At 36.2% G+C, this 132901-nt stretch overlaps 1 protein-coding gene across 2 annotated transcripts; it reads right to left on the minus strand.

Annotated features, from left to right (window-relative positions):
• Nucleotides 1-39156: 39156 nt before the first annotated feature.
• Nucleotides 39157-120929, minus strand: DNTT (DNA nucleotidylexotransferase). 2 transcript variants are annotated; one of them, XM_063405575.1, is made up of 11 exons: nt 120727-120929; nt 117675-117849; nt 111060-111185; nt 103690-103860; nt 102318-102389; nt 99483-99606; nt 98256-98388; nt 73110-73212; nt 67123-67386; nt 65591-65674; nt 39157-46804 (listed from the first exon to the last, which is right to left on the minus strand). In XM_063405575.1, exons 1-11 carry the CDS (start codon nt 120927-120929, stop codon nt 46718-46720), a joined length of 1542 nt encoding a protein of 513 aa, XP_063261645.1. In that variant the 3' UTR covers nt 39157-46717. The 2 variants fall into 2 exon arrangements, with proteins under 2 accessions (XP_063261645.1, XP_063261644.1); XM_063405574.1 differs by lacking the exon at nt 39157-46804 and having other exon boundaries at nt 64660-65674.
• Nucleotides 120930-132901: the final 11972 nt, after the last annotated feature.

The following is a 132901-nucleotide window of genomic DNA, read 5'->3' on the forward strand; positions in this document are numbered from 1 at the left end:
ATTAAACATATGCATCAAAAGTTAAAAATCATGTCAAATGAGCAAAAAAATCCCTAAACCCTTTAAAAAACCCCAAACATGTAAATAGCATATTTTGCAAAAAATATTTCAGAATTCAAACTCAAGATTAAATAGGAACAACTTGTTAAAATCCTCTTTTTTTGGCAATCAGTTGCACGAGGTTCAAAATACATTTTACTTCAACAGCCAGGTCTGTGACAGATGGTCCACGAATGCAGATTGCAAAGTCATCAGTGTAAGAGCAACTCTGGAATCTACAAGGAATCACAAGGGCCACTAATGTGTCTGAAGAGAAAAGAGTATCATAATACATGGAACCCTCTGGGGCACCTTGTTAATTATTACAGGGTCACATTTCTGTGTAATATTTTATTCTTTACTCTAGAGCTAATTTGCAGTCAGTTTGGTGTAGGGTTCTGAAAGCCCAAGGCCAAAAAAGATATTACACTAAAAACTTGTGAAGGACGATTTGAGAGTCGTCATTAGTGGAAATTAGTTTGGCATAATTGGTGGATAACTAGAGACCAAGAGCTAGTTCCAATCAAGAAGCAGCAGATCATGTGAACCTGAGGGCTAAGTTCCAGCCTACAAAAAAATGAAAAAAAAATCCCATTCATTTTAAAGTTGCTTGTCCTATTCATTCCTAGCCTGAATTTGGTCTGTGTTTTGAAATATAAAATGTAAACAAAATTACCTATAATTTTAGGTCATGTGTTCCATGTTTTCAATCTACAAATTTTTTTTATTTTATTTAAAACAAATGGCAGTTTGATCACCTGGAGAATAGCTGCAGTTTTCCACTTTGAGAACAGGCAGTATCTGTTCATATTATAATGCCAAGAGGATGACAAGGAATAACAAGATCCAAATATACTCCAAACACTCTTTGGGAACATCAGAGCTGACTGTGTTGCTGATTTCACATTGTGCTGTAACCACTGAGAACAGTGTTCCTCTCCAAGCAGTGTGCACTCTCATGCTTTCAAACCATGTCATACAAAAGTATATAGGACATCCTAGTTATGATGTTTACTACAACAGAATAAAGAAAAAACATATGCACTAGATGAAAGAAGGGAAATGTTTAGAATTTTCAGGAAGAGAACTAAAAGGAAGAAGAAACAAACATCAAAAACAAACACTGGATACTATCCTAGGAGTTAGCAATGAAAGAAGTGTTTGTTATCTCCTCCTGAAGTCATGGGGAGTTGTAGACACTGAGGGCACTTTGCCCCTGTGCACAAGAGAACTACATTTTTAGCACCCAGCTGGGACCTTGATTGAAGACTTTCCTTTCCAGTCTCCATGAGACAGGCAATTTTATTGTGAAAGTTCAGAGAAGCCATATCCAGACAGAATTTAGTCACAATTTGCAAATAAAATCTTTCTGAATATCAAATATGAGACCAAACCTTCCTTATTAAACTGAAGTGAGTGGAGCCTCATCACTTACTTCACTAGGAATAATATCAGTCATTTAAATCTGTTTATACTAACAGGTAACTTAATTTTTCATCCAATTAGATCACACAGTCCAATTTGTAAGACATCAAAACATGCATGTGGTCCTCTTTTAACCCCTTCCTACTCAGTTTCCTGACTTTCCTCAAGCCCTGAATGATTTTTCAAAACCAAGGTTGCTGCATACCAGAGACAATATCCAACAGAGGGTTATTCTTAAATCACAGTTGTCTTTCAACAAAACTTAGATCATTTAACCTATTTCCTTATTAACATATTGTCAAAATCAAACTGCACAAATGTGGATTTTTGTAAAACAGAAAACAGAGAACTTGAATTTAGTTGCTAAATGATGATTCACTCATGCTCTTTACTGATATTCACTGAGCTTTCTTTCTCAGTTATTTCTGGATTACTGTCAGCAAGAAAGCAGTGGACTAATAACCCACCAAGAATCTTTACTATAGATCTGAATGCAAAAGAGGGATCTTGAAATATTTTTCTTTTAATACATAAGCTGAGTTAGAAGTGATATTGTGTCAAGTTGCTTTGAACCAGTTGAATGAATCTGACCCCCTGTTGTCAAGATGACATTGGAAGTGATGGAACTGCACTTTAGAGTGGAGTGGAGAGCCAAACTGGAAGGCTGTCAGCTGAAAAGTATGAAGAATATCAGTTACTCATATTAAAGGCTAAATTAATTGTATGAGTTAATGAGTTGGACTGTTCCTCTTACCATGATCAAGAGAACATTTAAAAGTATGCCTCTCTAGTCTATTATTTTATTTCAGAAAATACTATAAAAATAGAAAGAAAGGGAACAATTTATTCTTTACTGCTCTTCTCTGACAAAAATAAAGAGCTGATGCCTTTTAGAAGCAACTTATTCTGTGCAACTTCTCCTGAATTTTGAGAACCATTAATACCAGCTATTTCCTTCATTTTTCTCAAAGGTTTTGGCAAAACCTGGAGTTCCTGCATAGTAATACCATTTACAGCTTATGGCTTGACAGGTTAAGAGCTTTGAAAAAGGCCAAAGTTATCTTTTATGTTATTTATAATATTATTAGGTGTATTTTTAGCCAGACATTAATGCTTAGGCTTTTTTTTTTTTTCCTGCAGGATTAGAAGCAGTGACTAAAATGTACCATGATGAGAACATTTAAAGGTCATTGCTAAACACAATCTACTGCGTCTAAAAGAAAATTGTAACTGTCACATTATGGATAATTTAAAAAGAGCATCTAGTAAACTATAATAAAGGGCATTCTCTCTTATTATATCTTCAAAAAGTGACTATCTGAACACTTTCAAGGGTTACCAAGTGTACTCTCTGATAAATGTTTTAATCAGGAAGACAAATACAGAAAATATTACGTGACACTTAAGTATGGCCTATGCTGTAGTTCTCCACACATATATAAAGTAGTTTGTTGTTTATACTGGAGAAAGGAAAATCCTTTGATCCCTTTTCTACTTTTTGAATAATATGCATTGTGCATGTGTTACGGAGGTGGAAAATAACAGGGTACTCCCCTTGACAGAAGTTTCCATTGAAAGACTGTATATGGTTTAGAAAGTGAGATGCTGTCAATATGAAAAAGGACTACACATGTAAAGACTTCCAGGTAATAATAGTAATCACTGTTAAAATACAGAAGATGGCAGCTAAGAATGAAGAAACACACAATTTTAATTGGTAGCTGGGGCAAAAAATAAGTGGTTTTAGAAGGGTTAATCCACTTCTGAAATAAGCTGTCCCTTATGAAATTGCTGAAAAAAGTTTGAAAATCTTGTAGGTATTTATAAATCTCAGAATAAAATCAAGATAGGGTTGACTTACATTGGAAAGCTTTCATGCCTACAAATTCTTGCTTATTAAAATAGTAGCAGACATGAAGGGTTAAGCAGAAGGAAAATGATCTTCTGAAATACAGCAGGGATCTAAGCTAGAAGGAAAATGTGTGTATTCCCTCTGGGCTCCTGCTATGCCCTTGGGATGCCAAGCTAATACCATCCCAAGACCAAAGATGCCATATCCCAGAGGTGGAGCTCTGTAAAGATGCATACTCATGCAGATCTCAAAAACCTCTCTTCTTCCCTCTCTTTGATCCATGAACATTGAAAAGCCTACACTGCACAGCCTGTAACCCCAAAATCTGTAAGGACTCTTTCCTGATACCCATTATTGTTACCTTAACATCATTCTGCTGTATTGGCTTATAAATTCATAACAGTCTGAGATTCAGTCTTTGCACAGCGCTTACTCTTACTAAGCAAATTTTCTGGCCTTGTGAATACTGAGAGACCCTCAGACATTAACACAGCCATTAACTCCTTGCTATAAATCAGGAACTTGAGCAGCAAAGGTACCTCACCAAGGAGGTGAGAGCACCAGGGCTCCTCCCCCAGCCTGGCTCCTGTGACCACACCAAGCCAGTGGCACCTGCCCTTCCCTTGCAGCCCAGGCATGGAGGCGAGTCAAAGCAGAGGACCCCTGCTCTCACTGTGACAGAAATCTGCCTGCCACCACCTCTCCACAGCCCAGGGAAGGCCTGCTGCAAATCCACCTTTGGCACTGGGGTTTTGCAGTAGCTCTGCTGCAAACCACTCCTCTCTGCACAGCTCCTCCATAGCCAGCAAAGCCTCTCTTTCCAGCCTCCCTCTGGAACTCACAGCTACATGAGAGAACACTCCCTTCATCCTGGTCCAGAGGCAGGGTCCCTAAACACAGCAGTAAAAATGGTATTTCAGCTGAGATCAGGACTGATAAAGGACAGATCTCAATAAATATCAGTAAGTGTGTTACTAAGTATAAAACACTTATTCTGCTTAAGTAATGGAAAGAAAACAAAGTGAAATTGGTTTATTGAGATACACTTAGCAAGCTCCATTTAAACAAGATTTTTGCTGTACTATTTAACAAAACAACCATCTGCCAAAGTAAAAATCTTATTAAGAATGTATGAAAAATTAATACTAATGAAGTACATCTACCAATTTTTTAAAGTCAACTGATATAAGTTACAAATGGGATATAAGTTATGGCAAGCATATGAGATAGGGCAGATTAATTTTGTAGCATCTAAAAATTTGGAGTTATGTTTGAAATGTTTTTAAGCATGACTGTTGACAGATGTGATCTAGGCAATTAAGTATAATTTTTAAAAAGTGTGCAGAGCTCCTTCAACCATACTGGAGAGTTTTGCTGAAGTGCTTCAAATATTTTTTCATAGTTTTAAAAAAAGAGAGTAGATGAATGACTGTATTGGTGACTTCATAAAGAAAATCTGCTATTTACAAAGGTGCAGGACATTACTTTTGTGTTTCTCTCCAAAGGATGTCCATGAAACAATTATAACAGAGGTAGGTTTTAATGTTAAAATAATGCAGATGAACTTTTGCAGGTATTGAAAAACTCAGTGTATTTCAATGAGGTCTGAAATTTTTCATCTCAGTTCATGATCCCTGTATTGTCTTAATATCTCTATAACCAGACATGCGTAGCCTTTGAAAGTTGTTTCTCTTGTAAAGATGAGTGAGAGCTTGCAGAACCACCTTGCAGCCTTCAAGGATGTGCCTTCAAGTCACCAAAACGAATTACAGCAGGAGTGATAACATCTTTTCTGTTCATGATCAACATTCCCTGTTTTCCTACCAGGGCAGATCACAGGGATTTTTCTGCTAGCACTAAAGGCACTCTACAGCCATTCCTACAGACACCACACCCACTGCACACACAGTGCGTGCACCCCAGTGATTCCCAGAATCACTTTTAGTGATTGCATTAAGACCACACCACTCTCCCCTGTGAGTCCCTCACTGATTCCTGTCTGTGTGTGAAAGGCCAGGGGTGGGGTAGGAACTGGCCAGACAAAGGCCATGTGAACTCCTGCAGCTGAAGATCTCTGTTCCTGCCTGACATTTATCCCCACCAAACCCTTACTGGCTCATACAGCAAAGGTCACTCATTTCTGATCTTTTTATTAATTTTACTGTTTTCTTCATAATCCTTACCCTTCTTTTTCCTTGCAGGAGAAATTTTAAATAGGTAAAGCATATTGAATTCTGGCCTCACTGAAGGTTTATCTAAACAGAACTAGATCTAGTAAAGACCCAAAGGAACTCTCCTGAAAGAAACTCTGGAACTTGCAAGAAAAGCTGATGGCTGTCCAAAGAATGCTAGAGACCATAACAAAGTACTAATCAATTAAAATGGGGCCGATGTGCTACTAGGCTTTTATACAAAAGAAAAAAAAATCAAAACATTAATCAATTATTCTGTGCCATTTGCATATTATAAATTGTGATAAAAGTAATTAAACTTACATTACATCCTAGTTTCAGGTAGATATCTAGTTAGTTAGTTCTTTCTATTCCATCTGCTTTAAAGGATTGTTGAGATTCACTAAAATTTTGTTAAAAGGCTACTAATTGCTAATGCAGAGAAGGTGAGAAAAACTTATAAACAGTCTGAAATGTAGTGAGCACTTTACATGTTGCAGAGAAAGGGTTTCGATCCAGTTTTGTTAAATTGACTAACAACCTGATTGTTTTGGTAGTTTACTGAATATTTTTCTTCAAGTTCACTGTACAAGCTCTGCATTTCCTTCTCTTCTGTGTTTAGTATAAATTTTTAATAGCTCTAGTAAAACATCCAGAATACAATTAAACACCCCTCTGCTTCGCCATCCAATCTGACAATTTTCAGAGCAGCTCTTAACCCAGGCGTTACATGAAGTTATACAGTGTGAATATGCACTAGCATTTGCTTTTGGTGATGTACATTGGAAGCAAGGGTTGTAAATAAGCACACAGAATGTGCTATTTTTTCATAGCAGACTTTCTGTTAAATAAAAAAAATGAAAATTATTCATGGAGCAAAAAAAGCAGCTTGTAAGTGAGCCAAACTACACTATAAACATTCAAAGTTACCACCCAACCAGTGTCCAAAACCTGTTCAACCCTACTGCTCCTATTTGCTGAACAGATATCCTACCAGACCACAGCCAATCACATAAATTACAATAAAAGAATACTTAGTAGAGATAAAGGAGTATTTTTACAAGATTTATTACATTCATAAATAAATTTTATCTGCCTCAGTTACTCTGCCTGGGCAATGAGTATCTGGAGACAGTTCATGTTAACTAGGAAATAAAGTTATTTTGCAACAGGATTGTGCATTGCCTAATTTTGCGTGAAGAATGAAATTAATTTTTTTGTGGTATAGGGAAATAATTACTTAGTACTTGTGTAATGTAAAATAAAAAAATTCCTAAATACCGTGCAATGGTATATATTCATTTACAGATGCAAAGTGTCTTTAAAATGAAGTAGCACACAGAATATAACAATTTATGAAGAGAAAAAAATACAAATAAATCTGCCATACCAAGCATACCTCTATTAAAACATACTTCTCATTGAGGATGCTGAAATTATGAATTATTAAAAGCTACTCAAAAAATATTCACCAAATGCACAGTATGGTTGAGGTGATTAGTCAAAGTCAAAGCACAAAAAAAATCTTAGAAATAAATACATTCAGACACTACACTTGAAGAAACCTATTCTACCTATGTAGATTGCTGGCATGAGTGAACCATGCAACAACATTTTAAAGAATTAAAGATAGCATTAAAATGCTTTTATCCAAGCATGTTGTTAAAAGTAATATTGAATGAAAGAGTAAAACATAGGAATATAAAGGCTAGAACCAGATTAGTTGGGACATTTGATGAATTACATCTTGCTTTTAGCCACATAAGGCTCCTGCACCACAATCAAAACTGATTTTCACCCAAGCAGTCTGTGTCCAGACCAAACACAAGAGAAGACAGGAGTATCTGCTAAAAAAGGAAAGCACTATTAAAAAAGAAACCACACACCACAAAAAACACTTTGACATTGTGGTGGAACAGAAAAGAAAACACCCAGTAAGCTCAGGAATATCTAATGTAACCGTGAATAGAACAACAAGAAAAAACAGCTGCCAACTGTTCTGTCAAGCTATGACTGTTTTTCTAGAGTAGTCAAAAAGGTATCTTTAAATAAATGAACAATTGAATAAATAAATAAATAGTGAAATCTCATGCAGTTCACACCTCTTTGGATGGCTATTGTTTCTGTCAGGAAAATTCAATAAAGCAGTATTAAGCAGCATTATCTGAACACTGTAAGTGAGAAAAAGTGTTTCTTCATTAAAAAAGAAAAAAAACCCAGAAATTTGTTGTGGTGCTGGAGGATTATTCTGATCTTCTGGGATCCCAAGCAGACCTCTAAAAGTTTAGAATCCTCTTTACTAGATGGAACAATTTGCACAGCACATCAGGTAAATGCAGTGCTTTAAAAAAATCTTTTTAAGTGTGCACTAGCTTCCTTTAGCCCCTCCCCTAGAATAATTTTCCCATTTATGGATTATTTCCTGGATAGATTGAAATTAGATATTTTTAAGATTTTTGTCTTACTCCTCTGAAAATGTAGGACTTTCCAATGCATAGAGTTACTGTCAGAGAAACAGACATACATCTTTATGAGCACAATATCTCAAAAAATATTGTGTTATCAATGCTCAAATTATTGAGAGCTAGGCACTTGGATGTAATTTGACTAAGTACACCTTTAAATGTGTTTTTTGCCCCTGAATGTCCCCTGAATTGCTGACTTAAGAAGCCTGTGAGGGACAAGAACCTCGCCAAGATTCAGCCCTGTCTGCGGCTGTTGGATCTGAAGTGGAAACCAATAACGTTGAGCTTTGCAGCAATGTAAAGTGGAAAATCACAAGAGAGAGGTATTATATTCACCACCTTACAAATATCAAGGTTGTTAGAGCTATATAGAGTTCAGGTTTTCAGAAATAATACAAGATTTTATGCTAGAGCAAAGAAGATAAACAGTTCATTATTTCAGAAGATACAAAACAGCTTCAGAATATATTTCATACATCCACCAGATGAGAAATACACCATTTGTATCCTAATAATACTGGTTTCATTTAGTATGTTTCTATTGTGATTTTTGTAACTTATATAAGTAATCTAAGTCATTTCAGACCAAGTGTTTCTAGCTTAGAATAACAGATCTAAAGATTCTGCAAAGATTTTTAGAGGTGTCTGCAAAGATTTTTTTAGGTTTTGTTTGTTTGCTGGTGTTCTTATTTCTTGCAGTTTACAAGAAAAGAAGTTATTAGCTGTTAAAAAAAACCTCCTACAGTTCCTTCTAAAAGTTACATGATACATTATCCCCTTTCATCTTAGGTTATTGACCATTTATCTGCTATTTAGTCCTCATATTTGTGCTTTGTTGAACTGAATTTAAGTGTAATTTAGTCCCTTTGATTTCTGATTGGCACTGGTGGAGAAAATCATAGGTTTCAAAACATAAGTAGAACAGTTACCCACACAGTTCTCTGCAAATTACTGCAGGAAAGGCTGGTGTTTCCCCTTGCCTACTTTTCAGAGAGGTTTCAGGGAAAAAAAATCTCCTAACACAAAGATTTTTTTGATGTTGTTATATTTACATGCGTTTAATTACATAATTTCTTGGGGTTTCTAAATGAATGCTAATTTAGTAGTGTAGGAAAATAAATGATATTAAACCAGAAGATGGTGAGAAAGCAATTTATAGAACTGCACAAATGTACCTAAATCTGTGCATCAGCTGGAGAGAACTTGCCAAGATTCCTGCTGAGTAGCAGAATAAATTTTACAAGATAAAGAATTGGTTGTGTCTGTAAAAATCATAGAATTATTGGCATTTTATGAAAGAAACCACCATAAGGTGATAGAGGAGCAGAAGTAGACTGTGAAACACTATTTAGCTGTGACATTCATCCACACCTTCTCCAAGTTCCTGCACATTAACGACTTACAACTATGGGATGGGAAATTAGAAACAATATGTTTCTTTACAATTAAAAATGAACATGACTGAGAAGTAGAATTAACACCAAAAATGGTGGGAGAATACCTGATAAGGTATTGATAAGGATTTTTAGGCAGCCTTAATTCTCCTGTCATTCTTACCAGTGAAAACCTCCCCCCCTCCAAAACCCAGCATCACATCATAAAAGCCCCCAACGCTGGAAAAACTAAATAATAACAACAAGTCAAACAAAACCACTCAAGAAAAACAAAAGTAAACAAACAAAGCCAAACAAAACACCCAAACCCCTGAACTCCTTGTGACTGAAATAACACATTTGTTCAAGAGCAATTATACATACACATTTTGTTTTATACTTGTTCAAATCCAGTCAAAAAAAAACCCTTACTAGCTGTTAGCTTTACTATTTGCAAAATCCTGCCAGAGCTTCTGAAGCACTAACTTGAGTAAAGTCATCTCAGGAATATATGGAAATTTAGGTACATGTGGTTAAATTTGTGTAAGTTTCAGAAATCTATTTATTTCACTTTGGGCAAAACCAATTCTGGAATAACAAGGTAAGGACATCCTGAGAAGATGATAAAGTATGACTGATGAAGTCAGCTCTGAGGTAAATGCCTCAAATCAACATCACCATGTGAGATGACAGGTAACAGTAACCAGTGCCAAAGAACACTTTGAGTGGCTTATGAATTTTGAGGACAGAATGTAAGTTATTCTAAGGATTTATTTTAGGGTTGTTCTTGGTTAGTGCAGTTTAACAAGACTGAGGATCAAAGCAATGTATGGGAAGTAGCAAATCAGCACAAAATAGGTCATAGCAGTCTAACACTGGTGTGCAGTAACAGGTGTAGTGACTGCCTAACTGGAACTCGAATTTCGAGTGTTATCAGCTTCCAGGGGTTTACTATGGCAACCTGGCTCCTCTCTTTGCAGAACACATTTCATCCTCCATTTCCAACCTTTCACCTTCACTGGAACTGTCCTTTTTCAAAAACTCACCTTTCCCATAAAACTCAAGTGTTTTAAAATAGATTTCTTCTTCTAGATCAAGAATAGATCTTCCATTTCACCATATCTTTTCCCTAATACTTGTTAAATGCTCAGCCACTTAGGGCTCTGTATCTGTCATCTAGGGCAAGAGACAGAAACGAAAATGAAAACACAGTAGAGGTGAACAGCCATACTAACCCCAGTTAACCATGGCATAGCATAGCAAGTAGTTGAATTTTAACACTTATTCCACTTCTAACCTCTGCTGCTAAACCTTCTTCAGCAATTATAAATGGGGCTGTGTGTTGTACTATTTTCTGTACAAGAAATCAAGATTTTTCTGTGTGGTCCTTGTTCCACCCTGGTAGAAAACACACCCTCTATTATAATTGCATTGGGCCGAAAATAAATGACGCAATGTAATTTAATCTATAAATGTAATTTCTATAAGGCCTGTACTTTTTTTACCCTATTTCCACCAAAATGCTTATGTTTATTTTGTATATGTTACACTGCCCTTTGTTTTCTTCAAAAGCAGAAACTTGCTGCTATGGCAACAGTACTATTGGTCATAACCTGAAAAGAACAAATTTCCAATCAGGAACTAAAGGAAAAGGAGCCCTCAAATGTAAAAGATTTCACCCAAATTCCAGTAGCAGTTTTTCCATTAACATTAGATTGTCAGCTGCATTTTCTCAGCTTTAAGGCTCTCCACAGGTCGGTGTGCAGTTCTCCTTACCCGTGGGCCAGGGACACGTTTGCAGAGAGCTGCACTGAGGGAAGGTGTCCAGTTGAAGGGATCCACTGACTCCCTTCACACTCAGAGCAACACAGGCACCTATAAATGCATTTCACCCGAAAAGCAGGTGGGATGAGTTACTCCTGGGATGCCTATCTTTACCTCTGGTACAGAAGCATTAAGTATGTGACTTATAAAAAGCTACAGTAAGGCAATCCAAGCATGCCTCAGAATCCATCCTCAATAATCACTGTCATTCACAAAGGATTTTTGGTGCTGTCAGAAGGAATATCTTTTTAAAGTTAAATATTTATTCTGCTCTCTCAGTATGAGCAGTAGGTTTCCCCCTCATATTTCTAGTTAATTCTCCCTAAGCTATTTTTTTCTATGTGTTCTTAATGCAGTTTTGTTTCTGCTTAGTGGAATGCCAACTAAAACCTTTTTGTTATGTAGATCACAGTTTGTCTTGCTCCAAAAGAATCAAAATCTACATTTAACTGATTATCTTCATGCATTCTTACAGTGAATGATTAACATACATTTTAGACATTATTAAGCTGGGATCCATTAAGATTGACATTACAGAAGTATAAATTTAAATATAATTTTTTCCCCTCAATATTCATAATCTATGACTTTTCATGGTCATGGTCTTTTGAATTTCAAGAAAACAGACTGCAAGAAATTATATAAATCAGAATTTAAAAAATAGTCCAACAGAAAACTTTCTGGTGAGCGAGCTACAATGTATACACAAGAATCTGAGGGTAAGTGAGAGAGACAGGGCAAGGTCATCTGAGTTAACATAAAGTAGAATCTGATTTTAAAGTACCCATCATTCTTACAAAATAGCAATGAATGTAGAGCACTTGCTGCATACACGAAAAAAATTCTATGTAAAGACTGAAAAGGGTTTTGAACAGGTAAGTTGGTACTTTAACTAAAAGAGACAACAGGAAGTATGTCTAATAATGAAAAATTAGTATCAAATTTACACTTTAAAGTAAAACAACTTTTAACACTTAATGAATTTTCTGAGTAACACTGCCATATGATGTCTATGATGATGCCTGTGTCAATTCATCTCCCCTCACTCAAGGACAGTCTTGGCAAAGACACTCTGTGCAAGAATAAAACATTGTGTGTCTATGTGTACACACATACACATGCATATAGGGAGGAATAGGGCAGCAAACCACCTTCTTCCTCAGAACTCATGCCTTATAAATTGTAGAAACATTCACTTTTAGGGTATTGTTCTCCTTTTACACACTACTATATACATTTAGTCATGACTGGAGAGTGAGAGAGTGAAAAAAATCATATTTAAACAAGTACAAACACAGAGGTTCAAAACTGAAATTAAATTGGCCAAGTACTTTAGTTAAGTGCAAGGGTAAAAGTGGAAGTTTACAGGTAAGAATAAACCTGTAAATAGTGAATGTTTTGAGGCAGAAACCATTGCATAGTGAAAATACTGTGCGACACTAAACACAACAAAGAAAAGAGCTCACATACATCACTTATCTGAAATTAAGATCTGATACAGGTGAGTTACCCCATTGGTCAAACAGTTAATACCAACCAAAATGTATGAAAATGTGGGAAAACATTCAGACAAACAGTGAGAAGGAATCCTCAAGGGAACATACTGTGTCTAGTACGATCGTACCTGGGTCCTACATAATTTTTAGACCCTATGAAGACCGTTGATGCACAGCTATCATAATATCATGTTTGGATTACAGACAGGAAATCATTCAGCATCTTCCTCAGGACAGAACTGGAGAACCCTGAAAAATAAGACTAAGTCAGCAATACTAAAAGAACTTGCTTACATTTTGAAAAACAACTATGAGCAAGCCCCACAGTTCTGTCTTTTTCTTTTCAACAAATTATGCCCCTTTCCTTCCTAAAGACAGAAACACAGAGTACTTTGGCTACCCCACAGCTAGCAGGGTGGAAGATGAGAGGTTTGTTACTTTGCAGTTTTGAGACTCTTCAGCCCAGATATCCAAAAGTAAAAATGACATCCTAGTTGCTCAATTTTAATGATAAATCCCTGCTGCAAAATTTAAAAAAAAAATCCACCAAATGGGTAACCTGGCATTAAAATTGACATTAAGACATAGACTTGTAGCTTATCTGTAAGGAAACTTCAGTCAGTAGCCAGAAGAGTAGAGTTTATCCCCAGGTAGGTCATGAGTCATTTTAGAGCTTTCTACCTCACATACACTCAGAATCAGAAAAAACCCAATACAGCAGAGTTGCATAACTCTCATACTAGATCAAGCAAATACAGACTGATTCTGTTTCATTTTTCTGACTCCTCTTGATATGAGTGAATGCACAGAAGGAATCAAAAAGGGCTAGTGCGGAGAGCTTTGAAGAACTGAGGTTTTACAGTCTGAAGAAGAAAATGCTAAAGGAGAATACAGTGATTGTCTTCCAATATGTTAAGGAGAGGTGCAGATAGGAGTGAAACAAGCTCCCCTCAGAGATGCACAGTGAAAGGACAGGAGGCAATCCATCTAGCTAGCTAGCAATCTTTAAGCAGTCTAAAGTTTCCAAGAAAGGTTGTAGAATTCCCAGTTCCTGGAGATATTCTAAACTCAAGCAGGTAAGTGGCTGTGCAATGTAACCTGATTTGTAATTTAGCCTTGCTGTGTTCTGGGGTGGGTCTAGGTGACCTTCAGTACATGTCACAACCCAAGCTTTTGCATAACTCTAAGCTACAGCAGATTTAGACTTCACTACTACTGTCATCAAGTGTGAAAATACTCTCTAGGGGCTGAAGGGGTGACAGCATGAAAAGTCTCCTGACTGAAACTGTATTTTAAATATTTAAAAAAACTTCTCACACTCCTACAGCAAATACCTTACTCTGAACTGTGTAATTTGTGGCATCTGTATCCAGACTGCATTTTAAAGACAAGATCATGACTAATACAGGGAGCACACTGTAGTTGTACTGTCTCCCAAGAGAGACAATTTGATTTCTGGAGACTTCCAAGTAGAGCAGTTTCTGAGAGAAGGTGTGGACTGCTTCCACTTGATATTTATATCAGTGCATGCTTTAGATCATCACCATTTATATTATCTGAAAAATTCCAGCCAGCACCGATCAGATGCTTTTTATGTTTTCTTCCCTACTATTTTCGATAGAGGTAGTGAAAGTACCAGTACAACACAGGAGAAAAGAGCTGTAAAGTGAAAAGAGATTATGAGCCTGCTCCTTTTACCACTTGCACACAGAGTGGGAAAATAAAGGAGCTGACTATAGCCCTGGGAATTATGGAAAATGTGATGGACAATTGGCCTGCATAAAATTCTGCAGTAAATGCAAGACAACACTTCCGACCCCAAGCTTGTAGGCCAAATTCAGGTGGTGAGTGGTCAGTAGAAACTCTTGGCAGTACTCTTGGACCATTAGATGGATTAGTCATCAGCTGAACAGGTAGCAGTGGCAGTTTACTTCTGGAAGTAATATACAGTAAATATTGACAGAAGACAGAAAAGGAAAAAAAAAAAAGAACAATGGTGGAGATGCATGACATGGATGGAGCCGCTGTATAAAACAAACTGGTACCAGCTCTTTTTTGAATTTTAGAAAGTTGAAAGAAATTCCAGATTTATGAAAAGGTTGAGACACAGCTAAACAGAGCACTCAGAGATAAATACAAAATATTACAAAAACCAGACCTCTTTAAAAATAATAAAAATAGGGTCTGTCAACTTTAAAGGGACATAAGGAGCTTCAAAGCAGCAGATTCACAAAAGCAGGAAGCAAATCTCTTCATCATGGCCCAACCAGCCAATGCATCACAGCGAGCAATGAAGGCAGTTCTCAAAGCCAAGTGAGCTACTGCTGCTGGGTTAACACAGTATTGTTTGGGAAATGAGCTATCAACCCTGCACTGCATCCCTGCAAATCTTTGTGAAAAAAATTAGCAAGGTGCAGAAAATTTTGGCAAATTAAAGTCTGACTTAATAATAGTTCATAACTACTCAGGCTGTTTTTCCTCATGTTCTTTAGTACTATGGATGAAAATTTGTATTTGTGTGGGCCTTTTAATTTATAAACTTGTATACAAAGAGGTAGAATTCCAATAATCAGGCTGAACTTTTCAGCAGCATGCAATCCAAACAGGTTTTTAATATCTCCTATTTTATTTTTGGTTACAGAGATTTCAACTTTAAAGAGATTAGTAATAGTTTTAAAGAAACATTTTTCCTCTATTTACAATTATAGCCAATAAGATTTAAATTTTTAATGTTGCAAATGTTGATTTATGTATTTCAAAATAACTTGGAAATAGTTCTCCCATCTCATCACAGCTCCTAATTATCTGCACAGAGGAGAAAGAAGTAACAAAATCCACAGCTTTCACTCCCCAGTCCATGCTACAGGAGCTGCAGAGTGAATAACAAAAGCAGAAGGCTGAGACCATGCAGAGGAAGGTGCAATGAGAGGCAGTCAGTGGAAGAACATGGATGGCTTTTCTCGTGGCAGCTGGAATGGAAGTGCCCTGGCAGTCCCCAGGTGATGCTCTCTGGCCCGCTGTCCCTGCCTGCATGGAGGCAGCCGTGCCTGGTGTTTGAGGAGCACAAACAGACAAAGAACAACAGGGTCCCAGCTGGTTCACAGCCCAGAGTTTTACACTAAAAGGTCTTTCAGCTCCTGCTCCTGGTCAGTCCCTTAGACCAAAAGTGCTACTACAGGCATCACAAGATAACAGCTCTGAAAATGGTACTTGATTTCCTTCAGAGAAGAGACTAGACCAGCCTGGAACCCCCATCACATTGAGCAAAAGGCCACCTGCAATGAAGCAGGGATTCCAAGAAAAGATTCAATTTCTGCTCTGGTTTTGGAACCATCCACCACATTTTGGCATTCAGAGCAATCCATAAAATTGAAATTACCATTGCATTTTAATGTGTTCATCTGAGCCATCCTTCCTATTTACAAATAAGTTTAAAGGTAGCAGTCACATTGTGGCCAGTAGGACTAGAAACTCTAGAATTACTCTACTGTATACTGACTCTAATGATGTCAGCAAGTGATCTTTAGGATATTTTGGCTACATCTTTGCCCCTTCTGTTTTTTCTCTAATGTGTTAATATTCTAGTGTTTAGATTTTTAAAAAATCACATTTTAAAGGTTAATAATATGGCTTTCTTCCCAATTTAAGTATCTGAAATACAATATATCATATTTTTCTTAGTTTTTCTTTCTGCAGGCTGAATGTACACTTGGTGCTTAAGACAGGGGGACAACACAGTTAAATAGGGATGCAAGTTCATTGTTTTCCCTACTATTATTTGAGGACATTCATTATAAAGGTATGTCACATTAATGAACAGTGTGGTTCATGCCACCTGCATAGAAACATTATCAGCAACAGCAGCCCTGCAGGTCTCAAAATTTCTTGTCACTTTGGAATGTAGAATCAAATTAGCAAAGCTGTGCTCAAAGGATGAGATTCTGTAAGCTTTTAAACATCTCAGACAGAAATTCGATTAAGATTAATTCAAGCCAAGCAAGCAATTTTAGAGGCGTTGGAAGCAATTTCCTTTCACATCATGGTTGTGTGCTGCTGACATGAATGCCTGGAGAAAAATGCGCTAAGTTACCAGAAACAAGATCTTACTATGGAGCAGTAACTATGTATGTCCTTGTAAGTTTGGCTTTAAAATATTGATAGTAAGGTAACAAAACTCCTGAAGAAACACACAGAATATTCTTCATAAATCATAAATAAATTTACTCTAGTGACAGGGCATTTCAAATACCACAATCACATTTTCAAGCTGGTTTGTGTCATCAGCTTCTAAAGGTGAGACTCTTCAAAAGAATTTGCTGGATGAATAAGATTTAATCTAATGCCATTTTAGAAAAATGATAGCAGTGCTCATCAAATTATTAGTGCACTGGTAAAGCATTTTGAATCTAAATCCTTCACCACTTCCATTTATTTTATGATGTTGAAAAGGTTATCCTTCAAAAACTGTCAACCAATTCATATAAAAGATTTAATGTTTTAAGGATAGATAAGACGAAAACATGTCATTATATCTTTGAAAGGGATTGAGTCTAACAATGGTAAAATTATCATTTTTCAGAAGATGGAAAAAGAATACATGGTTTTCACTTCAGTCTCGATTCAACATAGGCAGCCTAAAGCTGTGTAATTATTTCCAAGACATACCAAATTCAAGGAAAAAGAGACTAATTTTTTTTCCTATTAAAATAATCTTGTGAATTTAAACTTAGGAATGCTTTTTAGTCATTTTCATTTTGTACATACACACCCATCTTTTTGGGTTTTCAATAAAGAGGCAGAGTTCCACATATGTAACTTAAAGGTACTGACAAGTTGTTCCTTTTCTTAGTCACCATTCAAAGAGTTTTTAAAAGCAGTGGGTGGAACAAAATAAAGGACGAATAATAAAATCCAGCCTAACAGCCTGACAGTCATTCCCACATAGACATTCCCATTGTTATGCAAAAGGGAACTTGTTTCAAGCAAGGATAGTTGACCATGAAAAGAAGAAATATATTGTTAGGAAGTAAATTTACAAAACTGAAAGGATGGAATTAATAACAAATATGTACAAAATTCTAATAAAATGTTGAAAGGCAGAGAAGTAGTCTACAAGTTGGTTTCCATCTATCCTTGCATAAGGATTAGCAAACATGTGAAACAGAGAAATGCTCTTTTTCACCTTCATACTGAAAGCATTCTAACTTAGAAAGTGTTTTCTAAGTGGCTATACAAACAGGTAATACAAGCTAAGTACACACTTCAAGGACAAGGTGGGTTTTAAGATTATTTGCTCCAGTTTCAATGGTTAAAGAATTTAGAAACAGTTTCTTAGCAAATTGAAACAACTTAACATATTTGCCATGAACAAAGGGATGATTATTACTGAGGGATGATTTCTCCATTCTGGATTGAGAGATTACACTCAGCTTTCCATTTCTTTGATCAAAGTCTCTCAAACTGTGAGCAGTGGATTCTTTTCATCCTTAAATGATTCTGCTGGCAATATTTTTAACTAGACAAAATCACTGTGGTGTTAAAATACCATTCAAACTGTTGTTCTTATTTCTTTGGTCTTGTGCTAAGCTTTACCCCTCACCACTCTTAATATCAATCCACAGAGCCCTTTCTTACCAGAAAAAGAGGTCATGGTACAAGAATTCAAACTGGACAACATATCATGAATCCAGTTATTCCAGCACTGCCGAGTCCAACATCCAACAATAAACCATTGCTCTAAGTGCCACATCTGCATGTATTTTAAATATAATCCCCTCCAGAGATGGTGACTCAACCACTTCCCTGGGCATACTATTCAAATGTTTGACAATCCTTTTGTTGAAGAAATCTTTTCTAACATCCAACCTAAATTTCCCCTGGCACAACTTGAAGTCATTGCCTCTTATCCTATCTCTGATTAACCGGGGAAAGAGACTGTTCCCACCTTGCTACAGCCTCCTTTCAGATGGTTGTAGAGGGCAATAAGATCTTCCCTGAGCCTCCTTTTTGCCAGGTTAAACACCCCCAACTCGTTCACCTGCTCCAGACCCTTCATCTTCATTGTCTTTGATGAACTATGATTAGACAAAGGAGCTGTACTAAGAAATGTGAATGACTGCTCATGCTGTGATCCTAATTTCCTAAAGACTGGTAATGCTATCTAAAAATCAGCCCAGTGCTTTACAACTTAATTTTTGTGATACATTTTTCCCATTACTGTATATTGTCTACAATCCTCTGTCAGCATTCAGGAAATCAAATGCATTTTGAATGACCAGAGTTAACAGACAAGTGTTCAAATGGCAGCCTCATATCTTGATGACATCTGTAATTCAGATCCAACATTATTCCTGCAACTAATGCTGTTTTCAACCATGAATATAGAACAATTTAGTTTTCAAAACACAGAAATCGATTAGTTCAAATTATGAGGTTTAAAATAAGAGTAAGTGGATAAAATGAAATGGTTTGTGCTACATTGCACTAAATTACTGAATGAGTCCTCCTGGCTTCCATGGCATTATGACAAGATTGTAGATAAAATTACCCCAAACAGAAAACAAACATTGTTTAGACACAGAACATCACAGATTTACACACACACAAAATCAAACAGCTTCTCCTCTATCGGGAGAGAACAATTGAGAAGATGAGAATAACAAGGTTTGAATGTGAATGTAGTTGAAACAAGAGGATAAGAGTTCTTGGCCAAAACTGGCATTGTTATATGCTGATGACCAACAAATTTATGGGTACAAGGAAAGTAGAAGCAGAGGGCTTGAGTACCAGGAAAAATAGAGAGTTAAAAAATAACTTGAATGAGTCAATTTATTGTTTGTATTCCCCTGAATTCTCCTCCATCTTAAGTTGATAAATCCTATGTGGCTGAATCCAATTTTCTTTCTAATTCATGGGGATTTTTCACACTGATTTTATACGCTTCAGTTCCACAATGCTACATCTTCTTAAGCAGTGTTAGGAGTGGTTGCCACCTCTATCTGTTCCAGGCTCTCTCCTATGAGTTTCTTTCCTTTCCACAGAACAAAGTAAAGCAAAAAGAAAAAATATAAGCAGGAGAAACAGGGAATGGAAGTAAAACCATTAAGCCCACAGTCTTAATTAAATAAGAACAAGAAAAAATTGTATCCTTCCTCAAACACTTGAAAGTCACAAACACCTGACAATGAAATCCAATGGTGAGAGAAGTAGTATCCCAGAGGAAGTTCTGATAACTTTTTGTTTTCAGAGTAATACTGATCAATACTATAGGAAATACATTTGCTTTATACCAAGGAGAACAAGCAAAGTCTAAAGGAAAGCAAGTAGAGGATTTCCTGGTTCCAAATTTCCATGTGTACTCTTCTCTAAATTCTCTACATTTCCTTGTGTGGAAGCTATTCCATCATTTTTGTCTTCCTGCCTGTCTCTCTCAGAACCTTTTCTAGATTGCTTTTGAAATAGGAGCAGAACGGTCACATAATTACCAAGGTAAAAAAATAGTCTAGTACTTTTATGTTCTTTATTTGATTCCCCGTGTCTCCATTGGCCTGACAGGTTCATATATAATTCCCAGTTCTCCTGTGTACCAATGGCCTGTTCAGAGCCCATTATTCTGAATGTGACACTAGGACTTTTAACTTTCTTGCATGATTTTACATTTATCTGGGCTGGATTTCCTAATTTTGCTTTTTAGTCTTGTGTCTTGCTATAATCTTCTGAAATTTCTAAATAGAACACCTTTTTTTTTTTAATACCATGAATAACTTGTAAACCCAAAAAATCAACAAAATCTTTTTTGTGCACACTTTAGAAGAGCATTAACAAACTTTTGAAGAATTCTGCTGGTGTCCTGCCTCTACTGTTAAAACATTTCACATGAAATAACTTCAGTAATTTCTACCCTGCAGGTGAATTTTCAGATGGACACAGACTGAAGTACAAGCTAAAACTTAAATGGAAGAAAATAAACTTTGAAGTCGCCATATCTCTGTAACTCAAGTCAGCTTTTTGATCAAATGCTGATTCACACGTGTACTTTCATTTTTATTTTCAACAGAAAACACCGACAACCTCAGTACAACTTATCTGAATACACACCCTATGGAAAGCGGAAAAGGCAGATAGAATCCTGTACTCATTTGGCATCTTTAGACTAAGATGTAGAAAATGTTACAGAGACAAGTCCTTAACTAAAATTTACTTACAAAACAAGACCAGATGCCCCCAAACCTCATCTACCCATAGTATAATGTTTTCATCGAATGTATTGAGAATAATAGTAAAAAAAAAAGGGAAAGTTTTTGATATACTCCATTAAACTTACCACACCACATTAAACTTTGTGAATCATGAGATGTCATAACAGTGTTTTGTAAGAAAGTAAAGATATAAAAATAAATCAGACTGTCACAACAAATTTCCTTTCAGTAAAAGTGTCTGGGACCAGAGCAGCTCTATAACCTTAAATTAACTTGCACGAACTGGAAATTAAGGATTCAAAATTAGACAGGCACTCAAATAAATATACACGTTTAGTTCAACATGAAGGTCTTCTCTAAGGAGTCTATTTTTTGCATAAATGTCAGATTTTATGTAAACAAAAACCTTAAAATATTTAATATTATTTTCTGATTTCATTTTTCCAAGGTCTTCATATAGACTCAGTGGTGTGGAAAAGTGACTAATACAAGATTTTGATGTGTCTTTGCCTGTCAAAACAACAGAACAGCTCCATGTGTGGAATAACTGAAACTGTTGATTGAAACTGAGATGCAGAGTCATCTATGAAAAAAAAAGGTCTGTGATATGTGGCAGAAATCTGTTTCTATTTGGAAACATGATGAGAAATCAACATGAACATCACTTTTCTAATCATACAAAATTGCCAGGTTGATTTTCAAGTCGTTATCCCTGTAATCAGATAAAAAGTTTTCAACACTAAATTGTTTCCATTTGTGGTCCCTTGATCATAGCTTGTCTAGACTATTCTAACAATACATTCTGTTTAGAATAAATGCTTGTACCATCTGCACTGTAAATGAATGGGAAAAATGGTTTTAGAACACTACCCTCCACAAGCTGACTGATGGTATTCCTCCAAGAGCTCGGCTTTGCTGTGAACACAGGGAAGCATTCCTCAGAAGTCAGTTTACTTACTCATTTGTATTTGAGGCACAGACTTTTCTCACTACTGAGATAAGCAGTCTCTACTTTCATACAGGGAAAATGTGCTCTCCAGCATAAAATGATTCAGACAAAGTACACAAAGAGGATTGCTTCATATATCTTGAACTTGAAAATAAAATCTCCCAATTGCTCGTGTTCCTGAATACTTTTGTTAAAAAATGCCACCAGTAGATTGTAAGCCTAGCTTGGGTGAACCAAATATTTCTTCAGTGGCCTGTGTAAATGGTTTGCTTTTATGCAAAAAATAATAAAAGAGACACATAAAAGAAAAATTCTTGGAAAGATCAAGTTTGTTTATAAATCATATTTGACATAGTCAGTGAATATATTACTAATTACAGGAGGAAAAAAAATCACAGTAAAAACGTCACAACAAAACCCAATTCCCATTTTACTCTTGCTCCAGAGGCAGGAAGGAATGGCTATTTAAAACACACAATTATATTTAAGCCCTGTGTAAGCATAAACTTCTCTATCCATAGTGGCTTTCATTATAGTAACTGCTCTGAGTGAATAATACAGATGAAAGGGGCCATTGAGTACATGAACAAAAAATAAATGTGTCTTATACCTAAATATATAAAAATCAGATATAAAATTTATTAAATTATAGATATGTGTTTAAAGGTAGTCACACTATCAACTGCTTATCTCAGTTACAAGAACAAGCTAGAGATGGTGGTAGTGGTGGTAACTGGTGATCAAGTAGCAAAGACAGACTGGCCTGAGGAGCAAACTGTGTGGAAACTGTTTCAAATAAATTTTTTCCTGCCTTTGGTCAGCCATAAAAAAATGGGGTTTGGCTAACATGTCATTGTCATCTCAGTCTCTTATCCCTTGCCTTTAGAATTTTCCAGGTCTGTTTAGTACAATGAACTTCCACCTGTAGATGTGCTCTAGAAACCAGACTTGTCAGGTCTCTCTGGTTGGGGCCAATCAACTAATAACCCAGTCTCGCAGCAAATAAGCAATTCCCTGCCACATAAAAGCAGCAGAAGCCCTAATGCATATGCCAGAGCTGTTCCTGCTTGTTTTCTTCATAACAGACTGTAAACACAGACAAATTAAAAAAGAAAATGTGTAGGTGAAAGAAATGTATTCTGAATTGCAGAGATCATGAAACAGAGATGTAAGAATTCCATTCTGGAGATCAAAGCTCACTCCTATCATTTGTTTTTTACAAGTCAGAAATAAAAAACAGCTTTATTTTGAGCATAGCCCAAAATCAGATGACAGCTGACTTCTGCCATTAGAAATCAAACCTCATGAAAGCAAGAGGCCCCCCAGCGGTAAGGATGCTCAAATATCGTTCTGATTTCAAATATGTTTAAATCCATTAGATATTAGGTTGATGGGGGACTGTGAAGTATTATAGCACATTGCCAACCTTACTGATCTAACTTTTTTAGAAGAGCAATGGGATTGTACAGAAAAAAGTCAATAATCATATTTTACAGATAACTTAATATACTGTGGTTCAGAATGATATACTATATACAGAATATTCAATGATAGGCAGAGTATGAATATTCTGTGTATCTATGTTCTTATATGTAGAGACACAACCACCACTGTTTAGGATTAGCCTGCTTATGTTAAGCTTAGAATATGGAACACTAACAAAAATATGTTAGAGGCACATGTGAAACACTTACAGAAACTGTAATGTGTGAAAATCTCTTGCCACATACAAACCATAAACGTGTTACTGAAAATTGCAACATTTGTCTTTCCAGCTTTCATTATCAAAGCTGTGATTTTCTCAGCATGCTCACTGGCAAACTGCACTGCTTTGAAACTAATAAAGTCAGTAACACTCTGCTATCCCTGGTATTACAGAAAGAATACTGAAAGCACTAACAGAGTAAACTCAGACACGTCCATCCATGAACAAGAGATTCCTGAATTATATTTACCATTTCTTAGGAGAAGGCTTAATCTTTAGTAGCTATGAACAATATAGATTTTATAGCTCAAATTTTCAAAAAACAGATGTTTAGACATGTTCCCATCTACTTCAGCTGATGGTAGAAGTATTTACAGATTTTTAATACAAAATATTTACCAAGAATATAGAATTTGTCATGCATTGAGAAAAGAAGTCTTCACTGTACCAGAAACCAGTTTATGGCTATACATCTAATTGCAAAGATTACTTGTAACTACTTTTCACATATAATATTTCCAAGTATGAGAGAACCTGCTGATAGAATTTTTTGTGTGCTTTTACTTTTAGAATAAAACTTCTGTTTATGAATAAAGCATTATTTCAGTATTCAAAGTTACAGACAAATACATTATATTTATTATTGCCCAAGCATTTCAGAAACAAGCATGCATAAATCATGTCATACAACCTCCAAGATGCAACAAGTCTCCCTAGCTGCTCTTGAAAGAAATAGTAGTGTGTGTATGCCATATTAAATATTCTCTTTACAACAGCAATGGATTTCTCCTCCCCCACAAAATAGTGCTTTCATTAATAACAGGGCATGCAAGTTGTACAAGTGCACATATTATCTAATTCATCCAGCCTCTGAAAAATCTAGCTTAATTTCCAAACAGGAAAGAGAGTTGGACTAAAAAAATTACAAGAAAATATTTTAAATTTGCAGAAGTTAACAAAATCCATTACTTAAGTTTTTTGTGCAAACTTGCCTATCTCATTTCCTTTAATCTGACAAACAAACTTTATAATGCTTCCAAATACAGTGTTCTAATGCTCAAACTAATTCTAATAGAATTAGAATTTTAATTCTAATATCACACTTATAGTGGATTAGAGAAAAGTGACAAAAGAAATTGATCCATTAGTCCATAAATCTTTGTTGAAATCTTTGTTGAATTTCTGTATAAATTCCTACAGAAACATTTCCTGAACTATTGTTTTGATTGCTTGAAACTACAACATTTTAGGCAAATGCATAAGAGTGAGTGAGTGAGCTGTTGAGGGGTTTCTATAGAAAGCTAAATTCACTCAGAGTTTATAACTGGGAAGTTCATCTCCTTACCCACCTGAAGTGATCACAGCTCTGCCATGTGTGGAAGCTTTCAGAGGAGCCTTTTAGGCAAACAGCTGTAGTTTGTCACTGTTCCACACACATTCCCCTGACCTCCTAGGCCAGCCCTTGGCCAGAAGCCAGCAGAGGGTCAGCTCTTCTCGAAGGTCTCAGTGATGTGTTGAACCTTTACCTCGACACACAGACAATGTTCCTGTCCCTCCCCTCCTCCTGGCCTCAGCAGAACCGCTCCAGCCCGACACAGAACACCACAGCCCTCAGCCATGAACACCGCTGAGAGCTGTGACCTCCCGTGCTGTGCATGTTCTCAGCCATGAATACAGATGTCATTGCTACGCCAATATCAATCACCTTTAAAATTACTGTTTGTGAGCCTTCAGCCCACCAGATTTGCCCAAGATCCGTGCACTTTGTAAGGACACAACGCACTGCGCTGGCCCAGCTGCACTCGGGATTGTGACGGTACAATTGTAAACTGATTCGTTAAATCGAACACCTAAACGTCCTCCATTCTATTTGTCAAGCAAAATACAGATAAATGAATGAATTCTGTGGAGAATAAAGTGAAGGATATCCTACCAGAAACAGAAATTTCAAATTATGTTTGGTAGAGTGATTCATCAGCCTCTTAACCACAAAGACTTTCTAAATATTTCTAGAGTCTTTAACTGAGGAATGGATGAAAATACGGCCCTTGTTTCTTTTAAGTTGTGAAAGCCAACTTTAAATGTATCTTAATGCAGGTATATTTTTACAAAATATCTTCCTTTGTGTTAAAAAGTCTTAATAAGAAGAAAACACAGGTCCTAATAAACTGGCATATGTAAAAAAAAGCAGGATACACAAAAATATAACATTTTCAGCTTAAAATATTCCAATTCTAAACATGAACATAGTCTAAAATGCAAATTTTGTTGAAAGTAGATTTATCTAACGTCCCCTTTGTTCTTTTCCTGACAATTTTATGATGTTTTATTCAACCTGCATTTATAAATAAGGATTATGATTCTTTTAAATGGTATTATTTGACTAATACTTTTACATTGTCATGATAAGAAATAATTATTCTTTTTTGTTATAGAAGAATTACAACATATTGCTTATTAGCATTATAATTCTCCTTAAAAACGAACCTAACAATAGAAATTAACCTGTGAAAATACAGGAAAGTATAATCTTCAAGACTGCACATGTACACAGACTTCTCTAAGTCTATTTTTTTCTTTTTAAAAAGAAACAATGGCTTATTAATAATTGTAAAAAAAAGAACAAAATAGTATCTAAATAGGTGTGGAAAATCACCTTCTCCAATCATTCTAACAACTCAAGCCAGAACATTTTTTAAGTTTTTTAAAAAACAGACCTTTTAGGTTTGTGTTTCTGATCAAGTTGGAGTCTCATGAGCTAAATATGAAACAAAGTGCTGAAAACTTTAATGTCATCAATTTGTCAAGAAGAAAAATTTAAAAAGCAAAATGAAATAGGTGTTCTTACTCTTTGTTTAATCTTTTAGACTTGTAACAATTGAATATTGTAATTATTTATCTATTTTTATAATTCCAATTTCTGCTGAAGTTATCTTCACTGTGGGAGTTGCTGCACACCCAGGTTTGCAGATTTCTATATGTCTTCTTCTCTCAGAGTATTTATGTGAACCTTCTTCATATAATTCAATTACAGACACTGCCAAAATGTGTCTACTTACATGCCAAAAATCAAAATACTCATCACATAGTTTCTATTTTACTCTAAAGCTTAGCATTTTTCACACACCAAATTTCAAACAGTAGTATGTGAGCCAGACCTGTCTGCAGAAGGCAGGAAAACAACTGTATAACTGAAACCATTTGCCAAAAAAAGGCCAGGTACTGTCAGCTTGCCAAATTCATTGGTTTCATGTAACCTGAACGCTTCAAACAGAGGCTGTGGGAAAATCTATAGCCAGTCTCAACTGCTACAGAAATCAAAAAGAAATCACCATCTATTTTGTAATTTGTCTTCTGCATGCAACTTGAACTACAAAAGGCTTGTTCTGCAATCATAACTATTCACTGTAACAACAATTTAGTTTCCTTTCTGTTTACATGGGAGCAAAACCAATCCTCTAAAACACTGTCCTCTTTACAGTATGACTCCACAGATCCCAGCTGTAAGGACTCCAACCCCCTCTTCAGGGGATTGGTAAGAATCATTTCCATGAGAAGAGAATATTTCTTCGTTTATTTTGTTTGTTCCAAGCATTCAGTGGTGATATTCAGCTCTCCTGCAACGATTATGCTCTCCCATATCATCAGAAATATGCTTCAGAACCTCTAGAACGAAAACTTTCATTTATTGAGCTTCAAATAGGAGAAAAAGATGACAGTACACCTAAAGGTGTGAAAGTTCTTTCAGACTAGTTCTTGTATAGGTTACAGCTGGGAAATCAGACACCTGTACTACCCTAAAGGTTTTCTCCCTTTGATTCTCCAGAATTACTTCAAATCAGTTTTTCAAATGAAACTTTGCCCAGAAAATAATACCTTTGTCAGTTCAAACTGGTATGAAATGATTCCTTGTCAAATTTTCAGTGAAAATAATTGGGTTTACAGTTTCTCTCTACTGCCTCTACTTTAACAGTGATTCATTTTTCCTTTCCAGCTATGGAAGAACTGTTTAAAAGTTCTGTGTGGGTTTTTTGTTTTGTTTTGTTTTTTTTTAATGGAGCATGTTGCTTTAAACTGAATTTTTTATCTGCACAACAGTGATAAAAGCATCAAAATAAATCAAAATTTACTCACTTACTAGGAAGATTTCAAGGCAATGAAGTTCTGCTGGCCATGGATGTTGCTGATTCTACCATTCCTGGTAAGGGGAGGACCTTCTGGCCTATCCTACAAGGAAATATAACAACTCCCAATTTAGAGAACCAGCAACAGCTGGAAATAGTAATTAAGGAGAAACCAAGATGAGTTTTCCATTATAAACTCTTTCCTTCTCGTGGTTAACCAGCACTAATAAAGAAATAAACACATACAAGAGTGAAGTCTGGCCTGTCTTTAACAGAATGAGAAAACACCCACTGAATTCATGGAAGTTGACATTTCACCCAGGATATGATTAGACACTGATGACTAAGAAACCAAAGTAGTGTGAAGTTATACAAGATAAATGTACAATGCACCTTTAAAGCTGCCCAAAGCCCAGGTTTTAATCTGTGTAATCATTTCAGCTTTGTAAAATGAAACCATCAGCATAATTTTTACCACCAAAACATAGGCTTTTTTCTTCTGCCTTACTCTGACTATCAAGTTTCCCTCATGCTAATTTTCTAGCTTTTTATTTCCCTACCCCATACACGTTCCAAACTTTTTTTTTCTGCTCTTTATTATTTGACATAGTTTGACATGTTTCAGACATTATTTGTTTTCTAGAATTGTATGTATAAGTACAGAAAAGCAAGAAAATTCCACAGGTATCTACAATTCTGAATTACAGAAACATGTAACTTGCTTTTTCTTCACATGTGAACTATTACTCATAAGACTCAGCATAGCTGATTGACCTCTGCTCTGTTTACACAATTAACTCTAAAAAGTAACATGTAAAAGTAAATATAACTTCAAAAAGTAACATGCTGGACAAGGAAACATAGCACAAGACATGTAACTTGGATGAAGAATGAAGAAACAATTTCTTGATAAGGTCCTGATTATGTCTTTAATTTCAAAAGCTTTCTTACACAACTTCTGAAATAATTTTTAGTTTATTTTCAGAGTTCTTCACTCAACACCTCTGTAAATAAATATTTTCATAAAGAAAGTCAGAAACAGGAGACAATGTATTACAAATGCCTTAAAATAAATGAAAAATTTTCACAACGTCTGCTGTAAAAATCACATCTAAGTTCTGCATCATTGTTTGGCATCACATGCAGTTCCTTTTGCCATTTGCTGGGTGCAACTGGCAATTCACAACTCCTCTGGTAATTATATGCCACATAAATATTTCATCTCACAATAATTATGAAAACCCTATTTGATAGAGGCTGCCATGTATATAAGTACATTTTTCTGCTCTCTGTAGGGTTGTTTGAACAACCCAGCATGACTTGATCAGCATAGGAAATACATGCATTTTGTATGTATCCATGATACAATGCCTCTCAAAAATTACAGATTTAAATTATTGCATCTTTTCCTAGTCAGGCTTCTGAACAAAGCAGAAATTCCTCCCATTATTTTATATAAATGTACACTCTGAGCAGTCAAACACTGCTCTTGAAAGTATATATTTGAGTATTTTACAAGTTTTGCAGTTGGTACATCACATGTGAAGTAAATGAATTCCCATGGAAAGACTTCATTATTTTCTTAATTTCTACTGGGAGTCACAGAGGTGCCCTTTTCTTTGTCTTTCACAAACAATTAACCTTTTGCCTTGTATGCAGTTGGCTGAGAGCAATCCTAAGTGGCTCAGAAAATAATTTACAGCAGAAACTCTACAAAGTTAATTAGTATTAGTCTAAGGTTATTCATATATTATCAAGTCAAGAAAATGGTCATCATGACCCTCATGGAACTTTAAGCAACAGCTGAGTCTTCTCATCATCAGCTGCAGAGTATAAATGTTAATCAAGTTCCAGCACAGACACAGGTCTTTTAACCATGACCATTTTAAGTCTGAATGTTAAAACTTCTGAAAGTACAGGTATATAAAAGCATGTAAAGTGGATAACTCTATGCTATTACTGGCTTCTTATGTTAAACAAAACAGAAACAAACAAACAACTAAAACCAGAAGTACTCTCTTTTAATTTTACCTGAGAATGTTTTCCCACGTTCTCATTTTTGGAGATCGGTTCATTCAGTTTTTACAGATTGCTTCTGTCTAAAGATTAAGCCCCTTTGGAATTAATTATGTGTATGGTTACTTCTAAAGACAGAAGCAAGGCATAGAGAGCACAATCTCAATTTTAATTTTGGTGAAACAGAAAGGGAGGTCTCAGTATGCTTCTTATACTAGTCAAAGTGCACATTATTTGATTTCCAAATATCTGCACTGCTAGCCATGTATGTGAGAGACTGGAGTGTTTTGGGTTAGTGACTCAAAACATTCCCCAGTTGGGAAAGAACCAGAGGGATTTAGTGGAGATGGGTTTGGAGACAGAGGAATTGAGCTTTTGGGTATTTGCATTAACAGCTAGTCCACACTTCTTTTTGGCACCTTTGGCAAGTGATTCCACATAACAGACCAGCAGCCAGTCCATTGTATGGAATCACTTTTACCAATGTATGCCTTAAGTACTCAGCTAAATTTAACTGACAGTCTCATTTGCAAAGTAGACTTACATTCCCTCTTTGGGGACATAACTATGCAAGTTGCTGACTAATTAGAGGTCACTTGGAAATCCTAAAATACAGTTACAGTGGCCAACCAGGTTCCTGGGCTCCCCCAGACCACAGTGTCCCCATGGGTATTTGATGGGAGCTCTGTCTCGTTGGCTCCTGCACAGGGGCACAGTTTGGCTGCTGAGTACAGACAGCAAAAGGCCTCCAGAGAGCCATGGCCAGGCCCAGCCAGGGGTTCAGCCATGGCCATGTCAACACCTCCCACACTGCTGAAACCAGCTTTGCCCTGCAGGGCAGGAAGGTCATACTAAAACTTGCTACTCTCTGCCCTTGTTTCTAAGTCAAAGAGTAGGGGAATAAGAAAAATACCTTCTGCACAGACTGCTCCTGTGGTGTCATGCAGGCCTGAGTGGCAGCAGCCTGTGAGGCAGCCCCTGGAGCACAGAGAGCCATCTCCTCATGGTGCCAAACCCCAGGGACCAGTCTGGGCAACCACTGCTCTGCCAGCAGTGCCTGCCACTGCCATGGGGCCAGCACAGCCCACAGAGACACGGCCACATCACAGCTCTGAACAGAACCTGGGAGCAGAATCAGTTTGGGGACTGGTTTCAGCTGGTGTAAGCCTTCAGATAAGGAAGATGTTTGAGCAGGGTAGTTATGAAACACTGAGTCAGTGGTACCTTGGGTGCAAGTCATCACCAGAGTTTAACAGTGGATTACTGACTGAAAAGACTTTTGTCCTTGTGATTTATTCTGCAAAGGTCTCCAGCCCATTCTGGAGGTCAGTGGGAATGAACAAAATAGTCTCTTTCGGCTTTATAATCAATCAGTCTGCAAAGTTAAATTTTAGCATGTGAAGAAGTGAATTGGGTAGCTGGACAAAGGAGTTCCACTTTGCAGACAGCTTACAGTTATCTTGTGGAAAATTTCTCATTGCTGATCTGAGAGCCTCTTAGATTCTTTCTGCAGCTCACTTCATATCTCAAAACCATATTACAGCTCAAAAAACGTCTACTATAAACATTGTCAAGCTGAGTCAGTATCTCTGCAGTTGCTGGAAAGTAAAAAAGCCTGATCCCTGATTAAAGAAAAACTCAAAAGATCTGCCATATTAAATAATTCCTTTAGAGAAGAATTAATCTCTCTTTAAAAACAGTGAACCCTCTGATATTTCCTTCTTGAGTCTCCTGAGTTTCTAAAGATTAAGTATAATAAGGATTTTTTGTACTTTTCCCAGTTTAAAACTTCAGAGGAAAATGTGATTTTGAAAGTTGAACTTGGATTCTAGTGTAAAGAATTACAGTCCACTAAAGTTCAAAAACCAAATTAACAAAAAAGACAATATAAAGGAATGAAAATCGAATATAAAATAAATCCTTAAAAAAAATTGAGAGAAACACAGTAGCTCAGCAGAATACAGAGCATGTGAAAGGGGAATGGTGGTTTGGAAAGTTGGAAAAAAAAGATAAAATTAAATCTTGCTTATACTTGCACAGACTGGAGATATTTACATCTGGAATAATAAGGTTTTTTCTTTTTTTTTTCCCTAGAAAACTTCTCTTTTGTTATTGACTTCTAGGAGTATATGAACATTTTAACAACAGATGTAAATGGTTTAACAATTTGACTCAGTTTAATGAAACTCCAATAGAGCAACCTGCTCTGAACCTGGTAAAATTAGTTATTTTTCTAGTTTTGAACTGCAGTTTCTTTTGAGAAGGTGGGTAAGTGAAAATGTGAAAACATGCTGGTATACCAGTGGCAGAGGACTGGCCAGTTGCAGAAGTTACATTCATAAGCAACAGGATGAACTAAAGAATATCTATTCAGATTTCAGAATAAATAATTCAGGGGATTCAGTGGATAGTTAACAGTCCACTGTAAGTAAGCATAAGAAGTCCCACTGATGTGGTTTTGGCTCCAGTCCTACAGCTTCAATCCTACCATTTACAGTCTGTGCTTGGGCCTCCAATCTCCCTGCATGCCTTGTAACTCAGGTCTGTAAAGGAATGGGATTCTGCATACATCCACACATTCTAAGATGGAGTATCCATAGTTTATGGGGTTTATCAGTTTATACAGAAGCCAAGTTTGATACCTGCCTGTTTTGTCTGTTCTTCTGAGCAACACATCATCCCAGATTATAGGTAACTGTGCTATTATCCATCTAGAAATTTAGTGGGGTTTTAAGCTTCCCTAAGTTTTCATGTTTGCTTCTAACACTCCATCAAACATTTATTTTACCTCCAAGCAAACATATGTTAAGCATAAATGTCTACTTTAATAGGAGTACAAGGGAAAAGCATTATTTATTGATAGCAAAAAAACCCCCAAAATCTCTTGAGGAAATAACCACATATTATTTCCTGGCAAAATCATGGTAGTGCTCTGTTGGGATTACGCTGCTAATACTCAGGAAATCCTTATGAAGTCAATACAAATATTTTTAAATATTTATTAAAATACTCAAACACACTGCAGATTGCTTTGTTCCACCACATTCCATCTTTCAATACATTCACATCCAGTTGAATCAGATGAAAGGAAGATATATGGCAGGCTTTCTAAATTACCTGTCAGAATGAAGTAAAAAGATATTAGAGAAAGAGAGAAGACATGACAAGACATGGCTGGGGAGTGTACTATAGTCCTTGGAAGAAGATTGAGGCCGAACTGCAGAAGTAACAAACTGGATTAAATACCTCTTAATATCACAAAAACTCTCTCTCCTTATTTGCTTAAGTCAGGGGACAAAGACAGCAAGAGAGAAGAGCTTTTTGAGAGGAAGTCAGCTGAAACATAGTGGGAATCACAGAATCTACAGCATAAATGGAGATACTGCTAAATGGATAAAATGTTAGAAGCAATGTAAGAATGAAATCTTCTTCTACTTAATTTCAAGCATCTTCCAAAACAGATTTCATAATCAGTATTTTCTTTCATCAAAGCAAATGCATTCTTGTGCAATGTGGTTTATGTATGCACTTAGGAGACACCGTGTGTAGCAAAATGTACATAAAGTAGATTACTGTAGAAAAGTTAGTGCAGAAACACTGAAAATGAAATGGAAGTGCAGATGGTACTAAGCACATCTTCAGACAGTTGACTCTGAAGGGAATCTACAGTTTTGCTAGAGTTTTGTAGAAGGAACTTGAAATTTCTCCTTCAACTTGCTAAGGAAACTTTCATTAAAATAGACCTTCTGCTGGGTTGTCAGTTCCCAACCAGAATTTTCTATGGATTCATTAAAATCTGCTAGTTTTACAAGTTCAAAAGTGGTAACTAAATTAAGTATTGTAAAGAGCACATTATTGTTTAGGTTTTACTATTATTTAAAATCTATGAACTCAGAAATTTCCTATTTGTGCCAAAAATTTACAACTAATTGTTTCTTTTTTTGTAGCTCTCTCTTTCTTTGACATCTGCTTTAACATACAGGTATTTTTTTAGTCCCTAAGGCCCTAGGCACGTAACTTAAATTTAGCATGTAATAGAAATGAAATGCTTTGTAACATTATTTGAAAGTAATATAAGCACCTGGATGACTAAGCAAAACAAAGCTCCAAGGTTTCCATTCATAACAGTGCACATATCTAGGAACATCATGCAAAAAGTTATATACAGAATGTCAAGAGCCATTTAAGCAAGCAATTTCCTCCTGGCTCTTTATTTAATGTAAGAAAGTTGCCAAGGAGGTCCCCATTTTCTGAAGTAGTGTAAGAGAGCAAGCACATTGGTCCAACTCCTTCAAAGAACTGGAGCATGAATACTTGATGTTTGACAGTATTTGTGCCTCTCTGGCTTTCTCTTTCCATCCATCATTATCATCAGTTCATTGACTCCCCTCAAATGTGAGAGAGTACATTCTTGTCTGTCTGCCAAGAAAACGTCCCTCTACAATGTATTCGAAGTGATTTATGAGCTGAAAGCTAAACAGAGGCACTGAATAACCAAACACAGATACATGCAGCAGTATCATTTAATCAATTACATTACCCACTTTTATGATACACTGGTGAATTATGTTCTTTTTGCATGTATAATTAGAAGGCAGAACAGATGGTGAAAGCTTAGTTTAAAGGCCTTAGATAAAGTTTTAAAATAACCATTGCTGCCAAGTGATCACTCACTGTAACTGGATATATTTTTCTTTAAGCTATGATTTTGCCATGGTCTAATACACTAGATAGTAATGAGACTGTAAAAACATTACTCTCCAGGGTCTTACTCTACCAGAGTTTATTGTAATGGAATGTGAACATGGAGTGGAGGATTGGGGGTGGCTCTAAGGTACATCGTCATCACTCATTTAAGTGTACTCTAAGGAATGATGACTGACTGTTCAGTCTTCATTCCTTATTTAAGTGTAATAATTACACTTAATATGTAAGTATTAATGCTTTAGGGGTGTTCCAAGCTCATATATGAACATTTATCAGCAACGTAGTGGTTGTTCATTAACAGCCCAGAAGCTTCACAGGTTATAATGAAGCAGGATCTTTCCAACTGGGAACCTTTCCTGTCCCTCTTCTGCAACCCACTTAGTGATCAAAATCTAGCAGATATCTTTGTGCAAGTACCCTCAACATGCTTCTCACTGCATTTCTCATTTCATAGCAATGCAGAAATTACAGATGTACTGGGTGTTCTTGAAAAATAATACATTTTTTATAAAGGTTTTTAATAATAAAAATCATTAAGTAGAAGGAAAATGGGAGAGTTGACATGTAGAAATCATGATACCTTTTGAGTCCATGGGTACATTACACTACCATTGCAGTCCAGCTCTGGAATGAATTTTTGGAGCAGAATTCCCAATTTTTCCTACTCAACATATTTCAGCTTGCAGGGGATATACTCCAAAAACATGGCTAATAAATCCTACCTATAAATGCATATTGAGTCTGAGGGAGCCAAGCAGGCATAGGAACAATTTTCAAGTATATAAAGTATGGAAGAAAAGAAACAAAAAGCAATTGGAAGGTGCTTGTGGACTCCAACTGAAAACAATAGTTTACCATACTGAGACATGTCTTTGTGTTAGAAATACAATCCACTTCATTCTCAAAGCCGGAAGCCGTGGTATTTCCTGTGACAACTAGAATGCCAAATAGCTCATAATAATTTAAATTTTACCAGTGGTTATAATTAATGTACAGTTTGTATATGTATGTAATTCTTTCACCACAATAGCACAGTTTCTCCAAAATATCTTGGTAAACAGGAATTGATGCTCTGAGAACTGCTGTTCTGCTTCTTCACCAGCTAAATTATATACTGTATTATTTATGTTACATTCTTTAAAAGTTGTACAAACAAAAAGTAATCAACCTGTCATCTTCTACATTTAAAATATCCAACACTTACTAGCATCATGATCTTCTGAAAAAAAAAATACAAATTCTAAATAAAAATCAAGGGAGGTAGCAAGCACTCGTGACTTTAATGTTATAACAGTAACTGCTGCCATTTTTATAATAAAAAAACCCTTTACAGACCTTAGAGAATAAAGTTTTATGCATACAATAAATAATGCAGAATTTTCAAGAGCAGAATGTAACTAATATGAAATCCACAGAAAATCCTCCTCCATAACTAAAGGTAAATTGCATAAAGCTTATCAATTCCTTTGATCCCATTATAGCTGCTGCATTTGTCTCTGCAATGGAAGGTTCTTAGGAGTCTTAGATCTACTTTGACTTTGCAATGTGACATTTTTATCTTGAAACAGATTGAGAAAATAGAAGGTCTTTTGTGATCACATGGGAGAAGACATTGCAATCTGCACCACACCTAAATCTCATCCTACACTGGAAGAGAACTCCCACACTGTGCTGCCTGTTGAAGCATTGCAAAATAGACAGGTTGACTGCTTGGTGATTTGAGATCTGGAGAATCACAGTTGTTGCTTTTGGCTTTTATAAGCCTAACTTCACACTTTTATTTGTATTTAGCTTTATAGCAACTTGCCCTCTTCAGGCCTTATTTATTAAAGCATTATTTTAAAAACTTTTATTTCTCCAGCTCTTCCATGTCCATTTCCCACTGTTGTCAAACATTTAAAGACAGCCCTTTATCTTTGTCAATTGTCAGCACCTCCACTCTCTCCCCAGAAGGGGCAACTTTTTATGAATTCTTTATTGCCTCACTGCTCACATCCCTGATGCTCCTTGAATTTGACTCCTTTGCCTGTTTTCTCATACTTTCCTCCTTCATTTTAAGGACTGTCAAACAAAGTTTCTGACATAGTCTACAGATTCCCAAAGATCAAGTTGTATTTGGCATCTCCACAGCATCACCAACACCCACGATCCAACACACACTTCTACATTTCCTGCCAAGTGTAAAAACCTAAGAAGGTCCCAGGTTTACAGAATGCCACTTATATTAAGTGGTATTTAAAAAAACCCTGGTCATATAGCTACACTTTTATTTTGTTTCCTCAGGATGAAGTGTTGCCTTAATAATTTATAAACTTTACTGCTGATAATGTTTTTATACCTTTTAAATTTTTGTCAAATGTGCTGAGTGCCATTTTGCTTTTATTTGCTGTTAGGACAATCACTCAATAAAAAGTTTTCTATATATATTATAAGCTTTCAATTAGTTGTCTTTTGTACCCAAAGACTGTATTTCCTTTATATATACCTACAGTTGTTTCAGAATTATGTGACTGAGCAAACATAAACATTTCAAAATATTTCCAATTCTGTATGTATTTCTTTGTGTTCTTTCAGTTGTCATTGTAAAATAGGACTGTAATGAAGAGATTTAAAATACTGATTTTGTCGTACACTGCCTATATTAGTCTCATCTGGCTGTCATTTGGAGATCAGTGGTCAGTTCATAATCTTAGACTGTTCTGGGATTTTAAATTTCTTACAAAGCATAAAGCTTAGCTCTCAGAGCATTCCATTTCTGGCTCAGTACTGCCTCTAATCTTTATGCTGGCACTTAGAGGACAAAGTCTTTGGTAGTATTTGCATGTCCTGCATGGATGCTGATACTTCACTTATCTTTCTTTAACAGCATCTATCCCTTGGGCATTTTTATTGTCCTTAGATCATTTGTCCAATCTACCAGACGTGTTGTAATATTTTCCACCTAAATTCAAGCAAAAAAATGAAAGCAGGTTATTTTTACTGGCAAAGGTTGTTAAGCTGTTATTTTTCTCTTTAGTACATATGCAATCCTGTATCTAACATTCAGTCCAAATACAAGAAGAAGAGATCTTCCAGTCTGGTTATTAATATTTAAAGCGTAGGTCCATTCGGTTAACTGATTTTATTTCTGCTTTCATAGACTGCTCTTTTATTATCTTGATATTGACATCTTGGGCTGCTTTTACTTCTTGAAGAAAGATAGCTATGAACCTGTCCATATTTTGAAATCTACTTTTTTTGACAAATTGGAACTCATGAAAAAGTATAGCTGCTTGTGTCTTCTCTGGAACATTTTTAACTATTCATATTCAACAGTCGAGTTCATCTCTGGTTGTACAGAGGAGACCTGAAAAAACACCTGCACCCCAATTTTTAAAAAGAGGGTACAGAATAGATCACAAGTCCTAAGAGAGATTGACAGAAGCAAATTTTAAAGCTAGGTCTACTAAGACCTAAGAGCTAGACTAAAATTTATGGCTCACTTATGTCCCACATAATGGGTTAAAATAAGGTACTCTTGCATAGCTAGTACAGCTGGAGAAACCATATGTAGCCATTCAGTCCCTGCATTGATCCCTTTTAGTGCTTTGAATATCAATGCACAGGATGTTTTTCTTGCAATGTTGCACCAAGAGCTGCTACATCTACCCTTTTTTAGTGTTTATTTTTGCAGAGGTTTTTCACTTTGTTTTGGGTCATTCAGTTCTGTTGCAGATGACTAAACACATTAACATGAATAAAAATATTTGTGAGGCTTGTGTCAGTTACCACTCTTAAGGATAAAAAGCTCTCTGATAATGGAGTGAAGGGTACCACAAGTGTTAGCAGTACCACAAAGAACAGTAGACTGACGAGTTTGATCCAAAGAGTTAAAATGTGTTTTGTCTGCAGCGTTCTTCCATTGTTATCTGAGGACTGAAAATGATGAGAACATGCTGGGAAACTGAAGAAAAGAAACAATGGCATGCAAGGACAGCACAGAGGAAAAAGCTAAAGAGGTGTTCTAAAGCAATGCAGAGACCAACAATGAGTGTTCTCGCAGGGAAGAATTACAGAAACCCAAATCTTCTTGAGTAAGGGTTCCCTTTACTTTGGATTACTCCACAATGGAGAAGCATCCATTGGATGGAGTGCTATGGTAATCACAGGAGGGCTTATATTCCCTTGTAAATAAACACTGTATTTTAAGATGCTTAAACAAACAGAACCTGCAAGGTATCACTAGCACAAATGTTATTTTGACTTGTTTAACAATAGATTATGATAATCTACTTCTCTCAATGTGGAAGAAAAGGTTTAAACGGAAGTAGAAACCCCGGTATTTTGAACAAGTTTTCTAGTTTTTAGATATATGGCCAAACATGCATTTCTGCATACTTAACACTTTGGTAAATATGTGAAAATCTCTTTGAGCTTTCCATGAGCTGACAAGGAATGAAAAGAGAGTTGCCAAGGAAATTTCTGCAGTACAGTACATTACATATGGATGCATTTCCCAGTGTCATTCCCAGACATCTACCTCTGCCTCAGCTGTCACTCTCAGTTGTGAATAAAAAAAATTTGCTTTGTCTAATTGCTTAAAATTTATTGAGCAAATGAATGTGAAAATAGGATACGCTAAATCAGGCAAAAAATGTAGATTTTACAAGGGCTTGACTTTATAAGTTTAGATTTGGTCTTATAAGGGTTATCATAGCTCTTTTAGAACTTAAAAACTAGTGCCTGTTTTCCATTTTTGTATCAGTGCAGCACATTAAAAATTAAAAATACCATCAACACAAGATCATAACTATATTTTTAATGATGCAAAATTCTTCTTTATCATTCTTACATGTGAGTATACATTTTTCATGTGCATGATTTTCATCCTACAAGCCAGAAAATACAGCCAATTCCAACAAAGTCACAAATTGCAATGTCATCACCATCATGAAAATTCAAGCACAGAAACCTCTACTGTAGAGAAGTTTATTCATCTATGCTCATGCTGGTTTAAAGCATCTCATAACTGTTGATGATAATTGCAGCAGCCTGTCAGTGACTGGCTTCAGCAAAAGCCATCTGGATGGGACATGGCACAATAATTTCCTCCACCATCTCAAAACATACTTGCAGCTGAGCTTTTCCTCTTCTCAAGATAAGAAAGTAGTTGAATGCTTCTAACATAATAGATTGTCAAAGTCCAATTTATTTATTCCATACAGTATCTGAACATATTGCATACCACATAAGCTCCACAGTTTACATTTACCAGCAGATGTTTTTCTTTCTGGAGCAGATGGTATATTGAGTGTACTGTGATATAATTCACATTTGCATTATCAGTCATGAATGCTAATGCATTCCATAAAATGAGTTTTGTGTTTTGATAAGATATTTTTAATAACCATAGCATCCCTGTATAAATCAATCAGTTTGATAATACAATCAAAAAAACCAAATTTCTTTTCTCAGTTGCAAAAAAGACAAGATTTTTCTTCTTCAAAGGTAAGATTTAGGAAAAAAAATCAAGAATTAAAAGAAAGGGGCCAGAAAGGTAACAATTTTTTATTACCAATTTTTTATTATTGTCTGATGTGTGCATACATTTTCTTGTTTTGGTTGTTAAATGTTAAACTTCAAAGTTAAGTAATTCTTACTTTTGCAAGAATTCCAAATCTTCTAAGCTGTGAGCTAATATTCTTATGAACATAACTAGATAAACTTACTTTACTAAATCATTACAGGCATTAATAAAGTGAAATAACTGTAAGTTGAACAACATGTTGCCAGATAATACTAGTAACTTCACTATTCTTGGGCATGATGATGGTCCTGCTAAATTAAAAAAAAAAAATCCAAATCACATATACAAAAATCTAAGAACTTTAGGCTTAAAATTCTGTTCCCTTAGAGAACCCTGTGGCATACTATGATCGATATATCAGTATAATTTGAGGTTGTTGTCTCTGTCTGCTTTTAGATGAATTATCTGCAGTAAAATCCAACTAGCACTCAACATCATATGGCTGTTTCTGTGATCTTTTTGAAGAGCTAAAAAGGGAAAATGAACAGTTGTCCCGTTGCAATAAGAGTAACTGTCAATCCTCTTTGCTTCTTCTAAAAGGATTTGCTGAGATTACAGATTCTGCAAGGTGAATACTTTTGAAGATACCGTTCCCTTTTCCCAACAGCAAGAAATCATTACCCCCAATAATGGTTTTTCACAACTAGACCACTGAGAGAGATGTTTCTTATACTTCAAGTCATTTGTTTTTCATGAACTCTATTCATTTAATGTAATACTTCAGCTCCTAGGTGAACCTCCATTATTGTTTTACAAATACTATGACTTTATCTTAAAACTTGTAACTCATAAGAGTTCATCATTATTCATTTTTGTTATTCTTTCCCATTTGTCCGTGGTTAATTTGTTCTACCTTGTGCATAAAAGTTTATTTTTCAGGGATTGTTAGGTACTCCTCTTATCTGGCACAAGCAGTCTTTGCTTCTAGGGGGATTTTATACAATTCACTGAGGTCCTTCTTAGGGACTGGAATAATTGTAATATTAAGTTCATCACTGACGGCTCTGATAATCTTCATATCTGTTCTTCATATCTTCTCCCTTACATTAGCAGAATGTTTATTCTCTGCTCAGCTCCTCTTTTTAAAAGCTTGCAATTCCTGATTTGCTGGTTATTTTGTATGATCATTAAACTTCAGTTCAAATGTTTCTTGGAGGCTTTTTTTTTTTTTTTTTTTTTGGTTTTTGTTTTTTTTTTTTTTTTTTTGTCTTTTGAAAGCTTTAATGTATAGTCATTTGTCATCTGGTGTAGATTGTTTTAGCAACCATCTGTCACTAGATTTCAAAGTGGAGTGACCCACCCATCTACAGTTTCTTTCTTACTTGGGTGTTTCTGAAAATCTTTCCCTGTATACACTTGTATATCAGTGGGGCTTGCAGCACAGTTTAAAAATACACAGCTCATTAGGCCCCTTTATTTGCATCCGACAGAAATTTGCTTAAAGCTGTTCAGTGTCCAATATCTATCTGGGTTATATGTGATCAAAGGGAGCCCCTGGTCCTTCAGGCTAGCTAAAGAAGGGGTTGTGAGCCTCTTCAACAGGGAGGAGGAGAGCAGTTGTTCTGTGGTTGACAGTGGAGCCCTTCAGGTACGTGTCCTCATCCTCTCATGAAATCAGATCTAACTGGGGTTAAGGGGTGAGATTAATGGGAGAAAAACACCCACATTCCTTCCATGATTGCCATATCATGTCTGAAAGGACACTGATATTTATGGTATTTGGCTTCTTTTTTAGATTTGGCATTGTGAAGGATTTAAATTAAATCATCAATCATTTGTCAAGAGCCCTGCGACAGCTACAGCCCTGCAACCAGTCTGTCAGGGTTTCCAAAACAACCACTTCCCACTCGTGTAACACCAACACAAAATACACGTTCTAGCACTCTTTAACACATTCAAAAGCATACTGTAAAAGGACAAAAGGCAGAGCATTATGTCTCTGATATCTTAGTTTAGTTTAAAACACAGAAACCAAATTTGTACATCATAATATAATTTAAAGCAGAACCAAAGGCTTTCAGGTTCACCAGAAGCAGTAGATCCCAGCTATCCTCTCAACATAGTTTGATCTTTTGGTTGTCAGAGGAGTACAAAGGCAGAATTTCCCCAGCATTACATGTTGAAGTGTGGAATTTATAGAGGACACTTATGGAAGCCACAGGCCCAAGTGGTCTTTCAACCGCTCCTTAGGCTACTAAAAGTGGAACATTTTCAGACTTGTATCATCAGCAACAGTTTCCAACTGCAGAAACACTCCTACCTAGTCACACAATTACATAACCTCCTCAAGCTCTATTTTTGAAGGTAGAGCTACCCAGCTGTGAAGAAAATTCCAAATAATTTCTTTTTTAGTGGTTAGAAAAATACAAAGCTCATTATTTTATTTTCAAAGTTTTGGGATATGATTTTTTATTTTTTGTCTTTTTTCCCCTATGTGTTGCAGCCACAAGCTTCTGGAATATAATCTGCTCATCCTCAGCAGAGAAATCATCAGTGTTTAAAAAATGGAGACCTTTCTTGCTATCTTCTGTTATATCTTAATGCACAGCTTCCTCAAGGGGAAAATACACTGAAGCTGACAGAAGACTTAAAATAATATGGACATAATACGTGCATATATAGCAACAAACACATGAAATTATGCTACTTCTGCTAGAAAGGCTTTATTTATTTAATAAAAATGCATCTGAGTTGGTTTCATATAAATATTGTTTCCTTAAAACCTCATAATGGTGGGAGAGGGTCTGGGGAGCTTTGCCATTTCCAAAAATCCCTTTGAATGAGTATGATGATTTTGGCATGAATGAAACACAAAAGGAAGCATATGAGGAAGTACACCATTTAGTATTACTTTTTGTTGCAAAAAATTCATGAAGGAAATGGAATCAAATGTCTGCAACCATAAAAAAAAAGTAGTTTGGTTTTCAATAAGTGTGTTATGTACTAAAAGACAGAAAGCTGGGAGACTTTGTACTTCCTCAACACATGCTCTCTCTCCTTCTCTCCCTATGGTCAGTCACCACGTGCAGAGAGGACTGATTCTCATCAGCCAAGTGATTTCCCTGGTCCAGCATCACCCCCCACATGTGGGGTTTTTGTATCACCAGGAGTATTTGGGAATAGTATTTGTTTGGAGGCACCCACTGAAAAATAGTGTTAGATTTTGTGGGTTGCCTATAATACACATTTATTGAAGGAGACATTAAACAGCTTTCTAAGTATTCTGAAGTGGTTTGAACAATATTCATGGGGAAAAGCCTTTTCCAGTTATTGTTTGACATTGTCCAAGGTGATACCTCTTGCTGGCTTTAGCAGAGGGCCTTAACTCAGGGTGACACAACATACATTTTCACAGTACTCCACATAATAGCTGCTGCTACCAAGGACGTCCTGTAGTACACCTAAGGAGCCTCTTCAGCTAAAACAAACTACCTTTGATGCATCCTGATTAAAGTAAAAGACACTTTGTGCATCTGCACAGCAGGGCTAAAAGATTGCTTGGTCTTCCTCTTAAGGAAGGTTTCCAGAGCTCTCTATCTTCATTTGCTTATGTGACTTCAATTAACCTGTTAGACCCAGGACCTGGTTAATTTAACTGCAGTTGCCAAAGAAAATTGTGTAACAGAAAGCAATAGCTGTTCAAAAATCAAAAGAATATATTTCATACCAAGGAATGAGATGGTCTGACCTGAGAAAGCCAAACAATTCTGCCCATAAACTGTAGAAAAGACATTTCATTTGGGGATTACAGCATTTGCAAATCTTTGGGTTTGGGTCTTTTTAACATTCTGGAGTTATTTATGCAAAGTAGCAGCAGTTCTCAGATTTCCAGTTATTTGCAGAAAGTCCATGTGGCTTCAGTTGTATGAGTATTGAGGTTGCTCAGACCTGCAATTTTGTAGAGCTGTGTAGATAGAATTAGCTTTTCCTTCAGTACATTAGTCCTTTAGACATTAACTACATTATTACCCACCAAACTAAATACCTCACGTTGCCTTTGCCTAAAGAGATTAATTGACAAATCATATATTACTTCAAACCATGAAAAAAAATAACAGTGGCTTTCCTTTTACTTTTCCCTTTTTTCCCCCAAGATAGAATTACTTATTAATTCTTAGAGAGTTGGTATGTAGATGCTTATTAAACCAGTGATCCTTCTCTACTCACTACTTGCCAAATTGCCCTGGTGTAGAAGCAGGGGAGTAGGGACAGACATTTTTAAAAAACAGCCTCCAGGGACTTCACAACTGAATTAGTTTGACAAGATTTGTTTCTGATGAACAAGTTACCAATAACTTATCACTTTATTTTCCTCCAGGTGCATTGCAAATACAGTCTATTAATCATTCTAGCAATTTAGGAGCTATTAAGTGCACTGATCTGAGATTCTCTCTTCCCTTCCTCCTATTACAAAGGTTGGGCTGTTCTTGGTACAAGTGTTTGCCCTTTCCAGGCCCTGAGGCCTCGCCTGTCCTTCATGAGTTCAGAAGCTTTGCTGCCTTTGACTCCAGCATTTCCATCCCACTGGAGGCACTTTCCACCAGCACACGGATCCAGATATGCTCAGCTGATAAAGGCTTTATTTCCTTTAACCTGTTCCATCCCAGCTCTCCTAAATGACTTTTATCTTTTCTCATTTTAGTCTCATCTGGGTGGTTTGGCTGGTGCTATCAGGGACGATCCTGCACACGGTACCTGTGACAGTGACTGGGGTAGCAGCTTCTCCAGTGAGGGTGTGCACAGGAGAATCCAAGTTCTTCATGGTCAAACCATCCTGGTCATCTAAGCTGTTCCTCTCTTTATCACAACCCCTCATTTATCAGGTCCGTATTTTTTTATAATAGTTCATTCAGTGAGCAATCTGTAAGATGTATTCTAAATAAAGTTCAGAAAAATTGAGGGAAATAAAAGAATAAAGTGATATGGTGATTTCTTCTAGTTTTGGAGGAGCTGACAGAACTTGAGTTGGTATCTTTTTCCTCACAGGTGCCATAATTATAAGTGATGCATAGGCACCACAATGTGAGTTATTTATTTATGTGGCATTCAGAATGTTTGATATTTTGTGTGTGTCTTGAAGTTTGCAGAAACAGCACAACTGGAATGTGTAATTTCTGATTAATGTTGGTCAAGTGAAATGAATATTCAGACAAGGTACCATAGCTTTTGTTTTCTTCCATTAGGACTGAAAAATGTCACTGCTGCTTAAGTGTCAGCATCCTGATGCAAAACACAGAGAAGATACTTCATACATCAGCACAATAAAGCAGGAAGCAATGCCAGTGCTTTATAGTTAAAGCAGTTTAGGAAGCAGCCTTGTCTTTTCAGCTCAGTTAGCAAAACTGCACTTAAATAGGGTGGTTTTATTGACACAGGCAAGAAGCAAATTCCTGCCACTAACAAATTTTTCTACAACCCTGACTGAGGTTTTGGAATAGTTTCCAACACAATGCTCTAAAAGTCTATTCCCCAGTTGAAAGTAATGAGTAACAAATGAAACATACTTTTTTTTAGTAATAGAAATACTATTCGAATATGGGAAGCCTTACTGTCAGTAATAACTGTTTTGCACAGCCCTGTCAGTGCCATTCTTTCCTCATCATGTCATGAGTTGTAGTCAGCCTCAACAGAGGAAAAAATTCCAGATTTTTAAGAAAGAAAATTATTTGACCATTCCTGGTGTTCCTAATCATCTTTATTCTCAAATGTTGAATGATCACTAAATAGTTTCATTTCCTAAAGCACTGAATACCCCTGTTTATTAAAGGATAAATGTATTACAAATCCTTCATTGTCATTATGGTCACAAAAGCTACCTGGACGTTTTCTGAAACCAAAATATCTTGTAGGGCTTTTATCAAAGAAAGCCTCTCACATCCTATATGAATTTCTGACTAAAGACAGGGAATACCACTCTAGAGCAGCCAATAGCCCAATAGCTCAAGTAAAATCCCATTCCAACACATTTACACTTACTAATAAAAAAATTTCCATCTATCTAAATTGAGCACAGATAATAAAAATCTTTTGTCTTGGAGCAGTCACCAGCCTGGCAGTTAGAACAATTGTTTTCATGCAGGCTATGATTCAAATTCCCGATTGAGGACCATTATTCCATATAACCTGAACCCTCTTTAGTCCAAATCAGTACTCTAAATTTATAGTATTTTTCTACACAATTGAAGATTGCTACTGTGGAATCCTTTCCTGTGAAATGTTTTCTGAGTCTCACTGAATTATCGACTTGTTTATAGTTTTCGTAGAATGGTGCCCTACCTGGCAAAATATTACAACTGAAGCCTCAAATTGCTGAGACTGCAAAGTAGTTACTGCCTAGGTCATTAAGCCTTATATACAGAGCAATTTTATACACGGATTCAGCGAAACACATAAGAAATTCAGTTAAAGACCAGCATACATTTCAGCAATGCTTTGACTCAGCTCAAATGTTTTGAATTATTTATGTATCGTTGTAGCTGACTATTTTAGAAACAAGTATTGTTCATACTAATGTTAAACTCCTATCACAAGCAAAAATCTCACCAATTCCAAGTTTTTCCCCCAAAACAAGCTCTGTCTTATCACTCTCACATAGAAACTTCAAAACCAGAAAAGGCAGGAAGAGATTATGAAAAACTTAAACTCTTATCTACTAGGAACATTAGCATGTGCAAATGCTAATACTTATTTAAATTTTTTTGTTGTCATAGAAACACCTATTATATATGTATATATAACTAAACCAGACTGCAAGGTGGGCAGAGAGACCATTGCAGTCAGCTGATGAATGTACAGTGGCAAATAATTTTAAGCATTCCTTTCCCATGGTTCAACATAATCCAAGCCAAGATGTGCAAAGATTTCTTCCTCACTTCCAGCTTTGAGAAAGATCCTCTGTGAAAAAAAATTAAAAAGAAAGTCAATAAGGGTGTTAAAAAGAAATTTCAATTGATGTTTTTGCTGTTGAAAAGGAGTTAATTTTTGACAGTTCTACTGACTGTATCCTCTATAGAATACATTGTCTTTATCAGTGTGCCTACCCTGAAATGCAAAAGCAAGTTAAAAAAGAATTTTAATACTGCTTGATGTTTTCACTTTTAATGATTAGCTTACAACTTTGTTTTGATTTACTTTTTCAAGACCATCAAATCCAACTTACATTTCCCTTCCATGTGGGTCAATAGCAGGACTTCCTTCATAAAATCATAAATGTTTTTAAATTAATATAGCAATGTTCTCTTTAAGTGCATTCAAACTGATTTGATGCTGACACTAATAGTGCATAGCCAAGCATTAAAAGCATGAATTAAAATCCAAGCTTTTTTTTTTTTACTTTACACACACTCTTTCTGAATGTTATACAGTAAAATGCAGTTTTGTTTTTTCACACCTGCACTTCTGATAATACAAGAGACTATTTTTACACAGGAACGCTCACAAGCCTACCCCCATATGATGGTTGATATAATAAATTACATAGCTTTCTGCATTCCTTTCATCACTGAAGTACAATAAGAAAAAAAGCTGCTAAGGTGGGTGAATATTAAAACAGTGAAAACTTCATAATTTAGAGTTTGGAAGCAGGAAGAATAGTTAATATTTTAGCAATTCCTGAATAATTTGAAGTCTAAGTCAGTGTTCAACTCTGAATAATTAAACTCAAGTGTTGTGAAAACTTCAGGGTTGCGTTTCTAGATTTACCCCCTACTGTGAAAGAGGAGATGCTGTCTAGAGAACCCACTGATAAATTGCTTGGAGTAAGGAGAATCTCTGATACCACAATGTTCAGGAACACGAGTGCCAGCAGCTCTGCTCCCTCAGCTGCCAAGCAGGGCCTCCAGGAGGGCTGTGCTGTCCAGCACACCCATGGGAACGGTCAGGAAGGGGAGCCCATAATTACATCAGAGTAAAGCCATGGTATGGTTGAACAACTTCTGGCACCACAGATTCACAACTGAGAAATGAGTGCCTGAAGTTGTCTCTGCAATAGCAAAGATTGATTAGAAAGCATAGAAATATAATATACCCCTTTTCTTCCTAGGAAGTTCAAATGTCAGGTTCTGGAATAAAAGAACCTAGAAATAATGCTGAATAGCAGAAATACTGAAGTTTTTCCCATAGGGGAAGAAAAAAAATGGTAGAAACTATAAATTGAATAGAATAAAAAGAAAGAAGACATCAACAACTGCCCATTGAATAAAAATACTGGGGATATTTTGCTCCTCAAGTGTCTCCTGGGATGACAGAATTTTAAGGATTTTTGTTTGTTTGTTTGTTTTCTTTTAGTATTACCAAGAAAAAAGAACAATCCATACACCTACATTACTGCCAAAAGAAAAAAAAGAATAAAAGTAAAACAAGAAAAAAAATCTTACACTTGTAGACAGATGTTACAGACACTTTAATAGAAGCCCTTCATATCCCTGGGACCCCAAATTGCATTCCATTTCTTTTGTTCTGTCACTTTATGTTTTCCTGCAAGCTAAACTCATTTCATTTGCTTGACAGGGAAAATTTCCAATACAAAGTATTTGATGCTGAATACCATTCTCAGTAGCTACAAGCAATGTTTCTAAATGAATCTCTGGCTGATATCTGCCAGCTGCTTTAGCAATGTAAGTGTTATTAATGTTAATCATAACCTATGATTTTCCTTCTGTGTCAATCTATGCAGAGCTTATGCAGTGGTGCAAATTTAATTATTGCATTCACTACTGTTCTTTCTTGCTTTTCTCTTGCCCAAGAGAAGTAATGAACTGCTTGCCTAGTTGTGATTTTATTTCATCTTCTTACTAATATTCTGCAGATCCAAAACATGCCCCTTCAACATCAATCAAATTTACAAAAAACAACGCTCTGGAGCTTCTGGTATGCTTATCTCCTATCCCATTTAATCAATTCTGTCATTTCAATGGGTGTAAATATTACATTTGTGGTTGTAAACACGACCATTAACTACACCTAATGTAGAACAGTTGCCATCCAAATGTTTTCTGATATGAATTGCTACCTGTTATTTTTCATTTTGGCATTAATGATCAATAATACTTTGGATGAAAGAGAAGCAGAGAGTGAAGGCACAGAGCTAGCACAGCTTTATGATATCCTAACTATCAGAGCCAAAGTTCATGTGTATTACACTTCTACTGTCACTTGGTTTCATATCACATTTTAATGCAATGAAGCCAGCAAAATGAAACCACTACTTAATAAAGCAGAATTCTAGTTTTAGTTATATAAATCAGCATTAGCCAACAGCACAACCTTCTTGAAAGGCACACATTTAATTGTATTCCAAGCAGACTGACATCCTACTGTTTATTACTAAATTGCATGGCAATAACAGTGGGTTGCCCAATACCAAAATAAATAATCTGTTACACTTGGGTAATACTATGAATAAGTCTTAGCCTGTCACTACAGCATTTCATTACTATTTAATCCATCTCAAGATGAACTTAGAGAATTAGTTTGAAGTGCCCAAAAATACAAGTCAGTACCACATATTGTCATTAATGAACTGGGATTTGATGGTTCTGAACCAGCAGAATCTGCTGCAGAGTGAAGTACTCCAGGTTTGTACATACATGTGAAATGCACTGTTGTGAAGATAAGACGCGTGGTGAAAATTTGATTAATTTCTTTCTTTAAATCTGTATATGAATGTTCCTAATTGATTACTGGCATAACTCTGCTTTATAAACTATTTGAACATTTGTTCTTGAATAAGTCACCGACAAACTGTGCCCTCAAAGATCAAGTAATTTCCTTCCTTATCCCATTTTTCCTACTCTTTTCAGAGCCTTGACTTTCATATGCTTTACACCTGTAATTCAGAAAGAATGCAGCCATACTCTAGCAGATTTCATTATCCTTTTGAAAATTATAACACTGTGTATGAGGCACATCCCTTCTTTTGCAAAAGACCCTGAAGGAGCATGAACACTAAGGTCTGTCTGGACTCCTGATGTACTATTACATGAAATAAACTGGGGAGGGGAGGAAGGGCATGGAGATTATTGCCAACAGTATCTTGTTAACAATTTACAAAATACTCATTGATACAACTTTGCTTCTAGACAAGCACCTGGAATGTCATTAACAACATTTATTCTAACCTTTTCCTTGTGTCCAGGATAATGTTGCATTAAAATGGCAAAATCTTACACAAGATGTTTAGGGATTTTAAATTTAATTTTTATCTCCTATCACTGATTTTCATATTGTTTAACATGTGACACATATTCACATCAGTTTAATCACCTTAACATTTCCTTTTCTTTTTAAAATCATTACAGTAGATCTATAATGACAATATGATCATATCTAACTTTGTAGTTCTACCAGTACACTGAATGATAAATACCAAGCAGTCTAAACCCCCATTACTATACTTGTCAAATTATCACAGTGGCCACAAGCAAGACAATGATTAATGAACAACAGAAAAGAAGAGGACAGACTGTCATTTGCAAACTTGGAACTTAATTGTTCATTGTGCTTGGACAGAGTCCATTCTAAAAGTAAGATTTATGGGTAAAGTCAGTTGTAGATGAATGATGATAGCAACAGGACTTGCTTAATGCTGATGGTCGAAGATACCATAGTGCACCTTAAATTTCTTACACATATATTTGTCATTTTAGCAACATCTTCACAAGTCATCACTTATGTCAAGTCAATTGAAGAGTTTTAATTAAAGATATTTGAGACAAATGAAAAGATGATGCTGCTTACATTCCTTGCAGCAGCTTCTTTAGATATGAAAGGCCATGGCATTCAGTGAAGCAGTGCACCATAATGTCAGACCCACAATTGACAGAATACACCTCAATGGCTCATCAGACTGAAAGTACAAAGCTGTTAAACTGGGCACACTCCCTTTTTCTCTGATCCCATTTACTCAAACAGCATTTGTATCCCTGAAAAAATAATTAACAAAAGGAAGACTTGTGAAGGCAGACACGAAAGTAATCCACCATATCTTCTGCATGATTGCCGGTGGGAATGTTCTGTGTGTTTACCTGACCTGAGTGTTACCCCACCTGTTCTCTGCCCCTGGGCAGTTCTCCAGCTCAGGTGCTGATGCACCACCAGAGCACACAGGTCACACCAGCACTGTCAGGAAGAAGCTGTGTTCACTAAATCAGCCTTTTACAATGTAGACCTGACAGTATGGGTATACATTTCATTATTTTGTGACTTTTGGCTTATTTTGACTTAAACTTCTGCATACCAAAAGAAAATATTCAGCTTGTAAGGTAGTCTGAGCACTGCATCAAGGAAGTCTGTACAATCACATATCCATAAAACAATGCACTGAAGTGTTTTTTTCACTATTTCCTGCAATTCTTAGATTGACTCTCTTCTATACTCAGTGATTCTGTTTTATAGAGTTCAGTACAAGGTTCTGACAATAAATGGATAGAGCATTAAATTCTCATCTGTGAAAATGTTGAAATAAACCATGTACTGAAATAAAACCAACAAGTTAGAATAGGTGCAAACGACCAACATTTTTATGGGAGAACTTCTGAATGCTATAGCTACCATTGTTAAAATATTTTTAAACAAGTAGCTGTAGTACATACATTTTTTTCTTGATACATGAATATTAAATGTAATATGTGACAATAGCCCCAAGCAATTTCTTTAATCCACAGAATACTGAGGAGAAAAGAAATAAGAGGACATTTGGAACCTTGAAGTAGTCACATTTTCATTTATTGTATGATAAGAATTGTAAAAAAGTTTTGGGGCTTGCTCTAATTATTCTTTAAAAACAGAATTGAAACCTGCCTGAAAGGTAAGAAAAGAAAGAAAGAACAAAGTGACCAGAAAGAAGAAAATATGTTGTTCCATCAATTGTTCAAATTTTGCAAAGCTAAAAATATGTAGGCACCCACCTAGTGCTTTTATACCTACATAATTGCATTTGCTTGTTATTTTTGAGAGTTGAGATGCCTGTGACTGACAGTGCACAAATCCAGTGAGAAGAAAAGGGAGATCTCAGTGCAAAATAAAAGACATCCCAAAGGCTTTTCCATTTGACTACAGTGAGCTGCATGGATTTTTGGTGAACCTTAGCAAACAAGCCTTAGGAAATCATACAAGTTCAATGCTGTTTTCCATAGGGAAGCTTGAGCTGCCTCACGAGCCTGAATACCTCCATTAGCTCACAATAAAAAGTAAACTCGAAAACACAGAGGTCATAAAAAAGTAAGCCCCTAGTAAGGGAAGCACAATTTTCAAAGAAAAGCTAGAGTTCCAAAGCCAACCACTGAATGTGTTGAATGCAGATGTCTAAGAATCCTTGGATTTGACAAGTACAAGGACCACTGTCAAAGCAACTGAGTCAGGAAAGCCCAAGAGAAGACAAGGCAGACAGGCAGAGCATATGTTTGCTTTAGCTTCACACTCACATCTTCTCCCAGAAAGGTCAATCAGAGAGAGGTAAACAGATTAAACAGACTGATTGATGAAAAATTATCCAAATTCACTCCATGGCACAACTAATTGGACATTCTATTTGTTGACAATTAAGTTACTGTGAGTCCCAGAATAAACACTTTGAGTTGTATATAAGCTTGATCCCCTTCAAATTCAATTAGGTTTATCCTGAAATCATAAATATGTAGATGCTACTAGCATTTTCTAAAAGTAAGTTAAAAAAAATTCAAACAAAACAGGACAAAAGGATGGAAAGGAGAATGTCAGAAACAGGGTAGAAAAAGGCTAAAGCCAAACCTGGATGGACAAGTTACTGAATGATTGACTTGACATGACCTCCTCATGGGCCTCAGTTCCTACCATACTGAACATGCTGGTGAGCTTCTGCAGTTCAGCACTTCCAAATGGAGAATGAGTCCAACACATAACAAGATAGGGAGGTAAAACTGAAGAAAGGAAAGAAGGGAAAATTTCAGAGGAATTTGAGCTCAGACATTTCAGAATTTTTTTTTTTTCAGGTAGATGCAAACGCAGATTAAAATATCTAATATTCCATTTCTTTTTAACAGATGAAGGTGCATCTCTTTGATCCATCCATTACTAGGTGCAGCCCATGCACCAGGATTTACATCTGTCATTCAGGTCTGTCATGTGCCAGGCAGCCTTACCTTCAGCACCATAACCAGCCCCATCCCCTGTCTGATGGAAAGGGGGATCAGCATCTCTCTCCCATCCCCTGCCATGACCAGGGTGAAAGCAGGCCCTGCAAGCACTGAGCAGGAACCCAGCAAGTTTCTCTTCTTTCTCTATGTTACCATTAACTTTACAAGAATAAATGTTGTATATTTTTGGTGGGAAACATAAATCTGCTCTAAGCTTCATCATAACAAAGAGCTTTGCAATTTTACACCACTTACAGACCCAGAATTTTGTGAAATAACTGCAGAGAAAGCTTTATGGAAGATCCATAAATTCCTGCAGTGGGCTGACTGATAGGAGGTTGATAATGCAAGTACGGGAGTACAACATAACACTGATGTGTAAAACAGTGGCTACTTCTCTGAAATCTCCAGCTGATCACCAGGTAGACAAAGTGCTCACAAGAGTCACCGTGTTCAGCAACCTTCACAGCAAGCAAAATGATTTTATGGAGAGCGTGGAGAGGAAACAGAGGAAGAAAAAAAGGCTAAGTAAAGCAATTTCCATGTAAAAATGCATACAGTCCTGTCATTATGTGAGAGCTTCCAAATAACTGTACTCAATGATTGTCTTGCACAGTATGAACACTGCCAGAAAGTACCATGGAAAAATGAAACTTCTTTATGGTCCTGATATTCATACTGCTACCCAGCCTGAGAGGGACAGCAGCTCATTCCACCAGTACTCTGTCAGAAAACACTCTCCACATGAAACACTGCTTGACCAAAAAAACATTACAGAATGAAGGAACTGTGTAATAATTACCCATCAGAATTTAGCTGCATTATGGCCAACACATATTGTTTACACTTTATGGATAGTTACAACATCTGACAATCTGTCTTCTAGTACTTTCCTAAACAATATGACTAGCAACTTTTAGGTGTTTTGTCTTCTGTGATTTTTCCTAGTCCTTTTCATTTGTTTTTTTTTTGAAGGAGTTTGTTTTTAAGACTGGCTATTGGTGATTTTCTTCTGCTTGTGATTATACATTTTACTAAATATTTAAGCTATGTTTATGAGAATGTTATGTTAAGAATGAGACTATCAACAGTACAAATTTATAATTATAGAGCATAAATTCTGAAGTATTAATTGTGCTAGAAATGTGAACTATGTCAACAAATTCAATAATAATATCCCACAACATTTGCAGACACTATGAATTTTTCATTTGACAGTATCATAACAGTTTTCAGTAGCAATAACATGGAGTTTCTCTGACAATATATTATCTCCATATGTAATTTTAATGTTTAACTGGTATTTTCTGCAGTAATATTCACATCAGCATGCCCGCCTTAAAATAAAAACTAATCTGTTCCTAAGCCAGCTACAAACAAGATGATAAATCAGAGAGAAAAAATTACTTTTTGAAATGACAGTATAACAAACCATGATTGAAAAAGCAGTATTGCAGGCATTACCCATTGACTTGATACCCTCAGGCAAAATCATGTGTAATGGTACTGATGCAAAATAATGCAGTAGAATTTATTCTAATAATTCTGGGCATGAATAATTTTTGAATGCAATAGAAGCCATAATCATAAATTCTCATTTCATTTTACCACTGAACACGTCTTGTGCTTTTAATCAGAAATACCAGACTGGAATGTTTCTCTTAAACTCATCTCTGGCTCTCATTACAGGTTTATTGACATTAATTTCTGAACTGTAACAAGTAAATTAATCAAGTAAAATAGAATAATCAGGCTAATATTAGAATATTCTAGGCACTTACCCAACTATATCATAACACAGTGTAACAAAATATCTTCATGTTTTCTACATGCAATCTACTTACTCCAAGTAGCTTTGATGAAGGAGAAAGAAAAAGACCAGTGCTGAACTACTGACAGTTTGAAAAACAAAATATTAAAAAACATTATCTGTTGACTTAACAGAACTTGCTGAAATTTAGTCTGTAAACAAGACCATGTTGTACATAAAATAGAACCATTGACTGTTTAAAATTACAGATCTCTTGTTACTTTGTTGCAAAACACTACATTGTTATGCATCTAATCTCCCATTACAATTTTAAAAATTAAAAATACTCCACAATACATTGCCATCCAGACCAAAATGTTTTCCGTTTGGGGCACCCAAAGTGAGAGGAAACTTGGAACTTCCTATCTGACAATACAGGCAAAAAAATTAACATATTAAGTAGCACACTGTTGTAAACAAATGCAGATCAAAAATTTATTGTCCCTGCAGTTCTCTGACAACTTCTGTACTACCACAAATTCCTTAAAAATATTCTCAGGGATTATTTCCTTTTTCACTTTAGCTATACTCATGTTTCACTTTAAGTCTGTGCTATTTACAACAGCTTTGTCAAATACTGTTGTTTTTTTGTATTTTACCTTGTAAAGCTTTGCAAGAGTGAATGAAATGAGAAAAATGCAGAATCCTGGATTTTATGAAACTCAGTTATGAGTAATTCATAAGGGATTACTATAAACAAATCACTTCAGAAGAACTTCATTGGGATTGCAAAATCAAAGACCTGCAATTTAAGACATCCCAGAATGTGGTGGATTGAATTTTGACCTTAATTCAATTTTCCTATGTTTATGCATAGAGACTTCATTTCTTCAAAGAAATGCTGCTTACTTCAAATCCTGTAAGATACTTAGGCTTTGTTCACTAGGCAGGAAATATACTGTGCTACAGGGCTAACAAATATTTGCTGACAGCACTGACACAATCTTGAGTTGCAGACCAATGTGGGATCAATCAGTCTTAGGAAACTGAGCTTTTATAATCTGTATCTGTTCTAGCTCCCTGCCTTTGCTACTCCCCTATGCTAAGTTGTTGGTGTCTGCTCTCAGATTTCTAATGTAACTCTAGGCTCCTCTCACGCCACATCCAGAGTTAAGGGAGATTTGCATGGTTTACTCGGTTATTTGGGGCAAGGGAACATTTACCTACTTCTTGTTGGCAGCTTAGAGCATTAGCCTGATGAATTTAATTTATTTTTCAGTCCATCAAACTTCCACTTAGATCTCTTCCCTGTCATTCTATTTTTGTGCCCCTTTTCAGTTGTCTCTTCAGCCAACATAGATTTGTTTCCACAATGGAGCTGCTAATTAAATCTACCTTTTCCATTCCCCACTGCTTTCTCCAGCCACTCTGCACTTACTTATAAAATTTGTACATCCACCATCCCCTTCTGACTCCCACTTTCTACACCGTTTTCCTCTCTGGTCCTCAGCTTCTTCCTTTCCCAGCTTCCTCTCTACCTAGCTTCTTCTCAAATTAATGACTTCTTCCTTTTGACAGATGATGTGAGACTCAGTAACCCCCCCATTCGATAACTTATCCCAGCATACTGATTGAATAATTGAATTAAAACATTTGAAGATTACTGGTTCTGTACTGCCTGAGAAATTAAAATTATTAAAAAGGTATAGTCAAAATATTCAGAATCTGCACCTACTTATACACTCTGAGATGTCTTTTAATTAGCAATACAGGTTTCACTGAACTGCTCAAAAAACTCACCGAGCAAAGGAAATGACAATTAGGTACTTTTATCTTTGTGTTAATGTACAGCTTGGTATTGCAAAGGGGTTAGATTTAGCTAATATCTATATATTCATTACATGCAAACTTTGTAAAAATGGCCAATCACATGCTTTATGAGAAAAATTTAAAATGCTAAGAGAACACTGAGGAGAAGCACACCTTATAAGAAAACGCATAATCATTTTTTAACTTACCAAGAGGTAAGAAAAGTAGATAATTTTAATTCTTAATTTTTAAAAATAGACCAGGTGCAAAAAGAAAAAGTCACCCAAATCACATATGCCATTTCCACTTTCCTGAGTGAGAGTGAGAAGAATTGAAACATAAATGAAAGTATGTGCATCTGTTTACAATGACTGAGTGTATTATTGTAGTAATCTTAGAATCACAGAACAGATTAGGTTGGAAAAGACCTCTGAGACCATCAAGTCCAGTCTATGACCCAACACCACCTTGTCAACCTGACCATGGCACTGAGTGCCACATCCAGTCTTTCCTTACAACACCTCCAGGGATGAGGACTCCATCACATCCCTGTGAGCCTTGTTCCACTGCCCAATCACCCTTTCTGTGAAGAAATGCCTCCTGATATCCAATCTAAGCCTCTTCTGATGGAGCTTGAGACTGTGTCCTCTTGTCCTGTCACTGTTGCCTGGGAGAAGAGGCCAAGCCCCACATGGCTACAACTTCCTTTCAGGTAGTTGTAGACAGCACAATAAAAGGAGTGGAAATCAATATTATAAATTTGGGATCTTTATGTTTACTGTAGCTTTAATCCAGTCATTGTTGCAGATGTCTAAAGCAAACTTTGCAGCTGCAGCATGTTTAATTCATCAAGATGTTCTCAAGGCTGATTATATCACCATTATAACTTTATAATTTTAGAGCAGCATCTGCCAAAATAAGACTATAACTTTCAATTTTTACAGAATCATAAAAAATGTCTCTAACTGTGCAAGTAGACGTCTTCAAGCATCTTTTTCAATGAATGGTAGTGTGGAGTAGATTTTCTCAGATAATACCAAAAAACTGACTTAAAGACTGTAACTGCTGAATATACAATTAAACACTGTGACTATTACACAACTTTATGTCACAAAATGAGGTTATAAAATCATAGACAGCTCCTCCTGGTGATACAGGTTTTTGAGAAATAATGTGTTGGGCAGTGAAAGGAAAGAATACCTCTTGAAAAACAAAGCTGGCTTTTTATTAGGAGACATATTTGCAAAGTTCTGGCAGGGCAGGTAACCGCCCAGCCACCTGCAATCAGCCTGGCTTCCTCAGAGCAGTGTCTGTCCTCTGAGCCAAGCCACCACAGGAACACATGAACACCACTTCTGCACCAGCATGGTCACTGCCAGGTAAGCCACGTTTCAAAATAGAAGTCACAACACAGATGCAGACTCAGCCAGAGAAAAATGTGAATATTATGAGGGAGGCTTGAAGCTCAAGGCATGGCTGGATGGGCTGTCTGCTGCAAACATGGAGGTTGGCTGTGAAGCAGCTACTTGGGCAAAAGATGGGCAGCAGCAGAATTCAGACACTGAAGCCAGCTCAGCAGAGCATTACTGTCATAAAATAGTCATTTACTGGGGCTGTAATCACACCTTTGTTTGGATTTACAGATACGTGCTAAGGCAGGCAGGACAAGCCCTGCCTGAAGAGTCAGTCAGGTTTTTGTAGATAGGAATTCACTCTGCAGGCAAGTGGTAAAAGGCTGCAGTACTGGTGGTGACAATTTACTGCGTTTGAGCTTCACAGTGTGGAAAAAAATCCCAGGATAAATTTCCCCTTTCATGCTTATTATGGTTCCCCAAGAAAAAGTAAACTTTCTCTTTAAAAAACTGGGAACACAGAATCTTACTATATTCAGTGTAATTGCACAGAACTTAACGGCTTGCAAAGCTGGGCCCCATTATGAAGTTTTCAGAGCATCTTGTGAGTTTGTTATTCAGAACAGTTATATAAACAACCTCTCTTGTTATTCAACAGCTAAATAACATTTCATGCCATCCAAATTCATACAAGGTTTTTTAAATGCAAAGCTGTCATCAATCATCAATCAGTCATCTGTATAATGTCATATTTTTTCCAATATTTCTCTAACAGAAAACATTAAGAGACCTATTTCCCATCTTAAATTTACATAGGACATAAAATTAATAACTGCTTTCTGCCTCAATGACTCTTCAAAATAACACTGAGCTCATGAACCTTCTCTTACAAAAAAAATCAACCTACAATGTCAGTGCAAGAACATTCATATGCTAATAATTCAAATAATCTATTATACCTTAAGAACTCCACCTATTCTTTCACCAAAAAAACCAATGCTAATTATTTACATCACTTCATTTTGCCACCATGAACTGCATAAAGTAATAATTATACTTGAAAGGGATTTTCTGGAATATTGTGAAAATATATGGGTTTATAGAAGTTATAAATCAGAATTTACTAGACAAATTCAATCCTCCAATCCCATGCCTGGTTTGAGAATTTCCATTGGTGAGTGGTGTATAAAATGCAGGAGAGAGACTTTCTACATGGCCACAATCCAGCTATGAAACTGCTCCACACGCCATCCTTAGAAATCTCCTGACAGGAAACAGGAATAGAGAAAGGTACCTGCAGCAGTTTAAGGCATCCAGCCCACCTCATCCCACCACTCACTCAGCTCAACTCTCCCATGCTCCCTTCCATGCCCAAAAGATGACAATTTGAGGAAATATATCACTCAGAATTTCTAGTGTGGAACAGTCAAAGTTAGTTCCTGTTTTATGCAGAGCTGGTTCTGAGTAGCTGCTGAACAGCAAACAGCATCAAGAAAAATAAATATACTCTGAATAAAAGGAAAGAGCAATAGGGAACCCCACTGCAGCTGAAATTGTGTGACATACAGTGAGGAAGTTTTAATCCTCATTCTTTACTGTAACTCGAAGGAATAGCTTCCAAATAGTTACCAAAATGTTAAAACAAACAAAAAAGATATTTATTTTCCTATAGATTCTGAAGTATTTGGAAATGGTGCTAATTTTTAGTAATTCAGATAAGGAAGTTTAGTTAGGAAGCAATAGTGAAAAAGGTTGATAAATCCTGCATTTTAAAAAGTCATATTCATCCACAATGTAGGTAGGGCTGGGTTTTACACAGAGCAGTAGATCTTTCAGAAGCATCTTCTGTAGTTAAGTCTGGGATATCCTCACAGCAAGCTGTACTTACAGAGAATGATGACATATGGATTTGGCTGCCTGAGAATCTCTAGAAGGCAGCTTCCCAGGACTCCCAGAGAAGAGAGAGTTCTAGGGGAACACTATTTCTATGTAACACATCTATAGTCACACAAAAATAATGCCACATTGCCCTTTGAACAGATCTAATCAGCAAAACACTAGTGAATTTTACTTCGTTGGAATTTTCCTACTCACTTATCCTGAATGTTCCATAAAAATGATGCAATTATCAAAATATTGTCCTGAAAAAAGTCACAATCCAATAGAACCTAGCTTAACAGGCAGTTTAAAAAAATCAAAGCCTCTCTGAGCTCCTGCCAGCTTGCACATCTTCTCAATAACCTGCCTGACAGGCTGCTGGGACCCTGAGTTCAAATAAGTCAATTTAAGTACTTCAGAGCCAGAGTCCCCTGAGCTCATTGACTCCACAGGCCTGGAGCCTGCAATCTTGTCTTTCTAACACCAGTGCAAAAATCCAGAAACAGAGTCCAGCTTCAGATACTCTCCACAGGGCCACTTGGCATGCAAAGATATTCTACTCCAGCTAACAGCACCAGAGTTGGTGAAGCCACCAACAACCTCTGTAGTTCCTCAATCTTATTCCGGGTTTTTGATAAGGAGAAGGGGCATTCATACCACAAGGACACCTTCTTTAAGAATAGAAGTCCTGTGGTTTGCCAGCCACTTTAAAAATCACTTTCAAGATAATAAAACATTAAAAGAAACTAATCACACATCTCGTGCATGTTCCTATAAGCATATGATAATTAATCTAAAATACAGATATTTAAAAATAAAACAGGCTTTGGAGCTGTATCTTCTTTAGTTAGATCCACTAGATCTCTCTCTATTTCACCCAGGTAGAAAGCTGTCAGGATGTTGTCAAAACTTGCCACTAGTACACACATCACTAGTCCAGACACAATGCACATTGTACCCAAAAATTTTTATTGTGTGTTAAGGGATAATTGCCTCCTAATCTAACATAGAGGAGTGTCAAAACAATTGTTTATGTTCTGGTTTACAGACTAAGGACCTTAATTTTTCTAAGGAAGAGCCTATTGTTCAGCTGACTTGACTTATGCTTCACACAGAAAAATGATTTTTTTAAATTTGTTTTGCAAAAAAAACATTTCTATTTTTTTAGAGAGCATATTGTTCATTCATAAATAAGGAAAGTTTTACAAGGAGAATTTTATCCGCCCATTCATAAAAATGTCATGCCATTTGTAGCAGCAATAATACCACAAGACATGGGGAATGTACAACTTCTCTTTCTTCCTCATGGCTGATCAATGAACTCCATTCTGTAAGAGTGGGGAGCATGGTAAGGTTTGACCTCCAGCTGATGTAAATCACAGGAACTACACACCTCAGGCTGGTATATAAAAGTGCTGATTTCCATACCTTTAGTTCTACAGACAGATTTGGACATACACTCATCTTTTTATGTAAAAGAGGCTGACAAACAATTGGTAGCAAATTTTCAATTTTTTGTCATAATTTTCATATGAAAGGAAGATCTACAAAATGCCCTTATTACAGAACTGAAAAAAGTCATTAGTTTGACAATTGCACACTGTCTTCCAAAACCAACAAACATATGAAAAAGATTCACACTAGAAAGAAAAAAAATAAATCAAGGCTGAGGAATAATTTCACAGTGTAACTTTGTAATGAGTCCCTGGAGAAAATTTCTCTTCCTTTTGTTCCCATCTGCAAAGCTATGTAATTGATTCCTAACTGCTGTGTTAATGCTCCCTATTCCTGGCAGAATCCCTCTGGAAATACATTAAAGAAAGCAGGACTCTCTCCTGCTGCAACCCTTTGAACGCTGGAATTTGGGATTCTGTGACATGCATCATGTTTCAAGCAGTGGGCCACAGTGCAAGCATCTGTGCCAAAGGGCTGATAAATATTAATATAGAACAATAAAGTATACTGAATTATATATTGAAATATAGAGCAAATCAGGGAATTGTTTTCTTCTGTAATGAATGACATTCTGTTACAAGTACAGTTATATTCCGCCAAACAGAAATTAAATAGGAGCAAATAATATTTGCTATAGCATGATTTATTAACTTCTTATAATGACTTGAAAATTTTTAAATGATGACAGGCAAGTGTTTTTTAAGGAAAGGACTTGGTCCTCTGCAGGACCAAGAAATAGTTTGACTCTTCCTGGTCTTCCTATCCCTTTTGCTGTACACACATACACAGACTAATATAAGAGAAAGAATGAAGCAAAAGGATTTGATCCAGCTCCCAAATCCTACCCCAGTCAATGCCCCAGTGACTGTCAGAGTTGAGCATGAAGGTTTGTCGGCCTGGACAGAGCCAGTGACATAAAATAACCTATCTTCACCAGATAAAGGGAGAAATATGGAAAAGATGAGTTTCAGTTTTCACATATGGTGCCTCATTAGCCTTAATTAAGGTTGTGTTGAGGGATTTTGAGCAGCTTGCACAAGGGATATCTACTCCCTGATTTTTTTTAGCTATAAGAAAGGAAGATTTCCTCTCACAAAGAGAAATGTACTTATGAAATACAAATGTTCATGTTCCAATACAATTTTATGAGACAGTACAGATAAAATACCCATGTTTTTATTGTTCCCTACGAGTCAAATAATTTTAGAAGAAAAGCACTAGGATTACAATAAAACAGATTCTCCGCTCCATGGGAGAATAGATTGTAAAAGAGTAGAGTTAGTGCTCCAGGCAGTCTCACCCCGATAAGGTAAGGCAGGTGAACAGCATGAAAGGAAAAGGAGCAGGGAATGCTGGTTTGTACTGACCAATCACAAAAGAGTAAAAGGGCACACAGGGGTTATGCATAAGGAAAAAGGGTCTAAAAGGTGGTACTGGGGAATAATAAAGTGCTGATGCTTGAAACCACTCTTGGTGTCAGTTGTGTGTCCTCCATTGCTGCTTTTCATAGCTTAATGTAAAAAATAACCCAAACCAACCCTAAACATTTTCCAAATTGGGCATATGTTCCCTTGTGTAAAATTAAGAATTATTTTTATCATTTATTTTAAGCTTACAACTCTGATGACCCTAAAAATGAATCAACCTTGGCAGCCACACAATTCACTGCAAACTTCCCCTCTTCCACTATGGGCCATCAAATTTCGTAGCTAGAAACCATTGCTGTATGCATGGTTATGCACATTTCTGATCTTATTACACACTGGGTGGCAGTATGGAAGGTTTTTGTTCATACTGTCATTTGTGGGAATAACTTACTACAAAATTATAAAGTTAAAAACAACTTTTAAATATATTTGAATTTATACATTTGATAAATATTAGTGTACTTGCCAGAGAGTCATCTCTCTGCTTCTTGTTAGAATAATACTACTTGAAAAAAGAGCCTGTGTTAAGCAGGTTATAAATTCAGGGCTTCCTGGTCTGAAATTTTTCATATTCCATATCTGCCTTAAAAGTTTCTTTTTGTGTGGAAAAAATCAGCTAATGTAATTTGGCTATTTCTGAGACTGCAGCAGAAACGAGAACAGTATTCTGCTGTGTCAACATATTAACACAACTTCTGGTGTTTGAAATCTGCAGTGCATCTGTGGTTTACAGCAAAAAAACCCAGAACTTGGAAGCAAACTAGCTGTGTTTGGGATTAAATGAGAAATGCCAGACCCAGACATTGGGGGGCGAGGGTCCCTCCCTGAAAGGGACAGCTGAACAATCATGTACCTCATTTGATATATGGAAATTAAGTATTTCATGGTCAAGACAGTTGAAATTTTCCCTGAAGATTTGGTCTGTGTGTTTTGGGTTTGGTTTTTTGGTTTGCTGGTTTTTCTTCTTTGCCTTTGTCAAGAGCTCCTGCCTTGTGATACAGAATAAGGAAACTTTTCTGAGTTTTGCTTCTCAGCCCTGTCTTTAAGTTCATTTCTTCAGTTTTGGGCAGTACAACTGAGGAACTGAGGAAATTTAAGCTGAGACTCAGACATAGAGAAGGTCTGGAGATCAAGTCACAGTTACAGCTGATGGTTTGGGAAACCACAACATGGGTATACACATTTCTTTGTATTTTTCAAATTTTGCAGATACTCAACAGGAGAAACCTAAGGCCAGATACTGCAAATGCAGGGCCCTTGAAATCAGTGGATGTTTAAGATCTTCAATCTTTCTTTGCCTCAGCTCTTTGCTTCAAAATTTGGTCTGACAAGAGCACCTTTCTTCCCAGAGGAAACTGTGACGATAAACTCATCATTCATCTGTGAATCATCCTGGCTAATCTGGTCAAAAACACATGGAAACTCATTTTTTTTCCCTGAAAGATTTTAATGGTATGTTGGTTATAAAGCCTAAACATAATCAAGAAAAAATAATATTAACTGATGTTGTTCATGAAAGAAGTGTGCATTTTGCACCCGTGAAAGCCCCAGGGCTCTGAATAAAAGCAGCAGATGTAGTGATACACACTCATAGACCAAGCAGGCAACTTTTGCTGCATACAAAAAATAACCCTGGAATTCCTCAATTCTTTGGTTTTCCCTAGTGCCATTTTCTGTTACACCCAAAAAGGGTGAACAGAGCACATACTAACATGCAGATAATATCACCAACCATATTATGTTGCAGAAAACTGTTCATATTTTGAATATTTTCTAAATATAAAAGACAGGCAGAAATATGCTGACATCATCCCTGAGTTTGTGAAGAAACATCCTCTAGACACATGATAGCATATTTATCTACTATTGATTTTATGTTTTCTTCTGAAGCATCTAGTATTGACAATTCCTGGAGACAGGATATCTGACTAAATGGATAATTAGCCCAATAATTTCCCCAGGTTTCCATGTGAGCTGAGGATGCCATAGCAGCATCTGGAGCTGACGTGCACATATGGAGACAGCTGAAATGGAATGATAGCTTAGATCACTCCTGCATCTCAGAAAGAAGTAATAAAACAATACTGCATGTAAGTAGGGGTGCTAAAAGCAATCTCCATTATATAAGGAACATATAGAAAAGATTAATGTAAAATCTTGACATGGTACTTTTGTCTTTCCCTATAAAGACATCAATAAGCATCTTCAGTATTGATTTTTGCTTATTATTTAAATGGCCTAATACAAATACAGACATGAAGACAGACAAATGCAGTACAATTGAAGCCAAGAACCTTTATACCAGAAATTATGCCAATTACCCCTCAGGCTGCCAAGTCTGACTAAACAGAATTCCACACAGACTTCTGAATGCAAGGACTTTAAAAGCAGGATGATCCCTAATCCCAACTTAGTGTCATACCCTCCAAAAACTTCCTCAAGCCTTCTAACTGAGCCTGTACCACTCAATATCCCCTCTTCCTTTGCAATGTCAGACCAATACAGGTTGAAAGTGTGCCAGGGACACAGAAATGATCTTTGCTTCTGAAATGGGACAGGGAAGTACCTTTTACAAATACTCGCAGATGGGTTGTTCTCAGTTTTGCAAAGCCTGCACAGTTCCTATCAAACACAAATGTCTAATTCATGTTTCTTGTTACATTTCAGGAATTACCTCACAATTGCCAAAAAAAAAAAAAAAAAATGGTTTCCAGAGTTACTTGTTCAGATTTAATCAGACTGTTCCAGTGAAACTAAATTGTGTGAAAGTGGAACCGTTTTACCACCAAATGGATAATCAAGACAAAATATTCTAATTCTTGAATATAAAAAAATAACGGGGAATGCACACTCAGAAATAAAAACACATTAGCTTTATTTCTGAGAATAGACAGTACCTTTGTCCTGTCATATAATGCATGGTTATCCAATATCATCTTCCTTTCATGTGCAGCATACCTCCGCAAATCACGTCCAAATTGCTGTCAAAGATACAGCAAATATCAAACATATGCAGAAATATCAAACATATGCACAAACCAAAACTGTTATCCTTTGCACCTTCTAATGCCAAATCAGATACTAAACTAAGGAGTAAAAATTACCTCTATTAAAGGAATATAGTCTGATAAAATCAATCATCTGAAAGGAAGCGTTTTGATAGGGAATCATCCATTATTTCAGTTGGTTACTCTCAGAGTAGTTGGGCACAGTATAAGAAAGCAAACCTGAAATGGGCTCCCACTGTCTGTAGGTGAATTAGCTCAACAGGGAGTAGGAGCTCAGTGAGGCAGAGAAAAAGGAAGGCATTGCCTACTCATCCAAAGGGCCCCACACTGTGTGTTTTTAGTGTAGACACCTATCTACAGAGTTGAGAGAAGGGCTTTTAAGTTGCCAAACACCTCCAGGATAAGAAAGGATGCCAAAGTCTGCAGAACTTAATCCAAAGTCCAAATAAATACATTTTGTTATCTCAAAAAAGTGACTGAAGTAACTCATAAGCCCAGCAGGAGAACACATCAATTTCAACATTTTGCCCGGTCTAAGCCATCCTGCTTCCAATTAACCTGAGAAGAACAGAGTGGCAAGGCACCAGTACTGCTTCCAGCACATCAAAAAGATCATTCAGAGCAGGCTCAGGAGCTCTCCATTGTACCATGTAAACACTCCCTAAAAAACGAACATCAGAAAGCAAGCATGCAGAACAGATTGAAAAGTAATTCTGTCTGGAGAGAGATTAATCATTTGAGTTTTGAGTTTGCATTAGGTAGAATTTTTTGTTTTGAAAATAGTGTACTATTTTATATTATGCCAGGTAACTAGTGTCTATTGTGAAAGTAGCTATTATTTCAAGTTTTCTTATTAAAACCAAAATCAAAATATATTTTATTCTAGTTCAAATTTAATGTCTAATTCTAAAATTTTTCCATTTTTTTACTATTTAAAAGAGTCAGTTAAAATGCAACTGAAACGAAACATTTGATCTAATCCAAAAAAAAGGTGTCAAATCGTTTTCAGTTTCCTACAAAACAAAGTTCCAATTCAGAACATCTCTTCCTCAAATGTTTAATTTCCTGTAAAATTATGTGATGCTTTCCAAATCATCTCTCTAGTCAGTAACCATTTAAATTGCATGTTAGCAGTATCATGATGTAAAAAGACAACACAACTGACCAAAAACCCAGTCTCCAGTTCATAAACCTAAACAGTAATCTTCAAGGAAAATAGATCTTAACTCTCCTAGAGAGATATCCATAAATGTTAGTGATGAATTTATCAGCTCCAACCCATGATCAGGGGTGGATGACAGCATGAAATGTGACATGTGGCCATCAGGAATATTTTTTTTAAATCCATGAACTCTGAAAAGTCCTGCAACAACAAAAATGTGTTTGCAATGCTAAGAAAATATCCTGTTGTGGTTACTTACCCTGGAGCCTGTCCAGCCCAACAGAGCATATGGGTATTGCTCAAAGGGGGTGATGACCAGATCCACACGGATTGCCTTCCAGTCTTTGATTTCTGCCATTCCCAATCTTTTTGACATGTTGCAAGTGCTGTTGTCTACTCTTGGCTGATACAATTTTAAAATTGCAAAACACTTCTGAAAATGATCCATGGCATCAACTTTTCTGCTTGGCAGCTGTTCCTTTACAAATGTTGATTCAATGATATCACAATAAAGGAGTAAGCCCTAAAGAGAAGATATCGTTCACATTGAATTGCTAAACCGATTTTATTGTCATTCCAGAGTTTCTAGACAGTTGTCTTAAAAATTCATGTGAAATGTAATTTCAGTAAACAAGGAACTGTGCCAGGCCAAATTTGGGCTAAGGACAAAACCAGGACAAAAGGTCTCCAGATAAGACCCCTTAATGTCCCAGGTAAAAATGAACTGAGTTTTGGAAGAACACCTCAGTATTAAAAAACAGATTTTAATTATTCTTTTATTTAGTGCAGGTGAGGTAACTTTACATGACAAGATCTTAAATGCCTTAGAAAATACTTAACAGTAACAAAATTACTTTTATCACTTAGAGCTATAATTCTGGCCCAAATAAAAAAGCATAACAAAAAGACTTAACAAGATATGATTTCCACAATGAGACATTGATATGTATTATTACATTTTTAGCCTTCAACTTTTTGTTGATGATAATTACAAATTAATAGTCCCATTATTTTACTGGAATCAGGTGCAGGTCTTTTTACTGGTCAATGAGCCAGACTTTTTAATGACAACTCTTTTATTTGAATTGGCATGCTTTCACTTGTTTGGAATTTTTCCTGATTATGAAGATTTATCATAAACTGATATGAGAAAACTCCTTATGTAGCTTCTTCTCTTGGGTTACTAGTTTCCAAGTCTCCTGATTTGAAAATGCTTAAATTTAGCAGGTGCTCTGTAACATCTATCTTTAAACCAGCAATTTTTTCTTAATTTTACCCCAATGTCACGAGGCACTGATGCTTGCTCTTTCCAAATATAGACTCAAAACAGCTGTTGAATGTTAATGCATAACTGCTTATTTTCCTGCTCTTTTTTATCATCCCTTCAGGTTAATTTTGTTGCTTTTAATGCTAATAAAAATAATTTTAATATGATTAATATTTGACCTTTAATTGATGACTTCACACTTTGATTAAGCACCAATATTCTTCCCACTTTCCATAAAAATCTATTAGCTACTTAGCAGTATTTTCCTATCTTTTGCTTCATTTTTCTTTTTCCTCTTGGAGATTTGGGACAACATGTTTTATACCAGAAGTCTGGGTATCACCATTAAATAGGAGCCAAAGCCTAGGTCATACGCATTGGGATAGTGTTTCCAATTAACCAGGTATAATTAGACAGTGGACATCACCATCACCCCATAAAGTGGAGGTGAAACAGCACTGGGGTACATTTGGAAAAAGCACTGCCTGAAGGGGCAGTCAGCTATGAAGATTGTGTGAAGTTGTGGCCACTGCCAGCTGCAGAGCTGCAGCTTTCTCATTACTCACTGTCAGGGAATCTGCAGCTCTTTGCACATTTCAGATTGATCCATACACCATAAAGTGCTGCAGGTCTTGTTTACAAAATCAAGTTTTAAAATGTGGGCATTTTAATTTCTCAAATTTACAACACCATCAAAACTAAATGTGTTTTTTAGGACAGTTATGTTAAGACCCTCAACAATTTTCCATTTTTAGAATGGCTGCACACTTTCACTTAAATATGCTGAGTGCTGGCACATCAGTAGCATTGATATTGGAGTAAATCCATGTTTAAACTAAAAAAAGTATGACTTTTTAGAAAAATATTAAATCAATCACTGAAAAATCAATCAAACACAGTCAGTAGCATTCTCAGTCATTTTTAATTAAATGGAATCCTATCCTATATTTAGTTTTACATGCTGTTATTATTCATAATTGTTGGTAGCTGGATTTATTATATTAAAGCTAAGTAGGATTATTTTATATCATCTGAAAATGTAATCCAATATATTCTTGTGAAATGTGTATGTTGTTGCTCTAAATTTCCTTCTGAGCTAGTTTAAGAAAGTGAAACTGGATTTTTTTTCAATAATATTCCTATATCTAATCCAAAATAGGATGTAGCATGTTAATTTGGAAAAATCTCAACCCAGATGAGACAGATGAAATTCTCTAAAGTGGAAGAGCTAAAGGAACTCATGCATGGGAGAAGTCAGGCCTTTTAGGATAAGAAGTCATTAGAAAATGGCATCAAAGGTTTGATCAGCAATGCAAAACCCAGCAGGTGCTGCATAATCCTGCAGCTGCCTTGGTCCCTTTTTCATCTTGAAGTTCCCTGTGTTTTGGAATGAGCTATTTCTGAGCACTTCTGGAGCAGCCTGGCTTTGACAGCAATGGAGAGATCAGCACTGTAATCCCTGAGTGAAGGTGTTCACCTCTCTGTGCCATGAGCATTTGCACTGCTGTGCAAGATAAAGAGACAGAGAGACAGGGAATACAACACACCCCAGAAAGTTCAGATATCTCAGGAAATGCTGCTATTCCCTGGATCTTCACTTAGAACACAGCAGGAAATGGAACACTTCTGCCTACTTTGTACAACAACCTCACAAGCAGGATAATCACATTCAGCCCAATTCTCTCTCTAAAGAAATTTAAGCCAAGATCTCTCATGTTCAGGGCTCTAACCACCTTGCAATAATCTATTTTAGGTAAGAAATTCCTCGTCTGAGTCAGAGTGAAGCAAAAAAGTTCATAATGCATGGCGAAGAAAGCTGAGACAATACATGTCCACAAAGGAGCTCTGCATCCTTTGCACTCTTTCATCTGAAACAAAAGACTCCTTCCTCTGGCTTCTTAATCATTTGTGTGTCTTGTCTTAGAAACAGGTTTTGTTGCTGGCAAAATCCAGCTGTCACTTAATAATGAATGTGTGGCTTTCCTGTGAACCCTCTTTCCAAAAATCTGTTTCCAGCAAAAGAAGAAATATTACTGGCTCCTCACCATCCTCTTTAATGGCACATCAAGCCTTTCCCTACCTGATCACCTTATCAACGGTGAATACTATAGTTTAAATCAGGCCAGTAATATATTAAAATAGGTAAGCACAGGCAGATGTCTCCATTACTCATGTTCCCAGAGCCAAAAGAAAAATACAACATTATACTTACACAAATACAAAGGGAAAAACTGAAGAGTGCAGGAGTGCCTGCAGTAAGAGTATCACTTCCATTGTTGAAAGAATGGATATGACAGGAACAGTGCTAAATATAGCTATACAGGTTTTCAGCAAAAAATGAAAGCATTTTTTCACAGTATGTGAATGAAGCTACATCGACACAGATGGCCCAGCCTGTTTGGCCACAGACTTTCAAGCTCTAACCCACAGAAGTAATTTCTTACTTTCTTTATGAGGCTTTTTGGAACCATTAAGACCATAACCTGTGTACTGCATCACAGCTTTTCCATTTTGCCACTCTGCTTTGAAGACTTTGTTTTCTCTGTTCCTCAGCCCGTTTACCCCTGGTGGTGCTGCATCAAAGAGCATGATGGTGCTGATTTAGCCACTTCATTTTCAGCAGCTTTCAATAGAGGGATCTTGTAACACTAAACTTTTCAGGTAAGAAAAAGGCCCTTTAAACTATTTAAAGCTGTGGTCCATAATTTAGAAGTTAAACATTGTGGAATCCTTCACTCAGTGCTGCCAAAAGGAAGTCAACATCATGACCTCCATGATGTACATTGATTAATTTGGGCTTAGAAGCAGTAGCACAAAAGTGGCAAGCTGTGAAGCAGACTACTGCGAAAAGTTTAAAAGTGCTTTATTTGGTTTTTTTTTCTTTCCTCTCCTCTCCCTTAGAAATCAAAGATAATAAAAAGGCAAGAGGTGTATAAATGTTCTCTCTTTTTTGCATTTTGATTTTGCTGGCAGCTTGTTTTTCAGTAGTGCCAGTAAAAGCCTGTATATTACAAATGCCACAGTAGAGAGGTACTGTAACTAGTAGTATAAACCATGAAAAATCTGGAGGACAAAGAGAACACAAGGAATCATTTTTCATAGCTTTAAACTACACCCAGCTTTTTTGGGTTTGGTTTCTATGGCTTCTGACACATTCTTCATGCTGGGGTTTCTGGAGGAATCCTAATCTTTTTATCAAACTCTTGGCCACCCCGGACTTCCCATACCCTGCCCACACTCCTCTCCTCCAAAGAACCCCCTTAACAAGACAAGAACAATTAATTTTCAATTTCTTTCCTTTTAATTCCTTTTGATGAAAGCAGCTCAAAGTGAACTGAAAAACTTTAGTACTTGTCAGACCTGTCAGATCACAGCCATTTTTCTCAGTAACGTAAGTGGAAAATAAGGAATGAAAGGCTGCACTCAAGGCAGGTTCTAGCCTTGGTCTGATCTCACTTTTCCCTTCTGCTCTGTTATAATAAACATGATTTTGGGAGGACCCATACAGAGTTTCCTAGAGATTCAAGTGTCCTTAAGAAGGGAAAATGACACCTAAGAAGAAAGGCAACTTCTCTTACAGTAAAAGCATTATATTAACCATGAAAGGACCTATACATTAATAATAAAATGATAAGAATAGAGTATTTCCTCAGCACTCATTAATTGCCATGGCTTCATTGCTTTTGCATAGTCTAAATAATACCTGCTATCAATCTACTCCAACACATACAGCTTCCACAGAGAAATGAGAAAAATCTAAAAAAATAATAATAGTCTGTTAACACTTCAAAGACCAAAAAGCAACTGGAAGGGAACTCAGCTAATGTTGCATTTTACCAGGAAAGAAAACAAGTTTGAGGCCCTTCTATTAAAGCCAGCTGAAAGATTTTGACCCCCTTGAAACAGATAACTTTATTCTGTCATATAAGCTTTTGTGTAGTTGGATGTTTTGAATCTGTCATGTGTTAACCCATGATACGTTAATTAAAGTAGGCAGCTCAAGAATCTATTCAAAAGCATTCTCTGCAGCCTGTCTGCACTGAAAGCTGACTTGACGTAGCAGTGAGGCACTTCATGAGTCACCTCAGGGTGCTGGCCTTCCACTTCTTGAAATGTACTCCATTTCTCTGAACAGTGTTGGTAGCAAGTGTTGAAAAATATCTCAGCTGGCTAGAAAAGTAGAAGAAAAACAGAAGTTTATTTTCCCAACATACTGTATTTTTCTGACCCAGGAACATTTTAGCTACCTGCATGTGGAATAACTGAGACACTTCCAAATTTAAAGCTGCTGGAAACTGAAGAGCTGAATAGAAAAAACAAAACAAAACAAAACAATCCATCTGTTAGATGAGTGATTCCTCTATGAAATGACACAATCCTCTAGCAGTTTGGGTTGGAAGGGACCTTGAAGATGTGTGCATTCTTCCAAATACAGACATCATGGAAAACTATGTCAATTTTTCAGTATTTCAATGGAAGCTGAGAAAATTGCTAATTAAAGGGGTGAAAAGAAGCCAGAATTCCAGAGCTTTGGTGCCAAAGCTTTCAGATTTGCTCACCTCACACCATGAGGTCACCCAAAGCCACTACGCTTAAAGCTGGATCTCCCAGGAGCAGCTTCCCCTGGGAAAATAACTCCCAACCTCAAGGAGAAATTAAACACAGAGACAATTTTTTCAAAGTATAAGAACAATTTTCTCAAAACTCTACCTAGCCTGATTTCTCACCTCTGACTAGCTGCATATTCTTAGGGTAAGATATTACAGAATGTGTGTGCCCTTCTACCATAACCTTCAACTTTAGCAATTGGAGCTAAAGATCCAGATCATCATGGTTAGTAACCGAATAGAGCCATATCCTGCTCCAAAATATTGCAGTCAGCTGCAAAAAGGAGTATGACATTCTATAAGAAATATACAGGCTTAACTCAGTGGAGTTAGAAACGTGTCTCTTTTGGCCAAGTGCTCTTTAGTTCATACCTGCTTTTTCCATAAGTCAATAACTTTATGGAGAAGTTCATCATCTTCCCTTGGTCCTGGATTGGTGATCAAAAAATCTATGTCATGTCCAATATTCTTACCCCTAGGAGGAATAGATAATAATGACATTAAAAGACTTAAGTTCCTGTTGAATTTCTCTCTGTTTTCAAAGAGAGTATTTTTGCTGAATTACAAAAAAATTTGCAGAGTAAAGTGATAGCAATGTTGTTTAAAACATAACCAAAATGGAATCTTTTATTTCTATTATGGGGCCTACTAGTGTTCTTTATAAAATAATAATTACAATTTTTTGATCTATGTCTTCTGTTTTTCAACTAGATACTACAAATCTAATTTCAGATGTTAAATCTCTCTCTTTCTTCCCCTTAAGTCCCAGAAAGGAAGATTTCAGTCATCTTTGGTTTTTAAAAAAATACATAATCAAAATACTGTTATATATTATGAATCCAGTGCAGTAACAGCAGATAAACTTGCCAGTCAAGCTACCACAGATTTAAATACTCTTCTTTGCTTTTGATGGACATTTAATGTACAAAACTGTGATTATGAACATTTTTATTGTTTGTTTTAACAGCAGATATAAATCCTTTGAATACTTTGCATTTTTTTAAAATATAATAATGCTTTTTACAGAGATCAAGATTGATTTCTTTTTTTTTTTGAGGACAGTTCATCCTTAATGTGACTAAAGCTTGTTCATTACACGCACTAAGGATTTCATAATTAAATCCATGCACACAAAATTTAATTGCCAATGTTCTTAATGAAAAATTATGTCATAACCTCTTGTTTTTCTCTGTTTAAGTCTAAGCATTCAGCTTGCCTTTCATCTACTTTCCAAAGGTGTTAAACCTAAATCTGATTAAGACATAGCTATCATTGGAAAACAGGCAAAAGCAAGTTACTGGAATGTTTCCCCTCAGAATTATAAAATGTTTGAGAACACATGAAAATTTATCTCACAGTGCAATTCATCTGACTATTGCAGAACTAATCCAAGGTTTAACTTTGGTCCTGGTACTACAACAGGAACTGCATACACATTTACTGAGTGCCTTCAGTCCAGCCTAAGGAAAAATGAGCAGAGAAGATATTTCTGCAATGAGAATAATTCTCCTTTATGGAGATGGTGGAGTAAGCACCCAAAATCTGGAGTAGGGACACTTATGTGTAGCACATTTCCAAATGTTTTTCATGTGTTTATGGGAAAAGTCTGCTGTTGCTGGTGTTCACAAGGGTATGTGATGTTATAGCTCAGGACGGTTTCAGTCAACACTGTGTCAGGTATTCAGAGAACTTGTGAACTGCTATTCAAGCAATGAAAATAAAACTGTGCGACCCAAAAAATCTTTGTGGGTTTTTTTAAATTTCATTAAATAATTTATTCCCTTAAAATAATGCCTAAAACTGAACCTGGTTTCTTAAATTTGGAAATTTGTAGGAACAGAACAGACAGGCAGACTTGTCAACAGCCATTTGTGTGACAGGAAGTCATCTAACTGATGGGTAGTTGAACAGCATTAGCACAAAGTTGTGAGGAGATGAAAGTCTGGGTTTGCATTTGACAAGCAGTCTAACTCACTATAATGCAACTATTGTGCTGTGTCTGCAGCAAAGTCGAAATTGCTTAAACAGGTGGAAATGATTTCAAAAGAGGTTTCAAACAAAGCATCAGCCTAGGCTTAGAAACTGAACAGCAATTCAAACTCAAAAAGTTAGAAAATATTTAGTATTCCATGTAACACTGAGTTATTTTGTACGATGCCATTCATTATCTCTAAAATTACAATAATAATGCAAAGCACTTACATAGCACTTTTTACTAAAATGTCTCAAAATATTTTTTCAAAGGGAAGGAATTTACTATTCCTATCTTAGAGATGCAGCATGGCATAAGAATATTTGCTTAAAAACATTTTTTAAAGAAATCAAAGGAAGAAATTGGAAGCTGGTGGAATTGGAAGCTGATTCCCAATGCTTCCTCAACATGTACATGTTTTAGCTTAACAACATCTACAAAATTCTGCATCAATCAAGCAATAGGAAAACCCACAAGCCACAGGAAATCCAAGGTGCTTCACTGGCCCTCTATTTCCCAAGACAGAGGGTATCTATTTAAATGTTCTCAGAGGTGGTTTTTTTGTGAAATTAGATACTTTAAAACTCAGCCCACAATATTAATTCTTGTCAGGGTTACATTTCAGATCCTTTTTGACTAATTCACAGTGGATAAATTTCTGGCTGAAATTGTTAAGCTGCTACTGGGACATTTAGTCTAATTGCCACTACTACTCTATACCAAACAATGTATTTCAGCCTAGAAAAATGCATTGTTTTCCTTGAAATAGAAACCAGTGTAGTAAATTAAAAAGTTGTATAACATATATTGCTCACAACTTGTAAATCATGCAAAATGGTGCAGTAAGGAATACATGGATTCAAATAATCATACTATTGAAGCTGAAGGTGGCCAGTGATTTCAGCGGAGCAGGGTTTTTCACATGTACGTATGTATTTGTGTGTGCATACATACAAACATAAAATCATGGGTACCCAAGTTATTTGTCATTCACTGGCTGTTAAATACAAAACTCAGAGCCAGAGCTTGGTACAGGTAGCAGGGTCATAAGAATTTTCCTCACTATAAAGGCATCCTAGCCAGTGTGCTACATTGCATTCCCTCTGGATCTACCAATCCCCCATTTAATATCTCAGGGTGGCAGAAACCCACCTGAGCTCGTGTTTTTAGCACACTAATCAATGATGGGAGATGCAGGGATTTGATTCTGGCACACCACAGTTTAGATACTCTAATCACAAAGACTTTCAATAAAATGTGGGTACTTCTTTTATAATAAAATGAGCCACAATGACATTTTAGTAAAAATAACATACACCCTCTCACCATATATGAGAATTGCACAGAACTTGTCTATTTTCTAGACCTCCTATGAGATGGCTGTGATAATCTCTCTAGTTTCTACATTCTACCTGGGCATAAGCAGGATCTGGAAAATTATTTGCTTATACTGGAAATTGCTGAAGCTCTGGTGAACCAGGAGCACAGAGGTACTCCAGGAGCAAAGTTATCACGAACAGAGCTGGGGAGCTCAGGTTTCTGAAGTTTTGAACAGGAAAATATTTAGGTTTGGATTTCCTATTCAGATCCACTTACATCTTTTTTCTTCTCTTCAAATTTAAACCTAAATCTTTGCTGGGCTGGAGCTATAAGAAAATCAGCACCTTAAAGAAAGGAAATTGCAGCTTACCTTTTGTTCTAATAATTTATTCAAGCCTGCAGACAATAAAAGACAGTGCACTATTAATTGTGTTCAATCAGAAACACAAATCATTTGCACAAAGTCAAGCATCTATATTTAAGAACCTAGTAGACTGACAACTAACAGGTGCTTATTTCCAATGTCTGATCAACTATAATAAATCCTAAAGAAGCATAAATTTTATGGGGTTCCTGGTATTCAGCAAATTAATTGCATATGATTAATTACATTATAGATCTTCAAATCATACACTCAGTGGCAAAAATACAGCACAATGAAGTGGGTGCAAATAATGGTGAACATAAACAGATTTGGCATAGGCCTCTGAAGCTTCTTTTTATGTGACTGAACTTTTTACTCCTGTCAAAAATGTGGAAAAATAATAATTGTGGAGGAAGACATGAACTCTCAAATACTGGGTGCTGGCTAATGTTCCAAGCTAATCTGTTTGATGAAACTGGACTGTATTTACTAAAATAGTATATTGATTATGATATTCAGATACTAATCAATATTTTAGCCATGACAAATGTAGCCTATACACTGAATTAAAAAAAAAAAAAAAACTCTGAAATATGTTATGGAGAGTGATGGCTATCAGGAAATACAGTGAAAAAAATCAGTCCACAGGAATTGCTGTTGGGAATACAGCCAATATTCACCATAAAACTGGAATGATTTCTTTCCTTATCTCTTTCCTAAGCATTTTATTCCATAGTTGTGTTCTGATAGAGAATGCTAGGAAAATCAGTAAAAGTAATCTCAGACTGATACTATGTGGAGTGAGCCTCACAGAGCATGTGGAGAGTCTGCACAGAATATCAGAGGATTTAACTCTCCCTTCCTTCTAGAGAGCTCAGATTAAAAGCAATCCAGTTGAAATTCATTTATATAGCAAGCTGGATTCTAGCTAAGATGCTGGAAGTTGATATAAAATAATGATAAACCCTTTATTTCTTGAAAGAAATATGGGAATTCATTTTAGGTTAAATTAAGCATCATCTTCTCTGCATTCTTCTTTAGGAAATGGAGGGAGGACAGCTTCTAGACAGACGTCCCCAAGTGATTTAAAAATATGTGAGGACATTTGAAGATTTTCTCGAATATAGATGAGTAATATGCATAATTATCTAAGAAGAACAAATGTAACTGCTGAAGTGATGATTGTGTGGCAATGGAAAAGGAATTAAATGTTGCAGAAGGTTACACACAGCTGAAGAAATGAAAATACTGTGATATAGCACAATGATCCTTTGTTTGAGCAGTGAAGAGAACACTTGAATAAGTAGCAGAATAACCTATTTTAGAAACAGCAAACAAATAATTTATAAATACCATAAAATGCATGAAACCCTATGAGTCTTAGTGTACATGCACAGTAAAACCTGTAATTGCAGCTCTAATGGAACATGCACACATGTGTACACATAGCACAAACATTGTTTTTTTTCTGTTCTGATATCAAGGCCATATTTTTACTCTGGGGAGGTATCCTCTGTGCTGGGTCTCATGTAACTCCCACTGTAACAGCAAGGTAGAATTATTGTTTGACATCAGTTGAGTTTGACCAAATAGAAGTGGCACAGGAATTCTGTTTAATAACTGCAGTCCTGATTAAGTTGCTTCTACAGCCTATCTCCAATCAACATGTGCCTTTCAGGAAAAGGAACATACATTTCTATTCCAAATCCCAGGTAGTCTGCACGTCTGTGGATTTGCTTATTAAGCAGTCTTTGCTGAGACGTTGAACAGGGGATAGACAATTTCTTAGAGCCAGATATTAAAATAATTCTGAGTTACTGTCAGTCAAACTATGAAGAACTACATATTTTTTTTGTATAAACCCCTTATAAAGAGAAAAAAACATTCTTTGAGCTTGGAGTACTGGAGTGTGACAGTGCTACAACTATTACACAGAAAGTAAAATCCTGCTATTTGACAGAAGAAGAATTCTACCAATTGCAAAATAGCTACAGAATAATTCTTAGATCTGATACTACAGCTTTTCAAAACCTTGTTACATAGTGTCCCATCTTCAGACATAAATTACTGGAGTTCTAATAAAATAAAAAAACAGTGGTCTACAACGTAGACCAATAAGTACAATTCCCTGAATATACTGCCTAAAGAGAATTTACTGAATTCAGAATTTAATCACAAATTTATTATTCCAGTACATTTTTACCCCCAACCTTTTTTCTGATTTGAAGTCTGGACCCAGAGTAAGTGGCTTTATTGACTCTGAAGAACATTAACCTTTGCTACTTATACAATAGTACACAGACAGGAAATGAGCAGAGTCAGACCTGGGCAAGGGTTTCTGAAACACTGATTTCATGCTGAAGGAGTTTGTCAAATGGAAGAAATTATTATGTTTGCAACATGGTTGTTTCATTTGCTACAGGAACTAGGTAATAGTCAAAAGAAGTTCAAAGGTTATTTCGTTTGTGACGGAAATTATCTTCCAAATTACAATAAAATGCTGTACATTTATTTGAAGTTTTTTCCTCAGAAACTCTCAATTACATATTCTGAAAAATGGAGTTTCTGACAAATTCTGACTGTAGAGAGTATTAACAGCCTAAGCAGCAGCTTAATACTGTCCCAGCCCATTGCTAGCATAAATGACCAGCTAAGCTCTGTACACCACACATAAGCTGTTCCTCAAATCACTTCAACTTTAGCTCAGGAGTTTTCCTTAATATTCCAGTCAGCTCCACGATTCCAAAACAACATTTAGATTCAACTGTGTCAATGCCATGGTGGTTCACATACATATAGAGTAGGTAGCAAGAAAATAAATGTTCACTGAAGTGCAAAAGCAGCTCAACCAAAGTTAACAATCCAAAAACACTGACACAGGGAAAGCAGAGACAGCAGAATACAAAATGTATTTTCAAGCCTGCCTCACATTGTGCAGTGACTACTTTTGTCAGCTGAGGGAGAGGGGAAGAGGGAATACTCAGAATAAACCAGAGGCTCCCAAACATGCCAAACTCTAGCCCCAGCTTCATTTGTTCTCTTGGTGCTTGATCTCCACCTCAAACCCAACAAAGACATAAGATCAATGAAGATGCCTAAAGCAAGATGCCATTTTATAGTTCGTCAGATTAGGCAGAAGGCTCATCTATACCATTTATCACATGAAGCCATATTATGCTTCCCTAAGTTTAGAGTCTTAAGAGTCATAGATGACTCTGATTCCAGAATTAAAACTCGGGAAAGCCTTCCAGTGAAGGACAGGGTAGCAAATAGGAAGACAAAGCTGTAGAGATTACCAGCTTACTTTATTCAAAAACTAATAACAAGTACTAGATGACAATTTTGAGCATGGTTATTAAAAAATAATAACCAAGAAGATTCCTCCCTATCTTAACACTGCAAGTATCTATGGCAGTGGTTTGTTATGCCCCCTGATTCAGTGAATGCCAACACAGTCAGAACCTGCTTTTCAGAAATAAAGCAACATGCTTGAAGTAATGAGGAAAAACAATAAACCAAGATCTGATCAGGGCTCTGTAGAAGATAGATATGGGTTGGGCTTCTTCAGATCATTTCTGCTGTCCTGGTTATTTAACTTAGATCCTAATTGCCTTTGAAGGCAGTTTAACACTGGTGGTTCTTAGTAAGTGTCAAAATTAATTCTTGTTTCTTTCTAATGCTACATAGGTGGTAAGGCACAAATAAACACCTGTGGAGATGAAAAGTGCCAGTGTGGGAAGATACTTGTGTTAACATTTTATATCTGGACTCTGAGTTCATGGCTCAGCCTTTCAGTCACCCTACTGCACTTGGTTTGAACCAGCTGACAAAAAGTTGGAGCTGAAAAGTTCCAGAATTCTAAATCCAAACTGAATGAGAGTCTTTATTCTATATCAAAGGAAATTCTGGAATTCCTGCCTCTTGGGGGCTAATTCTTCCCTGATTGTACATAACAATGTTCTTTTGGGGTATAGTTAATATCTGTAAGATGGTTTAATAGGATGCTGAATAGTGTCTAAAATAGCAATAATCTAATTAAATCAACTGAAATAAATTCTGCCACTAGCAAAGAGAATTAAAATTAAAACTGAAATAATGATATATTTAACTGAAAAGATACCACACAGTTATGAGAACTACCCTGATTAATTTTGAAGAAATTCGTGGGTAAAAAAATCACTGTCATGGCTTTGTCTGCAGAATTACTTTTCCCATTAATTTAATAGAACTATTTAGGTTACACTGCCTCTGAAATAAAAGCATAGTGAAAACTGAGAACTGTTACCCTGGGGAGCTATAAATCAGGCTTCTACAAAGGTTTGAATTGCCAAAGGTAGCAGATAGCAGCTTCTTCACCCAGCCAAGTAATTCAACATAAACTCAGCTGAACTATGTAAGGATTTGGCAAAGATTCACAGGTATCTTCTCTGGAAAAACTGCTTGAGGGTGGGCACTTCATTAAAATGCTATTTTTCTTGCCCAGTGTAACAGTAATTCTAATTCACTGGAGGCATAACCCATTTTCCATGGCTGTGGAACATATTTATTTTATTTTTGAAGCTAATCCAGCTCTGCAATGAAGCAGCATTAGGAAAAATCCTTTCCTTTTAGGATCAGAAACCTTACTAGACAGCATAGGGGAATACAACTTTAATATAGGATACACAAAACAAGCATTTTTGGTTTCACTGCTATTGTGCATCAGGAGCTTCTATTCAAGAAATCTTTTAGGAAAAGATCTAACAATGCAGAGAATAAATTACTTAAAAGATCTTCTTGTATTAAGTCAGGAGAAAGGAGGATCACCAACTGCAGCAGAAGGGACCCTATCACTGGTTATTTCTACCAGTTTTGTTCTGAGGGTAAAAATCACTGAAGTGAAGAGGACCAGTGAAAAAACTGTGCAATAGCACTTAAATTTACTTGAAACGTAATTTCACCCTCAGTGACTGCACTGCCTCAAAAAAAAAGTAGTAATTCACGGCACTCACCTCGTCTCATTAAATGCACTTTCAAAGACCAAAGTATGTCATGCTATGCTTGACTGTATCTTTTATCACCCAAAATAAAAGTAGACAAATCTCAGAGTACAAGACACTCAGGTACTCCTCCTCATGTCATGCTGGTAAGTTTTGCTTTAACAGATATTTAATTTAATGCAATAAAAGGAAAAGATCAGAAAACAGTTATTCAACTTAAATGACCAGTGTAGCTAAACTTAGAGCTATTCACTGATCTTAGATTATTTGCATTTAAATTATTTAATGTGTTAAACATATTCTATGCAAAACCCTGAAAATATTTCCCTGCCCTGTGAAAACAATGAATGGTGAATAGTGTGTTTACACATTGCCTTCTATGTACCTTTAGCCAAATAGTTCAAGGCATATTTGGTTCAAAATAAGATTGTGTAAGGATTCTCTTATACACTAGTATCTAAGAAAACCACAGTCATGGAACAACATGAAAATCTGAATGGACCTCAAAATTTGAAGAACTGTTAAAAAAAAATTTGACCACAAGCAAAAATATTAAAAACAAAGTGATTCATTTATTTTTGTATACATTATCTTGAGGAAGACCACCTGTTATTCACATGCTCAAACTACTTCTCTCCAACCTTAACTTCTGATTTCTTCAAAACAGAAAAGCAATTTGTATGAAAAATAGTTGTAAAATTGTATTTCAACCAGATTTACTGTACACTATTAAAATAGTTCACAAAGCTGACTTCCACCAGTCTGGTTTCCACTAAGACAACAAAATAGGATAATGGCCCATGTAAGAATTTAGTCACCTACTTGTTATTTAGAAAGTATGGCTCTCTCTGGGGACTGTAAGGGTTGCACAGCCTGGATGGTGCAGTTGTCCTCTGGCTTTCATGGAATGGGTCAGTTTGGAAGGGACTCCTGTGGGTTCCTGTTCCAACCTCCCTGCCGGGGCAGCCTCACCCCAGAGTACTCTGCACAGGATTGCATCCAGATGGTTCTAGAATATCTCCTGTGAGGGAGACTCCACAGCCTCTGGGCAATCTGTTCCAGTGCACAGTCACTCACACAAGCAAGAAGTTCTTCCTTTAGGGGAAGAGCATACTTGTCTTCCTTCCATGACATTGGTGCCTGGACATGGCCATCACTAATTATACCTTGATGCTGAATATTTATCACTTTTGGCTTGCACACAAGACTTTTTGTTGCTTACAGCTTTAGCCTCTCTGAATCCTCTATTTACAGTAAATTCACTATTCCACCAAGCGAAACAAAACTATGCTTAAGCTTTGAATCACTGCAAGTGCTGTCTCAATCTCATATAAATAGCGCAACTGTACCTGGAAGCTGTCCATGTAATTTCAAGCTTTAAAGCTTATGAAATGTACCATACCAAACTGTCACAGTTTTATTTAAAGTCATGAAATACATTGCAGAAGTTTTGCTTTTGCTGTCTTAGCAAATCCTTTAAATTACACTTAATTTCAATCAAGCATTTCAAATTACATCATAGAAACTTCCTGCATAAACAGATTTTGCCCAGTGCCAATCAATGACAAAACAAAACCATTTCAACACTGTTTGAAAAAGACATACAGACCAATAAGTATTGATGCAGATTTGGCATCTCATATATTCAGCTGAAATGTGAGGTATGCAGATGAATTTAGTTCTAAAACAGCTAACTAGTTTTGCATATGTGAACCCTTCTGTCAGCACATTCTTTGGAAAAAAGCTTTCTCACTCTTAAGTAACAGCCTGTAAGGCAATGGTACAGCACCCTTAGTTACTAGTCATTTTACAGTTTTAAATTATTCTGAAACCTGAAGGGAAAAAGGAACATATTCCAATATGTAGTAAGTACTGAGAAATCAGACTTGACTGGAGAGAAGATATGTTTTTATTATTTATAAGAGGAGGCTGTCTCAGACTAGACCTGCTCAGACATCCTGAAGTACCTAGTTTCTTTTGGCCTAATTAAAATCCTTAAAGATAACTTTAGAACTATGCAGACTGGGAGACAAGGAAATTCAACTACCTCCAATTTTGAAGAACAGAACTAAGAGATCAGTGTACTCCGCTGTTAGGTATTTTGGTGAATTATCAGAGTATGAGGTACTTTAGTGGAAAAAAAGCCAAACAAACAATAAAACCAAACAAATCCAAATAAACAAAACAACAACAACAATAATAATAATAACAACCACTAAGAAAGGAATGTAAAGAAAATTACCTCTACCTCTATCCAAAAATAAATTAATACGAGAGGATGAAAGAGAAAGTTAAGGTTTTTAGTATTTCTGTCTTTGGAGCTAATTGGTGACTGGCACTTTGCAGGACAGACTCCCACAAACTGGGAGAGCATTGGGCCCTTCCAGATCTGGATTAGCCATTATGTATAGTTATTACTTTACTTCAAGACCAATTCAGATGCATTATCCACATTTTGCTAGTGTTCTGCCAGAGAAGAAATATGGCCAGAGCTGGCTATAGATTATATAGGTACTCCCAATACCTAAAGGAAGGATGAAATGCTTGCAATGCATTGACATTCTAGATTTAAAAGTCAGAAGACTTTCCAGTTTTTTATTCCATCTCAGCTGCTCAGGTGCCACATTTCAAAAAGCATTAGTTGCAAACCAAAACCTCAGCTAAGTGAGAGATATATTGCTAGAACAATAACCTAGTGATCTCTTCAACATCATTAATAATGCAGCAGAAAACACAGAATGGTTAGCTGCATTCAAATTATATACTGAAATAAGTTTTTAAATTCTCCATTATTAATTATGAAAGGTGTATATTAAAAATGCTTTCATTAAACTGCTTGTCACGCCTTAATTTTTGCAAACAGTAAAAAAAATATTTTGCAACTAAGGTGGTTTCCATTTACTAGTTTAGAAATTTTTTTTGTCCAAGACAAAATTGCATGGTTCAGAATTATATTTCTGTTTTATTTACTCAGAATATCATAAATATATATAAGCTTATATTTAAGATAAAATATTTTGTTTTAAAGAAGGTAAAAGTTATTTTTATCTACTGATACTTTAACAAAATTAACAATCAACTTTATAGAAACAATTTTTGCTATCCTGAAGCTTTCTGGCAGTAGATCAAAAACATGAATTCAAACCCTCACCCATTTTAATTCTCTCTATCTGATTCTCTTGAGTGTTTCAAAAGGCTTTTTCCTTTAACATATCCCTTTGTCACAGAAACTTTCCTCAAAAAGTTCTTTTTCATGTGTTTCTACTTTGGCATTTCTAAAACCCAAAACGTTCTCTTTAAACAATTTAAAAGACAATATTAATGTTCATGTGAGGAAGGAAACATGCATTTTCAGAATGCCTGAATGATATTAAATGTTCAGCCTGGGTTTCACTTACTTGGCAGTGATGGGACGAACCATAGAATCAACCTACCATAAAAATAAAGGTTTCTATTTGCTTCCTGCTCAGCTGTACTGGAAGTTATATAAACATGACAGTTTTTCTATTAAAATTCCTTGAACTGAGAAATAGATTGCTTGCATCCACAGTGGGGGGAAAAAAAGACAACCAGAAATAAGACATCTCTCAGAAATTCTAACATGAAATAGGATTAACACTTCTGTTTGAGCTGACGATGTAATGGCCAAGGATGTAGGTGATTGTTCAAGCATTTGGGTTGGTGACAAAAACATGAGAAGCCAAATTTTGAATTCTGGCATTTTGAGGCAATATATGTAATTCAAACTTTAGTTGTGATTACTTTAAAGTATTTTATCAATCTATCCCATCAAAGGGGATATAATATCATTTCAACATTTGTGTAGTTTCCAGCAGACAGCTGCAGCGTGGTGAGTTTGAGTCTAGCCTTTTTACCAAATTTTACTCAAGTACTTCTGAAAAAAATATGCACAGTTTAAACTTCAAGCACATGTACCTTTTGGTTAGATTTAAGACAATTGCTCACTCACTCAAGTTTTTAGACTGAACTGTGAAATTTTTCCAGGATTGAGATGACATACAAAGTTTCAATAAGTGTACTTGCAGTACTAGTTACCCCTACTGCAAGTAAGGTAGGCAGGGAATTTTACAGAAGCTTAACACAGAGAAAATCAGATTGTTCCATTTCAATACCTAATTTGGATTGTGTAATCTACTAGTTTTGTCTAAGGGAAGAGGGCTTTACCCCTAATTTATGGGATCCACTTAGAACACTGGACTTTTGCAGAGAAAGGAACTGAAATTAAAAACTTGTCTGCTTGGTTTGCCAAGTGGATTTCCATCAGTGGTTTGCCAAGATAGCTGCGTGGTGTGAAGGCACTCAGTTTGTCAGCAGACTCCTGAAGCTGAAGTAGTTACACCCTTTGGGCCAAAATAGGTTATTCCATTTGAGAAAATCATTTAAACTGTACTATCAAAGGAACACTGCATCTGCACAGAGAAAGGCTGCCAATATATTCTACAAGTATAGGCATACCAGAAAAGCCTTTTAAAGTGTGGACAAGCCTGTCATTAAATCTAACTTCTAGCTTGAGTAAATCCCTCCCTTGTGAAATCTTGTTACCCTCCTTTATAAAATTCACTTGCTCTACTTCAAGATGTGATTCTCCATCAGCTAAGGAGCTCATGAAGTTGACTTAGTTGATTTAATTCTAGATTGAAAACTTCTCTGATTATTACTAACCAACTTCCTTAATTCCCAAACCACGGCAAGAAAATATCCTGCTGGAAAATGTAGCTTCTTAGAGTTCTCTCTGTGGATTCTTCCAGATGCAGACACTGTAAAGCTCTAGCCACATATTTTCAGAGAGTCTTTCAAAGAACCAGTCATATCATATATCTTGTGTTCTTCTTCTGATTTCTTTCTGAAAACAATCCTGACTTTTTCAACCTGCACTGTTTTGTGACCTCAGGTAATAAGACATTTCAAGGGTCTCTTCAATACAGGTACATATTTTAATGCTCAGGTGAAATGTGAAGATGCACTCCCTGGGTCACCATTTCTTGCCAATTCAATTTCTCAAACAATCAGTTGAAAGCTGTGGCTGTTGAGATGGTCACAACACACAGAGTGACATGGTAAAACTTCAGAAGGCTCCCTTTATTATGGCAGCATGCTAACTTTTATACAGTTCTTACAAACCTCGTGGGCAACTTTAATTGCTTATTAGCTTTCTTATTATTTATTCTATTGTTTAGTAAAAGGTATTTTACTTGTCCATCAGATCTATCTATTCTTGGATTGTTTACATATTTTCTTTGCTGATTCTCATGGGACAAATCCCTTGTTATTATGGGTGCATTTGTTTTTCACCCTCAGAATAGATTGTTGTGTTAAAGGAACTTCTCATTCCTAAAACAGCTTCATTTGGGAACTTAAAAATTGCTTGTTAGCTGCACTAGAAGAAATGACAGGCCAGCTTTGGCTCCTTCCACAGAAAGTGACCCCCTATTTTGTCATGATTCAACTGAAATCAATGTCTAAGCTCCCACTGACCTTTCAGTGAGAATGGATGGATGGGTTGTTCACATTTCATTTATGAGACAAGAATGGTGAAGGTAAAATCTACATTGGCTAAGTGTGGGTGCAGTACCATTCATTGTAGTGATATAAATGCATACTATAACACTGAGACATTTCACAAACAGCAATGAAATAAAGATATTATATCCAAAATATAACATCTCCATTGGATATCATATCCTATGACAATATTATGACTAGGGCAAACAAATTAGGTGCAACTGGACATTAACCACTGCAACAGGACCAAAAAATCAGGTGTGTTTCTTGTGTTTATCCACTAGACCTGTGCCTAGGTGTAAGATATGTCAAGATAAAAGGAAAATATTCTGCCATCTTTGATCAATAGCACAAGATAAAGCATGTAAGGTTTTTACTTTATGAACTAACATGAGTTTATATTTGTGTATATGAGAAGAAGCAATCCATAAGGCTTTAATGGGTTTGGGTTTTTGCACTCCAAGATAGCCCCTAGAGGTATGAAAGGGCAGATATCATAGCAGGTGATTACAACTAAGTTATCATATCAACAACTAAGTTGCTGCTATTTAATGCTGATTTTCCATTCTTCAAAAGATTGCCTGAAACATTTCCACCCACCTCTCCCACAGTGCAGCAACAATCCATAATATATTCCACCACTTCCAAACAGAAGGCAACTAAAAGGACTGTTTCTGACTATAATTCATGCCTTTCATACATGATTCAATGTAAACCTTTTTAGTTTTTCTTTGTTATCTGACATGTAGAAAATATCCTGTCTGACTCATATTACAACAACAAAAAAATTAACCACCAGCTACCTCCTTGTTATCATGTCAGCACACCACTAGCAAGATCAAGTCACACTTAATTAAAATGTTGTGGCTACTCTTGCTCACAGGGATCTGCAAAATGTATCCCCTAGTTGCAAGGTCACCGATGTTTGCAGCTTTTCTCATGATTATCTGACAGGAAAAAATCATTCTTAACTTATGCTGTCAACCATCTTTACAGCAACTGACCAGTCTACAATAAACTTTGACTCCTCCTAAAGGGTCTACCAGCAATAAGAAAACTCTGCTATAAATGTCCTGTTTTCAAGCCAGTTTCCTGGAAATACAACCATGGAAATTACAAAGTACAATACATAGTATAATTAAAACTTATTTTTGATCTCTTGACTCTAAACATCAGGCATTTGATCCTGCAGTCACTGAACACCTGGCATCTGAGCCTGCAAAACCTTTTTTGCTTGTGGTGAACCACAGAACACTATTGTTTGTCACAGTAACTATTCACTAAGAGAATGCAAAATTTTCAGAACTTCATCTCCAACACAGATGCCCTGAGAGACTTATGAGTAAAGCATACTAATAGTAAGAAACATACTCAAAAACACCAAGGCATCAGAAACTTCTCAGAGAAAACAACACACATCCAAGAAAGATCGCACACAAGACAAAATGTATTAAAAGGTTCCTACTTCTGTCCTGAATCCCTTAGGCTCAGGCACTGCAGTTCATAGGTAAGAGATGCTCAAGTACCATTTTCTGAAATAAAACAGGAAATAGAGGCTTGCTTCCTGCACCAAATGTGTCTAACAGAAAGCTGGCTAAGTGTTAGTAGCACTATTCTCTCTGTCTTAGCACATTAATTAAGCCTCTTAATCACAGCCAAGACCTATCCTTGGCCTATTAATGATACCTCACAGTTGACTTTACTGCTAGGAACCTAGTCTAAGACTGCTGCTAGAGTTGTTTCAATTATCCTTTATGCAGAGTTCTGATTTGATTTTCCTTTAGAAAGAATATCACTTTCTTCTGCATGTCTCTTAGTGTTACAAAGACAATTGTTCTGTCTCTCTTCATTCCATTCCCACCTTGAGTGGCCTCAATTTTCGAAGACATCCTCTTCTTAGCAGGTGAACCCCAATGAAAGTATTTTATAGATAACATGTAAGGAAAAGAGCCATCTATCAAACTAGGCACCTCCATCTCATCAAAGCCATGTATAGCTTTGATTTGACCTCTTGTATTTTATGTTTCTCTTTTATCTTACTACTTTATCTGAAATCTCCTCTGTCTTTTTTCAGTCTTGCTACTTCATCTTTCCCGGAGTATATTCCACTATCTTAATAATCCTCCTTGTACCTAATGCTCTATAACTTTTGGAAGATTTTTTACTTGCCAGTTTTATGTAGTATCATGAATATATTTTAATTTGCAACTATTTATTTGTGAGACAACTGCTAAGATACTTAGTGCTCATCCATATATGGAAAATACTTTTCAAGTAGTATATTTTAATTATTATACTTGAACATACTTCTTGGCCCAAGTAGTAAAATTTAAATTCACTGGCTGAGCATTTCAGAAATCAATGCATGGTATTAGCTGAATTCATGTCAAATGTCTATAAAAGGCCCTCAAATTATTGTGACTCTTCAGAGCAGTACTTCAAAATATGATGTCTCCCCATAATATCCACGTAAAAGGCAAAATAAACAAACATTTTTAAACATTCCTCACTAATGACTTGAAACATTTGCTTTTGCTACAAATTCTGAGTGATAATTACAGTTGATTGTTTATTCTCTCTCTAATCATTCAATCTATTATTCAAAGTGAGGATTTAGTAGAGCTGGACAAGAAAATGAGAAAAAAGCAAAAGGATTTAGGTGTACAGATGAAAATAAATGAGACAGAAATGTTTTAATACAAGTTGTCAATTCAATTTGTTGTCTAAAACCTCAATCAAAATATTTCAGTGATCTTGCAAAGGCATTGTGCTGCTTCACAGAGGTTTCTGTGCCTCTCACTGTCTCTTCCAGGTGCACATACCTTGTCTTTAGATGAAATGACACCCCATCAGTATGAAATTTCTATAGCTGAGGCTAATCACAAAAGAGAAATTCTGATTTGAAAATTCATCTTGCTGAACAAAAAAAAATTGAATTACAGCCCCTACCAGGAAAAGATTTACATTTTTCCACATTTCTTCATTGAGAACTGAAAATTTTCACAGAAAACAAATACTCATAAATATTTTGGTAGATATGTTACAAGTAACCCTAAACATAAATGTATGATTCCCTTCATTCACTAATTTAATTTCTGGGCAGAGAGCCCTTCTGGAACACCACTGATACTTTTTGGCCTGCAATGCCTCTTCCCAAAGAGCAATATACAAGTTCTCCCTACAACTAAAAAGAAAAAAACAAAACCAACAAAAAAACCCCCCAAACATCACTGAAAAGCCATTAAGATAAAATTCCAAAAAGAATTAATCAAATCTTCACAGAATTTAGACTTTCTTATGCATAATGGAGCATACCAGAAAATTCAAAACTTAGTGGAAATTACTTATTTTCCATTTATCATATTCCCTATGTAATAAGCCCAATATCAGTACCACAAGAAAGAACAAGTCTGGTAAACTGCTTGAGCCCTATCTGCCTCACTTTAAGTTCATTGCAGCACATGTAACATGACTCTGCTACAGAATGGTTCTATGGTTACCTTGCATGAGTTTTTATCAAAGAACTGCTTGTCCTTCTTTCTACAGAGTTTGAAAATGAAGCTCTTCCAGTCTATAAATACATCTCTGGACATGTTAGTGTTAGGTACCAATTATTTCTACAGCTTCTTTTTTAATCATACGAGCTTTTATTCCCCCATGACATATCATACTAATCCATTCCCAAACTACCAGAACATTCAAAGAGCAACAGTTCAACCCTAATGCAAGAAGCAGGTTTTCAGCTTATTAAATTATACTGATAAATCAATTTTAGTACATGCTCTGTATCATGCAACCTGCCTCCCTGCCTCAGCCCCAGATTATGTCATAATAATATACATTATTATTGCTGTCAGACTTGATTTGACTTGTTTTTTGAATGACGTAGTGACCTATTCAGACTGTCTTAGCACCAGTGCCTGTGTCCTGTGCAAAACACCTTTTCTGAATTTATTTAATACATGTTTTATGGTCACTGAAAATTATGTACTTGTATATTGAAAAAATTGTGTTTGAGGAAGGGCAAAGCATTTTCCCTTCCTAAACAACAGAGGAGTGCTTTTAAGATAAGTCATACCAGAACTTAGTAATTTACATGTTTAATTTCAATAATGCAAATAGCCACCACCACTGCATATGCTAATAGTTCCAAAATGATGAATGAATACTTTTCAGTTAACCTAGCATAATGAAAATCACAACCATTTTTATTGCTAACCTTTTTAAATGGGAATGGTCAGCAGAATATGAATTATTAAGTACATTTCAGTGATATAGTAGGACTATAAATAATTGTATCATACCCCTTTTATAACTTTTCAAAACATTCACTTTGGCAAAACTTGTCCAGAAAGTTGTGTAAATAATGCAAAATCTGTTTTTACATTTTTGGAATCCTAATGATACATTATCTTAAGGAGTGGCACTGCAGAAGGCACTGCAGCTTGGAGCTGGGAGCACTGTAATTCGTACTGACAGCTGTCACTGCTCCTTTCCACTTAGGTGGCTCTAATGAGCCTGCCGTCAGGAGGGATTGGTATTTGTTTCAGAGCTGGGACTTCACATCAGGAGAAAGCAAGTTAGCTGTTAGTTAGAGCCTGACACTCACATAGGGTCAAAACGGCAGAACCAAGCCCAGTGCTGAAATCTACTCCAGTAAAGACAGCACCTCTCTCTTGCACTGTGCTAAGCAGAGCCACTGGAAAGGCTCCATCCCCATCCAGGTCACCAGCCCAGCTTTCCACACCTCAGACACCCCAGATGACTTTTGTTGTTCCCACCCTGAGCAGGAAACCCAGAAGCCCCTCTCCCCATGCCTGCCCTCCTGCACAGGGAAGGCTTTATCACAGTGAGTCGTCTCTGTTACAAAGTGAAGGTTTTGAGACACTGTCATCCAAAAATGAGAACAAACATCAAACAGAATTATGGAAACATCAAAGATGCTTTTGAACAAACTATGGTAGATTTCCAACAATTTCTATTACTTTTTGGGTGAGTAAAAGGCATACTATGTTGAGTACTTTCATACATGAAAAGATTAAATTAAAACATATTACATTAGTACAGAATGAACCAATTTAAAAAACATTGGGCATCTACTGTTTAGGTATTAGATTATTCGTAAGATGTAAGACTAAATTTCTGAGGGAAATGTGCATTGTTAACTAACTAGTCTTCATACCATTTCATAAAATGCTTTAATGTGTGACTTCTTGTCAAATAATTTTCATCCCTTCTTAGTCATGCATCTTTCCTAAAGTCTTAAATAGATCTTTTTGAGTTCCACTTCCTTAATTTCCATTCACTGACAAAACAAAGATATGAATTTTTTGTCTCATCTCTGCACATTATCACTAGCATTGCACAAAAAATAGCTGCTTCTTTTGACATTGCATCTCTATAAATGGACTAAATGAGCTGTGAATATCAGCATTTAACCAATAAAAAGAGATCTTTATTTATTTAGAATGTATCAGATCTGCTTCATCTAAAAGTCTAATTGAAAAGGCTATTCAGGTCAGCTGTGATATTAGAAGACAACTGAATCACATTTAATGCTGCTTAAAGGATGTGAATGTGCTGAAAGAAAAATTAAACCATGGCCATTAAAATTTAATTTGACTTAGTGAAACCATTAACATTTTGGTTTTATGCAGTGGCAAGCATTCTAAAAATATTTCCATATAATTTAGAAACCTCGAAGTGCCAAATGGCTGACCCTTACATAGAAAAAATGATTGAAAGTGACCTTACAGGGCAAACCAAGAAAAAAAAGCAAAAGAAGAAAAATTGTTCAAATACCATTATTAGCTGTCATCCTGTTCTTCCTTCAGATATAAACTGTCTTCTGTTCTAGTAATTGCTCATTTTGTTTTTCATTTAACATTCAATTCATTTGGATATCAAATGAACATAACATGAAGATGTGGAAAGAAATAATCCATTTTTAAGACAATGTCCTGTCCTACTTCTAGTAGTGTACCTGCAATATGCTGCTTTGTCACCACAAGTTTGCCTTTGCAGTTTGAAAAGGCCACTCCAATATGCCTTATACACTGTAATGACAAATATTGTTAACAGCACAAAGTATCCATCAATGCAGTAACTTGAAAAACTTTCATCAATTTCAAATGAAACTTTTGTCTAGATTAAAATGGTAACAAATCTGATCATGTAGCATAATTAAAATTTCGGACTGATTGCCTGACAAGGAAGTAGAAACCCTTAGTTTGGTTTTTCAGTCTCATTTCTTCCAACCAAGTTTAGAAAAAAAGTAACTGCCACTACGAGACTTTGTTTAACAGACCCAAAACAATACAATCTGAGATTTCATATCTTGCTTGATAACATTATTTGAATTGCTCTGGCTTACTTACAAGTAGTCACCATCAGACTTGATAGGAAACAGAAAATACTAAACACTGTAAAGGCTCTTAGAAATGCCTTCCAGAAGGTATAGGGTGATCATGGAAACTGTAAGACTAAGGCAGGAGTTTTCTGGCTCTACATACAGGGTGTAAAACTTCTGGCTTTGCAGAAATCAGCCACCTCCATTTCCAGCTCCATGCTGGACCCATCACTTGAACTAGATTTGGAGATAAAGCAGCTACATAGCTAAACAGCATCCTTCTACAAAGAGGTAAAAAGTCTGTGAAATTAGGAAGGGATCAAGAACTGTAGGGCATGTAAAAAACTGAATCAACAAGTTTTTGAACGACTTTCAAAGTATAACCTCTGCTGAGTACTCAATTTTCTTAAGTTTCATAGGTTCTTACAAAGTTCTTTTTGTCTGTGACTCCCAAATACCTTATTCATCAGTTTCTACTTCATGATTCATTGTGGCTAATAATAGATGAAATGACTGGAAAAATAATCAAAGCTCTAATGACAAAAGGAAGTATCTGAATTACTCCAATAGATTATCTTTTAAATTGACTTGGCTAGCCATTAATTTGATTTTCTCCTTTCCCAACTTAATTTTTAATGGATTACAGAAAATTAAAAGCAGAAACTTGTGATGATCCCTGTCCTTTCACTGTTGCAGTGCTTCTAACTCTCACCAGAGAATATTTTTACATGTAGCATATCAATACCTCAAGTTCATACATCTCTAATCTTCGGGAGTTTGGGAAAGCAAAGCTGTTTTACTAAGCTTTAAAACCAGTTAGATCAGATTAGAACATCTCCGGGTTAAAACTGTTGGCCAAAGTAGGCTACAGTTCATCTGGGGAAAGGCTGTGCTCATGAATAGCCAAGCAGCCTCTCCACTCTGTTGCTGAAATAATTGTTAGATTATTGCAGGATCTGCTTAAATTTGAGTGTGAGCAAACTACCATATCAACCTGAATGTTCAGCAAGCAGCTTTCCTCACAGTTCCTTTATAGCAGAGTTCTCCCTGGAATAAAACTAAATACCTGCATATAAAAAAAACTTACTTCCTTAAAAAAAAGTGAACAGAAATTACATTATTTGGACTTGAGTACCTGAATACAGTTTATATCTTCCCTTATCAGTGTTTGTGTTTTGGACTAAAAAAAAAATAGCATGCAAATAACTGTAAATAAGAACAATATAAATGCAAAGGTACTCATAACAACAAAGTGTAAGTAGAATGAACAATCTCTGCTTAGGAGTTTGCTTAAAAACTTAATGCAAGGATCTTTTGCAAAATTAATTCTATTAGTTTAGCAAGTAAGACAGACCAGCACTATTTTAATCCTAGATCTGAGGAGAAAAAATAATTTGTATAATAGGGCTTCAAATAGATTTACTATGAGAACCTAAAAAAAAGTGGTGTAATGTCAGGTATTCTAACCTCATTGCAGAACATCTACAGCCTCCAAAAGAATAGTCTTATTAGTAATATCCAGTATCAAAAGGTCTTTTTATCAGGATCAGAACTTGTGATCAGATGGTCTATGATTTATCACGAAGTTCAGACAGAAACCATATGACAAGCTTGATTAAATTAACCACAAAGTCTTGCGTACATTCCAAAGCTTGGAAAGTGTAATATTCTTCAGACATTCAATCTCACAGTGTCTCCTTTGTGAGCATGTGCCAACACAGTTAGATAAATGTGATTCCACATGCCATATAGAAGTCTTATTTCTGAAACGAAGGTGCCACAGTAACCTTGGTTATTTATCACTGCATGAACCTGTAAAATAACCTCTCAAAGTGTTTCTTTGTCTCGGCTATTTCATCTTATCTCCAAGACTGAAAGATGAGATATCTTTAAATTATTTTCCTGGTACAGAACAGAAAGACCAGAATCCTGTCCCGTGTCATTACTTTATGCATTCCTTTGCCTTGCAGGAAATGTCACTGCACACAGGAAAGAATTTCTGCATTGTAATATACAGAAGTATGGCAGTGGTGCCTGACAAATACAGTCACCCTGTCCTTTGCTCTCTTCATTGCTTTTCTATTAAGAATTCTTATCTACAAATGTTAGAGAGTATCAAATCCTCATTTCTAAAAGATAATTTGAAATTCAAGCAAGGAGATAGTGATCTACACTCAGGTTCATGTTAGGACAGAATTAACAATAAGAAAGACTAGGAAAAAACTTCCCTGAAGATTGATACAGCACGGAAAAATTAACCTCCCACAAAGATTAAAAAAAAAGACAAGATACACTAGTTATTCTTCATGATGCAATGTCCGAAACACTTGAACAACTTCTTAAGAACTGCAATATGAAATTACCTAAAACAAAGCCTCTCCTTAGTCTACTTCACTTTCTCTAAAGGCTAAGGTAGGAGAAGCCGACAAAAGTGTGTCTAAGTAAATATTTGAGGAAGTGAGAAATGAAATAATAATACTAAGAGGATCTCTAAATAATTTTCAAAAAAAGTGCCTATTGATGATATAGTAACCATGTCCTCACATCACAGAGACAATTCTACTGCTGCAGAGCTAACCACAACTGTGCTACATGCAACACAATAAAACTGAACCCTAATTTGTAAATAATTTGTGAATCATATGGACAAAGCACACAGAAAACCATTCTGAAAATGTAATTCTTATACATACACATAAAATATTCTTATTACTGTATGTAATTCTTATTCCAGATCCTTTTCTCAACTTCTCCAGCCAAATTTGGAGGTTGTGAGTACATGTACTGAGATATGAAAAAACAGTAAAGAGACTGAAACCATAAAGTACATCTAGGATATAGTGCTTCCTCCAAGCATTTTTCCTCTTATGAAGCCCTCAATTTAGATCACTTCTTGGGGCAAAACCAAGTACCAAAAGCTAAATCAAGTTCACTAAAACCCAGGATTTACTGAATGCCATGGTAATGCTTCAGTGTATGGCAACCTTTTCTTGAAATTGCTTTGGAGCCATATACTAATATGGAACTACAGGAAAAAGGGGAAAACCTCTCCGGTTTCATTGCCATGAAACTTGGTGTTATTTTTCTACTTATCATTACTAATGACCCTACAATAATGCTGATATTGCTATTAATGGCATTAACATACTGCTAACATAGCAGGAATAAAATTTTCTGTAACATGCAGTGATATACACCAAATGAGACAATGACATTACTACAGAAATCTCCTTAATTCTCTTCATGGAAAAAAATTACTCTTTTAATATCCATGGAAAAAAAGTTGTCAGGTCCACAGTTTAAGTCATTTAAAAATGATACATATTAGCCTAAACTACACTCCTGCCTTGGATATAACTGGGAAAAGTGCATTATTAATGAGGGATGTTGCTTATTAGAATAAGGAGTTTCTTCTCCCCATCCCAGGGCCTTGGTTTATGTAGGAAAGGAAACTCCACCCTCAGTGGCTTTAGTAACTTATGAGGTGCTATTTCCCACCTCAGAATTTGTCTTATTAACTTAAATCTCAAAATAAGAAATGCTGAGCACTGAAAGTAATACCATGCCAATTCCAACAGACTTTGCATGGCAAATTCAGGCTTTCTAATAACATTGTCTATGGCACGATTTATACTGCACTACCAGCATCTTTGAATCTTCCTTCTCTGCAGTCATCCTCACTGATACCTACCCTGAACAGACAATTAAATTCATTCCACACCAGATAGGTGTGATTTATTTTATAACTACAATTGCTCATTCCCGTATTTCCATGCATTTCAGTGTTGCAATTTCTGTTACAAAATGACCCAGATAAGTGTTGGGAAAGGTTGAAAGAAAAAGCAAAACCCTTCCAACATTTCAGTTGAAACTATACCCACTGAAACTCAAGGAACATTTTACAAGCAGTTAGCCAAGTGTTCCTGCAGAGAAACAACAAGGGATAAACTTATCTAGACTTCATTAATTTCCTAATTTCTGCTCTTGAATTATTTCAAATTAGAAAGATATGAAGAGTTGCCATCATGATTCATTTAATTTTTTCAAATCTAGAAAAAGAAGCCATACAAAAGATTAGAGGTGAAAGGTGAATCAATCCCAAGAGAAGTCCATGAATAAGTTTGCTGATATTTAAAATAAAACAGAGCAAAACCTATTACTTACTTTAACTTTATACTATGCTTTTTAATTTTGATTAAAAGAATTTCTGCATCATCTGATTTCGTGACATTTCCAGAATTTAAAGGAAAATACCTAGTAATACAAATATATCCATTCATGTGTGTATCTAATAGATTTGGGGAAAAGAATGTAACTTTCATCTCTACTTTCATATTTCATCTCTACTTTCATATTTCATCTCTATTGAATCTCCATAGCTGTAGGTCTCTGTGGAAGTTCTGCTCATTGTAATTTATCCAGTTCTCCTGCACAGTAAGGTTTATGAGACTCATGACTTTCAACTCTCCAACCAAAAATCTGGAGGGAAACAATCAGCTCTTCATTTTTCCCAAGTTATGAAACAGGAATACAAAGCAAGACAATCTGGATCCTGGGGAATCAGTGTATCACCCAGAGCAATGGTGAGTTATTTTTCCTCCTATGTTAGCACTGCACAAGGTGTAGTATGAGGGAACTGTTTAAATGATACAACTTGCCTATTTTATTAAAATATTCATATAATGATGAAAGGAACAAAAAATCATCTGGCAATTGAAAAGTGTGAGCTCCTTAGCTTACACAAACTTATTGCTGAGGAGCATTGCCACTACAGCAGGCAGGCAAAAACAAACAGATGCAGTCAACCCTATTGCAACTCAGCAGCCTGGGACTGTCATAGAATTGCTCTCCTGTTGAATAAAAAAACAAACCAACAAACAAACCCACAAAAAATGTTGAAAACAAACTCTGATATTTTCCCAAGAAGCTTCTTTGATTTTTCCAAGACACAAACATCTTTTTTTTATGCACCTGCATAAAACAGTCAAGTGACTTCATTTTTTTCACTCACCTCCTAAAACCACCAGTTATGGTAACTAAAGCATCTGGTAGAAATGTACACACAGTATTCTTGACAATCAAGCTTACTGCATCTGCTTCTGCCTTAGACACACAGCTAACAAGGTCCTCATAGTAGAGAAACCCTGGAAAACAAAGGGGAAAGGTGCTGATCGCTCCACAGAAATATTAAAGTCTGCACAGCATTATTCAAGCCCAAATCACAGGTGGTGTGGGTACAAGAGCAGTCTCTTTCTTCCCTCATCTTTGTCCTTCGAGATAATATGGTTTTGCCATTAGAATTTGTAATGTAATTTGTCAACACAGCAGTCACAATAATTGCTCCACTTTATTAGGACCTCAATATTTATAAATTACTCTGACTTCCCTACCATCAATGGCATTTTTGGATGTACTGTTTCAAAAAGCAGTCTTCCAAAAATTATGGTGTTCTACACAAGTCCAGAGCTCAGAAGTATGTGAAATATCCCAGCTATCTTATTTCTGATCACAGAGCTTGCTTTGAAAGAACCCAGTATGGCAGCTTGCTTCACATTTGAATATGACACAAAAAAGAAAAAGGGACAAAGGAGCATGACTGTAAGAAAGCGGATCCAGGGGATTCTGAGGTGATGTAAATCACATGAACTTAATGTAAAAATAAAGACACATTATTTTAAGGTCATATTGTAGAATGTTTTCCTTACTGTAACTAATTTCTTTCTTTAAATTCATTTATTTATTTAGGGAAACAATGCATGCACACAAAATCTGTGGGGAAGCAACGTTATTCATGTGACCATGTTTAACACTTTAAAGCTAAGGTGTGCTAGGATTATACAAAAAAAAATTATAAGTTCTTTACTGCAAGTCTAGATTTATCAGTAAAGTAGGGCTGCCTTGAGGGAGACAGAGCTCCTCTGAAAAGTAGTTCTGGACTCTCCCAATTTTGTAATTTTTTCACAACCTGTACAGTAATGAACCATTAATAGTTTTGTGTATAAGAGATTTCATTTGGTATCTGTGCAAGCAATTTAAAAATATGCATATTCCTATGTTTTGAATGACACCATTTTTAATTAGGAGCTCAGCTGGTCCAAATATTTTTACCTAATAATTCAGTATTCACAAGACTGCAGCAAGAGAACAGATTAATAAATGAGCTTTGCCTTCCCCTGCGATTCTGTTATCAAGTTCTTAGAGCACTGAGATACAAGTTTTTATGACACTTTCACCTTACCTGCTTTCTGCATTTTTGACAGCTTCAGGGTCTTGTCAGCTTTTACCTCTTCCACAGTTCTCAAACCCATCCTGTACCACTTCTCAGAAGTCTTCACTCCCACTCCAAAGACTGAGGTAAATTGCTAAGGTCAGTAGAAAAACATTTCAGTGTTGTTCTCTAAAGAAGCAGTGAATTAATAATGAGTAGGTAACAACAAGGTTTCACAAGGAAAGCAATGGCCAGAGTTAATCCTACACTGAAGATGAATAGTGGGATATAAACACACAAATTCAGCTTCCCCTCTTTGCATGACTACATTGAACAGAGAACTGGTTTTATACATGGACAGGTCTCACTGACTTGAAATCTAAACAAAAACACAGTAGTAGTCCCAGCACCTTTATGTAATTTACTGAAATGTACACTTTTAACTAAGGTTTGAAATAAGGGTAGTACTCTTTATTTTTACTCCATTTCTTAATAGAAATGCAAACAGCAACATTAGGTTGCTGCATACCCTGACCTGATAGAATAAGAGATGTCACAAAATTATCTTCATAGTTTGACCGACATTACAGCTTTGTGCTATATGCACTGCCAGCTCTCAAAAAAAAACTCCCAAAAAAATAAAAAACCCAAAAACAACAGAAAAAGAAGGTAAAACGACCAAAAAACCCAAACGAACTAAGAACCAAAACCCCACACATGCATCCCCAAACAAACCAAAAACCTGACTCACAAAAAAAGAACCTAAAACATCCCCAAATCTACCAGTCCAGTAGAAATTTTTGTGTGGTCATATTCCATCTATTACAAATGTTCACTAACTCATTTCTCGTGAAAGGATGTAAAGCAAAAATGTCACAGCTGTAAGCATTATTCCATGGGTCGATATCTCACACGAACACTGATATGAAAGCAAGAGGGAAAACTTTCATGCTTGCCTAAAAGCACATTCTTTGTGTTCAGTTTGTCAATACTGTAGCTCTCCATGCTTTCTCTGTACTTTTATGGAATTCAATGAGTAGCTGTGTAAGACATGAGTAACTGCTCTTTTTCACTGAATCTACAAAACTCTGAACTCCAAGCATGCTAGCTTTATTTTGTGTTTTTGTGAAGATATTAATTCCTTGGAAATAATTAAGATAAAAAAACTTAAAATAATGGATAATATTAAAAAGGAATTGTCCTATATTTTCTATATAATGGGTGAAATTGCCTACTCTTTGTCTGAACCATGGGTGCTTCTAAAAGGATACGATTCTTTAAATACTTAGATTATCTTTTAATGTTTTTTGCTACTGTTGAAATATTTTCAAAAGGGTGTCTTACTGGATTCAAATGATTCTACGATTTTTAATTAACACTGAGACTGAGAACTAAAGAAAAAGGATCCCATGCACCCAAAGTTTTAGGGAGAAAAAAAAAGTGTGCTTTTTTTTTTTCTTTCCATACTAAGATCCACTGTTATTAAGCATTTTATAGAAGCTACAGGTGCTACCAGGAGTGCAGTACAAATAACAGGGAGCCCAATTCTTCAGGTGTGTGTGTGGGGGCACTGCTGCTTTTCAGCTTTCAGGTGAAATGAATTACACAAACTCACTCTCTGCAGCCCCCACTTCTGTAAAGAGGCAAACTGACCCTGTCAATGCATGTTCCTACATCTAAAACACTGATTGTCATTTAACTCAGTCATTTGATAACCATGCTCCTGGGGCCAGCAGTGATCTTTTAAGCCATGATAAGTGAAGCAGCAGGCACCAGGACTATGCTAAACAGTAAAATCTAGGAATTCACTAATATGAGATTCATCTTAGAATCTCATTAAAAAACTGGTGGAAACAACCAGTTAGAACTAATTCAGACAAAATGTTGGGACGTCTGCTCAGCTAAGAAGAGATCCACCTAAATAAGTTTGTTGTAATGTTGCATGTGAAACAAGGCATAAAGCGTATTTGAGATAATTTGTCTCCTGATGGGTTTTATCACAACCTCCAAGAGATTTTCTTAAACCTGAAGTGTAAGATTTAATAGCTGTTCCTCAATCCTGCTGTAATGCAATCATGCATGAATAATCAAGTCTGTGTCTTGAATCCTGCTATACATGTGAATCTACACCTCTTTTTGAATATTGCTAGAGATGGCATCAACACCAGTCTCTAAACTACTGCAGGTCAGAGAGAATGGAAGAACCTTTGGACAGCTGAAGTAAAAGTGAGTGATGCCAGGGAGAATGAAACACTCTCATTTGTCTTAATCTGTTTTAATTTGTCTGAAGACAGGATATTTATAAAGATAAAAATGCAGGTAAAATTGAAAAAAAATGTTTGCTCATCTTACATAGAGAATTCAATACATCTTTCAGTAAAGGGAACTGCAGTATCTACGTAGTTTAGATTCCCTGCAACTATGAAGTTGTGTGACTAAGACTCTACAATCTGCCTAAAGAAGAGAAAGCTCCAGTCCTCCTGCATCACATAAAAGAGAATTAGAATAGATCTGAGTCATCTCCTTCACCTGGTATTTTCTTAATTCCAGAATAAAATAAAGTGTTAAAATGATAAATAGCTGAGGCAGAAAGACACACAATATCACATTAAATTACAGCGAAGAGTAAGTTGCATTACATTACTTAAGAGCAGCTATGTATACATCACATTCATTAAAATAGAAAGTTATTTCACATTATTCCTTATTACTGTTTTGCAATTTCCTTTTCCTTTTATTCAAGACCTTTGTATTTCTTTATACTTGATGTTGGTTGTCCCTTTTTAATAAAATTGATGGCTTTGTCCAAGTTCTACTAAAGGGAGGGAAATTTTACACAACAGCAAGAAAACTCAAAGGATTTACCTTAAATGCCTTGTATCGGTCATCATTTAACACTTCCTTAACTCTAGAACTCTCTCCTTCCTCAATAATCTCCTAAACAAAGAAAAACACTATTAGAAAAAAAAATTAAGAATTGTAATTGTAAGATCTTACCACAATTATAAGATTTAGTGAAAAAATCTAAAATCAAGTTTTATCAATATTTGTCAATAAATAAAGAGAACCCCTAGCAAGCATATTCTTTTATTCCCTTAAGATCAAATTCTGCAACCCTTTCAAAGACACAAAATTACTGAAGGATGAAGGAGAAACTGGAACCACAGAATAAATTTCACAGTACTTACTTACTCATAAATTTACTCAAGGATGAAGTAAAAACTGGGACCACAGAATATATTTCACAGTACTTATTTACTCATAAAGTCATAGCCAGAAAGCAGTTATTTATCATAAGCTATCAATGACTTGTCCTGAAAATTAGATTTCCTTATTTGGTTGAGTTTCCTACTATCAACAATAAGACCCTTGTAAGAACAAACACATTTTTTCTGGAGTGCACGATTCTTTTAGTGTTTCTGATAAAAATTAAAAACAAAGCTAACAAAGAAAACCACCAATATAAGCCCAAGAAACCATCCTGCTTTCTGTGGGATCATGACTGCAATCCCAGCCATCCAGAACAGAAGTAATAAAAGCACTTCAGAGGCTGCATTCTTAACTGGGGGACTGGGCAAATGAGGAGCCAGAGCAGAGCACAACACTCAGCAATGACCCCTCCAAACTGCTGAGAGCCCTGCTCAGCTGCCTGCTGGAATAGCAGAGATGTGGGTCTTGAAAAGGCTAAGAACTAAAGTAAAATGCAGGGAATACTCCAAGTTCCAGTAAGAATGCAGAGTTCATCCATCACCTGCATAAAAGGCTCTGCTATAACTAAATATAACTTGCCATAACGTAGCAAGGTAAGATTTAACATTAAAGTACTAAAATATTTACCACTTCCACAAAAAATAGTATTTCTAATAAAGCATTCAGGTGAGTAAAGTGATGTTGCCAAGGGCAGAAGTCATATGAACAAAACTATGAACAGTTAATCTGTTGCATCCGAATCACAGTGAGCCCTTAGAAATCACATGCAAAGCAGATAATGTTTTATTTATTCCCTTGTATTTATTCACTTGTTATCCTCATTCCTAAGAGTGGGGGTGCCATGACAGAGCCTTGTGTTAAGACAAAAGGTTTCCAAAAATCATTCCATTCTTAGAAACCTGGATAACAAATTGTTATTAGAGGAGATGCAGCAGGTTGTGTACCATGGATACCAGTGCTCCTCTCTGTGACCTGTAAATCTTGATCTGTAAAAGAATCAATTGGCAGATAATTCAGAAGTACATACCTCAATGATATCTCTGACTTGGTCTCCCATGCAGGGCAACCCTTGTATTTCTTTCATTCTGGTTACTGAAAATGGAAGAGATTTCAGCAAAGAAGCTGCCCTTAAAAATTCCAGGCAGAGTATTTCACTTTCTTTGAACTCATAATTTTCAGCCATTACCTCAAAGGCATCCTGGGACAGAGGGAGGTAGAGGAAAAAAAAGTCAAAGTTTAATAAAAGCTTAAAACATTCAGTGTGCTCCTTATCAAGGTTCCTTTGTATGATAATTCAAGAATTACTTCTTTACACTAGGTTGAAAAGGTAGAGTTCATTTAAAAAGTAGACTAATTTTCTAGCAACTTGAAGATTTCCAGGTATCATAAAAGCGGTATTTTAGAGACAAATGTAAGAAAATCTTTTGATCTGTAGCACAGCCAAGCTTGAAAACCTTTTGTGAGATTTGCCTTCTGTATTCTGGGGAGATCATATAAATCAGTGTCAAGTAGAGCCATAATTTTTAGAACTATGCCCAACCATAAGTAATCCATCAGATCAGCATGCATCATCTCCATTTTCAGACACAACCAAATAGGAGTCTGTGGCAATACTGGAAACCACCTTCATCATTTTGAACATGTAGCCATGCTTCTACTTGGTGATTTAGAGAACAAACTCTCATTTTCCTCATTTCTCAGATGTATAACCTTCCAAATAGAAACATATTTTCCTCATGGTTCTTTAGCTATCCATGGTTTGGTTTATTTAACATTGCACTCAAAAATATCTTAAGAATGTCTGTGTAGTTGTTTTTTTCCTAAATGTTCCATAGGAAGTCTGTTTCCATCCCAGAATATATATATATATATATATATATATATATATATAAATATATATATAACAGGCCTCAGATGTTTCCTCTGCTGTGGGGTTTTCTGGATGTTCTCCCAAGTTCTAACACTTTTTATTCTTTATCAGCTCCAAAGATTCCTTCTTAATGTGGAATAGAATATGCTAATTGTTGTTTCAAGTGAGATTTACAGGTCAACTCACAAAATAAAGATTACTTTTGATTTCTTTTTCGTTCTTTATAATTTGGATGAATGAATACTCAAGAAAGCAGTGTTTGGCAACAAATTTCTTACTCCAGTTAACACTAAAAGCATAAAACAGGGGCAGAGCTAAGATATAATTGCTACATTCTTGTTTAAATAGTCAATACTGATAAACATAGCCAGAAAAGTGCTTTGCAAAGGCAGCCTCTCACACGCCCATCTGGTGAGTGCTCTACAGTGAATAATCAGCACCAGCCCTGCTGTGCAGAGGTGTCAGTCCCTTCCCACTGGCACCAGGGCACTTCTCAGAAAAGCTGTGTCACCATCACTACTAAAAATACAATCACATGAAGCATTTGACTCAGAGGCTGTTGATAGTCAATGAGAAAATATAATCAAAGCATTTTTATGATTCCAGTTTACATTTTTCAGTCTTTTCCTGCCTCTGTGAAGCTCATTAAGCTGTTTAAAATAAACAATTAAAGAGTATGGAATATTCATTATTCTCTATGCAAAAAACCCCACATTTGCCAGCAAATGCTGCAGCTAATTACAGATCTGTCTTTTAACATAAAACTACTTTTAACATTCTTTTTGATAAAAAATTCTTTAAAAAAAAAAAAAAAGACAGCAACTGGACTTGCTGTCTATTAAATAGTATAGTTCATATTGAGTACTATTCTAGAGGGGAAAAGCATATAAAACTCTAATATTATTTAAGAAAAACCTACAATCTAATAGAGATCTCTGGTGAAGTCTACTTATGGTGATATAAAAAGGAAAGTTATTGACCATTTATTCTAAACTATTGTGTGTCTTACATGAAGCACCTCACCTTCACTTTATCAATCAGATCAATATTCAGATTACTTGTTTAAAAAGTAACAGTTTAAAAGGAAACTAAATTTCCAGAGATTGTCAGCACATGGGAATTTCATTATCTTCAGAATACTCTGCAGGGTCTGCTCTAATTAAATATGGAACAGAGCTGGGCTACATTTCAGTTCTTCAGTTATTGAAAATTTTACTTCCTCTCTGAAATTGTGGAATGTTTGTTGGTGAGACTTGGACAGTGGAAAAATTTGAGGTTTAAATGCACTTCCAGATTCCAGTGGGTCAGATCCAAAAGAACACTAAGATTTTGCTGAACTGTGTTAAAAATAAAGATGTAGAGAGGAATTCTGAATCTCATCTAATATCTGGTATTTAAGAACTAATAAGATAAAATATCATTAACAACACAAAGTTCCCAGTAATCACCTTACACATGCAAAAAACACAGACTAAAATACTATAAACGCTAAAAATCACCCATGTAAAACCAACAAAAAGTGCAAGATTCTCAACTAATACATGAGAATAATTCTCAGAAAAAAATAATCATCAGTAAGACCATGCTAGTTTCTGTCTGCTGAACAGCTGACCCAATAACGTTCAGCATGATTATCAGAGAACAAGTCATGCAGAAAAGCAAAATAAATTAATGGTCCCATGGGCTATTTCATACCATCCTGCTCATTTCAACACCAGTGTCAGAGCAGGTCCATTGCTGCTTGAAAACAGTCTTTAATAAACTCAGTTTAAGATTCTGCTAGAACAGAAATCACAAATATTACACCAACAACATATTTTAATTCTGTTCTGTTTTGTTAAGAATTTATTACAGCTTCATGGAGGTAACTTGTCTTACTGCCATGCCTACACTCACAACTTTGCTGTGCAAGCTGCTTCACACCTCCCTGCCATTGTTTCTCTTGGCATCTTCCATTCACTCTCTATTAGGACTGTGAATGCTCCAGGGCTTGAATGCTTTCACAATGTACATAGTCCAGGGTCCCTGCATAAACACTGTTACTAGAAATAAATGTTAGTTCCAGTTGCTCCTGATATCAATGAACAATAAAAAGTTCATTTCCTGAAACAGAGTGGAATTCATGAGAAGTTTCCATATTATTCCACAGTATTTAAAAGAAAACAATAAAAAATGTGAAAAAAGGTCTGCTGACACAGCACAGAAATGCAGTTAGGGTGTTAATCCCATAACAATGGCTTACATAATAGACACACTGTAATAAGAAATATAAAACACAAAATGTATATTACATATATTAATGGGGTCAAAGAAAGCAATATACACTTGATGTATCATACAAATTTAAACTGCTGAAAAGTAAAGATGTATTTATACTCTGCATTTTAGGAAGCACCTTCCCATTTATCTTAAAAATCTGAATATTTATTTACTCCTTTGACCAAACCACCAATTAATTTTGAATAGGTATACACTTTGCACACATTCACATTATAATTCAAAGACAGAGACATTCAGTTACAGTCTGGAGAACTTTTACTGAAGCTGGCTATGTCAGTGGGGCACTCCATGTTATTAAGAGTATCCATTCAGTGGGTGGCTTTCTGCTACACAGCTCCCAAGTTCATTATAAAAATAAAATTGAGCATCTTCTGAGGTATGTTTTAAAATTAAATAATAATAACTGCTGGAGCCAGTGGCATAACTGATACATTTTTCTGTAGATACAAAAGAAGAAAGGAATGCTTCTTTTTTATTTTTCTCTAACACAGTGCAAAGGAAACCAGGCATCTTTCCCATGCTAAACATCCACATTCTCATTACCATGAGTAACAGCCAAAGCAAAGTAACATCCAGTAGCATTAGCAATAAGCCTCAGAATCACAGAACCATTTGCCTCTGACTTAATTAGTTTCTTCTGGAAGAATTAAATCGTATTTTCCTAACAGAATAATGTCTTTCTGAATTTTATTGCAGTCTGATATTAGTATTCAAATCCAACAACCCCTCCTGGGCACAGCAGAATGACTCCTTTTATTTTAACACAAAAAAACACAATGCAGTCTGCAAGTGTATATTTTCAGTGGGAGAGGGATGAGAGCTCCAAATAAGCCAGAGAACAATATTGTAGTATTATATCCCATAATAACGTTAATATTTAAGACAAACATAAAGGAAACTTGCTAAGACTCTACTGAAAGGATCTGCTCCTTTGTTTTGCAGCTTTACCCATCTGAGCAGCCCCAGCTCAGCTGAGCAGGGTGATGAGTTCAGGTGCATCCCTGGGCAGCAGAGCCTGTGGCAGGGTGCTCAGCCTGCACACCCCTGGGACACAGGGCACCTGGACTGAGTCTTTTCTACTACACTGCATTTCTACTCCATGAACTGAAATATGGTTCCACTGTCCACTCCTTGGCATCTGACATTCTTAGTGCATTCTTCACACAACAAGCCTTACTATATGACAGCTCATAAATTATTTGACTGCAATTTGCCCCATACTGAACCAAATAATGAAACCTTGGCATCTGCAAGTTTTGTCAACCCTTCTGTAGCTTCTTCCACACGTAAAACTGGTTTCTCATAACTTCCTGTAAGTTATTTTCTGGCTTTTACAACAGACAGGAAACACGAGACATCTGAACATAGAAATTGCACCTAGTATACTAAAGCACCACATTTTCCTCATGAGCACTCATCAAATATCTCTGCTATTTTTTAAGTAGTCTTTCATGATGAAACATACACAGAACAGGACTCAAGATTCAAAAGGATTGCTGATTATCAATTTCTTCAGAAATCAAGTCCCCAGTAGCACCATTCCCATGAAACCAGGGCATACAAATCCTGCTGTACCCACATTGCTGCCTATTAGTGACTGTTCCAATGTAATTACTACACTTTCTCAAACACAACTACTGCTTATTTGAAAGGGGAACTGGATACAGCTTATCAGGGCAAAGTCATAAAAGAAAGAATCCAAGAGTTCATCGAAGAATGCATCAGCAAATAATAGCTTTGTAGCCCTGCTGTGGGCATGATCAGAAAACAAGCTAACCAAAGAAAATCTGTGAGAAAAGGGAACAAGCCTGACTCACAGAATAAGGTTGTTATAACAAAATGTTACCATCAACACATAACTCAAGATGGTTTGGACCCAATTTTTTGGATGTATGGTATTGACCCAGGGAAAATCTGTCATTTAATGGTTGGCTGCCCACAGCATGCACAAGTGAATTATACCAATGCTTCAGTGCATTTGCTAAGTGCTTGCACTGAAAAATCTGTTGGAACCCTTTTATTTGAGAACATGAATTACAGGATTAATACAAGGCCAACAAAACAACAGCAAATCTGAAAATCAGGCTTCTGTGACATTAGGCAGACTAACTGGCTGTTCTCCAAGGCATGGGCCAGTTCTGGCAGTCCATAAACACCCAACCCTTCAGCTGTCATTGCCAGCTTTGGCTGTGAGGAATAAGAGCCCTAAGGATTTCCATTACAACTTGAGATGCTGATGTTAGACAGACTCACATAATATAAACTTGCCCAGTTCCACCTCCAGAAACAAAACACAGCATGAGCTCGGAGATATTACTCTCAAAATATGTTAAAGATGGAAAACTGGCACCTCTGTCACCACAAAGCCCACTGTCTACCCAGACTCAGAAATGTTTGATATACAGGGTAACAGAGGGGAATCTCAAGTACTGCCATCATCAAACTGTCCCACATCTAACATGTTCAGCTAAACTCACCAAACACAGGCTGCACTTTGACATTAAGGCTGCTACATGTATAAACCTGGAATTAATTTAGGGACTGCTTCTGTGAAACACAGGTATAAAAGAAACTGCTTAGTGAATGTGGTCTAAGTGCTAATGACAATTAAATCAACAACTCTGTGCCTTCCTGGAGCAACCATTTTACTTTGTCATTATCTATCACATTCCTTCTCATTTTTTATCTTTAGAATGTCTGAAAAAATGCTGTAATATAGAACATTCATCAAAGAGCCAGGTCACACATTCTACTGTTGTCAGGAAGTGTAGAACTAAGACACTAACTTCTTATTTCTCCAAGAAGCTTGGTGTTTTACATAATCTTTCAGTCATACTATGTTTGGTCTGACATTTTCCCCTACAGCAGCTTGTATTTGATACTTATAAACAGTGAAAAAGAACTGCTGCTTTCAAGAGGTTAAATGGTTACAATCACAGCCTTGTTTTTCTAGCAGGAGGTGGGGAAATAGAGCCATTTCAAAAGAAGCAGTTTTGGCAGTGTTGGAAAGGACCTCAGGAGGTCTTGTCCAATCTCAGGCTCAAAACAGGGTCAAAACTCAATTCCCATCAAGTTGCTCAAAAGGGGACTTTTTGTAGATAAGAAAACAGTTTAACCTACTTGACTACCATAAATAGTAACATATATTTGATGTATTTGCTGATTACTTCAAAGCATAACTACAAGTCAAATTTTAGGTTGTTTAATTTTTAACTGAGCATTCCCAGATGAAGATATTTTTAAGTTGTTTGTAGGTTATCTTTAGTTCTGAATTCCCAGAGGTCTTAGTATTTACCTTGTAAAGGATTTACATTCACAAATGCCTGGTATCTGCTGCTATTCTTTTTATATGGATCTTACAAATAATATTTTCTTGAAATATTCGTGTGTACTTACTGGAACACACAAAGTAGAATCATAAAAATTGTAAATAATAACAAAATAAATAACAAAGATTTAGAAAAATAAGGAGCTGTTTGATGTTATAGTTGAAACATATGTATCTATGCCAGATATATTTAGACTGCACTACATTAGAGTCTCTGAGAAATGTTTCCTTTTGAATAATGGTCACTGAGTATTTAGAGCCAGCCAGGAGGAGTCATTCAGCACAATAACACCAGAGGAATTTAGACAGAGGACTCAGACCCTTCATACCCTCTGAAATGTTCAATTTTATGAGCATTAACTAGGATATATGACAGTCTCCCAGATTTCTATTTTAACTAGACAATTCAAAAGGTGTTTTACGATATTAAAGTAATTAACATCCAGTCTGTTTTCATAACTGCTTAGTTGTGAAAATCTGAAGTTTAGAACCATACATTGAAGAACTGAACACTTGGACAAACCAAAAGGCAGCACAGCAACTGTGAAGAACCTTGGATTCACCTAAACCAAACTTTTGTTTATCATACTTGTAGCTTGTCAAATAAGACTGTGGTGAAAGGCTAAAAGACATTTTTGGAATGTTATTCTATCATTAGTTTTAAAAATTCATGTGTTTACAAGCTATTAATGTATTTAAAGATCCACCGTGTTAAGCTTTCAGCAATACTTAGAGGATGCAATTAAGCTTGCATTCAATTTTAATTTCAGTATGGCAGATTTATAACTTTTTTAATTGTTATTATGCCGCCTGTATAGTCATGAATTTTCTGAGGGTGCCACAGAAAATACTGAGGCAAATATTATAGTAATTAGTCTAATTATGCTGGTTTTGATTTTATGGATAGAATAAATATTACCGTGAATTTCTTGTTGTAGTTATTTAAAGTTGTCTTCCTCTGGCATGAATACTGAGATACTTTTGTTGCAATAAATGTTGGCATTTCCAATTCAGGTGTATTCAGAGGAGGAGATTGGCATTGTTCCTAACAGGGGTAAAAAAAAAAAAAAAAGAAGAATTAGTGACACACATGGCAAATAGCTTAAAAATACAGAAAAAGTACATTTCATGAGCCCAAAACACAAACCTTTGAAGAGGACGCAAGAAAATACTAATGCTTCTGTCATTCTCCTATGAAAAACAGTTGAGTTCACATTGGCTGGACTGACACTACAGTTTATCTAGTGATTACTGGGATTTTTGATTTTCTGCAGTAAGTTCTTGCAGGGAGTTTACAGTGGCACTGCCATTTAAAAAGGAGAAGTCTTTCTAAATGCTGTGTGTCTCTACTACTCTCACTATTGCAGTAAGTTTGAAAAACTACAAAGCTTTAAGAGCAGATAAACTCTAAAACAGTTTTCACAGAAAACACTAGATTATTCAATACAAGATTAGGGACAATGTTCAACTGACTTTTTCACAGTCTCTAGCTAAATTCAGTAGTGAAAGAAAAAATTTAGTTGGAATTCGAAATAGAGTTTTCTGCCCTCTTGCAGGTAAAATGATAGAAAACTTTTTCCTTTGGATTTAATTCATGAAATAAATGTTTGATTTTACAGTCATTTTAGAGTAAAGGAAACATTTCTAAACAGCTACAGAAAAGTAATCACCATCCTTTTTTCACCAAACAGCCAGCTGGTGATGTGGTTTCTCCCTTAGCCAATTCCCATAGGTGCTGATCCAATCCAGACATCAATTTTTCTGCATTCACCAAAGCAAGGAAAAGGAGGCAGATGCCAAGGCCTGAATGGGCATTTCCTAATCTCCAGGCTGCCTCCATGCTCATTCACTTGGTCTATTTTGCATGGGGCAAAATTAGGTGAAAAGGTCATACAGGTCTGTGGGCCACCCACGCCTGAAAGGTGGGAATTCTCTTGAAAGACAGGACTCAGAGTTTTTGCCTATTGGCAAAAGAGAGTCCTGAGCACAAGTCCTCAACATGGGAATGTGCTGACAAGGAGTACATAGAAAAAGGCAATCTCACAGCGGTTTTCTGCTGCTTTATATGTCCAGTCCTTCAATTCCTTTACTTTCTTCAATGTGCCAAATTGAAAACCCTTCAGGAACATGAAGTACCTTTAGCAGTTCTCTGTATTTTTTTACTCTTGGTTCTTTTGCTTGAAAGCTTTTGGCAGATGTGTCAAAAACCTATTGCATTGCACTATCCAAAAGCCACAGAGAAAGGGTTCAATAATAACAATAAAAAAATACCATGAAGACACACAAAAGAAATTTTCACACCAATAATGGAATGGTGAGCCCTTTTTCCCCTGTATCCAATCACACAGACAAAAGGCTAGCAAACTATAAGCATGTGTATATCTTCATAACCACACCCCCAATCATAATTTCATGCTAAATTGCCTTTGTATTTGATACAAAGAAGTTAAATAGCAGTATTCACACACACACAAAAGGTATTTGCTTGCACACCTGAAGGAGCAGTGAATTATATGGTGGTTTCCACAGCATACCCTGAATGGAAGAAAGCTATTTTATTTGTAAGACCAGTCCTGGGAATAACCAAAATGGGTTTCAGGCAGGACAACAACACAACTCATCCACTTCTGCACACGTTCATGAATTATATTTTAAATATGATTTTAAATCATATAAACTATGATTGATTAGTGCTAATATACTGCCTGAAATGATAGTGCTGGCTGCAAAGACTGAACAAACAGAATGTCACTGAATAGAATATACAATAAGCTGTTACCTTCACTAGGACACAAACACACAAAGAACAAGAGCCCTACATGCAGCATGAGCTGGCACTGTGGAGGAGGGCAAAACTCATGCAGAAAACCTATGCATTTAAGAGTGTGACAGACTGTACAGAAATCCTATTCCTGCCTCTGCAATGATATTTGAGCATTTCCCTTAATCAGTAAGAGTTATGCCTTTAGTTAGCTGGACTTGATTATAGATAACGATAGAAGAAATTTTGGATAGAAATTAACAGCAAAAACATCTGGCAAACAATAATTACTACAGTCTGATTTGCAGGGAGTATTATGATGCCTACATGTGAACTATAGAAATGATCTATCAGAGCAGAATTGATACTGCTATTTGGTGAGAAAACCAGATGGGGGGAAAATTGCTTGTACAGATTACAGGACAAACCTAAACTTCCATCAATAGCAGTTCCAGTGTAGAACAAAGAATCCTGGAAGCTCATTACATCAAAAATAATTTCTAGAACTGGGAGGAAACAACTGCAGATAAGAGAAAAATGGAAAAGTATAAGCTTCTTTTTTAAGATAACTCTACATTAAAATGAAATTTCAGTACACTGCACAGGGGCAACAACTGAAAAATATCCAAATGTCTAGGCTACTTAAGCACTACAGCTAGTCAGAGTTTCTAGCCCACATCCAGGCTGCACTGAATGTCACTTGCTACTCTTTCACAGTGACATTTTCCACATGGCATAAGCAGGAGAAAGAGCCTTTACCACTAGCACAGATTTGTAAAGCAGACTGACTTGGCTGCGGAATTAATCTTGTGGGGAGCTACTTTGCTCTTTGTCAAATTATTTTTTAACACATCAGGAAGTATAATGACATAGGGAAATAACAGGGAGAAAATGAAGCAGCAGTGAATGAAGTGCACAGAGACAATCAGCCAGCAGCTCTGTAAAGCCCAGGCAGCACTGACCAAATCATAAAGTCCTCTGATATCCAGTATTTTCTGAAGAGAAGGCAGACAGTTGATAAGTTTCATTTTTATTTCCTGAGAAACTCTGACTGTCAGCATGAAGGATTTCTTCCATTACTTACAGCCTCTCTCTTTCACAATGTAACTGGGTAAGATGCTTTCCTGACACACGAGAAGACAAAGGATCAAAAGATGGTACTTTCTTTCCCTAATGTGGAGAAAAATCCTTTGTTCAAATAAAAAATCTCTTTTCCTTTCTAGGGAAAAAAACAACAATCACAAAAAAACACAAACAAAAAACCTAATTAGCTAACAACTTCTAGGTTCTGACTGAGGAAAAGGCAGAAGACATGCAGTCACAGCACAGTTCTTAAGGCTGCTGAGTGTGCAGCAACCCTTACAGAACTGTTCCTCTCCTTTTATCCCTCTGAAAGCCTCCCCTCTGCCTCTTTCTCTTCCATAACCCAGGAAACATCAGTACTTTCTAGCACATGGGGATGCCCTTGTGTAACTATTAATGTCCATGTCCTCCCACTGTCAAGGTTACCCATCTGCTCGTGGTAGAGAAGTTGTCTCTGGACAGGGGCTGACCTTCGCCACAGAAATATTTTGCTTCCCTTTTAAGGCAGATATTTGGCCACCATATTTCCAAAGCATATTAAACTAACTGATGGCTACTAACCCTAAAGTCAACTGTGACTGAATGAATCAATAATAATTCTGTCCATCTTAAATCTGGTCAACCAACCTTTTATTCCCTGTAAATCACTAACGTCAGAGCATCTCCTGGATCATTCACTACCACAGAAAGATGTACTTTAATGACAACTGTAATTAGGATGTTAGCTAATGGTCTGTAACTCTGACTTTTTTCCCCTTGTTTTGCATGGAGAAGGACATTTCTTTTTACTAATGCAGTGAAACAAATGTCCTGAATGAAGAATAACCTTCCAAAGAGGCTACTGCAGGATCTGAAAGATGAAATCTAACTGCTATTAAGCAGTAAGATCTTACTGATAAAGATCTTACTGATATTAATGGGAATTTGACCACAAAAGTACACGGGGACAAGATTTCACCCAAAACATTCCCCCACTGCAATCCATTCCTTTTACTTCAAAACCTTCATGATCTAGCTTGAGTTCAAGGTTTGTTAATTCACTTTCATTTCACATTTTACAAGTCTGACATAACGAACTAAATTTGTCTTCAGTGAAATTCCAATTAAATTACATTATGTATGAGTTCAGTCTAGTACTTAAAAAGAAAATTAACCTTTACTTCAATCTTTCCTCATTTCTCAAGGCAGAAAAAAGAATTAGCATGGTGACACGGTAACAATAAAATTATTTTTAAATTTGCTACACTCCTAGAATTCTTGTTTTCTCCTTGTTTGCTTTACAAAATGTTCATTCCTTCAGAGCAACTACATAATTAGGATTAGTCTTAACTATAAGCCTTAAAAATAGCAGTATAGCTGTCACTGGCTTCCTTATGATACTCAATATTTATTATGAAATCTTTATGTTTCAATAAAAGCAGAAGATTTTACTTGCAGAGCCAGTCTCAAAGTACAATAATGATCTCCTGACAGTGCTGATGCCTTTTTTCAGAAGTTTATGCTCCACAAATATTTCAAAAGGAGTTTTATATAAAATTAAGGCAGTTGCCTTCTCACTGACTTAAAAAAATTTTTTTGAGAAATTTTGTAGAAAGACAAAGGTATTTCTTGCTTTGGAAAGAAAAAAATTTATGAAAACATTTTCTGAGCTATCTGAATCTACAGGTCTCCTCATACTGCTGAAATTAAGAATGCATATAAAAGGTAATTTCGTTTGTTTTTAATGCTGATGTGAAACTCTCAGGCGTGTTCACAGGATTTTATTCATGGTTTTGATGCATTACTTGTTTGGAGAATTTCTTTGTATTCCCTGTATTTATATTTTTACGGCCTGTAAGATAAAACAAAGCAGTATTTACAAGGCTTCCTTTTGGTTCTTTTTACTTTTTGTACTAATTTCTTTGGTCTATTCTCCCTCTAGCAGATTCACTGAAAAATGTTATAAATTTAATGCAAAAACATATCCTTGGAAGGATTTAAAATATAAACACACATTCTGTCATGGAATCATGCTGAGCCTGAGAGCGACAGCTCCATCTGGTGTATTCACTCCCCCCTCCCCCCAACCCAAACTGTTATTAAACAGTAATTCTTATATGTAAAAACCTGGAAAATATTTTCTGGCTATGAAAATGCAATATGACTGGAAAAACAAAATAAACAGGAGCTGCAGTTTTCCTTGGGAAAGGGTGGCATTTATGAATCATCCTTCATAATCTAAATACCAAAATGAAGAAGCAGCAAACAGCACAACGTTCCTGTTAAATATTCAGGCGTTCTGTGCCTCAGAGGAGGGCACATGCTGCACATCCTGCCGTGGTCACAGCTCACACAGAGCCTAATCCAGACCCTCAGGAGTCAGCAGGAATCCCTCACTTCAGAGAGCTTTAGATCAGACTCGCAGCTCTCTTGACACATGAATTAATTTCTTTGCCAGTGCCCACGGAGCCCAGCAGGGCGAGGCTGGGGCGGGGGCAGAGCGAGGGGCAGCTTCCTCCAGCTGCAGTGCTGGGGCTATTTCACAGCTCAGTGGCACAAGCTGGGCACAGCACGCCTGGCAGCCCCACCAAACCCCATCACCCACAGTCTGTGCCGAGGTACTGAGCACCCCTGCTTCTCACCATGCTCCAGTCTGAGAAATCAGCAATTTGGCAGATATAGATCAGAGGCAAACATCACCATCCATCACTTCGAGGTCAAACACCATGCATCAAATAATCAGCCTGCCATTTACAATATCCTCTGACTTACAGCTTCCATTGAGAGATAATAGAATATAATATTTTTTTTTTCTCTTAGCACAATTTTACTCAACAGTGCCAAGTTCTAAACACATGTCCCCAGACTACATCAGTCTTCTCTTCACAGGTCCTTCAAGGGCCTAGCTGTTAGCTGATCACCCTGCAACAGCTAAAGTTGTAATATTTTTGTACTGTTTTGAGGAGACCAAGTATTTTATCAACAGCCCATTGAAATACACTGTTCTCACTGAGATATTTACCATGATATTGATGTATTTGAGGAAATACCACAAGTACCAGAACAGTACCAAGTACCTCATTGATGGATATTGCAGAGGAGCAGGGCCTGTTCAGCACTTAAGGCTCCAAGAAGACCTAACAGCAACATTCCAGTATTAAAGGGGCTACAAGAGAGCTGGAGAGAGACTTTTTACAAGGGCACAGTGATAGGAAAGGGTGCAATGGCTTTACACCAGCAGAAGGGAAATCTGAATTGGATTTACAGAAGAAATTCGTTCCTGTGAAGGTGTTGAGGCACTATCCAGAGAGCTGTGGCTGCCCCATCCCTGCAAGTGTTCAAGGCCAGGCTGAATGGGACTTTGAGCAACCTGATGTGGTGGAAGGTATCCCTGCCTATGGCAGGGCACTGGAAGCTGGATGATCTCTAAGGTTCCGTCCAGCCCAAACCATTCTGTGACTCTGTATCACCAGATTGTCACCTGTGATGACACAGTAACTCAGCATTACCAGACACTGATAAAGGAGGCATGGAAGGTGTTTTTACTCTATCAAATCTGTGTGAATTACTCATATAAATTTCACAGAAATAAAATTAAAATTCAAAAATAATAACACAGCACAATTATATACATTTTAGGTTAAAAAATAAATAAAATCACAGCCATTCATTTTGAATATCACTGTATTCACACTGCAGGCTCTGTCTTACCACGAGACGGTGCTTCATTTCTGAATCAACTGGCCTTCCTGCCTCCATGCAGGCTGTAAACCAGGAGATGTCCAGCAGTTCAAACCTAGAGCTGTCGCCCACAGCCTGGCCTTTCAGCCAGTCCAGCACCTCCAGGTAAGAGTTGTTCTCAGCCACAATATGAGTGACAGAATCACTGTCAAGAAATACAGAAAAAGCTTTCTTGGTTTTTTTTTTTTTCACTGAATCCAACTGTACATAGATACAGAGCTGTTATTTCTGTGTTTACTTACCATCCACTTCCTGAAAATTGTAGTGTATATTGTACTTTAGGATGTGGGAAGCACTTAAGTTTTCATAACACCATGTATTTATTCTGGTCACTGACTCTGCCTTGAGGAAAGACTATAGTCTGACAGCTCCTGTAAGTGCAGTATCTTCTTTCTTGAAGGATCATTTACCTTCCATAGACACTAACTTAATACACATTCTTTGCAATTCTGAAAATATTTAGCTTACACAAGCAGTACCTTAATTAAAACGCTGCTTGGCAATACCTGACAGTCTCTTCCCAATATTCCTCATCAACGAGTGAAAGCTTTGCAACATTAAAAAGTCAGTTAACAATAATTATTTAAAACTTTAAATAATTTAAACTTTAAATAATTTATTTAAAACAGCTAGTAATATCTTTCTGGATACTTAAGTTTTCTGTACTTATATGAAGCTGTTCATTACATATGGCATTGCCAAATGTCCATGAATTAAATCTTACGAACTATGTGTTCCATCTAAACACCATTTCCTTGCTGCTAAGCCAGTATAACAAAATTGAGGTTTTAGTGAATACAAAATTTATAGCTTGAATTGTTAATCAATACGTTATATGGGGTACATTGCCTAAAAATACAATAAGTAAATTTTTGCAGTAAATTTTGGTTGTTGTACTTGAACAACGTTGGAAAGGATCACCTGATTAAAAGGTGATCCTTTTAAGGATTAAAAAGACATTTCTGTACTCATAACGGGAAAATAACAGGCAGGGATAAAGTTACATTTCAAGAAAAGATTAGGTGCATACTTAGGATGATCTGTAAGTTTCTATCTGGCCTGCTGATGTTTCTCAGCAAGTTTAGAAAAATACAGACTTGGTAGGAAATTTTGAATTATTTCCAAGCACATGATATGTGCTGTGAAAGGCAGACTGCACGAGCTTTCAATGCAAATTACCTTCCAGAAAACCAAGAAAATCTCTTGGCCTATCTCTGATCCTTATTCAAAGGAGTAATCACCAATTTCATTAAGTCATGAAATTACAACCACAAATACTGGGATCACTCCATAGAAAACTGTTATCAAATAACTCTCCAATGCAATAAACAGATTGTATTTTGGAACTATAAAAAAGGTACTGAAAGAATTGTGCTTCAGAACTGTGTCATGCTGTAGCACTTTTTTTTTTCTCTCCATATAGTGAAACTTGTACAGCAGAGTCCATTGAAAAATAATAAATCCCAATTTATTTTTTTCTAAAATACTACAGACACAGATTAAATGAATCTCCTTGAAATACTGTTGGGTTTATTATTATTTAACCCTGCTAGGTCTCACTTTAATTAAACTGTCACATCTTTATACTTGAGTTAAAAAAAAACAAAAAACCGAGACATAGAACTTCTGCTTCCTGCGGTTTATTTCACTTCATATAAAATATTCATATGTTATGTATTTGTACCAGGCTGCAGAGCTGGGAACTTTGCCATTACTATGCTCACAGCAGCAGTTTAGCTACTGTGCTCCAGTTTCCTCTCGTACCTGTACAGCTGTGCTATTTTCTTGGCACAGAACATAACAAATTTAGCATTTCCTCTGGCATTTTCAAAAGTAAAAATCAACAGTTAAATAGTTTTGTTTTATCCAGCAGCAGCTAAGCTGAAATTAAACATAACACTTGCCTCATAAAACTTACAAGAACTCTGAAATACTGGCAATAAATACCTGTATGTCAAAGTAGCCCAGATAAAGCATTTACACAGTCCTCTACAGATTATTAATGCAGGATCCAGAATAGAACTCTGCATTTCTTTATTCCCCAGGAATTCAATTAGTTTTGTATCAGATGTTAATTGCCTACTTCTGTTCAATACTGCTTGAATCTTGCTTTACAAATTATCTCACCCTCCCTTCTTCCTCAGCCTTTCAAAGCTGATGGAATTGAAAAAAAAATCTGTGGAAATAAGCTTTTATAGAGAGGACCCGGTTGTACACTCTCTTTGTACAGATCCAGAGAAATGATCAATACTTGGCTTTCCCCCAGCTTTTCAGAGAAAATATATAATGATGCAGCCTTTGGAAAACTGCACAATGACATAACCAGCACTTATGTAAAGCACTGTTTGGAGGAAGGCTTCCTTCAGAATGAGTTAGTTCACTGAAATCAGTCAAACCTGAATCTGGAGAATGTTTTCACTCTCCAATACCACATCTGTGGTATTTTACTCCTAAGATTTTTCTTCAGTGCTCTTCCAGATTGTACCAAAGCATAAGCCATAACTTTGAGATTCACATCAGAATAAAAAAGTTAAATCTATAATACCAGAGATGATGTAGACAAATGTCCCCCTCAACCCATCAATTTCCATTCCTGTATATTTAATTTTTTTTCATTTTCAAATTTGGCCATTAAATTTAGATTCTTCTTAACCTGACTTCAAAAGGGAAATAAACAATAACTGATTCAGATGAGCTAATGACACAATTTATATGCAGACACATTATAATTGACAGACTTAAGATAAATCAGAAATGCACATTTTTAAAAGTGAAAAACTAGAGATTTTACTAAGTTTTGTGTTTTCCCTGCTCCCTGTCCAGAAGACAATAGAAATAAACCACATACTAGGAACACCCACTGAATTCCTGAAACATATTTATAATGGAAAGAGCCAAGTGTATCCACCAAAAACACAGGCAAAAGCTTCAATCACAGTCACTTGCATGACTGTTTATTGAATTAGAATGCTTCAAATAGCATTAGTACATGTTATTTCAAAACACATAAACATTTGCCTACCTTAGCTCACTTTCTACTCTGAAACCTTTCCTTCTTCCCAGTTCCATCAAAAACATCCTTCTGGTCACCCCCATCTTCCTCTGCATGATAAAAATGACAAAGTTACTGAACTTTATTTCATAGCTGCAGGGAAGTTTTGGGGAATGCAAGCCCTTCTGTCTCTTCCTCTGGGAGATTGCAGCTGGAGCTTTGAACCTATCCATGATGCAAGGTAGAAGTGCTTTCACTTGGGTAAAACAGAGGTAACATGTTTTCTGCCAGGGAACAGCTGTATTTAATGTCACCACCCATTGAAGTAATTTTCTTGTTTCCCCTCTGAAATCAAAAGCAGGTGCTACACAAACAGAAACATCACTCACTCTCTACCAGCTGGGCCTTCCTCAACAGAAATACTCCAGACAGGTGCAAGAATGCTTTCATTCCTTAGAACAGCCACTGCTTACAAAGACTATCCACATAATATTGATCAGCCAAACCATATCAAAATTTCAACCAGGTCTTCAGCTGGTTGAATGGCTCAGTTCCACCTTTTTGCTTTTAAGCACCCAGTGACCTCCAAACAGATACAGAAGAATTATGGAGGCCATTTACCTTCTTCATCTAGAGGAGGAGGTACTTCTTATTGCAGAACTACAACAAATTTTTTTGCCAGTGTCATGTTGGATCCAGTTCTGTATCTCCCTGGATTTCCATTAGAGCAAGGTGAGCACAAAAAATCAGGTTTACAGCATCTGCATGTACTTCAGCAGAAATCTACTTCAGTGGTAAATATCCCTATTCCCATGTCAAGCTGGATTTTAATTTTTAACATAGCAGAGAATTTGGATTTTACCAGTCCTTCACAACACGTCAGAAATGTTATATGTTACAATTCTCATTGCTCACATTTAGGAGGGGAAGCAAGGTGGAAAAATCTCTGAGTCAGATCTATTATAATCTATCAAATTAATCTATCAAATATAATCTATCAAAAATATTATAATCTATCAATTATATTTTCAGTTTTTTATCACAGATGGATATACAAACTGCATTTCAGGAAAATGAGTCAAAACCTGTTTCCTGCCATTATGGCCCTGAGTTTAAAATTAAATTGTAAAAGTATTGCTGACATTTTCTGAGCCCTATAGCTCTTGCTGCTTCAACTATATTATTGTAGACATAAAGAAATATTTTTCATCAGCATAGAAACTAACCATCAAAAATTAATATAGAGCTTTCAGCTCTGGGGTCTTCCTGAGGCCATGAAAAAATATATACATAGTGCAGTATATGAATTAGATTGGATTCATTTCTTCCCTTGCCTAGAGACAACCCAGAAGCCAAAATATCTGTTCCTCTTATGGATTTATAACATTAAAATTGTTAAAATATATAATTTCAAGGTTATTTTGAAATTATATGAGATATTTCCAGAGGAACTGGAAAATGGACAAACTGGTTTTAGGAGGCTTAAGAAAAAGAATAGCAACAAGGAAGCAAAAAAAGAATAATAGGAATGGATCTGGCATTAAGGCTGAGCAATCTGTTTTGGTTGTTCCATGTCTTTTTTCAGACTACTAATCAACCATTGAACACTGGTCACTTCCCTGTTTGTAGCTTTCCTAGGCTTGGTAAAACACTTAATCCCTACAAGGAATATTGTATTGGAGAACAGATTCTTTACATATGTTAAACAACGTTTTATTTTATGTTATAATTAATTCAGTGCTCTAAAACATGTAAATATAATTTTCCCCAGTGTAACATCAATATGCTCGGTGCCAGTAAAATCCTTCTGGCATGAATAACAAGTTATTATTCCTTTGTGTTACTGTTATAACTCTTAAGCCAGATTTTCAAGGATATTTAGGTGCCAAAAAGCTGTAAACAGAGACCTAGTGGGATTTTCAAAATATCTAAGCAACCTAGGCACTCGGCTCCTTTGGAAATCAATTTCTGGCTTTGAACCTAATGCAAAGAGATTTTCTTTAATAAACACAGTATAATATAAAAAATTCTCTGCCAATGATGCAATTTTATTAAATGTACCTTCTAAAATTAACAGGATTTCCATATCCCAGATGAGTGAATTACTTACTCTCCTACAGTATTATGTCATAATATTTTTGACAGTACCATAGAAAGTAGAACATGCATTAGAGAGAAAGCAAATAAAACAGAGAAAAAGCATGTCTCTTATTCATTACAAAGGAAAAGTGTATTGTTATTTGAGTCATGACACTACATATGATTCGTGGCCTAAAACCACAGAAATTCTCCATCTCATTACAGTCTCGTGGAGTTCAGAGTGTTCCAAGGGAATTCCTTGAGGGAAATCTGAACAAATTTTTATGTTCTTGCTATGGATCACTTTTGCACACTATCAAAGGCAAAGATTAAGGATTCAATACAAATACTGATGGCCATTTAAGTAAACATTTTTCATCACTTGTGATGTGGGTACCAACAACAGCATCCCAAACTCCTCTGAGGCACATAGTACTGATCAGCTTCAAAGGGAGGTTCTTTGAGAGGAAAAGTCCTGCAAAGTACAACTCCTCTGAATTTCAGTAGTCACACAGGCTTTCACTGCACCTTCTTGATTACTGTCAGTCTTTCAGTGCCCTGCTGTCGTGTGAGCTGCATTGTAAATATTTTATAAAATAGTACTTGTCCATTCAGGTAGCTTTCATAAGAGAATTGTGAAATTTGCTTTTAATACATAGCTACAATCTGCTAACCTTCAGAGAAGGCATCTCTCAAATACCAACAATAAAAATCAGAGAAGTGATTGGATGCTTTCTTATTTCACATAGGCTTTAACAGCATCTCATGCAGTATTGTTTCACAATGATTAATTTTCCTTAGCTTTTTCATTTAGTAATTTTTCTTCAGTAACCAGTATTTTCCAATGAACCAATTAATGGAATTTTTTAACGCTTCTCACATTTGTTTTGGTCTACATATTCCCATTACTATTCTTCTGTTTGAATTCTGGCATTTCTTTGTCATTTATACCTGTTTTACCAACCTCTCAGTGCCCAAAACTCATACAGCAAGTATTTTTCCTGGTTGAAAAATAAATTCTCCCACATCCTTTTTTATAGTCTCAAGCTGCAGCTGGGGATATTCAGGTAAGACATTAGGAGGACTTTCTTCACAGAATGGGTGATTTGGCATAGGAAGGAGTGCACAGGGAGGTGGTGGAGTCACCATCCCTGGAGGTGTTTAAGGAAAGACTGGATGTGGCACTTGGGGCCATGTCTGGCTGACAAGGTGGTGTTCAGTCAAAGGGCAGGACTCAATGTCAGAGGTGTTTTCCAGGCTAATTGATTCTGCGATATTTTTATTCTTTGAACCATTAGAATATTTTTACAGGGCAGTTCTGAGGTATAGGTGCTTGAACTATTCCCATCAAAGATGATAAACTCCATAAGAAGCCATGTGACCAAAACTTATTAAATGATGATTTAAATGTGCTCACTTGGCTGTATGATGCTATTTGGCATATAAAGTAAAATAGACTTAGAGAGAACACAAAATTTTGAAGCTGTTGTCATCAAATGTACAATACTTCTGATATATATGGTCAAAAGAGCTCGTTATCTTTTTTTTTTTTTTGCTACCTAATTAAAAATGAAAATCTGAATAAAAGGAATTTATTTGCCAAGATCTCTCAAATCATACCAAGAGCTAACAGCTTGTTTAATTTACTGCATAAATTAAACCCAGGTATTCTAGAAAGGTGGGTTTTTTCTGAGCCCTTTCTGAAGCAACTAGGGAAGAGCAATATTATAGTTCTGAATAATTAAATAGAGCAATAGGGTTCTCCCTTACAGCATAGAGAAAAGTAATTGGTGACAAATCCTAGCAGGAGCTGTTTCCTACTCACATCAATATGCCTGTATTCCCTGGAAACTATTATTTTCACTCATCTTTCAGTCTCTTTGCTCAGTAACAAGGTTTACAACTGTTCTCTTTAGTAACTCTGTGTATGGTATTTGCTTCTCCTTGTTGTGATTATTATTGGACTATTCTTTGATTTTTCTGCTGGTGCATCAATGGTTTTCTTTATACTTTAGTCTCGTGAGAGCCTTGTGAACCTTTAGCAACAAGCAGAGACATATCTGCATAATCCCATCAATACACATGGCCAGGCAGCTCCTTTGACAGTTACACATCTCTTCCAAGCATAGTTTACAAAGGTAAATCTGCCTGAATTTTGAGCAGCATTTATTTAGCTGGCCCCATTTATCTCACTGCTAGTACTAAAGACATTTCCATTAACTAAGAAATACCAAGCAACCTTCCAGAGATGAGGAGCTACACAAAGAGTTTCACAGCCTAAATTTAGGCAGCTGTAAATATTATTTATCTCAACAATGACTCAATAACATTTCTCTGGACATTTCAGAAATTTCTTATATAACCATATAATACTAGAAATAAACACTGTTAAATTATAATAAAATTATAATGCTGTTACAATAACAATTCTTATCATTCTTTATCTCTAAAGAATATTTATGTCCTCTTCTGCTCCTCTAGCAGGACACTGCAAATAAAACATCTAAATTGTTCATTCATCTTCTTTTAATTAGTTGCTATAATAGCTTCTATAGGTGATAGAATTGATGCACTTTGCAGCGACACCGCAGCGTTTCCAGACTTACTTACATTACAGAACATACAAACAGCAGCATGTGTGAGATTTATGCTTCTAAAAGCACGATGCATTTAATAAAGATAGATGTACCTAAGCCAAAATAATGAAAACTAGAAAAATACTATTGCCATGATTCACAGAAATCTTTCAACTATATGTTCAGTTTTGAGTAGTGCAGGAAAGTTATCCACACCATCAAGCTGAGGACATAATCTGACCAAGTAATATAAAAGAGAAGAGAAAGTAAGAATAAGTACCATAGATAATGTTGTTGCAAAGGGAAGAAAAACTTATGAATAATATTATACAAAATGCCCCCTTCTTAAGAGTTTATGCAAGTCAAACCAAGATAAACTTTATCTCAGTTTTTGGCTATTGAGCAAAAGCAACAGGTAACACCTAACAGCACAGTGAGTCCTGACAGAGCTCCTTCTGCACACTCCACTGAAATAAGCTGTAGGAAAAAGACAGAGCCAGCACCAGAGAAGCTGAAGGAATTGCTAATGAGGATTAGACACTTCTTTGTGTTATCTACAGAGAGAAAACAAAACAGATGTTCATCCAAGTGATGTGTTGTGAATTTTGCAGGTGAAGGAAAAATCAGTTAGAAGCCTTTTTTTTTTTTTTTGTCCTAGAAATTTTAACTGAAGGAGTTTGAAAAGCAGAGTGAAATGGAGCAGAATTCTCACCTTTTTAATTTATTGAGGTGCAGTGTTCCACTAATGCAGAACTAATTACAGCAGAAGTAACCTAGCTGGGTAATTAATTCATAGCAGAAAATTTTAGCATCAGGCAGCAGGATTTTTTTAACACAAAACAGCTCTTGACACAGTTTCCACAAAAAGCACACTTTCCATTTTGTATTGACTTCACCTAATAATTTGGAAGCTGCATGGAGCATCAGAAAATACTTACATGGTTTCTATTTTGTAGTGTGGATTTGATGGCTCTACCTTTAACTACAATGAAAGTTAATTTATTTCCAACTGCATGAAAAATTATTTCTCCTAGCTATGAGCAGTTCTTTTTCCAGACTATCTCAAGGTTTGCTTCCATTGCTTCATCTTGCAGAAAATTCAATATTACTAAATGAATTCAAAGTTGCAATAGCCCCTAGAAACCACACCCCAGTGTAGCACTGCCAGTTTACCTAGCAGTGAACATGTGTTGGTTGATCTTTATTAAAAAAAAGCACTGTCTGTAGAACATTTTGGAAAAAGCAGCCCTTGGAGTCATCTTTCCTACTCTTTAAATGATAGGTGCAAGTCTCCTGCCATTATTTTATGATGCACACCTACTTATTAGAAAATTCATCTCAAGCTTTGACACATTTTTATACATTTCAAAGACACACAGTGCAATTGCACCTGAGGTAGTTACATTATGAGTTTTACTCCTCTTTCCTGTGCTTTCTGCTGCAGAGAGGATTCTTTTTTAAGAAATGGAAGTTAATTTTCTTCTACATAAAAAGTCAGACTCAACCTACTATCACATAATTATTATTCAAGCTGGTAATTCAATATATAAGTGACAAATCAAAAGAACACACCATAATAAAGAATTTCACCAGAAAACTATGTCTTTCTCCCCATAAGGTTTCCTATATCTTTCTGCTTTTCTGCTCCTGTGCTAAACTAATTATTATTATGAAGCAGGAAGAATATAAAGCAGTTAAACATATTTGAAAATGCTGCTGTTACAATTTACTCAAAAATTTACTAAAAATACATGCTAGTTTTGGTCACTTTGCACTTTGTGATGTTATTAAGGACACAATTCAATAGCATTGTTTTCTTTTGCTGTTAGAAGATCATTATGAAGTTTGCAATGCTCTAGAATTCAAAATGTCATCCATACAAACATGAAAAACAAAATAAGGGCTAAGTTTGTCTGTGCAGCTGTGTTATTTCACAAAGACATAAAATCAGGACAAGTTAGAAGAGAGAAAGGCCTAAATCCTGATACTGTGCTGTGGTTATGGACCACAGGTACCAGCAGATCCCAAAATTATTATATAGCCAAGAAATAATATTTCGACAAGTACAAACATGTTTTCAACAGTCAGCTCATTTCCTGGTACTGAGGACTGCTATTCTGCAAGCTTGAGTCAAACACCAGAGAAGTCACACCAACCTATCACTCAAGCTTTCACTGTCCAAAGCAAATGAGTAAAACAGGAGAATTTGGAGATAATGTCCTGTATATATTTAGGCCAAACCCTCATCTTACTTACATGAGGCACTGAGGAAAATAGTGGTTTTTCCCCTCTTATGGCCTTACCCAACAGTCTGTGCTCTACAGACTCCTCACACAGAACACCTGAATATCTCAACATAACATGCACAGCTACTGTACAATAACCTTCAAAGAACAAGGAAAACATAACAACATACACAGACTACAGCTTTGGCAGCTGTGAGTGAATGTATATCACAATCATGTCAAGAAGTCTGTGGAGCAAGATGCTCATTACTACTGAACTACTAAAATGATGGTATAAGATGTAGTCATGCTTTTTAATGTATGAGAAGGTAATCCAAGATGTCTCTTCTGAGTAATGAAATGTTATGTAAACAAAATGGGACATGACATAGAAACCGTACACACAAATTTAATTAAAGAATTGTAAGTGGGGGGTGTATGCATGTAAGTGTCATAATCACTGAACCATGCAGTTAACATTGATAAAATTATATTTTGCTAACAGTACGGGTTTGTATCTACAGAAAAACTGATCATTCCATTATCTTGTATAGGCATCTAATAAAGAACAAAATGTGCCATATTGCACAACCTGCAGAGGGAAAAATCCATGTATATTTTCACACTTGAGTAAATCCAGAAAATTCTTTGTCACAAGTAATTATATGTATGGTACATCTTTCCTTTTATACAGACTCCATGGCTTCCTGACTCCTTATTTCCCTTGTATACAGGTTATGTGAGTTAAAATGTCTTCCTGAGCCTTTCCCACACATTACACAAGTGTTAAAAACAAGGAGGGAGGGTGGGATGGGGACACAGGTGATGGGACAGAGAGGGCACACAATGTGGGCAATTATGCTCAGCTTAGATGGCAGGAAATAAAGAAGGTTCAGATCAACTTTTCAGGAGCTGTTCTGGTTGTGAACAGTGTGGGGAAAGGAACCCAACTTAAATATTTCTTGATGAATAACAGCAAAGGGAGGCCGAAGAAACCACCTAAATAAGACTGTAGAATGGATGTTTCTGAGAAGGAATAAAAAGAAACTCACGTTTGAGGGAGAAGATATTAGAGGAAGTAATATTCTTCACTTTAGCAACCATTTAGACATATTCTCATCACTGCTCACAGGTCAAAATCATGAGACAACAAAACACAAGCCCAGCAGCCTTTGTGGTGTGGTAGGAAGCCATCACACATGCTCCCTCTGCCTCACAGCAAACCACCACAGGATCACCTCATGTCACCTCCACAGCTGCACTGCCCACAGGCAGGTCACAGCACAAAACCCGGGTAAACGAGCAGCAGCACAACACAGAAGGGTAACGGTGAGGGGCAGAAATTAAGGAAAACTCTTTCGAACTACTAAACAGGAAAGAAGTAACAATTGACAATACTTCTTCAGTTCTACTTCATGTTTGTGCATTCACAATGTGTTCTCAAAGCTATGTTACAGAGCTTGGCACAGGAATATAGCACATTCATTGAGTAAAATCATTAGGAAGCTAATGGAAAAGTAAACTTGTAAAATAAAACTGCTAAATACACAGTACACAACAGAGGGAGTTACAGTTTGTTACTACCTCGTCACTCACAGGACTCTATGTTTGACATCAAAACTTACAACTCAACCTCTCTCCAAAATGTCTGAGCCAAAAGAAGTCAACTGCTGCACCTGAGTGTAAACCATCCAGGAAAATTTGGAAAACCTTGCCCTTGCAGAGCCTGAGCAAACAGAGGTTAGCAGATCCAGCTGAGAAGGCATTTCACATATAGTAGAGCCAGTCACTTTATGAATTACTTTTAAGAAAGGCTCCAGAGCCTCCTCAATTATCTCCAGAGCAAGTAAGAAAGATCTTAGCAATACATCAAAACAATGATCACTCAGGTTATTTTCTTGACAAGTTTGAGACTATTTTTACCTTATAGCAATGACTGCAGATCTGTCCTGTCACTGCATTTCCCAAGAAATCACATTTAATTGACATCTATTTAAATGGATACATTCAAAACACTCAACCTTGTTAAGATTGCTTCAGTACTACAAACAAACCAGACACACCTGAACAGTTATATATCACTTTGCACCCTAATTCATGCTGAATATACCTGAAAAGTAGTCAATACATACATTTCGCATTTCAAAACAGGCACATATTAATAAGCTTAAGCAGAGTACTTGGTGCTCTTTAGGCTTTTTATTTTCATAAGTGACTAGAAGCTCCAAACTCATCCACCTTCCATTTAGATCACTGCTTTTCAATCTTTTTTGGCTGTGTGACAAAGGATATCCATATTATCAATTAGGTTAGGATAATCCTTAGGTTCAAAGGAAACAAAGCTCATTTGTCTGTCTTTTAGACTAAGCCTAGAAATGAGAAAATTGATTGAGCACAGATGTGAGCAAGGGTCTGAAAACTGCTTGGATTTCGGCTAAAAGGAATCATTTTTGAACATTAATGAACAAGATAAATCTTTAGAGCTCCAAGTTCACAAGTGCTAAGCATTGAATTCAACAGGATCCCACGGCCTAAAAGTACCACAGGGCCAGCAATTTCAGACATATGGGCAATGTTAGGGTAGCAGGGGTCAGGATTGCTGGGATTATATATCCATATTTTGATTATATAGCCATATTTTGACACATCAGGAAGGCCTTAATGAGATATACTCAGATATATTTAGACTGATATGCAATATGCAGCTACCTTGATATATTCAAGCTCTCACCAGAACTACATGGCAAATGTGACCCATTCCCCTTCATCAATTTCTGTGCAGATGCTTTGGTGGCAAATTTTCAAACCCTGGGAACTCTTTATCAAAACTGAGTATTTTTGTGAAGTATATTTTTTAGCTCAATCAGAGTCAGAGGGTATAAAACAGGCGGGTTTTTACATCAATCAATTTTTGTTATGCAAAAGGTCACACTCTATAATGACTTAGTCATTTGCAACCTTAACACCTATGAATTTTAAAAATCTGTTGAAAGACTTCATGAAAAAGAAGACAAAGATGAGTGTTGTGATTTCTGCATTGAGTAGAAATCATTTCATTTTCATTCCTCGTTTAAGACCAGCTTCTGGATTATTTCTGCTTCAGCTACTATGACTGAAATATGAATAGATGGCGAGGAAAAACTTTCAATAAGAGACTCGTCTAAGGTTTGCAGAAGCCTAAATAAGTAAACAAGTGTTCAGTAGGATCTAGGGAAGAGTGGTGCCCTTTACAACTGGTGCAGAAGAAATGTGCTTTTAACTTGCATGCTGGTGCATTCACACATATACACTTTTCACTTCTATGAATGTTAAAAACATTTTGTCTGTGTTGGGTAGGTCAAATGCTCAAAGTTGAAAACATTTGTCATTCAGTTGGTATGGCTTTACTGGAGACAGAAGTCATACATCAACAAAGATTCAGGACAGTGACTTTTCCTGAGGGATTCAGGGAGTGAGGGAGAACATTAACCAGAGGCACATTTTCCTGCTATCCAACTGCTTATTGCTACACTATCCAGGAGAGCACATTATACCACAATATTCTGCATAATGGCTGAATATGATACATGCCTTTTTAAGACATGACAAGTCCAGTCTCACTGCACATATGACCCTTTTGACCCCTCACATAAACTTCGGTTCTATCCATAAAGGTTTAATTTCTTTCTTCATGTGATTTGTTCTAAACATAAATTCTTCTAACCTCATCTCATAAATTTAATGGAAACTTGTAAGTGGATAATACTGTCCATAAAATGGAAATTAATCATATTTTAAAGCCAGAACCCAGTGTTATATCTAGCAGTATTTTATCCAGAAGTACTTGAACAGTAAACTGAAATGGAGAAAGAATTGTTCAGTGAACAATTTAGACTAATTACTTCAACACAAAGGGATGATAACTACATGAGGACAATTCTGTACTAAGAATAGCTCAGCTAAAATTCCTGTTCTTGTAATCCCTGTTTTTGCTGGGGAAGGAATGTCAAATACTTAAATAGTTCACCTCAGAAAGGAGCGGTAACTACTGTTCCAGACTGAGAACGAATTCCTTGTTTCCTCTAAACACAAACTTATTTCAAGAAAAAGTAATCCTTTCAAAAAATGAAGCTATTATCTCTGGCTCATTAAGACAAACTTCAGTATTTCTGTCCATTTTCAGAGATGGTTTGACAGAGACAAAGGTATGGTTTCCAATTATGTTGACACACTTCTTGAACTTGGCTTACTAAAGCACAAAAGCATATATGAAATGTCTGTGTTCAATATCACTTATTCCCAAATGTCTAACTCAGAAATCACTGTTTAATCAATCCAAAAGTGGAGAGAAAATCCATTAGGCTTACAATCAATGACTGTAGATCATCTTCAAATAAAGGCTTCACTAAAGAGCTCAATTCAAACTGAGCAAACATTAAGTCCTGAAATTATATAATCAGCAAACATCTATTCACTAGAAAGTATATCAAAGTCATGGGACTTGGGATATCATAACACAGCTTCTGTTTACAAGGGATGTATGCTCATGGGGATGTATCAGCCCTGGCAGACAAAAAGGAAAGTGAAACTTGAACACATTTCTCCCTTTCATACGCTGGTCACGATAAAAATTAATTTGAAAATATTTTCTAGAGTTAGTACAATATTTTGCTTATGAAGGTTCAGTGAGAGGCTGTTGCACACTAGTACAGCACAAAATTCTGAATTCACTGTATTATCACTGCTGACAAAGAGGGGAACATTAAGAATTCTATCCAGCTTCAATAATTATGACTTGCTTAAATTGTGTAAATAGCATTTAAAAAGAACATGGTGATTCCCAAACAAAAAGGCAAAGTATAGCATTTTCTTTCCAAAGCATGGCTTTACTCTACGGCCTTGCACACAAAATTTGCCAGGATAAACTAATAGTCAACTGTCATGTTAAGCCCCCTTGATACCAAGTGTCAGTTATCAAAAAAAATAAAATATCCTGTATCTTGTCATTAATCTGCACTGGCTTTTATCCACAGATCTCAAAACAAGCCAATGAGCTGCCAAGCCTGACAGCTGCAAATGTCTCCTGCATGAATGTGTGCTGTGGGCTAGATTCCTATCTCAGTTACAGCAGTAACAATAAAAGGTCCTTTTGTAAACAACATCAACATGAAAGAAGTACATCAATTATCTGAGGTAAAATTACAGGTAGAACCTGAATGAATATGGGAAAGAAAATGAAACTGTAATTTTGTATGTATAAATATTCCAAATTTAACTCTTAATAAATTTACTGTCCAGTCAAATAAATGAAGAAACTATTCCAAGCAACTAAAAAACCCCCAACCC

The sequence above is a fragment of the Prinia subflava genome, chromosome 9, assembly GCF_021018805.1.
Source record: "Prinia subflava isolate CZ2003 ecotype Zambia chromosome 9, Cam_Psub_1.2, whole genome shotgun sequence".
Taxonomy (NCBI): domain Eukaryota; kingdom Metazoa; phylum Chordata; class Aves; order Passeriformes; family Cisticolidae; genus Prinia; species Prinia subflava.

What these genes read in the sequence shown, in the direction of transcription:
- DNTT (XM_063405574.1), bottom strand. Translation starts at nt 120,929, where the DNA reads ATGGATAGGTTCAAAGCTCCAGCTGCAATCTCCCAGAGGAAGAGACAG. An exon ending in ACTACAACAAGAAATTCACG is followed by an intron (nt 103,861 to 111,059) that starts GTAATATTTATT and finishes CCTCTGTCCCAG; the next exon opens with GATGCCTTTGAGGTAATGGC. An exon ending in AAGTCAGAGATATCATTGAG is followed by an intron (nt 102,390 to 103,689) that starts GTATGTACTTCT and finishes TTCTTTGTTTAG; the next exon opens with GAGATTATTGAGGAAGGAGA.